General features: G+C 42.3%; 1 protein-coding gene across 1 annotated transcript; it reads left to right on the forward strand.

Annotated features, from left to right (window-relative positions):
* The first annotated feature begins 8,859 nt into the window (after nt 1-8,859).
* Nucleotides 8,860-119,144, forward strand: KCNJ9 (potassium inwardly rectifying channel subfamily J member 9). The gene is made up of 3 exons (XM_069217969.1): nt 8,860-9,469; nt 85,718-86,688; nt 116,337-119,144. Exons 2-3 carry the CDS (start codon nt 85,761-85,763, stop codon nt 116,648-116,650), a joined length of 1,242 nt encoding a protein of 413 aa, XP_069074070.1. The 5' UTR covers nt 8,860-9,469; nt 85,718-85,760; the 3' UTR covers nt 116,651-119,144.
* The last annotated feature ends 25,035 nt before the right edge of the window (nt 119,145-144,179 follow it).

Raw genomic sequence — 144,179 nt, forward strand, 5'->3', positions numbered from 1 at the left:
GTAAAGTCTTTGACCGGGACGTCCAGCAAGGCGTGTCCGACATCCTCCCCATTGCTTTTGGCCCTTATTCTCATCTAGGTCCAGGTCATTTGCGAACAGTGACTTCTGATTGGCACTTTACTTTTTCTTTGCTATTTCTAGCCTAAAACTCCAAAACTCATCTCCCGTGTTCCCCGATGGAATTTTATTCATGTTGGTTTTGTTATTAAATTTTTCTTTAGAAACTGATTGTGTGATTTTTATTATATTGTGCTTGACTTATTTTGGTACTGCTAAATACTTCCACACTTTTTCTGGACTGTCTAGTGTTGTTTAAGATACGACTATTCAATGTGTAATTGATATAGATTTATTGCTTTTGGTTTACTAACAATCCCCTAAATGGACCAGGGGCACTGGAAACAAACAGAAATAACACTTATTTTGTTATTTATTTATTACAGGAACAATCTGTATCTTAGTGTATCTAAAACATCTACAGAGAATATTATAAAACCAGCAAGAAGGCACATTATGAATAAAGAGAATAAAGTGAACATTTCTAGCATTGTTTAAAATGTCATTTAAAAGGTCATCCAGAACCTAACACCTTAACCTCTGCTTCTATGCGCTATACAGTGAGAACATGGAAGGCAGAGCAACTTGCAGTCTAGAGTTTCTTAAGTGAGAGAAGACACACTTCATACCTTGTTGACAGCAAATGCTGTCTTTATCAGCAGAGGCAATGAGATAGTGTTATCCACAACGTTCAAACACACTGAGGTAGCAGTCAATCAGTCTTTCTCCAGGACTCAGCGCCAACGGCTTCAGACGAGGTATGGCATCCACAAAGTGTAAGCTGTGCCAGTAATAGGTGAGACCATCGCTGGAAGGATCTTGAGCAATAATCTGGGCAAAGGCTCTATCTTGACAGGTGGTCAAGTAGTTATCCTTATATACTAAACCTTATTGGGGATTGGAATGTCTGACATTATATGTATCAAAATATGCATCCAAGACATTTCCCTATGACCATATAAAGTAAAACGATTTAAATTCAGACTATACTAAGTTATATGTCGACATGTGTTTTCAATCAACCTTGACATGGTGGAAAATAGACATTTGACCTAGACAAATGTTACCTGTTGGTTGCATCTGTGTCATTGATGGAGGGCTTGTTTTTAGAAAGGTGAGGTCATGTGACCTCTGTATCTATAGCAGTACTGGCAATGTTTCTGCAGACTCGTGCTGGAGGCCCAACCGCCACCACAGTGGAGGTCCAGCTGTCATATTACAAGATTAGTGGTCAGTGCCACCAAAAGCCCACTGTCTCAGTCAGAATCTCTGGTCCCGATGAGATGATGGCAGTAATGGTTGTAATTAGCCACAGTGGCGCTGAAGTCAGCACTGCCGTGCTGATTACAACGATGTTCTCCGCCAGCTTTTCATGCTGGTTTAACTTCGATAAAAAGGCTGGCAGAGAACAAGTGCAGGGTCCCCCTTCCCCAGCATTGTCAGAATGCGCACTGTCTGCTGTGCAGACAGTGCGCATTCCGAGGGAGCTAGGGGGACCCCTGTGCGACCGGCAGAAACCAAGGAACAGGTCTGGCGTTCTGGTTTTACGGCTGCCAAACTCGTAATTGTATCTAAAGGTGATATGGTAATTAACATGGGAAGCGCAACTTTTGTTACCCCTCTTTTTCTCTGCCCTTGCTTGACATATCACCCCAGAACTTTCTGTGCACAAAAAGAATCACCACAACACTTTTAAAAAAAAATCTGTGACACTTCGTCAAGCGGTGCCAAAGATATAGACAGGTCAAAAAATGCTTTTTCAATGGAACATGGTCCCATCTATAACTACCTAGTGGCAACCGCCACTAGGTAAATAAATTATAGGTTATCATATACTTCTATACATTTTTTACATTTCATATTTTATTCTTACATTGTTCTTCTTTGCTTCAAGCACCAAGCTTCTTTGCTTTGGTGCTTGTTATTGTAGTGATTCTGTATTATACCATTTTTTGAGTGGCAGTATTTGGTTTTCTCTTTATTTTTTGTTTTGTATATATAAAGAAACCGTATTGGGTCATATATTGTAATATTGTCATATTATATATACATAGGTCATTTATTGTTTATATGTACTGTTTTTTAAAAAATAATATTTTTATTATCGTTATTTACATTTTCATTTTAATATGTACATTTTTGGTCCATTTCTGTAGATTTGCTTTTGTGTTGATTTTAGGGCTTTTTCATCTTTTCCTAATTTGTCGTCTTCAGTATTTCCATCTAATTACTTTTATTATGGTTATATCGTTTAAAAATTATATTACTTTAGGTAGTTAGCTTTATACAAAAAATGTTTTTCGATGGTCGTTTAAGTTTACTGTTTTTTAAATTATTATTAATTCACTTACTTTTGGGCAAATCGAAAGGTTTCTCTGGTAAAGGTGATCCTGGTGAATTTTTACTTGGGCAGGGTAAAAGTCTCCAGGTAGTTTGGCTTGAAGTGCAGCAGTTTAGATAATTTTCTTGTTCTCTATTAATACTCTTCTAATTTAATGTATATTGTTTTTTTCTTAAAGTTTATTTTTCTTGATTAAGATCTTGTTAGATGTTCAATTCTTTTGATTTTCACCTAATGTAGAAAAATACTAATATTGTTTTTCTGTGTTTAATTATGTGTATATGTGCTCTTGGATGCACTCTCTCCTCATCCACCCTCCCACCTCCCATGGCCCAGCCTGCCCCTCCCTGAACATGCTGCTGGCTGAGCCAGCACCTGAAAGATAAAACAACAATAAAATATTGTTTTTATCTTTCAGCTCCTGGCCATTGCGAAGGAGCCTCCCCTGTGAACTACAAAAGTCACTAAATGGACCTGTGCTTAACGCTCTGGTAGCTTCACACACAAGCAGTCAGGCTTAACTGAAATGCAATGTATGAAGTATTTATGCAATACTCAGATAGTAATAAAGTGAAAACACAATACAAGAACAATCTCAAACCAATCTAGTAAAATAGAATAACATTTTAAAAAATAACATTACACCAAAGCAACAAAAATTCTATAAGGAGACCTGGAGATGTGAGATTTTAATGTTTTAGATAAAAATAGTGCCAAGTGGTGCTAAGCACCGACTACAAGTATCTGGTCGTTTGGGACTGCGACAAAGTCACAAGTTCAGACCGACTGCAATGGAATGCCAGCCGGATACAGGCAAGGTTCATCCGGTTGGATGTTCTACCTTCTGACTTCAGTGAGGGGACCACGATGTGTGGCTTTGAGGAGGTCTGCATCACTCTGCTTTGGATTCGGGGTAGCTTCTAGGTGGGAGCTGTGCGTGGTGGCGATGCAGGGCTTTGTGTCGCTCAATATCGGATCTGGTGAGCCTTCATTTCAGAGCAGCGCAACTCTTCCATAGCTTCACATAGGATCTGGTACATTTTCAGTAGGACCTGCAGGGCTCTATGGCACTCTGTGTCGCTCTGCATCGGAAACCTTCAATTAGGCATACCGATGTGCACTCTGACTCCAGACAGCACTTGAGGGTTCAGGACTCGAACCCCATAGAGGGCAGAAGAGTGAACAAGGTCAGATCCAGTTGGGCCTGGTCAGCAGGTCAGTTGCAGGAAAAGGGCACCTGGAAGCTCGTTGTGTTCCTGTGGCTCAAACAGAAGGTCAGCCAACTGACCCTTAGAGTCCCTTCTGGGGTCCTGGGTTCAAGGCAAGCATCCTAAGTTTTCCTTCAGGTTGCAGACAAAAGGGCAGTCCTTCTTCTGATCTTCACAGGTTCAGGAATTCTGATATCAGGTTCTGGGGATGCCTCCTTTACACCCATTTCTAGCCTGTGGGTGGGGGACACCACTTTGTCAAACCATAAAATGAGTTCTGGCCAGTTTGCCCTTTTTCTCTGTGTTTTACTTCCATTGGCTGGTGAAGCAAACGTAGAGGAAGGCCTGGTGTCAGGGTCTTCTTTGTGGACCAGCACAGGCCCCTTTGTACTTTAATCAGGTCAATGGCAGAGCTCCTCCCCAGCCATCCTGTCAGAAAGACCCTCAACTCCCCGCACCCAGCCCCTTTGTCCACTCTCTAGAAGGAATACACATGAGCCAGCAGGGGTCAGGTAACTCCTGAAACACTAGCAGAAATGTAGCTTTGAGTTTAGGCAGAAAATGCTAATTTTATAAAAGTGGCATTTTTAAACAGCAGTTTCAAAATCTGATTTTACCATTTGGTTGGATTTAAAATTACTGTTAAAGTCCTTGAATATTTTTCTAACTAGTGCCATACTGAAGTTATTCGTTATAGGGGATTATAATGTACTACAGTGCTTTTCAACGGAAGAGCAATCTTGCTGCAGCGAATGACTTTGGAGAATTTTCACTACAAGGAAAATGTAATACTAAAGTACACAAGTCCCACTTTTTAAATACAATGCATGCTGTTTTCTGGGAATGTAGGACCTTAGGGGTAATGAATGAGTATTAAAAAGGAGGGTTTAGATGTGACAAAGGGTTTATTTTCCCAAGTCGAAGTCGCAGTTTAAAACTGCACACAGAAGCTGCACGGGGAAGACCTGTATATATGTTTTACAGTACTACTTTAGTGGCACAGCAGCCCACTGGTAGCATTTAATTTACAGACCCTGAGCACCCCTAGTACCATATACTAGGGACTTAAAAGTACATTAAATGTGCCAACTAGGTGCATGCCAATTTACTATGTTTTAAGGGGAGGACACAAGCTCTTTATCCATATTTAGCAGGAGTAAAGTGTGCAGAGGGCTATGGCCAACAAAAACAGGTTCAGCTAAAGGAAGCAAAAATCTGGGGGAGTACCAAGCAATTTATGGTAATTTCTACTACTGTCACATAAATCCAGCAGCCTAGCCAATTGGTCGGTTTGTTACTTTTCTTTAGCAAATAGGGTATAAGATGGCATCCATTATTTCCCCACTGTGCCGAATTACCAAGACATAATTTCTCTTTGTGGACATATTCACAGAGCTGCGGACCAGCAGGGAGATTGGTGATGTGCCCTTTGAGGATAGTCAGCTCCTCAGCCAGCGGGCACTTGACCACAGGCAGCAGCTACACCTCTTGAAACCTACTACTGTGGAAGAACAGCATGGCAGGCCTTGGCAGCACCTACATGCCTTCAGCATTTGTGGCTTCAAGTCGTTCATTCTTGCAGTGTTATCATGATTTGCAGGAAAACAGAACAAGTCACTCCGGTCATGTTGTAGTGATGCCAGATAGCATTCTGTCACTTGGGGATTGTAGATACTTCATGCAATTCACCACTTGAACCATGCAGGAAAGCTTGATGACCATCCTCACATCTAAAGACAGCACCATTTACATTTCTGGTAACAAGCCCGCTCTCCTGGGTGCTCCATAAACCTGGAACATGGCTGGGCTTCACCTCCTGAACAGTATTTAATCTGGCAATGCTAGGCACACTCCTTACCTCTCCGAGCAGACATGTCCCCTAACATCAGGGAAATTGGCTGTTGGAACAACAAGTGCCTTGCAAACCTGTAACTCTTCGAGTACTGTGATGAGCACTCCCTTCCTTGGTAAAGAAGAACTTGGAAATTGAGCAAAGTAGTATGGTTTGAGTCCCATTTCTTGTGCTCTTTCTGGAATTAGTGCTTTTCAAATTTTATTTTCTGGCTACAGTGCAGACAGATGCTGACCCCAGCAGGAGAACCCAAAACATGAGCAAACAGAGTGTGAAGGGTCCGCACCTGGCTGTTATCAGCTACCCTGAAGTAACACTCATGGAAAGACAAAATGGGAGGCCTTACATAGACACTTACTTACCTCTAACAATAGAACCTATCTGATCATGCCCATTCCCTTACCCTCAACAAATGGCAGCATTCACAAATATTTAATCTGAAATCCCCTACTAAAAGATCCTCATAGCATGTCTGAGTATACCCTGTCATCCTCCTCTCACACTTCAGTGACTGGGCTTCTTCCTTTAACTCCAGAAAAGTAGGCATGAAGTCCACTGCCTGGGGAAACTGTACTCCTCCGTTCATCTTGTGCAAGCCAAACCAGGGACAATTAAAAATGGAACCTGGTGGTCCCAACAACTATGCTTTCACCACAATACAGAGCCTCTCTTCCAAACATATCTCATACATGTCCACTTGGGAGGTCAGCGCAGGGGTCTAGGTATCAAATACAAGAGGAACATTACGTGAGTTGTTCCTATAGACACTGCACTCCACCTGAACCAAGAAAAAGGTCTGCTCAATACTATAATCCACAAAATTATGTATACCACCACCACTGCTTTATATGAACAAATTGAACTTTCCAGCATGTGTTGTGCCATCTGGATCGTTAGCGCGGGTTGAGCACTCTATTGTGCCCGGGAGCAGTGTGTAGAGCCGTAATCAGCGTGTGCTGAGCGCTGTGTCCCAGTGAGGCCATACTCCATCAGGAAGAAGGGGCGTCCTGTGAACCAGCTGTTTTTCTCTGCTGCCGCCTCTCCGGCGAGAGAGAGCAGGCCATCACGGTAGAGAGAGGAATCCCAGGTGGAGGAGCATGAGGAAAGGACAGAGAACCCCACTGGTGTCACAGCCGCATCGGGGAATGCTCTGCAGGCCTGACGAGTCTCTCGCCTTCCTACCAGGTAGAGGCGGCGCTGGATGTTAGTACAGAGGGGAGAACCTAGTGAGGTCTTCCCCTGGATTCCTGTGTGTGTGCCCTTCTCCACAAGGAGTCCGGAGGGTGCCCTCCAACGGGCTCCCAAAGGCTAAAGCTGATGTCCTAATCTTAGGAAGCCTCGGGCAGGCATAGTGTGGTTAAAGTGGCACTGCATGTTTGTGGACAGCCAGCTGACATGAGAAGAGGTCTCCCCACCGACGTTTGAAGTGTGTGGGCCCCCTTACTTGCACATACCTTGCGGCAGCTTTCTTAAATCTGCTGACAGGATGGGAAGGAATCCCTGACAGAGGTCCCGCTCTTGCAGATTTCTGCCTGCTCATCATATTCACTATAGTAGACGTGAAGGTGTACCTGTAGCCTACAATTGGTACTCACATTACTGTCTAATATGTGATAGAGGTGCACGGTATTTATGTGGTATTATTGGTGATATGTGATGAACATAGTGAAGATTTCTGTATGGAGATTCTTTGGTGATTCATGTGTTTTCTCTCCCTAATTTGACTGCTGCATTTCATGATCTGATATTATGGTATATATTGTTTTGCCTTGTTGGGATAACAAGCCTATTTCAGGATCTGCATTGTATGCACAGGGATGGTGTTTTTCATGATGTGTACAATTTTTAAGTTTTATTGTAATTAACTAACTCGATCGTACACATGCCTAGTTGGTGTTTTGGTCTATGGTTTATGAATAACACATTTTGTATTTTTATATTTCATTGTATGGAGTCTCTTTTGTGCGGTATTTATTGTGTCACTTGAGTGTGTGTGTGTTGTGCACACATTGCCTCCGAGATAAGCCTGACTGCTCTGGCCAAGCTGCCAAGTTGGTGAGAAGGGGTTATCTTGGGTGTGTAGCTCCCTTACCATGAATAGAGTGGTGGGTTCTGCCTGGCTTAGGTGCATACCCTAGCCAACCAGAAACCCCATTCTTAACAGGACCACAGCACTTATTATTTTTAAAACTAAGCACTGATTAGAGGAGTTAGCGACCTCAACTGCTAATCGCTTAGGTGTGGCCTATGACCAAATAAAGGCACTGTGCCACATCCTGCAGTTATATGTGCAGAACGTGGCACAATTTGTCCAAACATTTCTATATGCATTCATGAACAGATTGATAATTTACAATAATTTTTAAATGGATTAATAGCACCGATGACAAAATGGCGTTGATGGGATTTGGTCTGAGTCGAAAGCATATTTGGAGGCTAGATAATGAAAATGCTTTAATATGTGTTATTCATTTTCATATTCCTTTTTGCAGAAGTGCGAACTTGTCTGATTTTGTATTATTCCAATCTGAACCATTAAAGGCATGATTAAGTCCCATTTAACTGGATTATAGCGATGATAATGACGAATGGATGTCAGGTTATGGTTCTTGTAATGTCATAACATGGAAAAGCAAAATTGGTCGATGAATACTGAAATGTGTTAAGCTTCTGCAACTAAACAGAGTAATAGTGCTATATGAATTCGTGCATTAGCATGACCGTAACTCACTTCAGCCATGTTTTCTTGCACACGTTAACATTTTCCACAGGTGGTACCTGACTCCGCCGTTTAGCTATTCCTGCTTCTTGGAATTTGAGGCTAGAAATTGAAGGCTAACCTACTCCGCCGAAATGTTTTCATATTCTCACCATTTGAAAGTAATTTAACTTTTCCTTTTCATCACAGACTAGACACCTACATCTTTTGTTTTTAAGAATGAACCACTTGACCCTATTTGAAACTTATGAGCATTAGGTATACACGCGAGTTTGCTCTACTCACCCATGTTAGGGGAAATCTACTTGGCTGACCCTGCAATTCACCAATTTAAATTAATTTTTATTTACCCTTTTCATACTTCGATTGGTGAGAAAGAATAGTTTCTGAAAATGATATTCTGGTACCAAACCTCTATCCTATAAATACATACCACAAACATCTGCCTCTTTTTTGCAGACAGCCCTTGGCTTGATTCTCCAAACCTCCTTTTGTTTCGTGATGTGATTTTAAGTCTGCAAAGCAGCCAAGCAGAGATACAAAGTTTCAAAATCTAAAAATGTATTAAAAAATAAACAATAAAAAAGTTCCACTATTAAGCAAATTCACTGCACAGTCGGGGACCTTAGAGACGCAGACATGTCAGGAAAACCTCTTAATTTCCTTTTCGGACCGTATTGAGAGGCAGCAGCTCAGCGCGAGATGCTAAAGGTAGGGAGCCGATGGGGGCGTTGCGCACACAAAGAGACAAGGGGCGCCAGGCGATGGCAAAAACTGGACGTGAAGGTACCTTTGAGGCCTGCCCCCACCTGCCAGTCAAGGCTGTAAACACAACAGCGGTTCAGGCTTATTAAGCAGGGAGCAGCGCGCTCCCTTTTTCTCCCTCTCTCGCGCACATATGTGCGCTCACCCACACGCAGCCATTCTATTTTTAATAACTGTGACAGGGTGATTTTCAGAAGCAGAAACATCCTCGCCACTGAAGCATCTCTGGTGTACGTGTTCATCCGCGCCTGCAATCCCCTCATTTTTCGGATTTTGTTTCCCCTGAGCCCTTTTCTCTCACTCCCTGTCTGTCATGGGAGGAGGAGGGGCGGGAGAAGGTACCGTTCCAGGAAGCGAGCTGCCCAGGTACCCAGTGGAAAGCTAGGACGGGCAGAGGCGGGCGTGCGTCAAGCGGCTCCCCGTCAAGCCACTGTCCCTCTGGCCCCTCAGGCGCTCAGCTGCCGCCATGGTGAGATGATCCCGGCGCCCACAATGACGGGCCCTGCTCCCCGCCCGTCCCCTCACAGGTAAGCACGGCGGGCGTCTGCGGCTTGGGCAGAAGTTTTCCAAGTATGGTGCGGGTGTCAGTATTGTAGTGCGACTGTATACGTTTAACATCTCCCACCGTGCTATACGAGTATCCTCAAGCGCTGCGAAGCTGCTTCCGTCTGCAATGTTGGCGGTATAGAAAATAAAAAATAAATGGTGAGTATTTCTATACCGCTTTAAAGGCGCCGTGACTTATTAATGGCATTACTCCTTGTAGGTAAACGCTCGCGTGGGTTAAGTGAGTAATGAACAACCCACATGCGAACGTCTGAAAATATTTTTCTGATGGCTCACAGTGTAATGGCAGTCTGATTAAAAAATGATATAGAACTGGATTGAAGCCCCATTTTGTCAAAATTAACGATACACGGCAATAAACCATCTGAATTATGAGCTGTTTTTTATGTGATTGCACTGTTGATTCTGTACCGCTCCCACTCAACGGTTCGAACGCTTCAAAGTGCTATGGAGGAGAACACTTCAAAGCGCTAGGGCCAGTGAAGGAAGACTACAGTGAATTTTTAGACATAGGTAGCGATGGAATGTGTGTCGGGAGTGCAAATACACATATATGTGAATATTGTACATTATTTAAAAAATAGTAGAGAGTACTTTTTGGTATACAGATATTTGTTAAGAATCACAATTAAGGGAACCCTCTGTGGTTATTGAGTTCCTAATTAAAGATACTTAGTATATGCTACAGGGTATATTTGCTCATGCGTGGTGGAACATGCCTCTAGTTTACACCAAGCGGGTACACATACAGATATGCTCTTTGTTAACGCTCTGCACACTTATAATTGCCCTTTTGTTCGGATGCACGCTATTTGCTTGTGCAGGTATATAGAAACATTGGGACGAGCTGGGCACATTGGTGGAAACGGTTGTTATTGCCTTATTAACAAATTCATTCGAAAAAAAGAAATAAACATCTCGTGTTACTGATTCTGGAAGAATTTCTAGTTTCTTCGAAATTGCAAAGGCAGAAACGAGGAAAAAAGGCAGAGTTTACCATCATAAAAAATCTGCTGAAGGCACATCTAAGGTTGTTGTCATGGCAACCGCAGGGAAGCAGGGGTGCCTGGGAAAAAAGGGGAATGACTTACACATACAGGCTGGTTTTTTTTAGCTTCAGTTATATTCAGGGAGGAAAAAGTCTCGTATTGTAGAGATGTTTTTCAAAAGAGGGTTTTTGCGAAGCCAAGAGGGGCTAAGATAGAAGTTTCATCCTTACATTGATGTGACATAGCATCACAGGCGTTTCTCGAGGCAGAGTTCCATACTTGCAGTTCTAAATAGCCTATATGAGAGCTCATAGTGTCAAAAGTGATATAGTGTGATGTTATGTCATGTTACGTTACGTTATTGACGTTAGTTTACGGTATGTCTTGTTATGATAAGTTCCATTATTTTTTAGTTATATTATACTATATTTGGTCAATTGATGACCAGTTTTATGTTTTATGCTATTTTATATCATGATGCTATAATATGGAAAATTGTGCTATATTATGTTGTGTCCTGTTAAGTTATGCTGATTTATTGTTTTATTGTATTGCAGCATTAGTATAGCGTATACTACCCCTTTGTGGGGGCACAGAAGTGCTTACCTACACGGGTAGCCAACTACACCTTGCAGGTGTTCAGTCAGAAGGGTGTTGTCTTTGTTTTGTGATCCTGTGTGGGAAGTGTTTCCACGCTGTGCGTGATGACCACTAAGGTGCGGTTGTCATGTTATAGGACGCAGTCCGTGGCAGTGTGGTGGATGGTGTGGTGTGGAAGACAGGTTTTCAGTATGATGGCAACTTTGAACTGATCTGCAGGTCCCTGCATGGTATTCCTTATGATTATGGTCCGCCTGGCTGGTTAATGCCCTGGGTTGTCCAATCAGATATTTTGTGTATAGTTGTGCTCTTGAGATGGCATGTTAGGAGGGAGAGAGAAGTGGAGAGATTTGCTGGGATGCGCATCTTTCCAGCCATTCCATACCTGAGTGCCACAATGCTTTGTTGTAAAAGGTATGTTCTGTTATTTAGTTATTTTATAGTTTGGTAGTGATCCTTTTATCTTTTGTGTTATATTATAATAAAATATGTCATGTTATATTATGATGATATGTTAAGTGATAGTGCAGCACTAAAACGTTATTAGGGTCACCAAAACTTTTTTTAACACACTACAGTTGCCAGTATTGCAGTCTCACGATTTGATGTTTTTCAAGCATTCTTTTCTGGTACTTTAGTTAACCTGGGTAAATTCAAGACTACAAAACTCAAAATATACAGACTTTCTCAAATACAAGTCCAATTATGGATCAAATGTTCCCTGGTTACAAAGATAACTGTCCACAACTCAGCTTCCTCTCTTATTACTTGCTGACTTTAAGCTTGACTTTGACCATGTACAGCCCTCTGCTGCCTTTTTACGAGGATCGCAATATATAAATAGCATATACATACATATATATACATAGGTACATCTTCAATCTTTTTATGTTGGTGACCCTGGGCTTCCATACCCAGTTACAATTTTAACCAGTGCATGAAAACAAATGTAGTAATTCAACCTTTTTATTTTAATAGGTTGGCATCTACAAATCATTCTGTACTTCAAGGCAGCATCATACTAGTCCTGCCCCAAGTCTTTTTAGGACAAGCTACAACTAGTGCTTTTACTTTGCTCTGTTAGAAGTAGACTGGAGCATGGGTACTCACTAATGGTCCTCGGGAGCTGCGCTTTGCAGGCTTTCCTTGTAAGCAACCAGTGCATTAATTAACTCCAGGTCCACTGTATGCAAATCACTCTAATGAGTTTTGATTTTGGAACTCCCAAATATACAAATGGTATGGCCATCAACTATTGGAAGCAATTTTACAGGCATTAGAGGGCTCCCTTCAGAACCATTCTTCATGGGGGAATATTTTCTCTGGGTCAAAGGCTGCATAATGGTTTGTTAGTGAGCAACGCATCTGCATCCTATTTTCTGGTGTGCTCACCGGCATGTCTTTCCAATGTCTTATCAACAATAAGAGGGACAGGGAGGTTGATGGTCCAGTGTACAGTCACCCAAATGACTAATCACACAATAAAAGGGTACACTGTTCCAAAAAGAAGTAAACCTAGGGGAACTTCATAGTTCAGGAGCAAGAGCCCTCACACATGCTAATGGATGTCATGCTTCATCATCGGGTTGCTCCTCGTCAGACTGGCACTGCAATGTCTGACGGGCTCCCCGTTAGGGGGCTCTCTGACGAAGATCTTTTTAAAGTGACTGCTGTGATGATAAAACTCACTAGAAAATTATTGAGGTCAGGCACTATTACTGGCATGAGAGTAATAAGTTAAAATTGGTTCTATGCCCCACAGGAATCAGCATTATTTAATGTGTCATAAAGGCAGGGCTTAGACCAAGATTAAAAACACAAGGAAAGTAGAAAAAGAGGGTTCATGCTCAACCACATTCTAACGATAAATGGGGTTATGGGAAATGATCATCTATCCCCTAAGAAATGGTCAACATGTTTCACGTACGACGGTCTATACAGATCCTATGACGCTTCTTCAGGACCAACAAGTAAACAGGACTTCTCCTGACTCATAATTAGTTAAGGGGACTTAAATAATTTTTAAGTCAAATACAACACTGCTTTGTGTATGCATAAGTAACAGTCACTTACATTCAAGTAAACTGTCAGTCAAAAATAACGAACCAAAAAAGGTTGCCCTAGAAAATAAATCATAATATCAATATACACGGTTAATGCCCAGATCACCCATGACAAAACAGTGAAAATAAGGGTGGTATCCCATAGTGCACAGAAACAAGCAAAATCTTATGCTTACCATCCCTAGTCATAGGAGGGCCCCTTGAGAAGAAGCATGCCTTAAGCGGTCACTACTAGGTAGAGTAATTAGGAAAAACAAAGTTAATGAAAACAGAATCCAGTTAGGATCATACGAATTCAGTAAAGCATGGGGACAACCATGCCAACAGTGATTCATTGACTAACGGTACACTCCAAATCTGGTCACCAATGATGGCTAATCTATTTATGAGTCCTATCTCATATAGTTTGGGTTAACGTCAGAGAGAAGAAAGAAAACTACAAACAAAATAAGGAATCACCCACTTCATGGCGTTCCCTGCAAAGCAAATGGATGTGCAGCAGTCAAGGAAACCATAATCAGTAATGTGTGTCAAAAAAGGCAACGTTGGTGGGATCTATCCTCTTGATCCCCTCAAAGCGACTGTAACTAATTAGTAGGTTGCCTCGCCATTAAATATTTAACATTTAAATGGACCGTGTCAAACGAAGATCCCCAAGCCGTAAACAGCTAAGGATTCACTATGTGTATCACTCGTAAAGTGCGGCCTCCGCGGGAAGACACTTACTTGTTATGTGCCGGTCGTGGCCTGTCACACCTACCCTGGCGCGCTCTCTCGGAAATGCGTCACGTGGGAGAAGCATCAGTGGAAACTAAAGAAGGACTAAAATAAAAATAAAAGTGGGACACACAACTAGAAATCGATGGAGGCCATATTATGGAGTGTTTCCAATGTGTTAGCCTGGTCTGTACTGCAGAACCTCCATGTACCGCTTCAGAAATTGAGTCACTCCTCAGTGCAGTAATTATCTTGCATGGTAGCCAACTGTCTCCATGTCGGGAGGGTGAGTTTCAGCCAATCCTGTAGGACTTATAGGCCCATGTCTGTAATGGGACATTTGAAACCACAAATGCTCAGTGCTTTGGGCCGAAAACTCTGGACTGGCCAAAAGATAACCTTATAGATCTGGGTACGGATGGCATCTATATTCTTGCAATAACTACAGCAATTTCGGGCTGATGTCGTAGAAGTATATGGACAGGATACCTTAATCAATATGTTTATATATATTTTTAATTTAAATGTAATATTGGACATTGCTCAGACCCCAGGCGTTGTAAGCTGGGGAATCTGAGGCACAGGGTGGTGTATTTTTTTAATGCCCAATCTCAACCGTTGGTCAAAAGAGGAAGCCAGGGTTGAAGCCTTGTCTCTTGGTTCCACAAATCATAACTTGCAACCAAGACAGCACTCCAAAAACTGCACCGTCGACAGGGAATGAGCTGTTCGGCTAGAGTGTGTGCACACTTCGCTGAGTGACGGCTTCAGTGCTTCGTTTGTGCTGATGGTTGCTTGTGGTCAGCACCAGCTCTAATTTTTGAGGACTGGGACTTCTAATTCATCATTAGGCTTTAATCAAAACAAAGAGAGAGACTGGCAGAAAATGAAGGAGGAAGAGAAAAAATAGAAAACACGACAAGGAGAGAAAGCAGGGACAGAAAAGAAGCTAGAGGAGTATGATAGAGGGACAGGAAGTGTAGGCTGACTTGGAAGAAAGAGCCATGAGGAAGAATCGAAGCTATGCAGCCTTTCGTTTTACGTAACCCCCAAATTCTCCAGTGACAGCAGCAGTTAAACAATGCACTTATGCTTATTATTTTTTGTAATATAAATTAAGCACACACCGGTTGCTGATACCAGTGTAGTACTTTACCAGGCGCCTATAAAGAAACCACATGCTTTCGCACGGCCCCTCTCCGTGTTTCTCTGCATTTTCTGCTTCAGAGTCATGATTTGTAAAGACGGCGTGTTTGTCAACAGCTAATTGAAGTCTTCCTCTTATTCAGCCTTCCTTATGTCTCACCCACCTACAGCAATGCCTTAATGCTTGGCTCTCGAAGTTCAAAGGGTGACCTTTACAGAAAATGACTACATTTCTCATTGTATTGCCGAAGTTTCAAAACACAGCTCTGCAAGGCCCCTTCACATGAATAGCTCACGCTACCCACCAGAAACGCTCCGTCGGGCGTGCATTGCGTAGGCTTTTGCCTTTTGTCAGTGTGTTCTCTGCAATGATGTGCAGCCCTGACACCCACAATTCACCGGGAGCCATCACTCCGACAGGGCTGTGGTAACAGCAGACTAAATACCAGTTCCAGTCCAATCTGCCTCTCAAGGTGGATTGTTCGGTAGTTATCCTGGCGGGAAAACGTTGCTCAGTAGACGAACAAGCACCTAGCGGCTATGACGTGTTCGGGTGAAGTTAGCTAAAACATAAGGAGGAACAGACAGGTGCCAGAGCCTTTCAGAAAGAGCTGGTCTTAAAGGAGATAACTTATTTCACAACCAACAAAAGAACACCAGCGTCACCATGAAACCATAATTATTATTTCCAAGTGAAAAGAAAGAAATGGCAAAGGCCTATTTACTAAGGCATTTTGGAGTGCGTAAAGTAGTAGCCCAGTAGTGCTCTTTGGTGCTCAGACATGTGTTGGTGAACTGCCCCAGAACATTTAAAATTAGAATAAAATGGAAAAATCTAGGTAATATTTATATGCGATTGGTACAGATAGAAAGGGAAGTGCCCTCTTCACCCTTTTACTAATAGGGAGTTGACATTTCGGCCAATTCACAAAGGCACTGCCTGTGACAGGACTTAAACAATTCCTCCAGCAGTGCTACTTGCTGTACTCATAAATGCCTTTGAAAATCACCCCAAGGTGTTGCATTTTCTTATTCGAAGAGTTATAGAGGAATACCTTCAGAGAACAGAAAATACACAAATTAACTTTCTCTTCTAGATTGTAAATATGAAATTAACTTTCTGTTCCGAATTATAAGTGTTGCACTGTCCAAACATTTTACCAAAAGACCTCTGAGGGATCTAAGGGAAAAGTGACTGAACAATAGCAGGCTCTTCTGAGGTATGGGTTTGAAGATTGGCTTCTGGTGCACCTACTCTGAAAAGCTGCCTAGCTTCAGAAAACTGAGAAAAGGCTCCTTTTATTTTAAACATGATGGTCAACTGTTAACATTGCAATGACTCGGCCACCACACTGGTTTTGAAAAGCCTAACTCTAGGGGAAAAAATGGCAATTCTTTGCATAAATTATTAACTAAGTAATTTGGTTGTTTGTGGTGTTAGCATGCAAATTGGACAAAAGAATCACAATGTCTGGGTCAGGCCCCATCTCAAGAAGCAACTCATTCGCTTCTTACAGTTGACCATATCAAATGCCGACGTGAGGTCCATAAAGGCTAAATGAAGTGAGCCAGAATGAGCAACAGTGTACATGTTTATAATAAGGTACAGATTTAAACACTGATCCATTGTGGATTTGCCTGGCCTTAAGCCATAACGCACCTCTGTGAAGATGTTATTTTAATCTACCCACAACATAAGACTATTCAACGACCCTACATCTATCAAACATATCAGTTGATAACACATGGGGGTATCCTTGTCCCCCCTTTTCGAAGACTGGGACTATTGCAGCACTCAACATGAGAGCAGCACACCATCCCTCACTGCAGCATTAAGTACCAATGTCAAAACTGACTCCCAGACCTCAGTGTTGCCCAGAAAAAAATCTGAGGGGATACCATCCGGCCCGGGGCTTTATTGGCCGACAGCAGCACCTAAATGCCCTGGGAGACTTCTTCCTGGGTAAAAGTTACATTTGCACCTCCCCTAAATAGTTTATCGTACTCCCCCTCCTAGTCACTACTCCCAAAGTTATAGATCTTTTTTAAGTGATTTATCCTTTGAGACGCTGAAATATGATGGCACAGAGCTGACCCCGTAGCTTCAGTAAAACAAGGCTTGTTCACTACAGGACTCTCAGGACACGTAGGTTTACCGCAGTTGGCTGATCTACCTAGAAACCTGAGTGGGTTTCTCAAGCCTGATGATCTCCCCGATGAGGCCTGCCTTTTAAATTTGGAGGGTTTCTGATTTCCCTAGTATGGGTTCTAACTACTTAAAGGATTAGGTACGTGACAAGGTCCTGACGAATCGCATAAGATCATTTATTGACTAAACAGCGAGAAACATGTTGACCTATCCGATAGAGTAACACAGGGGATCCTGTGTTTACCTTTACTATTCTCCACTGTGGGATTTAGTGATTATATTTTTTTCTTGTCACTTGGGGAGTGTAGACATTATTTTACCATATCCCCTTTTGCCGTTTTTAACCATGTCAGAGGTATTAGTACCATAATAAATAGCAATTTTTACCTCTAGGCATTTTTAAACACCCTAATACCAATCCTCACATTACTTTTGACAGGTTGTGCATTATTCTCAAAAGATCTCCGGCAAAGAGCCCCCCTGTGGGGCCCGTCAGGCATTGCAGTGCCGGCCTGACGAGGAGCATAGCCCTATGATGAAGCATGTCACCGGAAGGTGAGTGAGGGCTCTTGCTTCAAATTTATTAATTTCCATTTTATTCAGAACTATTATCTTGAAAGAAACCCCTTTGTTTTATTGAACTGTGTGTATACTATTTTTTGATTAGTTGTTCACTACCCTTCAGAATTGGGTGCTATCACTTGCTTTGCACGCAAAGGCTAGATCCTCCCATGCAGCCTTTCATAGAATGGATTTACGTTCAGCCAGAGCCTTCCTGTAGCCTCTGCAACAGATGGCAACAAACTCCCTACCTTTTGAGATCTTCTTCAGGGCAGCCTTTAATTTAAAAGGCTGAAGATTTTGAGCAATCATGATCAAACTATTTTGGGTCCTCAGATCTGGCATTAGATATGGGGGCCCATACCATAGCGGAAACCTGAGCGAGACCCACAAATGCAGACGGAATGATACTCTCTGAAGAACCCAAATCCAGACAGGTAAATTTCTCTCTCCAACACTCCGCAAAGAGGGTCACGTAAAATTTTTAGCGCTCAATTAGAGACCATTTGAGTCTCCTACACTGATCACTGAGAGCAAGCACGCTCTGAACACCTGCTCTTGGCCTACCCACCTCTGCAATAACTAGGGGTAGGGTGTTATGGTCACTGATGGGAGTCCAGAGTATATTAAGATCAGAAATACACAGAAACAATGTAGAGGACAAAAAATGTAGTCTACAATAGAAGGGCAGCCCCTCCCCAAAAATGTGGGGAATATACAAGGTTTGGCCAAGTTAACCAGCTTCTCCAAGGTAAAAGCTAAATTGAAGGTACTAAGAAGCGTGTTTATCCCCAGCTTCTCCTTAGTGTGAACCATGTGAAGCTCATCAATCAACAGGCACCCAGGCTTAGATCTATCCTGGTCTAGAGGGCATATGCAGAGATGGTAATTAAAATCACCCACTAATATAAGCTTTTTTCGGCCAGAACCATGCGCACCATGGAGTCAAGTGCAGAATGCAAGCAGGAGAAGTTGGACGCCCCTACGTGCCCACCTTTTGCATTGTGAAAATTAACCAATACTAACAGGATAAAACCAGGAACAGATAACTCTAAAACCTGCAACTGATCTGAGTCCCACCTCAAGTCCTTAACACGACCAGGCCACTCTACTAACACAAATATGGTCAGTCTTCCTTTGGATCTGCCTGACACTGATGGTGCTACTGGGGGGAAATAAGCTAGATAACCTTTCAAATAAAAACAAAAAATGCTCTTCCCAGGTTTATTGCAAAGAGATCACCTAGTATGCCCTGACAAACGTCACCCAATTAATATCATTTAACTTGGAAGACAGTCCTGCTATGTTCCAAGAGAGCACCCTAAGATCATCCAAGCTTTCAGTAGGAGTGACCATAGAGGGACTGGTAGAGGTGACAGACACTATAGGTGGCTTATGATCATGGAGTCAAACCTAGGACTAGAGTGTGCTCAAATGGGAAAATCTATTTGAAATGGGCAAGTTCGGGGATACTGCCATGTCCTCTGAGAGTTTGTTATGTATAATTAACCCTGTCTGACCCTGTGTCCCAAAACACAGACTCACCATCTCCCTACTGTAAAATAAACTAAGGAGAAGTGCCTGAATATTAGTGGGTCTACAAGTCTTGGATGAACCCAAGATAGTAAGAACAAGTGCAGCAATAGTGGCTTTATGGAAATCAACTACAATCACTATCCAACCTTTTTACACCAGGCCCCAACCAACTTACTCTTCTTACCATATTAATGAATCCAAAGATCTCTGTCTCCTAATTTGAGTGTAAATTAAACCAATGCACCACTTTATTTATCAGCACCTCAAAAGACTCCAACGATGGATTACTTAATGGGGAGACATTTCCCAAAACTATCACATATAGGGAGACGTCCTGGGGGCAAGCCCCATCTCTGGTTCAATAGTTGGGGGATGGGCTGCTACAGATGGACGGGTCTCCCCAGCGGATGCCATGGAACCCAGCGTAACAGGGTACACCTCCAACCTGTTCCTAATGGCTTTGGAAGCTGGGGGTCTGGGGACACCATCATTAAAACACAGTAAGAGCTTCAATGGAGGAGCAGAGGCAGTGATGCTGGGTGCCTCACATGATAGAGAACTCTGACCAGGATCCCTAGCTGCAAGGAGCTGTAAGTGGTCCAAAAGCTTGGACACTCGGGTCTCGATAAATGCCAGCCTCAACATTATTGAGTCATGTTTAGAGGCAAAAAGATACCTAAAGTCACACAAATAGTTATAAAAGAGTGGACATAGAGAACCAATTGCTGTGGAGGGTGTGTACTTAAATCTGTCTACATGCCCACATTTACTGAGAAAGGCTTCTGATTTGAAGCAGCCATGCACTTCCTGCATTTAATCCTAGGAGTAAAAACAAGACTTGTGTGGGTCCTGTCCTCATGTGTGTGACTTACGATGTTATTCTGAAGGATAAGTGGAAACCTCTATCTTGCTCTCCTGAACAACTTTCACAGAGCTAGGTCTAGCTACTCCACAGGGTACTGAAGATACACCCTGTAGCACTGGAAGGACACAGCAAAGTAGGAGAGGAGCTTTCAACAGTTATGGACAGCCTTCTTTCAGCTAACTCAGTCTCTTTAGACACAACCCCAACAGCATGAGAAAAGAACCCCTCAATAACAGAGATTCTGGGGGGAGCCTGGAGGGAGAATAACATTGGAGGCCACCGCTTTTCTCTTCCCCATGTCCCACCCAAATAAACAGCACAAAGAACCACCAAATGTGTACACTATAAGCCTACAGGACGAAACCACCTCCTCCCTTAAGAACACTGTTTATACAAATATTCCATGTAGTCCCAAAGAGTCTCGAGTTCCAAACAAGCGGGCACCAAGCACAGTGGCATTTCAAACCCACCACCTAACGCAAAGACTATTAAACAAGGCACAGAAGAGATGTCCCACAGTACTCACGAAGCATCAAGCTGGGGGGCCCTTCACCTGCCTCTTCCTGGTGTTGACTGGCGCAGGACAGGCCCGCCCTTTCCCCGGGCGCGGCCCGCTCTGCACTATGAGCAAATGAGCTTTATAGCGCTAAGCAGGTGAGCAAGGTTACTGGAGCCGCCTCCAGGAGCCCTCCGAATGCTGGATATTGGAGTCCTTGGTCAGGAAAACACCTGCTCCGCGGGACGAGCAAATGCTCTTTATAGTGTGGGACAGGTAACTAGAGTTACTGGGTTCACCTCCAGGCACCCTCAGAATGCTGGATATTGTAGTCCTTGGTCAGAAAAAAACACTCAAATATGCCTCTTTTTCATGCAAATTTGTGTCGAGGGTGTTTCTAGTGCCAAGCCCAAGTCCACCCTATGTTTAACTTGGAATCTGTCCAATTCAAAACATATTCGTCTTTATGCAACTGCATGGTTAATGTGTTGCAGTCACTAGTGCCAAGCACAATGTTACTCTAATGTACTCCCACAGGAGTTTACGGGCTAAGCTGTGGGGTGCCTCAGGGCTCATCACTTAGCCCCACGCTTTTTAATATATACATGGCTCCTCTGGCTGAGTTGGTGGAATCCTTTGGGTTAGCACTAATTTCCTACGCAGATGACACGCAACTGGTGGTTTCATTTGCCTCTAAGTCCACCCTAGACGGGTCCTCTCTGTCCTCTTGCCTACAAGCTGTAGCTGGGTGGATGATGGACAGTAGGATGCTATTAAACGGGGATAAAACAGAGCTGATGATCCTGGACCATAATCCTGGTCCTGGCAAACTTCTCACAATCACTAATACCCTGGGGATTCTCCCTTCCCCTCAGAAATACATCAAGAGCCTGGGGATATGGCTAGATCCTTTTCTCACGATGGAACTGCATGCCAGGCACATATCGGCCACTTGTTTTGGCCTTCTAAGACTAATAAGGAAGGTCTTTACTATTCTCCCCCTGCTGGCTAAAAGGCTAATCATTCAGGCATTAATTCTCTCTAGACTTGACTACGGAAATAGTTTATTTGTTGGTTTGCCCTTATATGTCAAAAAGAAACTACAGAGGGTTCAAAATACGGCAGCCTATCTGTTGTTAGACATCCCTAGAAGGTCCTCTGTTAAAGCAGGGCTAGCGTCCCTACATTGGTTACCTGTGGGACAGTGCATTGAATTCAAGGCTTTGTGTTGTATTCACAGGGCACTCTACAACAGACGTCCCCCTATATTGAAGACCATGGCCTCCTTTTATAAGCCAAACAGAAATCTCAGGTCAGCCTCAGTAGGCTTGGCTACCCTACCCAGAATAACAAAAATCTAGATAGGGGGGGTGCCACGCTGGCCTTTCAGGGGGCCAAACTGTGGAACGCCCTACCCATTAGCCTTCGGCAGACTGGCAATGAATATAACTTTTGGAAGTCCCTAAAAACTTGGTTGTTCTAGTGCTGATGGCACCCCCTCTGTCTATTTCTGGTCCTGGTCATTTAGCGCTGGGAAGTCTTATGGTAGCCATGCGCTCTACAAATTATGTAACATAACATAAGCGGATGACATCGGGCCTCTCTACCAATTCTTCAAGCCACTAAGATCGCAATGTTGGTTTAAAGAGACTTTTAATTATGACTTAAGCAGTCACAAGGTGGCCTTAATATTGGGTGTCTAATACTCACAATAGTTGTCACTTCAACTGTCCACCGACATGTGACAAATTATAGTTTTGTAACTAATTGATTAACCGTGCATGGACCAACCCATATACTTCATGTATGCAAGCATATAAGGATATACAGGATCAGGGCTGATATCATTCCCTCTCAGTGCTGCTCAGGGCCTACTACCCCATAGTGTTCCACTAAGAATAGCCCACTGAAGAACATAAGGCCCGTATTATTGGATTCATGCGATTAGGGGTAAATTCACGAATAGGGTGTTCACTGGGCCTCCCACATAAACTATCTTAACCTTGATATATGTCCTCAGTGTTGCCTCATCAGATACTTTGTTTAATTCAAATATAAGTCACTTTTCATGCAAATGGGTGGCTATGGTGCTTAAATTTCTAGTGCCAAGCACAAGTCGAACCTGTGTCTAACCAGGAAGCTGTTCAATTTGTAACATGTTCCTCTTTTATGTAACTGGTGGTGCATGTGTCTAAGCCACTAGTGCCAAGCACAATGCTGTCTTTGTATGCCATCCGTTTAAGCTATCTCAACATTGACATCAGTCTACATTGTTGTTCCATCAGAGAATCTGTGTAATTCTGTTTAAGTTTGTTTAATTCAATATATGTTTCTTTCGAGGCAATGTGTGGCTAATGTACATAAGTCCCTATTGCCAGGCTCAAGGGTTACCTTGCTATTCAACTAGAGACCTGCAGTTTTGAAAAATGTTCTTCTTTATGCAGTTGCATGATTAATGTACTTTAGTCATTAGTGCCAAGCACAATGTTTTTCTATTTGTTCCCTAGTTAAACTATGGGCTAGGCAGATGGCCTCAAGGGTCATCCCAAATACACGGCGCAACCTAAACACTACCCTTATGTCCAATCCTATGGCCCATCTACTCGTCCTAGATTAATTATAGGCAAGCGAGTATCACGCGCAGTCACTCCACCCTCCACTACATGCACATAAACTCATACCCGCATGATTTTCTCCCCGGCAGGCCCTGCCCACTGGACATAGCAGTTACAGCCTGCACGCCACTATGATTCCCACTCTTCACCTCATCTCTTATAGCCACCCCTTGGTGGGAAGGGCTCCTTGTCTGGTTCTGGGTTCCCCAGAGCCCGCGCTGACTCCCAAAGTTGTTTGTTAGTACCCCTGAAGTTCTCATCTCCCTACACCCTCCTGGTGCCCATCCCCAGTGGGATAGCTAAACCAATGAGATTTGCCTTTTGACCCCTAAGGCCTCTCTTAGGACCCGTCAACGAGGAAGTCCACCCGCTACTCAGAGTAACGACCAATGCCTTCATTAAGCGTTATTTCATTGAACACCATGGGTTGAGCCACCCAGTTAAAAGAACCAAAATCCTAAACCATTGTAAAGTGCTATCAGGTGACATAGTCCTCCTCCAAGAAACAAAGATAGGTTTTAAAGAAGCCTTGTTAATGAGAAAGGGCTGGGTGACAGATGTGACCTGTTCAGAACCTTGCAGGATAAAATGGGGTGCTCATCTTACTTTCTAAAAAAATCTGGATTAACAGTAATCACATCAGAACATGACACTAATGGTAGATGGCTATGTACCAGTTTGAACAATGGAGAACACAACCTTTATGTAATGAACATTTATGCTCCCAACGCAGATGACACAGTATTCTGGCGCACACTCAATAAGAAATTAGCAGATATTCCACAAAACTTGAAAACAATACTGGGAGGGGATTTTGACCTTCCTATGGATCCTGTTTTGGACAATGACTCAGCCTTTAAATTCAAAACACCCAAGTTGCACAAACAGACACTCAACTTATGCTCCTCACATCATCTCCTAGATATCTGGAGACCACACAATCCAAAGGGAAATGACCACACATTATTTTCCCCTCCTCACTCAAGCTTCTCCCTCATTAAATATCTCCTAATAGATCCCTCACTTCTGTGGGCCACATCCGAAATCCATCCCATTATCATCTCAGACTCAGACCATGCTGCAATCTTAATGTCCATTCTTAACCTTCCTGATAAAGATAAAAGCTGAATCTGGAGATTAAACACTGAAATCCTGGACAATGAATCTGAGTTAGAGGATCTAAGGAAAAAACTGTCAATTCTTTTTTTTAAAAAAAAGACACTCTGTCACATCCCCTGTGACTCTTTGGGATGCGTTCAAATGTGCCATAAAAGGACAAATCATTAAATGTATGTCCCAAAACAATAGTGAAGTTAAAGAAACCCCACAAATTCTAGGCATTGAAATCAAAAATAAGGAGAAGGCATTTAGACCTACTCATTGACATCAAACAACTAAAATACAGCTATAATTCCATTGTCAGTAAACAGGCATATCTATATTTACATGCCTAAAAATCCAAACAACTACTATTCCACAACAGATCCTGCAATAATATATAATATAAATCTTAACAACCAATCACATTAAGGATCAGGATGGATCTCGGAAATTGAAAACCAATTAGATACTTGAGGTTTTTAAAGACTTTTATGCAAACCTTTACAGCCCACAAACATTGTGCAATAAAACAAAATGTCTGGTGTTTCTAAATGCCCTCCTTATGGGGTCAGTTTCCGACTAGGAGAGAGCGCGCTTAAACAAACCAATAGAAATAGAAGAAATTGTCAAGACAATTAAATCAATTTGCTCTGGAAAAGCACTGGTGCCCGATGGCTTCCCCATCATCTTCTATAAAAAAATCACAAATCAGACATCTTAAAAAATACACCAGACCAGTTTGCTCCCCAAGGCAAGGTATCCAGCACTGCCACAGAAGCCACGAATGTGGTGATTCCCAAAGAGGGCAAATACCACTCTGACTCCAAAACTTTCCTCCCCATCTCACTCCAAAATATGGAAGCCAAAATATTTGCCAAAATCCTAGCCAAAAGGCTAGATACATACATCCCCAAACATATTCATAATTCCCAAACACTAGAGGGCCTCCAACAGCATCAGGATTTCCAAGACCTATATGATAACAATATTGACCCACACTCCTTTTTCAGAACTAGCCAAAATACATAATCTCCCTTATTTAGACTTTTACAGTTTCCTAAAGCTTAAAGTAAAACTCTCCAAGTTCAATCATACCAAACACTCGACTCTATCTTCTCAGCTAGCGGCATAGCACTACTCAGCCCACATAGCCTTGAGAATTTACAAAACCTTATCTGATTTGTACTCCTCACCAAAATCAATATTACACTCTAAATGGACCAAACATTTAGACACCATCTTTTTTTACAACATTATAGGCGAAAACTGGCCAAAAATGGCAAACCCTCCCTATGCAACAAGATCGCCCATCCCTTCTCCAAACCACATTTTTCACAATTAACCTTTTGCACTGTACCTCCTTCTGGGCTACATAAATTAAATCTACGAGAGAGTGCCAACTGTTGGAACTGTAACTTAGAGCGGGCTTACATCAGCACATGTTCTTTAACTGCCAGCTCCTCAACTAATACTGGTCCCTGATCCAGAGCCAGATTTCAGCTACATTCAATACAACCGAATCCTTGAACTTCCCCATGATAGCATTAGACCAATAGGCCTCCGTGAACTCACTAAACCTGAATGCTAACTGCATGGCGCTGCTGGACCTCCTATTGAAAATTGGACTTAAAGTCCTCCTTTCCCAATGTAAGTCATTTAATCATTTACGTCATCACACCCCGTGGACATGTGTCTCATACCTTAGAGGCACACATAGTTCCCAGACTAACAAGGCCGGTCTGGGCGTACCAGGCATCGGACCTTTTCCCAGCAGGCTAGAAAGGTGGGGCTGCTTTTGTAGCAGTGCAGCTGTGTTAAAGCACTGCAGAGTTCACTGTATATCCAGCAGGGTTCAGGCAACAATAATAATTTAAAGATAATTCTGGTGATTACCTGTTGGAGAGAAATCAGAGTTTTGTCTAATGGCAGTTTTGGCTCATCTAGGATTGCACAGGAGGTTAATAAGCCTGCTGCAAATAACGTGTACAATGCAGATTACAGAACAGTATTTTATGTGCAATGCTCAGTTGGATACTGCTTCTGTCACAGAGATCTCTTTGTTACTGTAGCAAGTCATATGTTCAATCATAATCTAGCACAGTAGGCTATGAACTGCCATCAAAGAGCTGCATGCAAACTGTATGATCCAGGTTAGAAAGTTATATTTTTCATAATCGTTGATTATCCTAATTTTGCTAAAAAGGGTTTGTTTGGTTAGAAGTAAATTATTAGTAAAGTCAACCCTAACCACTGTGTTACGTACTGCGTCCTGAGTTAATGCTTCCTAAGATAGAGCATTCTTTAAAAATGCCTCCCAATATGGATGACATGTGAATACTACACCCTGTAGTCCCCTTTTTCTTATGTAACATTTTCTAAACACTTACACTTGTATGATTTGTTGCCTCTGTATGTGTGTTTAATGTAAAGTGCTCCAACACCCAACATTGGTGAGAGAGGCACTATAAAACAAATGAAACAATTTGGGAGAGAGGCTATGGAGATGTGAGAGGGACTTTATGAGAGTGATGGTAAGGGAATCATTGAAGAGCCCCAATAAAGATCGCCCTATCCTGGTGCACTGCAAGGTCATCATTTACTACACTTTAAACATTAATACAATTGAATATATAATGAAAATCGTGTTGTAGAATGCACAGTTTTTGCCATTGTGGGAGAGCCGCCACCACCACCACAAGGCCCATTGTAGTGGTCAAGCTTGCTCACTATGCACCCTTTGGGGGCTGGTCTTTCAAGGTATGCCAGAGCTACTTTGGGTTCCCAGTTTGGCCCTGCATACTATACAACAGTCCTCCCCTCAGATTTCAAGTGGGGTGTGGCAAACCTTCAGATAAGTACATAGAACACTACACCAAAACTTTTGTGATGTAATCACAGACAGATTTTCGGACCCTGAGCACATGCTCACAGGCATCTTTCATACATCCCACTGGCTTCTCCCCCACGTCCCCTTCCCCAGTTTTTTCACCTGTAAGGCTATATATGCATATGGTATACATCACACAGGAACTATACACCCAATAAACTCTAATGACACTCTGGCCACAGGGCTTCTCCCCAACTGTATGTGATGATTCCTCTATCCCTACACAGGGGTTTGCAGTAATCAGAATTATATCACTCTCAAGTATGTTGCTTGTATATCATATGCTGTGATACCAGTTTGTCTGTCCAACCTGAATATGTATCGCAATGGTTCTTTATTACTTGTATGCTTGCATGTTCTATTATAAAACAAATAAAATATTTGGAACAAAAAAAAGGCAGAGTTTCTGAGAAATTGAAAGATTTTTGAGGCAGCAAAGAAAAACGTATCTGGTGCAAATGGATATAAGTCATGGGCAATAGAGATAAAAGTGTGATTGTAACCCATGTAATTTGAACATGTGGGGTTTAAGATACAGACAAATCAAAAACCATTTGAGAACGTTTTTACTACAAAGGGAATAAATTGTTCTGCACCACTTATTGGTAAGTGGTTTCACAGGTTTTTCAGGAGTACACATTTGTTGTAAGGTATAGTGTCAATGTAAGAATTGCTTTTTGAGAAAGAAAAGGTCGAGACATATTATGAGTTTTGACTAGTTATTGCTAACATTAGGAGATGCCATATTTGAAAAAAGTGGATGGACAATATAGGCCAAGATGAAAAGAAAAAGGTGGTGACAAAGTATGCTCCAGAAGGGAAGGCACAGAAATCTGGAAGTTTAGAAAGTGTTGAATGTTCAGTTAGAGTTATCTTAGGATGACGTTTTAGTAAGAAGAAGAGGTAAGATAGTGGTGCTGGAAAGGTTTCATTCGAGGATAATTGAGGTGCTTTATGAAGCTCGTTACAATGCGCTAGCAGAGTAAATGAGGACTAGACTGTTTTTTGAAGGAATATTGTTGCATCTGTGATTTCTGATAAAGCACAACTGATTGAAAACTCACCTTTGTTGCTCATGTGGTTTCCCCTGATACTGTGGCAAAAAGTGTGGCTGGGTGTTGCCAGACCATAAACCTGCTTAGGATGAGTACTGAAGTATTGATGGATTACTATTGTATGTGCTTTGAATTGAAATTTGTGAACTAAGGAACTGAGGGAAGAAAAATTGAATGTCATGAAGCTTTAGATGGATATGTTCATGAGAGAAAATTGCCTTGAAGAGTGGATCAGAGACAATGGATCTCACTTAATGTCATAAAAAATGCCCACATTTCTTGTTTGGTATGGAATTAAGCATCATCATGTGGCATTTAACTGTTTGGAATCTCTTTTTCCACCAGCAAATATATTCAAAAGTGATCCTTCCCACTGCCATATCACCAACAACTCAAATCTGAAGCAAGGAGCCCATAAACCCTCTTAAATTAAATACAGCCCTACAAAAATCCCTCCTAGAATAATCAAACACAAACAAATGTAGTCCCATTTCAATTATCCAGTTTGTGACCAGGTTATTTGACCCTCATCCAACTAAGGCCCTGTGTGAATCAAACAGCCTACTGAACAACCTCAAATTCTGGTCATTCCATTAGAAAGAAACATCAAATTAAATGGCTTATCAAAGAAGTTCTGTCTAAAGTTTGACATATGGTAGCACTGATTCTGGTTCTCCTGACCCTGCATGCAAACGTTGTTACTTTTTGGCATGGAAGAAACAAATTTAGCTGTCTCTCAAATGTTATACAGTCTATACTGAGAGGGACATTCTGTCTGCATGATTGGTCTCAGACTGTTATTGCCAGGAATTGTCATTTGGTTCCATCTATTTTTCATAATTAGTTTACTAAGCCAATGAAACATTGCACTTGATCAGTTACAAACGGTTTCTAATGGATCCGATTTCTGACATATACTGAATTGTAAGAAAGAACATTCATTTGGTTCCAATTTAATTTATGAATTGTTTTTTGTATCTATTTTTACCTATTGGTTTTATTTGATATTTTATTTAAAAAGTAAAGGCTCATTTGTTTGCCTAACTGACATATAAATTCCAATGTCCAGAAATCTGACCTTTACCCTCCAGGGGAAGCCATTGGAGTCAACTCAAGTAATCCGTCTTTAAGCTAAATATGGATCTCCAGTTTTATTTTTGTATTTCCATCTTTGTTTTAAAAATGAGTGGTGTGTTTTGAATGAAAAGTGCAAAATATATATTATGTCTTTTTTATTTGACATAGGCAGCTTCTGATCTATATTTTACCTTAAAAAACAAATATTGATAGTAGTCTTGTACCCTTGTTGTGTTACATATGACAGTTTTTACAATCACCCAACTTAGGACCCTATTAAAAGTGCCCCAGTTACAAAGGTGAGGCAGTACTGCACCCGGTATTATCATTACTCAGTAGTATTACCGCATCATTACAAGACTGATACTTCACATCCCTTTTCTAGATATATGTTCAATATGCTTTAGCAGAAAAGACAGGGCATATAGACCAAAGGTAAATCTGTTTGAGCCATAAGCTGGATAATTTGGTCAAAGCGGCATTAGAGGCCTAATTTTAATGGTATATGTGGTATCAACCTTGGATGAAATCAAGACAATCAGCTCATAGGGATTTGAAGATTGACATTCAAATTGCAGACAGATCTTCGTTATAGCCCCTAAGAAATCTTACAGGCTAATATTGTGCTAATATCAGCATGTCTCTCAAGTAATAGCACATTATGTGGTTTGCACAGGACATAAGTCTGATTGTCTCAGTCGTTGCAGTTTTTCTGTAGGGTGTACACACACTGCACAGTTTCGTTTTGCATATTTACACAACATTTTGGATAAAACATACAAAATTATGTGCAATGTATATCTGACATTTTGCACTAATGTTTTCAGTGCAAAATGCATCCTCGCTTCCAAAATTGACACTATGGCACACTTCACACTAAAGAAATAGCGAAAAAACACAGGTGATGCGGACAAGAGCCACTCACCGGTCTGGTGTTGTTCCTGCACTCCTCCGATAATTTTTTTTATGTTACCGGAGCGACCCACGGTTATGCCAAGTGGTGTAATAACATCATTTATCGGATTTTAGATTAAAAAACGCAAAATGCCAGAAATCACTCGAATTATGCACAACAAAACTGTGTTTTACTCTGGCCTATTTGTCAGTAAATTATTCAATGTATTCTTTGTTAACATAGTTATATTAATACGAAGTGAATGTCAATGTGTCTGTCTCACCAATAGCTGAGATTTTCAGAAATGCTTTTTAAGTGGTAGCACTGCTGTGTTATTTTGTAGAATTGCATGTATCCATCATGGTGAGGCTGCGCAGCAGTCTACAGTCTCAAGTCAGCATGCTGAAACAGCTAATCCAAGGTGGTCCATCGCCCGTCCCAACAAACCCGCCAACAAAAGACACCTTTGACGAAGGTCACTCAGCCAAGCTTTTCAGGGAGCTGAGCAATAATTGGCCACTCGCGTACATAGACAAGGCAACGTGATCTATATGAAGAACCTGCTAGAACTTGCCCACTGAGTGCATGACTGAATCAGAAGGCTGTTTCCCCAATACGAGCTGCCTGTCATTTAGAAGATGCTTTAAACTCGTGGAACTATGCTCGATTTACACTGCTGACACGCAGTACACATTATTAATCAAGCATGCAGTGTTTAAGGGGCCATCATTTGTAGAGACAAATATTAGCAATGCCTATAGGTCTAGCTTTAAAAGGAATGTTGCATGGTATTTTAAGCATTACAGATAAAAAGCACAGGAACGAATATATATTTGAGTGGAAGCAAAGAGCAGTAGCATAATACTGGTGTAGGTTAAAAGGTCCTGTGGGGCAGTTGCACTGTCAAGATAGACCTAAAAAACATGTAGGTTAATGACTGCCCTCCTCTCCTGCCAGCAAAAGACAAACTTACGTGTGTGCCCCTGAAAGTTCAAGTCAGGCAGATGTATAAACAAAAAGATCATAGCTGTGTGGAGGAATAAGGCATGTTTTTGTGGAAGCATGCAACGTCTGCCCAATCAGAACCTGTTCTCCTGACTCCCACCATTTGGGAAGAGCCAAAGGGCCTCTCTAAGTGATGCTCACATAATTGTCTGGTGACAGCTGTGCTGTCAAGCCAGACCACATAAAAACAAATTTAAGCAGTCCTGCTTCTACAACTCTGGGCACCAGCAGGTATTCCAGAATGTTCCTTTGTTTAATGACTGAGACTTATTAAGGCATTGTTCACCAGATGCCCACTTTAAAGAAAATCATCTGACTGCATACAGTGGAATTGCCAAACCTGTATCCCACTCATTTCTCTCATTTTATGTCAATGTTCGGAACAGTGTAAAGACCTGGAAAGAATTCCTTACAAAGGTTGCTTTATTTTGCCTTTTTATGTACCACACCACTTAACAACACATTGGCCCTTTCTTACATAGATAACTTTCTAGGGTGGTCCATATCTCAGATTTGCCAGGACAATCCTGGTTTCTGAACATCTGACCTGGTGACCCAACAAACACGTCCAAATCAACAGTATATCCCAAATGTGAGAGGACTGAGTAGTTATAGGCACCACAGTTAATATTTTCTTTTCAAAGGGCTTCTCGTTCTCCATTCCTCCCTCTCTCGCTCTCTTGATATCGGTATCTTTCTTGCTCTCATGACCAAAATGAACAGAGAAGAAAGAAATCTTTTAATAACACAGCTGATGGCCTGATTCCAAGGAAGACCCAGGTCTCCGCCCTGTACTCGTACTGCATTGGTTAACAACACTCATGTATAAGGAATTCAAGTTCCACAGAAGATACAGCAAATACGTTTCAAATTTGCATTTAATTTTCCCTGCTGAACTTGAAACCTTGCAAGGCCACTTTCTATTTTGGAGGCTGCATTTAAGTCTTTTACAAAATAGTTACTACCAAATTAACCTACTTCAATGTCTGTGGCATGTCCTAGTTTTTGCTTTGGAAAATGTGACCACTCTAAGCTATGTCTGCTGTAGGGTTTGATAAATGTAGAGATTTTCCAGCACTCTGCATCCTGTTATACCTTTCACAACTGTTTTTGAAATGAAGTTAATAGTATTGTTTCTGCCTCCATAGAACTCCAACTACTCCATCATTGAGGAAGTAAAATTGAGCAGTTTAGCTAGTGTTTAAAACGGGATTTGTGAGATTACTGATCAATTATTTAATAAGGGACACTTTTCTTAATTTTAAAAAGGGCGCTTAAGGATTTCCTGACAAAGTTGTGAGATGTGGATAACATGCAAACTCAAATATGTCCTTCTGAAACTTTCATTAATTTAACTGGATATTTTACCCTTGGTCTCAGTATCAGGAAGACCTTCAAATGGTTATCAAGCGAAACACAGTGCAAGCATTACAGTGGGCTGGGGCATGTCATGTTTGGCAATGTAGATTAGACATCAAGCCACTTTAATGAACCTCTTCTCCCCTATCTGCCCCAATGGGCTACTTGCCCTAACTGGTGTGGTATTCAGACATCCATCCCTCTCCTTTGGCAATGTAAAACAAGGCTTTGAGGTTACTAGCTAACTCTGGAATCATAAGCCACTGGCCTCATTCAGCAACTGATTAACGGATTACTAACACAACTGTAATTTCACTCCCTGGCCTCCAATAGCCAGAGCTAGCTATTCTCAAAATCAACGCCATGGCTACCAAATGTAATCCTTTCACTAAATCCTCAGCAAGTGTGTCAGTTTATGAAACTTACTCACCTTTAATTTCCGCTCCAACCAATAATATTGGTCGGTTGACAAACAAAATGTTCATAAATAGAGAATTTATCTTAACATAACATAAATGTGGTTAAAACTTTTTCCATCCTATTTCTGGACTAAAGCCTTTTCGAACCCGAAATTACTAACATCACTGATACTATTTGTGGGAACACATACAAGTTCATTTTTAATTTTGTATTTATTTGGACAAACAAGGCTCGGTGGATAGAGGCTTGTGCATAATGATATTTTCAAGGTTTATATGTTACATTGTACTGAGGACAGGTCATAAGGTGAAAGTTACACTCGGGCAAGAAAGGCAGTTCGTGTTAGAAATCTACGACCAATAAGCAGGCCAAAGACTGATGAGAGAGAGTGTCCAAATAGTGTCCAGTAGCCTGCCCCTTCACTGGGGAGTGACCGCTACTCGCCATAAAGATGGCGTCAGGGTTGGCCTCTCTCAGTTTCTGCTCACGAGGAAGGGCACAAATTTAATACCAGGCTGAATATAGATGGGATAAATAACAGAGGACAGGGCATAGTGGCTTCTAGGCATCCCACAAGGCCGCTATTCCAACATTGCACACCCATGGATCGATATAGGAGACCTCCACACTCACAATTCTTGGATCCTACAGCCCACACCAGTGTTTATGTGGACAAGATCTGTAATTGGAAACCCAGATTAAAACCTGGAAATCAAGAATAAAAACAATAGCAGTCTATCCTAGGACGCTCCTTCTTCATCCAGGACAGATCCATCACTTTCACTCCACAAACATATCAGGGAGTATCATGGAGGAGACACCCGGGTGATAATTCTTAGCAAGATCCCTAGAGCTCACCCCTAGACCTTACTCCTCCCTCAGTGTAGGAGAATTGACTCTTCTGTAGTTCTAGCAGCAGATGAACTCTCAGATATTTCAAACCTTGATAAGCCTTCAGCCAGGAAGAGTTGTACTTACTACTCCCAAAGTTCACAAATGTGAGACCAAGCTACAACATCATTGATGCTTCACAACATTTACCCTTCAGCTCTTTTGTCAAAGACCTGCCTCACTAAAATACCTTTCATGCGTTTTATGTCAATGTTCACCTCAGTAAAGTGGTTGTAAACTCCTAATTATGCAAGGCTAGATAGTGCCTTTGCACGCATGATGCTGCAATCAATTTAGCCTATGTTGACTGAAACAGCTTAAAACATGTATTTCAAAGAACAGAAACTAAAATATATATTTGCATTGCAGTGCCAATAGAGTTAAGGTTACCTTATGCATTCCACTGAGAATTAGAAAGTGATATTTAACTATGGCATTTTTGGCCACAGTCTACCAAATGTAAATAAAGATCTGGCAGTCACATGCTCTTGGACATGAGAAGCTTGGTAAGCACAGATCAAATATTTCAGGATAAGTGGATAGGACATTTACTGGAGTACTTGCTCTGTTCATATATGGTTCAAAGTGTAAATGCTTTCTTGTCCTCTTGACTAAAGGTTGGATGCTGCACATACCTTAGTGCAGACAAGGTCGCTGAGAATAGAATACAAAACCCCAGAGGGCCTTGTTGATATCCGTAGGCTTGTCCCATAAAACCTTTGTCTTAAATATTGCTTTGTCTTGGGTCATCCTGCGGGGCTCAAACAGCCGTGATGTCATCATTGTGAGCTGGCCAGAATTTGGTGTGGGATCGGGGGCTGGTATCAGGGATTCAGACAGTATCCGTAAACCAAATTTCCACAATTATGAGTTTTCCCAGAATAGAAAATGTAGGTACTTTACTGGGTAGTTCTTTCAGATTCCAGCTAAAAAATTGCTGACATTTTCCACCTGATCCCATGAGGGGGAAAATGTCAGTAGGAGATTGTGGAACTGGTGGTCCAGGAAGAATTCTCTTTGCCTGGGGAGAACATTATCTGTGCTGCTGCAGGGATCTGGTGGGAATCAGGCTCTGGTGCTGCCTGCAGAACCTGTTCCTGCTGCAGTAATGTCAGATCTGGTGTCTCGGACCCAGTATCATCACCTCCGCAGCCTCGAGTTATAGCTCCAGGTGAAATAACCAAACTTATCATAAGGGCCTTGGTAGGATACAGATGTATATCCCTCCCTTCCAGCTATAACACTTGCTGAGTGCCTGATGCACACCCACAAATAACATGGTCAATAACAAACTGAAGAACCTTAGTTAGTAGTTACATTCCATATGGCATTTGGAAACGCCTGCATATTCACTCCTCATTTGTATACCCGTAAGGGAAGTATTGAAACATTACCTCTAGGGCACTGTAGACTCCACCCTTCCAATCTTTCATCTGACTAAAAGCTCATCTCTGCAATAGTCAAAACATGCACATGATCAACCTTCATTGAATTCAACGCATGGTACACAACTACTTATGTATTTACACATATGCACGGCATTTAAAAAGTTAAGTATGAATACACCCACACACACAATCCAGTAGACTCCCCTCTTTTTCGCACGAAGTCAAAAGACATCCCCGCCCCATTTACAAATGTATGCTTCGACACTCTACATCTAATCCAAAACATGGCTACGAAATACACATTGTATCATATCTTTACAAACAAACAAACAAACCTGTCACACACTTACAATGCTGCACATTTCAACAGAGAACAGATACTCAAGTACATATCAGTATGGCATCAAGTGACCACATGCAGACCACACATGTAGAATGCATTAGATGCTCTTGAGCATAAGGGAGTATTCAAATACCCATGTGTACATTTGGACATTTGTGCATGAGCTCCAAGGCAGAATACAGTGCACAAACTGAATGCACACCCACACAGCAATCTGACATTAGACATGTGAAACTGCAGAGGTGACAGTAACATCTCCGTCATTTGAGACATATCATCTATTTCATGAAAAAATATTTTTGTTTTGCCAATGATTTTGGCAATACTTAACAATTCTGCATGTAATAAAAAAAAGAAGCACTACTCACTCGTGTCCAATCTTTAATGTTTTCCAGCCACTGTCCAAGGGGTTCAGTTGTTCAAACTGTGGTTATTTTCAGAAAGGATGCATAGGAAATCTGCAGTCTATTTTTTGGGGACATAGTAAGGCAAAAAGGCTGATTACAAAAAGCGCCTGATTTGAGAAGGCCTCTGTCTTCTGTGATTTTCAAAATTTGATCTTTTTTGGAACTTTATTCGATTTCTTTTATTTATTCAAGTAGCCATACAGGTTTTAAGCGATGGAGCAGAAATTACAAAAAACAAAACAAAAAAGCAACATCCTATTGCTAGGGGTGATTGAACGGGCACTGTACATTAGCATCAATAAATTGATCGGTGTACCTGTCAATAATAATACATTTCCTCCCCACACTGGAGAAGCTTAAAAATAGGAGAACTCCACATGAAAGTTTAGGAATATCTACCGAGTGAGTTATATGACCCCAAACCAGACAACATAAATGCTCTTGGGTGAGGCCTAACAAGTTCTTTCCTTAAAGGTGCATCTGATTTCTTCATTTGGAGGATCCACTAAGACTAATGTATGCATTTCCCATGTTTTCCCCATCGTAAGCGTTTGTAGGGAAAAGTGGCTTTAGAAACTGTGATGGACAGAAAAAGGTTACAGAGGGATGAATTATCTGAAAGTAATAAGACATGTTTTTACATCTGAAGTGGTTAATTTCAGTGGTGGCTCCTCCACTCTGACAGAGCGCTGGCAACCACAGGCTCAAATTAAGCACTGTACTTGTGCCTATTTAATTTCCAATGCACATATACGATTCTATGTAGATTTGCCTCAGTATTATCTGCATACCTGTGTTCAAAATGTCTTCCCTTTACTCTTATTGTCTCTTCTGGCTGTACAGTGTTGCTCTCTGTGTGCTCTAAAGTAACCAGATGGCTACACGCAGTGAGTGCATTACAAATCCTCCAAATAAATAAGCACATTACTCGTTATTAATGCTTAATTTGAGTCGGTGGTTGCCAATGGGGCCCACCAGTACTCGTTTTTTCCTCATCAGACATTTCCGGAAAGTATGTGAGGTAAGGCGATTAGAGGAGAAAGAGAAAAATAGAAAACCGTCACAAAGGGAGAAAGCAGGGTATCTGGTAGTTCACTAAAGAGACATGAGGTAGATTCTCACTATGCAGCCTTGGTATTGGGTGCGCTGAAATGTAATGAAGCCGGCAGCAGGTTAATAGGCATAGCTTTGGGCACCTGCACTCATTCTTTTAAAAATTAGGCACCAGTCGCGGCTCCTCTGCTAAGGCAGAGGAGCGTCGCCCCATTGCTTGTGGGGAGAAGAAAAAATAAAATGATAATATCAGAACGTTATCAGTATTTTATTTTTATCTGGGGCTAGGTTGGGGGCAGGGCTAGAGGAGGTCTGGAGGAGGAGTTGTATGTGCACCATAAGTGTGCATCTCTGTTTGGCGGCCGTGCCTAAGGATGCAGAAGGTTTAGCCACTATCATAGGTAGAAAAAGAAGGTCCTCCACAGTTCCTCACTCATATAAACAGACTATTCAAAATGAAAATAGTCCTACAAGAGCCCTGGATCAACATTATAATCTGCTATCATTTACACTTTAATTAGCAACGGGGTTGTCAACATTATAGAGCTAACAATTATTGACAAAGCCCAGGCCTGCCCTTGGTGGGTGTGAGCTTTATTATTTTTTAAAACACATGTAACGTAAAAAAAAGGCAAAATAGAAAATGTGTCAACTAGGGGAATGGCACAACAGACCGGGCATGCCAATCCTGGCTTGGAGGTGCACTTCAGTTTCTGGCAGCTGTAAATTTGTGAGCTGGCAAAATGCCATCACTCCCAGTCCAAGGTAGCCAGTGGATAAAGTGGGTTGACACAATGCTCCATGCTGCTTGCTGTGGTGAGTGGAAGCAAAATCTGAATAACATTTAAGGAGACCAAGGGATAAGAAGTGCTGACTGAAAGCCCCTCCATTTATGCATATAGTTAGGTATGTTTTATGCCACTTTGTGGGTCGAGCCTGCAACAGCATGCACTAGCATATGCGCTCTTGCTTGCAAGGCTGTTGTATTCAATAATGGGCTTGCAACCCACCCTTAGCTTACCTCTTCTCTGCTGCCTTCTCATTGAGAAGCTCTTGCCATACCTCACTTCCTTTTCATTCCGTGGTGCACAGGCCCAGTGCAAATTAAATAGTTTTCATTAGTGCTCCTCTGCTAGCCATCTGCTGCTCACACTATGATTCAAGTACCATTAGTGCTATGACTCGCTCAACGCTGGCCACATCATAGATCTTTATTTAAAAACATATCTCAATGCCCTCCCCATTTCTTCCCGCCTCCCACCCACCCTCCATCCCCATTTCTTCCCAGCCTCTCTCTGTGTGTCATTCGCCACGAGTGACAAAGCCAATAGCTCTGCCATGGGTGAGACCTATTGGCGTTGCCAATGCTTGTTTTATCAGTGAAGGTTTAACATTAAAAGCTGATACTTTTTTCAGTTGTTGTTTTTTCCCATCAGTTTGTAGTTTGGTCATCACTGCCTAAGGTGTGATTGGTGCATGTAAGTGCTGGATTTTGATTATTTTAAATCCAATAGTTGGTCACACTGCACTAAGACCTTACAGGGATGCTATAAATATCAGATTCATGAATGAGTGAGTGAGTCTGAAATGGAGGGAGGGAGTCTAAAATGAAGCCGAGTCTAGCAAAGAAATTGATGTAGGAATAGAGGCAGAGGTATCCCCACCATTAATAACACAGGAACAGGTAGGCAGTGGCGTAGCGTGGGTTGTCAGCACCCGGGGCAAGGCAAGTAATTTGCGCCCCCTAACCCGTGGATTTTAGCACTCGAGAGCTGCAAGTGCGAGCGCGCCCCCCCCAGATGTTGCGCCCGGTGCGGCCGGCCCCCCCTGCATCTCCCACGCTACGCCACTGCAGGTAGGTCCATAAATGGAGGCAATTGAAAAGGAGCTCTCTAGCCAATCAGATGTAAATCTAGAATTTTTGAAAAAAATAATTCTCAGTATCTAAAATTACTATGTGTCCTTCTGAAATCTTAAGCAGAATGTAACATTTGAAGAAGTCAATTAGGTTGTCAGTGTCCATGTTATAATTAGAAAATTAATGGAGACTTAGCATAAAATATTTTTGAGGTAAAGAATTGCTTATCAATGGCCTTTTATCTTTGGTAAAAAAAATGTTTTGGAATTTGGAAGATTTGCTCCACTTGATCAACAATAATGATGATGATGATTATTATTATCACAGAAAAAATCACCTGTCTTTATAAAGTGCTTCAAAGTGCACATCTGCCATTTCTAATTGCTGTATATTAAGGTATTAATGTAACCCAATTTAATGGTATGGGAAATGCACAAATAATCTGCTAAGCAATGCAATGCAAAAGGACTCTAATTATAATATCTCTAAGAAATTATCTGAACCAGGCTACATAATCAGTTCAGAAGTTCTTAAACTCTTCTGTTGGTACCTTCACTGATCAAAGAAAATGAAAATTGAGTAAGTCCTTTTTAAGCAGTGATTAAAAGATTTGCAATTGTCTGCCTCCTGCCCTCCTGATTTCTCCATCTTTCTTGACTTTAAAAAGGAATTTAGTTATTGTCTTTTCTGAAGTCATTTTCAACTTTCAGGTATCTACTCTAAGATCCTCAGTTTTCCATAAATCATGGATTCTGATCAAGTGTTTCTGTCTGCGTTTTTCATAATTGTACATTTTTGTGTGTCCTGTATGTTAACTCTATGTCTTCCATGTCTTTGATTTTGAACTGACGTTTTCTTTCACTGCTATATATAAGTCCAGTTGTTAAAAGTGTTAGAAAGATATATTTCCCATCTATTCTAATGATAATGAGTTGGCACAGTGTTCCACTTAGTTCTGTGTGAGACTGGTTGATTTGGCCTTTAAGCATCCTCTAGAATTGAATCTTTAATCTGGTCAGGACACAATACTTCTAGTGGATTGAGTACATACATTGAGAAGGGATCTAAGGGTTGTCTGATGTGTGCAGCTAATTATAAGGGGAGGGTAGTTCGTAACCAACCATTGTCCGTCGTGAAAGTGCCCTGGATCTTGTTGACCTTGGACACTGTGGGCCAATTTCTGAGTAGCGGGCATGAGAAGTGATTTTTTTTTAGTCTTATTTGATTATCAATCTTGGTGGGTGGTTATTAGGAAGATGGACTTGGTAACTAAAAGAGTACTGGTGGGGTTAGTGGAAATATATTGGGATGATAGTTATTCTGTCCATTGATAATAGCATGGAACTGCTATTTCAGATGTGGTAAGCGATTTCTTTAAAGGAATTTCAGTGCGGCATCTAAGAACGTCTCTCTATTTGTTCTGCGAGCAAATGGTCCAGTGAAGCACATCAGTTGCTTCATGTTAAAAGAATGCCTGCAGCTGCTAGAGAAAAGTGGAGGAAAAAATGGTTTTAGAAGACCATATGGGCTTACACTTCTACTCACAGAAGTGTCACTAGTGTGTCTTCATATGTGTCCCTTAAAGGCACGACGCTGGCAAAAAATTGATTCCAGTGCGCCTGCTTGTGGGAAGTTTGGTAGGTTAGTCAATGATGAAGAGGGTGAGGTCAATCAAAGGATATGTTAAAAAAAATGTGATTTTTTATCATGGTGTGAGTGGTTATGCATCAAAGAGCGTGGAACAAGCATAAATACATCATCCTGCTTGAAGGGAAATAATTCATCTAGGTTCACAAGTCCTTTCCACATTGTGGATGTTAGAAGGATTGTTATGAGGTTGGCAAGAGAGACATCTTTTGGCTTCTAAGGTGAGCAGAAGTGGTACCTGACAGTAGTGTAAAAGGGACTAATTGATCCAAGAGGCTCAAAGATTATGCCGAATTATTTTTTTCTTGTGTGCTCAGACATTCAAATCCTAGCAACCCAACTGAGCTTACTCGTCTGAAGTACACAAATGAAGTAGTTTTATGCAGAATTCTATCAACACCTTTCATTTACAGGCTTAGTAACACCACAGCTCCGGTCTGTAGGGCAAGGGGTACTTTGTTACTCTGCTTAAAACACACACTACTCATTGAATTTTCCGTAGACAAGGTTGACTTTCTGGAGTTGGATGAGTGTTTCTGACCCAGGATTTGAGCAGCAGTTAGGCTTTCTGGTTTCTTTAAAATAGATGCATGATTTGTATAATCAGATATGTGAGGGTAGCTAAGTGGAATTAATGAGGCTCTAGGCTTTTAATTGTGGCTTACAAATTTGGATTTGACAACAGTGAGAAATAGATTTTTGATTTAGCATTGCTTACGATATGCCAGTAGTGTCCAAGATGTAGACAATTCAACACAACACTTGAAATCCAATAAATTCTCCAAGTGTAAAGGTTAAATGACTATTTTACCATTACAATGGTAATGTAGCAGGTAAATAGTAATTTAGCTGTTACTATTCTAATTAAATACCTAGAGACAATATTTTTTTCTGCAATGTGGGCTGCCCCTTTTGTTATATGGACAGCAAGGGCTTACTTAATTCATTTAAATAACCTTAGCACTCATTTCTTACTTTTAGTGCGGTGAGGAATTGATCCCATTACGTTGCACCTCTTTCCTTGAGACAGTGTCCTTCCTTCATGCTTTTGAGTCTGTCTCCTTCTAGCAGCCTTTGCCACAGCTAGACAGGCATTTTTATTCCACCGGGTAATTCCCCAGCTAGCTGGGGTCCTAGGTGGCTTGTTTTGAAATTCCAGGGCTGATCTTGGTACCTTTGTCGCTTTTCCCTGAGGATAATTGCAGCAGGCAGGGCACGGAGAGGATTAAAAGGAAGAGAGGGAGAGGGGAAATGAAGAGAGAAAGTTATCAGAGACGAAAAGAGAGTGAGGAGAGACCGGGAGAGAGAGAATGGAGGGATTGAAAGAGAGCAACTGTGCAAGGAGACTAAGGGAGATGGGCTGGTTTGAGCATCTTTGCCTGGGCTGCTTTTGGTTCCCCAGTCCAGCCATGGTTATTGTGACTGTACCGTAGTTGTTATTTAGGTATACAACATTTCACAATTTATGACAGCTTGCTGCATTAGTTCTGGCTTCTGTGCCTTTTTTTTTTTTCATTTTTATTACGATTGCACCATTTCAAAGCCACCCCAGAGCACCTACTAGTATGAAGAGGTGTAATAAAGAAAGAGTTAGTAGTTTTGGTTAAACGTCAGCCATCAGTTTAGAGATTAGATTTTAGTCTATATTGAAATTATTAAAAAGTTAATTTGAGTCCTATGTGTAAGAGCCATGATTACTGAGGGCCATGTCTTCAATATGGAATGCAGCACGACCAGCCCAAGCCTGTAGAATGTAACCCAATAACCAAGCAGCCGGTTGTGTCATGTGGTTAGGTAAGAAACCCTTGCTGAGGTAGCTGGGTCCGTAGTAGTGCAGAGAGAATAATGCAGAGTGGTTTAACTGCAGCCTTCTGTGAAATCAGTAATTCGTCCAGTTTTAAAAACTTTTAAGATCAGAATCCCTTTCACTAATGTTGTGTGGCTGATGATATATAGAGTTAGCATTAAAAAGGGTCCCTTTTCTGTCATCCAGTCCTACTGTGGAAGTGGACAGAGTGTACATACAATTTGTGTCAGAAAGAGGACACATTTCTTGGAAGTGTTCTCCTTAGAAAACAAGACTCTCTGGTGATGACAATGTGGAATATTTGCATAGCGGGTGTTGCTTTTTTCCCTGAAGAACTCTAAAACAAAGGCCCTATGAAGGAGAATGGTAGGCTGAGGGGAACTCCAGCTCCCTGTTCCTTTGAGACACTGCTAGAACCCAAGATGATAACTGGAAACATGCCCTTATAAAGTGTGCAGTAATTAGCGAGTTCTGACTTCATTCAACATCTCTCTAACATTCCCCCATGGCTTTTCAAAAGGTAGATTACATGAATGGTTAGCTATTACCTTGGCCAACTTGAGGTTTGTGCCTATGGGGTCATGAGTAATGGCCACTGCGATTTTAGTGGTTAGGAAGACATTGATTATGCCACCAGAATGTGGCAGATAGGAGTCAAGGAATACCCAGAGAAGGGTAGCAATGGAATGATAAATAGAGTTCTCATCAGAGGAAGAAACAGAGCAGCCCCGCACACAAACATGCAGATATCACACATTTCCTGACATGTCCATTAAGTCAAAGCTAATGAGGGTGTGGTCCATTCAGAAAATAGATTGATAATTCAAAATGGAGAGAATTAAGATTAGGAAGAAACTCAGATCTAGACATAGACGATCTGTAACATGTTAGGTGACACCAGATTCCCATCCCAAAGTGATGTCTTCAGCAAAGGTCTTGACAGCATTGTCTAGCCACATGTTGAGATTTCCAAAGACAAGAACTTGATTTGATACATTCAGGCGATATTGAAGAAGGTCCATGATGATGACTGAGTAATGATGTTGCTTGTTCTTGAGATGGTGAAAGACAAGTGCAGAGATTAGGGAAATGTATGGGCTGGTCATGCATTTAATCACCAATGACACAGCAAGAAAAGGAATCCTAGACTATATCGACAGTTTCTATGCTGTGGCTACTAGTCATGACAGTCGCTGTGATCGCTGATGGAGAAAATGTAATCGATTGAGCAGCGGCCTCTTTGAACAAGGTCTTTATCACAGGCAGGAAGTACAAAGAGTTGTTAGTGGTCTGGTTGTAAAAACTGGAAGCTGTTTCGGTGCTGATCGCATGCTCGGTGAGGCACATGTAGAGCTAGACTTTGCTCTAGAGGAATCTCGAAGGAGTTTTCTAGGACATCTCAGGAGTTGAGATGGTGGCTGCCATCTTGGGTAGGGAGAACATGTTGAGGCTCATGAATTTCCCCCGGGGAGTGCAGAATCCTTCGCCAAGGAGCCATTGCTGCCACTGAAGTGTGCTATGTGGGGTATCCCTATATTGGTAACAGTCTGTCTAGTGCAGAAAGACAACAGTTGGCCAAGCCTCTGAGACTGATTTGCCTTGACCTGCCTAGAATCATTATAAAAGACACAAATTATATGTATGCAGTGCCACTCAGACATCTTTGTATTCAAGTACTTGCTATTTTGTTTATTTCAAAACAGTCCCGATTTTAATTACAGCCCGTCAGAATGTGATTTGTTTTTCTTTATCGAGTCAAGCTTAGGAATTTTGATTGATGCCATAAATAGATGTAATTATTTGTATACACATCATGTCTTGGGGGATTATTCTGCTTAAGAAATCCCGAAAACAGAACAAAGAAGAGGCGGGCTGAGAAAGAAAGCGAGAAATCAGTACGCTGGTTCAGAGTAGAAGACAGAATGGTTGCAGGAGCAGAAGAAGCACTAATTGTGGGTGGACCACTTGGAACGAGGGAGTGAAGGCGAGGTGGTGGGAGTGATGAGGCCGAGACAGAAGAGGTGAGGAAGAGAAAGAAAGGTAAAGGATTTGGATAAAGCGTAGAATTGGAGTACAGGAGAGAGATGGAGAAAAAGAGAGAGAGGCAGAGATCGAGAAAAGAGAGTGAGAAAGAGAAGCAGCCTGGAAGGAGGAAGAAAATGGTAGAGGGGGAGAAGCAACACAAGATAGTATAGAAGCCAAGAAAAAAATAACAAGCAATTGTAATACAGTAGGTCTCGCTTTTGTGAGAGTTAGAGCTATTGGTGTTGTAAATGACAATTTCTTTTTACCTGTGTGTTTAGATCTGGAGTGTAGTGGATGTATGCCAGGAGTCACAGCAACCCTCCCAGGCCTGTCGCTGCAGAAGAGAGACACAACAAGGCCTCCATCTTGGGAATGTTTTTCCTCATTCCTACAGACTAGTTGCAATACCCTAGAGATGCAACCCTCTCTCTTGTGTTAACTTAAACCTTTATAGCACCAAACAAGCTACAAAGAGTTGTGCTTTTAACCCAAAGAATGAGGAAGTCAAAAGAGATAGGAGAAAAGAAAAGGGGTCAGCCATATATTTCTGTGTGTTAAACTTTTATAGGAATTATTCCTCTACAGTGGCATTACCAGCCTAACTTTTAAAAACATTGACTGTATGCAAAGAGAATAACAAAAAAGGCAGCTTAGCTGCACATCAATTATAGAGATTTTGTTAAGAATGGCACGTGCTTTACAGCACTATTAAATGGCAGAACCTGTATTACCAAGCAATATATAAAAAAAAGAGTTATTCCCAGACTGCCCCAACATGCACCAGACAAAGAACCCTAGGGGAGAGGATGCGGCATTAAGGCCAGAGCTGCCAACTTCGGAGCTGGCAAACATGTTTTAAGTCTCGGCGCTGGCTTAATATCACGTGGTTCTTGGCAAATCACTTCATCTCCTTTTGCTACCAAAAATGAATGTGTTCTTGTGTATCCGGGGCTCATGCAAAGCTCTGTAATACTTTGGTATTGAGTTCACTCTAACTGAACTCTATTTAAAGAAGTCCAGTTTACATGCAAAGGCTAGATGTTTTTTGCTATAAAGCTTGAGGCAGTGAAGTGCTTGGATCTGGAGTCACGACTCATTTTCCACCATTTGGGAGACAACACCTTTCGCCATGTTCTTCGTTAGAACTAACCTATGTGCTTGGTTGGTGACAATCTGGAGGTTATCAAGAGCATGTGCTATTGCCTAGTGTTAAGCTCTACTCAAATCAGTTGGTTATGGTACCCACTGCAAAGGTCTTGACAGAACAGAAATGTCACAGATTACAATCCTGACATAGCTTTTTAACCTCTTCATCTCTGCAAGGTCGATGCAAATTAATTATAGCGATTTTGTTAAGAATGGCACCTGCTTTGCAGCGCGATGAAGTGGAAGAACCTGTATTACCATGCACAAAATAAAAAATAAAGAAAACAGCTATTCCCAGACTGCCCAACACACACAAGACATAATACCCTAGGAGAGAGAATGTGGTGTAAGGGCAGAAGCTGCTGACTTTGGAGCTGGGGAACATGGTTCAAATCCTGGCACCAGCTAAACATCCTGTGATTCTGGGCAAATCACATAATCTGCCCTTGGTACCAAAAATGAATGTGGTCTTGTGTAATATAACCAGTGCTCATGTACAGTGCTGTAATACCTTTTTAGTGAGTTCTGGCTATATAAAACTGCAAAAAAAAAAAGGGCTCAAATACATTTGTGTTGACTTCGTGCTACATAAAACTGCAAAATAAAAATATAAAAGACCCCACAGACATCGCACATGGCACCTGCTTTGCAGTGCTATCAAACAGCAGAACCTGTATTATGAAGCGCTACATACAAAAAAACAAGTTATTGTCTCACTGCCCCAACACGCACCAGACAAAAAAACCCAGGGGAGAGGATGTGGCGTAAGGGCCAGAGCTGCTGATTTTGGCACTGGGAAACACGGTTTGAGTCTCGGCGCTGGCTCAACATCCTGTGATTCTGGGGAAAATACTTAATCTCCACTTGCTACCAAAAATGAAATGTTCTTGTGTAATGTAACTGGTGTTCATGTATGTAAAGCGCTGTAATACCATTGTATCTCATTCACGCTATATAAAACTGCAAATATAAAATAAAAAACAAAGCGCTCCAATACCTTCATGTTGAGTTTGCGTTACTTAACACTACAAAAAAAAAAGACCCTGCAGACATCGCAAAGAAACAGCAAGATGCCTGAAACTAAGGACGAAGAAGAAACAACATATCACCATGAGCTTCAAACAGCGAGGCAAAAAAAAAAAAAATAGTGCACCACACTATGGTATTGCGTCGATCGTCCAATAATCCATGTAACAGCGACAGTCTCCTAGGTAGTACAAACCTGTCTCAAGGCACTACAAACAAAAGCATTTATCAACAATATCAAGGGATTTTTGAAAGGCAGGCCCAGGAACGAATGAAAGTGATGGCATGACATGGGTGTGGTAAGAGCCCACTGAATAGATTACAGCATGTCGAGAAGAGGAGCACTTCCTAGACCTAAAAAAAAGGGAAATAATGGCAAATGTGAACAAGTGAGAGATGTTAACAAGTAGTATGGTATTTTTAAAAGCAGAATGTCATACAATAAAAACAGACTGCCACCGAGAAATAATACATGAAATATCTACACAAACATCAAGGATTTCTGAAAGGCAGCCAAGGAATGAATAAAAGTGATGGGCATGAGATGGGCGTGGGTAAAGCCCACAGAATAGATTACAACATGTTGAGAAGAGCAGCACTTGCTCGTCCTAAAAAAAAGGGAAATAATGGCAAATGTGAACAAGTGAGAGATGTTAACGAGTAGTATGATACTTTTAAAAGCAGAATGTCATACAATAAAAACAGACTGCCACAGAGAAATAATACATGAAATATCTACGCAGTAGTCTGCCATCGATGCACGAGACAGAGTCGAGTCCTGGTGTTTACTGTGAATTGGTTGACTGCTGCACGAGGATCTCATCTGATGCCGGTGCGTTGGAATTTTCCACTGCACCACCCGGACAACTGTTGCCACTCATTCAAAGGTGCACATAAATGTGGTTGCAAAAGAAAACTGAATTCATTAACTCTCTCTGTAGACTTGCTGAAGTGCTCCCAAAATTGATTATACATTCCAATACATAATCTGAAGATTAAACTAAATACACGCTGATAATAAATATTTTAAAAGTAGCAAAATATGCACACAAGTGTTCATTATATTTTAAAAAAATGCTCGAATTTCCAAATACATTTGTTCCTAATTTTTTAAGAGGTAGCCTTGATGTGTACAGGTTGGCTTTTCTTAGTTAGACCATGCAGGGTCTTCCAGAAGATCGGAATCAGTCTTTTGATCTGCAACAAAATGTGCTGTGTCCCACTTGGGATAACCTTCACCTATCAGTGAATATCCTTCCATGTCTTGACCATTTGCCGTGCCTGTTTTGATCCAGAAGGTAGACCTTCTGCATTCATATTCCCAACTGATGTGGTTTGATTCATAGGATCCTATTTACAATGCATTTCACCCCCCAATTGCATTTGTGTGACCATAAACATCTAATTAATGGTTGCTAGAAATTCAGAAAAGGATTCTTGGGGGTAGTAAATGGATTTACTATTCCTGATTTCCTTTGCCATTAATACAGAGAAAAATATGGAGTTGCAGAGGGGTGGAAAGTAGGCGTTATAAGTTGTTGTTTGCTTTGCAAATTTGTGAATGCCTATAAACGTGTGTTTGTGGGCATTAACGAGTACTGATCCGACATCTTTCCATCCTGCAAATGATCAGAAGGTGGCTGGAGTAATACCTTACAGGATGGTAGGGAGAATGGATCACCCTCATATGTGGTGGGGTGGGAGGAAAGGGAAACATGTTTTCCCTACGAATAAGAAAAAACGTGCATTTGCGAAGCAGGCTCCATTCCATGTGTGCTGAAATCCAATCTATGCCTATTTCGAAACAGGAAAATCAGGAGTTTGCAGGAACTGTTGCATGACATTCACAGCTGTAAACCCGGAACCTTGTGCTTGGAACAACTTTGTAGGCGTGCTTCTCGAAATGTTTGTGAACTGATAAAAATGTAAAAGTAGGTTCAGGCTGAGATGTAAATTTTAGTCTGTAGTTTTATACTGTTTCTCAGGGGACTTTTATTACATGACAAAATGCGTATAATTATAAATTATATTTGTGAATCTTCTTCTGAATGATATTCTAAAGTGTGTCCTCTAAGTAAGGCTTTGTAGACATCCTACGGTTTGATTTACCCTTAATTATTTGTGTGCCATTCCAGTGTCAATAAGAGCCTTATCGGGTCCACCTTGAAGTTTCATAGTTTCGTAACATGGTGTGGTCTCACCCATGACCACTACTGTTTGAGCCCATGTTTAACACAAGGCACCCACTGCTGCCATTCTGAAAAAAACTGGGATTCAGCAGGATCGGCTGGATCTGGGATTTAGTTGGGGTCATTATCCAGCCACAGTGTCCCAGCGAGTGATTGTCAGAACGTTTCTGCAACAGATGCAAAACCTTTTTAAATTCTAATTCAGTTCATCTGAACTTTTGCTTTGTACATACTCTTCAGTGCAAACACGTCGTCTTTTGTCAGGTGGAATGACACGTTTTAGTGATATCTAAAAATCAAAGAAAGGGCATTACACCACTAGTCCTGGAAGAAACAAATCTAGTCTAGCTGCAGTCCCCCGTATTTAGAGATCAGCTGAAAATAGTCAACTTTTGCACATTTCTCCCGGCTTGACATTAAGGTGACTTTCAATTGTAAATTTCCTTTCCAATTTTTTAACGCCAACAAAAAACATATGTTTTTCTTAGTTAAATGTACTTTTGCTAAGGCAGATTATATACACTAACAATTTCGAATCAACAGAATATATTTATTTATATTTAATTTGATACTGTACAGAAAATAAAAATGGATGTAGCCGACTCTTAAAGGTTATTATTTAAAGGAAGAGTCATATATATTCATTATTTTTCAGTGATTTAACATGATTTTCAAACCAGTAAAAACATTTGACATCCAGCATGAATTGATAGTCTGTGTGTATATATAGTTTGGTTATTGGGGGTTTGTGAGAGAGCCCTGCGATTAAAGCCCTCCGCTCTGATATGTGTGTCTATTCTATAATTCAGAGGTCAAAACTCAGCAGGGCTTACTCAGCCTTTCATCCTTTGAGGTCGCTAAACAGAGTGCAACTGTGTTTCATAACAGTAACAAATAATAAACAATCCCAGGAAACAGCAGGTAAGTCTATCACCAAAGTACAAAAAGACAGATTGTATCTATTATTACTATCGCTGCTAATTTTATTAGTAGAAGTAGTAATAGGCATTGTAGTAGTAATACATTATTATTATTATTATTATTGTTCTTATTATTATTATTATTAGTGGTATTGGCGTTATTAGCATGATTATGATTATTATTAATTGTAATGATTATAAGATTAATAATAATAGCAACGAAATCCCTTTACTCTTTGTAGTGAAGCAGGGATATTCTTCATTTGCTGTGCATGGCAATATGTCTCACTGGGAAAAATGAATAAAAAATGCATTTTGAACCAATTTTTGTGAGTGGTCTTTAATGGTATTACAGCAGGTGCCATTTTCAAGCTCATCAGTCATCCTGATGGACATTTGACATTGACTTCCATTTCTCAACATACAGATGGAAGGGTAAATGCCTGGGGAATATGCTGCCTACCAGGACCACTTCCGCTGTGATTACTTACGTCATTCATTATGAGGTGTGTGATGTCATCAGTAGGGGCACTGTGAGAGCGCTGCAAGGTGGTGTGACGATTACTTGCAAACAAGGATTATGTGACATGATCTGATGTCGGGAGGGATGCAATTGCTGCTATGGAGATTTTCCATGGGCACTTTTTAAAAGAAATACCACAAACACACACACACAATTTTCCTTTTTCTATTGGTTCCAATAATTATTTTCCAAAAACGTATTTGTCTTTCTGCATATTAACCAGCAGCGTCAGGAATGTTTACTGTTCAAATAACATAGCTAGTGATAAATAAGCACAACTCAACCTGTGTTATAAGCACTGACTCTCAGACCATTCATTGTCTGTCACCTTCCTCATCAAGCTGCAGCAGTGTACACCAGGAATATTAAATCCAGAATATGGAGGTATGCACATATTGAGGACAAAATATCAAATCCAAAATATCGAAAGGTAAGTACTTACAGATGTTCTATAACTAACTCCATTTTCATGTACCTTGGTGATATCAATGCTTAATTTGAGCCGGTGGTTGCCGATGGGGGCCACATCACTCATTTGTGGGGACTGGCACTTATCTTTCCGCCTCAGATGATTACCAAGAACAAGAATGGGAAAACACACAAATCAGAAAGATGGAGGAAAGAAAGACAGAAAACCCATCACTAAGGTAGAAAGCATGAGCCTGCACGAGTGAGATAAAGGGACAGAGTGTCTGGTAATGGATTAAAGAGGTATGAATTGGTTTAAGACTGCAGCCTTGGTATTTGGCGTGCCAGCATTTAATTTTGCAGCTGGCTTCCGAGCAGAGCTTCAGGCACTGGCACTCTCTCGTTCACAAATGATACATGGGGTGTTATATTCAAGGTACGTAGATGTGGAGTTAGAATAGTAAATTTACACTTCCCTACTGCACTTACCTTTTGATATTTTATCCATCGATATTCTGTCTGCGATACTCTTGTATGTTATTATTCAGTGGTACAACCAGACACAGCTATCTGCAAGTCACTCTATATACAGGCTCTACTTCTCTATTATTCTATTTGCCTTCTTTTTAGTGTGGCTGTGCCAAGCCTCTATACACAGGTTAGGCACAGTCCAAAGCTGAAGTGCAGACTTTCTGTAGGAAACATAGGTGTATAATTTTTACACAGATGTTGGACATTTTCAGAGTTCTCATGTATATATTGAACTTGTTTATTTTGGAACGTTCTTGTAGAGTTTCATCTGTGCCTTAATTCACATGTGAATAAAGGGCACCTGGCAGACCGTCTGAAAGATATGTACAAGGGTGGACAAGTGTGGAACCAAAGACCTTCATTCTGATTCTCAAAAGGTGCCTGAAGGGAGATGTCCACAACAAGGACAGAGATCCTTTCTCTTTCAGCATATGAAGTATCCCGGTACAGCACCCATTGAATTGAACTGCTTAAACACAATCCCTGTCAGCAGTACATGTGGATTGTTGTTGTGTGATTGAGTTACTAGGTAAAGACTAAGGCGGTCATTCCAACCCTGGCGGTCGGTGTTAAAGCGGCGGCAAAACCGCCAACAGGCTGGCGGTAAAAAAAATGGAATTCCGACCGAGGCGGTAACCGCCAACAGAGACCGCCACTTTAACACACCGACCGCCACAGCGGTACAAACAAACAGCGCGGCGGTCACCGCCAACAGACAGGCGGGAGTCAATGTACCGCCCACAGTATCACAACCTACCAATCTGCCACCTTTTCCGAGGCGGTAGCCCCGCCGATAAAAACACGGCGGAAACAGCCATTTCGAAGGGAAAACGCTCACCTCCATACACCCCACGAGGAATCAGGACAGCATGGAACCCGAACTCCACATACTCCCAGCGATAGTCTTCCTGCTCCTCTACCAGGAGCACGAACGCCGGCGCAGAAGACAAAGGTGAGTACTGCACCTACGACACAGGGGAGGGGGGAGGCAAAAAATTACGGGGACACACATACGCGACACACCCACCCCCACCCTCACCCACTACAACACACACATCAATGCATAGCAATACATCACAGTTACACCCCCCAAACCACCGGAAGAATGCAAAGACAAAAGGAAATGATTTTAAACATTGAAATATATTGCAATACTGCCAAAAAATATATATACACATCAAAAACTCTTATATACAGAAATGTACAAGTCCGAGCATTGTAGCAGGCATTGTCCGTGGACCACTGGGCCCAAATCACATGGGCAAAGCCCACACAGGATACCTGACTCTAACGGAGAGAACACTGCAGGGGCATCAGATAGCAAAACTACAGGCACCTCAGGGGGAAGGGAAGGGGGGGCACCTCAGCCAGATGAGTGCATGACGCCAGATCCACGAGGGGCCTCCATGCCCACTGTTCAATCCTGGGGAGTGCAAAGCCACAGTCTCACAAGTTTATACAGTGGGTGGGCTGCCCACTGCTCAATCCTGGGGAGTGCAAAGCTATAGTCTCACAAGTGGATAACAGTCTCCACTGGTTCTGGAGGGGGCCTGGTGCCCAGAGTGCCTCGTGCAGCCCTGCCCGACACAGATGCGGCCCAGCCCCTGCCGCTCATGGGCCAGCGGTGCCTGCGATGGAGTGGCCAGTTCAGCGGTGCTTGAGATGCAGGGCCCAGTGCAGCGGTGCTTGAGATGGAGTGCCCAGTTCAGCGGTGCTTGAGATGAAGGGCCCAGTGCAGCGGTGCTTGAGACGGCGGTGCCCAGTTCAGCGGTGCTTGAGATGAAGGGCCCAGTGCAGCGGTGCTTGAGACGGCGGTGCCCAGTTCAGCGGTGCTTGAGATGAAGGTGCCCAGTTCAGCGGTGCTTGAGATGAAGGTGCCCAGTTCAGCGGTGCTTGAGATGAAGGGCCCAGTGCAGCGGTGCTTGAGATGGAGGTGCCCAGTTCAGCGGTGCTTGAGATGAAGGGCCCAGTGCAGCGGTGCTTGAGACGGCGGTGCCCAGTTCAGCGGTGCTTGAGATGAAGGGCCCAGTGCAGCGGTGCTTGAGACGGCGGTGCCCAGTTCAGCGGTGCTTGAGATGAAGGGCCCAGTGCAGCGGTGCTTGAGACGGCGGTGCCCAGTTCAGCGGTGCTTGAGATGAAGGGACCAGTGCAGCGGTGCTTGAGACGGCGGTGCCCAGTGCAGCGGTGCTTGAGACGGCGGTGCCCAGTGCAGCGGTGCTTGAGACGGCGGTGCCCAGTTCAGCGTTGCTTGAGATGAAGGGCCCAGTGCAGCGGTGCTTGAGACGGCGGTGCCCAGTTCAGCGGTGCTTGAGATGAAGGGCCCAGTGCAGCAGTGCTTGAGATGGCGGTGCCCAGTTCAGCGGTGCTTGAGACGGCGGTGCCCAGTTCAGCGATGCTTGAGATGAAGGGCCCAGTGCAGCTGTGCTTGAGACGGCGGTGCCCAGTTCAGTGGTGCTTGAGATGAAGGGCCCAGTGCAGCGGTGCTTGAGACGGCGGTGCCCAGTTCAGCGGTGCTTGAGATGAAGGTGCCCAGTTCAGCGGTGCTTGAGATGAAGGGCCCAGTTCAGCGGTCCAGGCCATGGCGGGGTGCTCATTTGCCACCTGTACTGTGGCTGGCGGGGCCCTCCTGCCCATCTGTCCTGTGGCTGGCGGGGCCCTCCTGGGCAGCTGTGCCGGGGCTGTTGGTGGCCTCCTGCCCACCTGGGATGGGGCTGGCGGGGCCCTCCTGGCCAGCTGGGCTGATGGCGGTGTTGTCGGGTGTGCTGCCCTTCCCAGCCTTCCCTGATCGCCTGTGGCCCTTCCCCACCTTGGGCGGTGTGCCAGCTGTCTCCACACTCCCTGCCGGAGCCCTGGTAGGGGTTTTAGTCCATGGTGTTTTCACCCTCTCCTGCCGGCCACTGCCTATCTTGGGATGTTTCTCCGGGGGTGGGCTGCCCGTGCCTTGGCTTCGCACCAAACTGTCTGCCCTGGTGGGTGGGGCACTCCACTGTCCATGGCAGACTGTGATGACAGGGGCCGATTTTGTTGTGGCTGAGGTGCTGACTGTAGTCCTATGACATGGACGGGGTGGGGGCGTTGGTGGAAAGAGGTTGAGTTTTGACAGGAAAAACTTTTTGGGAGCAGTGGGACGGGTAGGTGTAGTGGGTATGGGAGTGGAGGAAGAGGTTGTGGTTGTAGGAGTTGTAAGTCTGGTGGCTTTGGGTGCAGGTGCTTGGGCTGGAGGCTGTCGTGAGGTGGATGGCTGTTGGGTGGGTGACTGCCTGCGTTTGTGTATCTTGGAAGGGGGGGCACAGACACACTGGGAGAGGACACAGGGGACGTGTAAATGGCAGTGGGGGTGGTGACTGCACGTGTGCGGGGTGTTCTGGTGTGTGTGCTGCTGAGGGACGTAGTGGCTGAAGATGTTGTGCATGCATGTGTGAACGGAGAGGTGACAGGGAGGGAGGAGGGAGACGTGGAGGAGGGGGACACAGTGGTGGCAGTGGGTGTTGGTATGTCTGTATGTGGATGTTGCTTGTGTGACTGCCTGTGGGATGTGTGGTGCTTATGTATGGCTGAGCTTCCCTTGGGTGTTGAGGTGTGTGCAGGCTGGTCTGATGGTGTGTCTGGGATAGGCAGAGGTACAGGTGATAGGGTATGGGTGGAGGAAGTTGGAGGGGGGAGGCTAGAGACAGGGACAATGGCTGCCATCAGTGCCGAGGCCAGAGTCTGGAACGATCGCTGAAGGGCCGCCTGACCAGAATGAATGCCCTCCAGGTATGCATTACTCTGGTGCACCTCCCTTTCTACACCCTGGATGGCATTCAAAATGGTAGACTGCCCAACAGTGAGCGTCCTCAGGAGGTCAATGACCTCCTCACTGAGGGCAGCAGGGGTGACTGGGGCAGGGCCTGAGGTGCCTGGGGCGAAGGAGATGCCCACCTTCCTGTGTGAGCGGGCACAGGCCAAATGCTGAGGGGCTGCTGGGAGGGCGGTGCTGGTGCGGTGGGTGGCGGCTGTACCTGTTGTTGCGGGGGGCACAGATGTTGCCGCCACCACAAGGGAGCTCCCTTCAGAGGACGAGTCGGTGTCACTGATGTCTGCCCGAGTCCCCGCTGTGGAGCTCCCCTCGCCCTCCGTCCCACTGGTGAATTCGGAGTCTGTTGCGTGGCCCTCCATGGCCATGTGGGATGCAGCTCCCTCGTGCTCCGATGCCACTTCTCCTCCGCCTGATGATGCTAATGCACACATGAACAGGAAGACCACAAAAAGGGGGGGGGGGGTAACAGAATATAGACATGTTGAGTGCATGCATTGGCGACACCGTTGGCAGACAGGACAGACACAGAATCCCCCTGCACTACGCTGCGCACTTGGGGTTGACTACTCAATCCCTGGGACATGGCCTACAAGCCTATGGACGACATCTGCACACATAGATGACACGGGGCCATGAATAGCTGTACTTGGCACCCTACAGAGGTGGGGGGCAGGGCACAGGGCCATGCCTTACGGAGGGGCCTAGCCTACAGAAATCGCCCTGGCCTAGGGATACCCACAGCCCTCCTCCCCCACCCAGACACCTCCACTGCGCGCAAAGTCAGCAGAATGAGAGTGTACTCACCCCCTTGTGTCTGCTGTGATGCCCTCACGCGCCCATCCAAATCGGGGTAGGCCACCGCCAGGATCCGGGACATCAGGGGGGTCAAAGTCCTACTGGCACCCCTCCCACGTTGGGAGGCTATCCCCAGCTGAGCCTCCGCCGTCTTCCTGCTCCAGCGGCAGATGTCCTCCCATCTCTTCCGGCAGTGAGTGCCCCGTCTGTGGTGGACCCCCAGGGTCCGGACGTCCTTGGCGATGGCACGCCAAATATCGATCTTCTGGTGGGCGCTGACCTATATGAAATGTACAGGGGGAGAAGAATAGTCATTACCTTCTGCACCCTCAATGTGAGTGGCCCCCCATCCCTACCCTTGCCATGTGGCACATGCTCTCACCGTCGTTTGATGCACGCCTCATTCTCACCCCCCCCTATCTTTCATCCACTCCACACAGGCATTGCCCATACAGCATGCTCCCTGTGTACTTACCTGTTGGTCGGGAGGACCGTAGAGTAGCGCGTACTGGGGGAGGACCCCATCCACAAGTTTATCCAATCCTCCGCAGTGAAGGCAGGGGCCCTTTCCCCAGTCGCATGAGCCATTGTCTCTTCCAGACCGAGGTCACAGCAGCACTTGCAGTGTAGGTCCTCTCCTGTCGAAGATCAGGTATTGAGTGATTAAGCAGATAGAAAATGGCGGTCACGTCCGCGGCGGTGCGTACCGCGACCGCCGGCGCACATCGTCATTGGCTCCTGAGACCCATAGGGTTCAATATTAACCAATGCTGCATTGCACCGCGGTCTTCGACCGCCTACCGCCACGGTGTGCAACGCCAGCGCAGTTACCTCACATCCCATAGTCGTACTTTACAGGTCAGGCAGCCACCATTTCATGGGCCCACATGGCTTACTTTTTACTGCGTCACACATACCTAGGCCTTGCATCAACACTCATACAAGCCATTCTATGGATTAAGAGTCGTGTTCTGTGCAAGCTGTGGTTACGTACCTGTGGGTTGATTGACTCTGTGCTCGCTGTTATCCTTCATAGGAACCGTCCGCTGGGACATGGGAGGAAATGGAGGCATCCTCCGGTGTACAGACCGCTGGTGGACCTGTCGACAATGGAGGAGAGACATGTCATACTGACATACAGGCTTGACCGTGCCACTATTCTGGAACGGTGTGCCCAGCTGGAGCCAGACCTGATGTCAGCTATCCGCCAACCCACAGGAATCCCTCTTCAAGTGCAGGTGCTGTCAGTGCTCCATTTCCTAGCAAGTGGGTCATTTCAAACAACAGTGGCCATATCATCAGGGATGTCCCAGCCTATGTTTTCCAAGGTGTTGCCTAGAGTGTTGTCTGCCCTGCTGAAACACATGCGGAGCTACATCGTTTTCCCTGAGGTGGGGGATTTGCCTACAGTGAAGGGTGATTTCTATGCCCTTGGACATATCCCCAACATCATAGGTGCCATTGATGGAACCCAAGTGGCTTTGGTCCCCCCCACAGGAGTGAACAGGTGTACAGAAACCAGAAGAGTTATCATTCAATGAATGTCCAGATGGTATGTTTGGCAGACCAGTACATCTCCCATGTTAATGCCAAGTTCCCTGGCTCAGTGCATGACGCGTACATCATGCGGAATAGCAGCATCCCTTACGTGATGGGGCAACTCCAGAGGCACCGTGTGTGGCTAATTGGTGACTCTGGTTACCCCAACCTGTCATGGCTACTGACCCTAGTGAGGAATCCCAGGACAAGGGCAGAGGAACTCTACAATGAGGCCCATGGGTGATCTAGGAGGGTGATTGAGCGGACCTTCAGCCTCCTGAAGGCAAGGTTCCGCTGCCTCCATATGACAGGTGGATCCCTATTCTACTCACCAAAGAAGGTGTGCCAGATCATCGTGGCCTGCTGTATGCTTCACAACCTGGCTTTGCGACGACAGGTGCCTTTTCTGCAGGAGGATGGTCCAGATGGTGGTGTTGTAGCAGCTGTGGAGCCTGTGGAGAGTGAAGACGAGGAAGCCGAAGAAGACGACATAGACAACAGGAACACAGTAATACAGCAATATTTCCAATGACACACAGGTAAGAATACACAGCGGCATACTACATGTACTTAAACACTACTACCTCTCTACTGTGTGTCGTTTTCACCCAGTGTATGGTAACTGAGTTGTGACTTTCCCTTCCGATTTCAGAGATGTGGGCCCCACTGTGTGACATCTGCTTTGTTTCCCCATGGACTACAGCTGTGTGACATTGGTATGTTGGCATCACAATGTAAATAAGCATTTTGGCACGGTAATGTCTAATACATTTGTTCAAAATCACAGCCAGACTCCTGATTGTTTTGTGCAATAACTGTGTTTATTAAAGTGCTCTATATTGGTGGGTGGTTGCAAATTGGTGAGGGTTGATGGTGGAGGAATGTCCATGGCAGAGTCCAGACTATTAGTATCACAGGTGCATTGTCCAAATGCCTGTGGAAAGTGGAGCTGGGGCAGTTTAAGGATGGACAGGGTGACAATGTGGGACAGTGGGATGACAATCAGGGTGGTATCCTTTCCTGGCGGGGGTCTTGGCATCTTACTCTGTCTTCTTCCTAGATCTCAGGGGCTGCTTGCAGGGTGGTTCTCCTTCTGCAGGGGGTGGGGTGCTGGTGGCGTGTTGGTCCTGTGTCGGGGCCTCCTGTCCACTAGCGCCGGCGGAGGTGGTAGGCAGTTCTTGGTCCATGCTAGTGTCAGGGGCCCTTTGTGGTGCCACAGTGTCCCGCAATGTGGTGACTACCAGATTCAGAACCCCTTACGATGGTGCCCAGGGCGGAACTGATGGTTCGTAGTTCCTCCCTGAACCCCAAATACTGGTCCTCCTGCAGGCGCTGGGTCTCCTGAAACCTGGCCAGTACCATCGCCATCGTCTCCTGGGAATGATGGTACGCTCCCATGATGTTGGAGAGGGCCTCATGGAGAGTGGGTTCACTGGGCCTGTCCCCCCCCCTGTCGCACAGCAGCCCTCCCAGTTCCCCTGTTTCCCTGGGCCTCTGTCCCCTGGACCGTGTGCCCACTGCCACTGCCCCCAGGTCCCTGTTGTTGTTGGGGTGGTGGGTTAACCTGGGTGCCCTGTAGTGGTGGACACACCGCTGATTGACGTGTCCTGGGGACAGAGGTATGGGCCCGCTGGGTGGGTGCTGTGCTAGTGTTCCCAGAGGGGGGAAGGTCTGCTGTGGCCTGTGGCTGTCTGAGGGGAACCGACTGTCCCGAGGTCCCCGATGGGCCGGGCTGGTCATCTAGATCCAGGTCGACAGAGCTGCTGTCATCACTGTGGGCCTCTTCTGGGGGTGGAGTGGACATTTGTGGACCCTCCTGCGCGGTGACGTTGCGTTGGGGTCCTGCAGGGGTATAAAACCATGATTATTGCATCTGTGTGTGCCATGGTGTGCAATGGGTGGGTGTCCGTGTACCCCAGTGCTTGCATTCCTGGGTGGGGACTTTTGTGACAGTGGTTTGGGGGGGGGATGGGTATGTGCAGTGGGCATGCTTTGGTGATGGGTGTCCATGCTTTGTGGTCGCATGCAGGGCTTGGTGTTGGGATGGGTGGGTTGTGATGGTGAGACATTTGCAAGGAGTAGGAGTGATGGGGGTGAGGGTGAGGGTGGGGGTATGAGTTGGCATGCTGGTGGGGTGGGGGGATGAAGTAGTGAAGATGAGACTTACCAGAGTCCATTCCTCCTGATACTCTGCCGAGGCCCTCAGGATGCAGGATTGCCAAGACCTGCTCCTCCCATGTTGTAAATTCTGGGTGAGGAGGTGGGGGTCCGCCGCCAATCCTCTGCACTGCAAAGCGGTGTCTGGATACCACGGAACGCACCTTCCCCCGTAGGTCGTTCCACCGCTTCCTGATGTCATCCCGATTTCTTGGGTGCTGTCCCACAGCGTTGACCCTGTCGACTATTCTGCTCCATAGCTCCATCTTCCTGGCAATGGACGTCTGCTGCACCTGTGTTCCGAATAGCTGTGGCTCTACCCGGATGATTTCCTCCACCATGACCCTGAGTTCCTCCTCAGAAAACCTGGGGTGTCTTTGCGGTGCCATGGGGTGGTGTAGGTGATGTGTGGGGTGGATTGTGTGGTGCTAAGTGTGGTGATGTGTATTGGTGTGTTGTGTGAAGTGCGTGGTAATAGTGCTGGGTGATGGTAATATGCGCGTCTGGGTGCTCGGTTCTCTATTTCTCTGTGCGTGGTCCCGATTTTTTAGGAGTGGGGGTTTGTTGGTGGTGTGAGTGTGTGTTTTATATTTAATTGGGTGTGTGGGAGTGGTGTGCGTATGTGTATCAGGTGTGTGTATTTGGAATTGTCCAATGTGGCTGTGTTTTGTAAGTGTGTGTGTATTTTGAGCGCGGCGGTGTGTACCGCCAATGGAATACCGCGTTTGAAAGACCGCCGCGTGGAATCGTGGGTTGTGATAGTGTGGGCGTATTTCTGTTGGCGTGACGGTGTCGGTTTGGTTATCGCCAGTTTCTCGCTGGCCTTTGGTGTGGCGGACTTTTGTGGGTGTCTGTATTTTGGCGGTTTCCGTGTTGTGGGTCAGAATGACCGTGGCGGTTTACCGTGGCCGCGGCGGTATGTTGGTGGTCTTCTGACAGCGGTATGCACCTTTTACCGCCAATGTTGGAATGACCACCTAAATATCACTGGGTAAGCCCAGTTCTGGTCCATTTAACAGCCTACTGGATTCTGGAGTTGTAGCATTGGTTTACCTTCGGCAAAGTTCTAGATTACAGGCTAAGAAAAACCGGAACTGGAATACGGCGGACCTTGGGATGTGGCTTTATCTGGTACTTTATTGCATAAGATGTGTTACATGTACATTCAATGTATTTCTGTCAGAGTCTGACAGAGAGAGGAATGAATTATTAAAACTTCAAGAGTTTTAGTAGAACACCTGTTACTGAATTCTGAGGATATCTTTTGGCTACATTGTTTCTTCTGCACTCTTAGGGAACAAGCCCAGGATTGATCACCTTTTGAGAATATTGGTTCATTTATTCATGGGACTAAGAGAGGACCATACCTGCTAACACGTCCCACTACCCGTGATGGTGTGCCTATATTGCTTCTTGTAGACATAGGGCCTGATCACGATCTTGGCGGAAATTGTCCTGCCGTCGAAACGGCGTTGGATTCCCCACCCACCCAACTGTATTAGAACCCCCGTTGGTCTGCCCCCTGTATTATGATGTTGGCGGGTTGCTGAAAGAGAGACCTCTAGAGTCCTTCCAACTCTGCCAGCCATTTGCTGACTGCATTGATGGCGGCATTGGGGAAAAGCAGCTGTCAGAGGGCGGTACAGGCAAGGTTCCCACCATCCAGTTTACAAAGTGCCTTTCCATCGAGCCGACTGTGGGAGGGAGACTGCCTGCTGTGAGACAATGAAATCGATGGAAATGAGGTGCAAGGTCACCCATTCCCTTCTTTTCCCTTTGGTCTCCAACATGGACCATTTCATCCAGGGCCTCCTCCATAGCAGCAACTTGACTCCGAAGAAAACTACCCCCTTGGGGTCAAAATCCAGGTAGGCATGTTTCACACTTTTCTCCTGTTGACTGGACTGGGCACATATGGTATGGACTCCAGGAATGAAAAAGTACTTGTACGAGGTATTTTTCATGTGTCACGCATATGAGTACGTTTTACACTTATTTATTCAAAATGTACACACTTGCATCGACACATATGAAAAATTATTTCTTACGTTGGTGATCACATCCTGCATCGGTCCCCCGTAGTCAGAAACACTGCTGCTGGGATAGCTGTGACATCTAAATACGGTGGGCGAGGGACTGCAGAGTACTTGGTACCGCCACTGTGGCAGGGTGGCTGTAAGACCTCCGAGATCGTAATCAAGCCCTTAGTGGGATAAATTAAAATGTGAACATTCACATGCAAATAGTTGGCATATAACATCAGGTTATGCCAGGATTTTACTTGAAGTGGAACATGTATTTTTTTAGTACCTCCTTGTGTAAAAACACATATAATTCAAATGTACAAATATTCTAGTGTGAGCTATCATGCCAGAGATAACTATCAAAAATCTAAAGCTCTCAAGTTTCCAAGAAAGAGCATGGACTGAATGACCAGCTCACTCATGGACCTGGGAAACGTGAGGCGTCTGTATCAACATTGGTTAAAAAAAAAAGTGAGCCTTTTTTAACATGACTAAATAGAGTGGCTGTCCCCCTCCATGTCATAATGAACTCTGAGTTCTGGTCTTATGATTTGTACTCACAAATTATTGGTGTCAACTTTTTTAGTTTGATGAGTTCAAAGAAAAGGTTAAGCTAGGGCCCTTGTTCAATTAAGGTGGTGTTAGCTAGTGTCTTTAATGTGTGAGGATCAGGTAATTTCCTATGTGAGGTATATTTATGTTGATATCTCACTGATTGGAGTCCAAAACATGTTCCTAAGTATGTATGTATGTTTATATTTGGTGGGTTTTATATAATGTGAAATAATTGAGTGCTGGTTGCATTTTAAAATCTGGCTTCAGAACACAATGGTCTATATACTTATTGTTAATACTTTAACATATACATACAGTGGGTATTTGGCAGTGACTGAAGTAGTTCTCTCACTTAATGCTATTTCTTATTTAATTTATCATTTCGCCTCCTGTGGAGTGCTTGCATTACAATGAGTAAAAAACAATTTCACATCTCAAAAGTACACTGAACCATGACACATTAAACTGTTTATCTCATAGAAGCATAGAGAAAGCAATTGTATTTTTTGTGTTTTTAAGACACCAGGCGTTTTAATATTTTAGGTAGGACTTAATATGCATGTGGACAAATTGGCTTGGCCGATGCTTGTTTCTGTTTCAACATTTGGAAACAAAACACTTACATGTGTACCGTAAAGGCAAATTGAGATGCAGAGTTCGTCAAATACTGAGCTAGGAAATGGAGGCAATTTTTAAAAATATTTCTTTGTTATTATAAACTAAAAAATGAAGAAGGGGATTTGGATATTTTTAATTTGACTTTTAACGAGATGCCATTGTGGAAAATGCATTTGTTTAGGATCTATTGAGGTAATGCCAGAAATGCAGCTAAAGAAACAGACAGAAATCCTCATCTGGCAAACCCATGTTGCTTTTTTTTGTAGGCTTTGTGGCATGATTTTGTCTTCTAACTGTATTCATTAATTTTCCTAGCAGCCAGGTGCCCTTGGCATTATGCAACATGGCAGTAGGGAGTCAAGATTTGTTCTATATGATTGATAGGGGTGTTTAGATTTTAAAGTTGCTCAGATTTCCTGAAAGAATGTTTACTACGTCATATGCCCCTTTACTTTTCGGAGACGAGTGCTATGGGAAATCTTTAATAAGTGAATGTTGTTGAAATTGAAGAAATGTATGTGAATAGCCATTTATTACTGCATTGTGCCCTGTAAAGCTGCACTAAACATCATAGAAAATGCTACAGACTATAATCGCCCTTTCATCATTTGCAGGATAGTTTAAGACAATATAATTTTTAAATTTGTAGTGGAGGGTAAACACTACCATGCCCCATAGATATGTTGGTCCTAGAATTCGCCTTTGTTTTGAAGATTTATTCTTTTGTTTACAGATATTTCAAGTCCTGTTCTTCTTAACTTTAAGTGCTTATTAGTTGATTTTCATGAGGTTCACATACATAGTTATTACACATTATTAGCATTAACTCCTTATGTAAGATTGCAAAAAAGCTCTGTTTTTCATTTTTCGTCAGTGTATATTCTTTCACATAATAAAATATATTAATATAATGCACATCTCAAACAGATCTGTTCCTAAAGTCATGATCCTTGGTTTAAAAGAATACTCTATCTGGTGATGATGTTCCACTCGGTCCGTGGTCCAGCAGTGTACAACACGGAAAGTCTATGGCTGTGTCTACCAGCCCCAGGTATGTGCGAGATGCCAGCCCCTGCTCACTATATTTAATACCATTATTCAAGGATTCAATGCTGATTCAGAATTACAATTGGCAAAATATATTTCATCAAATAGGTCATTTTCCAAAAGGTTTTTTTTCAAAGAGTTTTTACCAACATCGTTTTACAATGTTCTTTTTGTGGCAATATAAGCCCTTCCCTTCTGATTTCCTAATCATTAGATAAAATCTGTGGGAACCTCAAATTACAATATAGTTTGAGGAAGCCCAGAAATAAATTGGGTTACTTAATGCAATCTACCACTGAGCTAGTGAAGTACTCTTCTCAATTATAACTTATCAACATGCTGTAGTCTTACTGTTCTTGTTGGTTCATTTTAGGCACACCCATGTATCAGGACCAACAGTGAGCTTCAAGAAATGGAATGACTAATTTATTTATACATTACTCTCAGAAATAACTAGAAATGTAACTCACTGTTACTGTGGACCCATCTAGATTTTAAGTTGTGATTGCAATCCCATTTTGTATATTGTGAAATCCTTACTGGGTACAAATAATGGAATTTTGTTCATCAACTTTTCCAGCATTCTGGCCTCATTGGCATCCCGCCATTTTGCTTATCGATTTGTGGAAGTCCACTTTCTCTTCTCTCATCCGCCTACAGCACTGCTCTCTAGACAAATATTGAACGTTTTAGTGCAAGGAGAAGTAGTCGAAAACTACAAAATGAAAATTTCTTAGCTCTCTTTAATGAATGCAGTAGATTCCCGAAAAAAGGGTAGATGTCCGTTTTCCGAGTCCAGCCTAGTCAAAGAAGTCAGAATTATTTTTTCTAAGAAAGGATAGTTCTTGGCAAGCTGAATTTATGGTTCTAATAAAGAGTAGATGCCCATTTTCGAGTTTAAGGGGGCAAGGGGTTGTCAGAATTAACTGATGTTGTTCAAGGATTCTCTTCGCTTTAAAACCTGGGGTTGTCTAATTGTTAGGTAGAGTATTGATGTTCAGATAGCTTTTCTATCTTCCTTCCTGTGTAGGACCCTCCAGTGAAAGGCATAGGGTTGCATAAACAGATTGCAAGCAGCCCTCAAGTGAAATGGTTTATCAAGACCTAGGTGGGCCCTCTCTTGTTTTTTTTTTGTTATGACATACATATATACTTTATTATCTCTGCACAACCGTTGAAATAAACTGTTCTTTAAGATACCTGCTACCCTAAGAATACCTTCCCCCAAAACCTGTAAATAAAATGAATTAACAACATATTACAAAAAATGTCATCTAGCTAATTTCAGTGGTAATTGCGTTCATGCCAATGGCTCGGTTTCCATTGTACTATCAGCCAATAGTCGGCCTCCAGCCACCTCAGGAGCTGTAAGAGTGAAAGTAAAGTAAAGCCTTTGATGCGACCAGTCAGTCAGGATTCTACTTACTTCCTGACAATCACTTCTAGGGTGTTCGGTTCCCCTTCAAGAGGTGTGCCCATCTTGTTTTATGTTTTCAATGAATGTATTAATACAGTGCTAACAAGGCGCTTGCTGCTTGTCTCCTAAGCGAAGCAACAGAGGATCCTAAGGGGGTGGAAAGAGGGCTGTACAGGAATGCAGGGCGGTTCACCACCAGTTAATTAAGGAATCCTTGAAAGTGATAGGGTTTGGAGTCTTTCAAAACTATGCCCACAATTTGATGCTTCCAAAATAACCTAAAACAGTGGTTCCCAACCTGTGGTCCGGGGACCCTTAGGGGTCCGCGAAGCCTTCTCAGGGGGTCCGCGAGAGCCTAGAAAATTAAAAAAATATTAACAAATATTGACAAATTAGGTCCCCAGCTTCCAATAATGACTCAGGCGGGGTCCCCGGATTCCCATGATGATTCAGTGGGGGTCCCTGGGTTCCATTAATGTTAAAGTGGGGGTCCACGGAAATGAAAAGGTTGGGAACCACTGACCTAAAAAGCTACACATATTAAATAAACGCTACCCAATATGAACAAATCGTATGTAATTGCATAATAGTAACATAAATATTTTAAAAAGCAAGATGGGGGGTCAAATACAATGAGTGAATGTGTTCATTATGTAGTGCTAAACATACAACAATTCAGTTGTAGTTAGTGAATTAATAAGGGAGCTGTTTGTTATAGTCTGCCATGTTACATTACATACGTTATCTTACCATTTTTTAGCACAGTGTTTAAACTACTTGCCCTCTTGGCGCTTAGTACAGCTGAATTGACTTTCTTGTGACACGGAAAATGCGTTATTTATAGCGAGAGAATGTTTTTACTTTCCAAGCATCCCTCTGGAAGACTGCGTATTGCCTGTAACAATGCCTTCTTTTCTGCATGCCGGGGAGCCTTAGATTTATTCGGCACTTTGGCAATTCTTCCCGAGAAAAAAAACAGCTCGCGGGAGATTGTGCAAAGCTTTGTGAGCCAAAAGCACGAGCTGCGATGCCAAGATATACCCCTCTGGGTATTTGGCAGTGCCATCTCACAAAGACCGCATCTACCAGCATAGCTCAGTGAAGGGCGCGCGGAGGCTGCATTCTTCGTAACATGAAGCGGCGAGCTTGCCAGGACAACAAAACAATATTCTGTTTATCAGCGAAAATGACTTACTTAAACATTGAGTCACCGCACAGATAAATTGGCGTCTGAGGAGCAGGATGTGTATTTTACAGCCACTGACATTATTAGATGTAGCTTGGCTGTTGATTTTTATTGAGGAGGTGACACTGGAGTTCATTATTGCTGTTCATTTGTCTTTCACCAGCATACTGCAGAACACAGGGTGACAGAAATTAGCAATATGTACATGTGTAAATCTGGTACGAAAATGGCGCCGTGCCGGCTGCCGGGTCCAGCACAGTTATTAAGGCATAGTCTAGGGCAGTGGTTCTTAACATTTTGACGACTCCACTGAATACTGCAACCCTGGTCACCCACTGAATCATTATTTTAATACGAGGACCCACACTCCTTACTAGAAGCTAGGGCCCCAGCCTGAGCATTTTCGATGATGTGAACTGCAAAACAATACACAAAACCACAGAAACAAGCATTCATTAAACAAATACACAAGTGATGAAACAGGTTATTTAATTCACGAGTATATATTAAAAAGATCTACATTGTAGTTCCAATGGGAACGGTGGCCCATTTCTAAATTCAATTGAGGTCACTCATTATCCATACTATATTCTGTTTGATGCCCTTGCATTGCTTCCAGGAATCAATCTGGGGATGCTAATTTAACTTTCAGCCTCCTATTTCATATTCCTTCACATGTACAGATCATTTACAAATGTTAAATTTTACATTTTGTTTCTTTATTTTATACGTGTTATTAATCTGCTAATGGTATTTATTTTTCTAAGCACTCGCGGACCCCCTGAGTAGACTTTATGGACCCCCAGAGGTCCCCGGAACACAGGCTGAGAACCATTGGTCCAGGGCAGTATTAGGTCGCATCCACTTCATAGTACAGTCCTTTCAATATCATTGTCCTACCCAAAACCAGGCATAAAATTAGTGAGACAAAGTATAGTCCAGAGATTAAAACATAACTTGATACAAAGTATTGTATTGAGAATTCACACACATTCCTAACTACATCCCAGCTCCGGGGCAGGCACAAGAGCCAACAAAATGCATAGCAAATGAATATAAAATCTGAATACAACTTCATGATACAGATTCATCTCATATCTACAAACCAGCCACCAGGGAATCACGTAACACGCCAGCCTGGCCCGTGGCACCAGTGACTGAAAATGGTCACACGTAATGAAAACATATATTATAAGCAACCTACAGGTAGGGCTAGACATCCTGGACTATCCTGGACCACCGGTAAGTCAGCCCTCCCTCTAACCTGTTGCATGCCCACCTGAAACATCATAAAACCGTGGGCAATCCAGGCTAGGGGTAGAAGGCCAGGACCACCAACAGGTCAGCCCTTTTTCTGACCAACTCCACACCCACCTGAAATATAAAACTGTGGGCAGTCCTGAGGTGGGGCTACAAAGCCAGGACCATCAGCAGATCAGCCCTCACCCCTGTAACCAGCCCTGTACCTACTGGAGATTCTCATGAAGACAGTTGAGATACTTCTCTCTAGGTTATAAAGTTATTATTTATTGGCATTCTTTCTCCCGTAGGGTGAGGAGGTCTCTGACGAATACACCATCCATCCCTTTAAGAATTCAACTTTCATTGGAACAAGCTCCAGAATTATCTGGTTGTGGTAGTCATAATCTCCATTTGAGAGATGCCTTCTGACCCGTGCAAAGGATTGAAAATTAATCCACTGCAGTCTTAGGCCAAGTTAGAAAGGATTAGATGCTGGGACCAACTCATATATAGCCATGTGAAATGAATCATAGGCCTTTTCACATTACTGAACACCTCTGGACTAAAAAAAAGAGGTGAGACGTCCCTTAGCTCCACTCAGCCAGAAAACAGAAACACACATAATCAGTATGCTTCCAGTGCCCACTACCTGATGTGGTAATAGCAGAAGTGGCAATAGAAAAGTCCGTTATTGAGCTGCAGACTCCACCTGGATATCAAGCATGCATCAGAATGGAATGTTTCAAGTAGCCAGTGCCTTCCTGAGACGTACCTGTAACTGTTCCCGATTAATCCCTCACTGCACCCACCGGTGCAGTAATTTCGGTGGCAGTTAAGGATGAAGGTATCCAGTACGAGACATCCACTGTTGAGCTCGGGAGGCCTGCTAATATATGGTTTGACTTAGTAAGCAGCAGAAGTGATGGACTAGATAACCTGATGGGTAAGCGCTTTCTTCTTCTCCTTCTCACTATACCTGGCTGTTAGCAGGCCCACATGCAGAGACAACAAGAAGCTTTGAGGGCACCATGTTGGTGTTTCAATGCTGCGTGATACTATTACCAAACACTTCTTGGTAGATAGGGTTAAGAGCCTAGGAGCTGAAACATTTGTTGTCACTTAGACACCATGAGCTGCTAAACCCCTGCTAGAGTTAACATTAGATTGGCCTTGAACCAAATAGAAAAGACACCCCAGTGCATGCTACAGTGTCAGTGTCAGTGTCTTTGAGGGCTGGAGCTTGTATTTAGTTATCCTGTGCTTGTGGAAGAGCCTGGCTGGTCTCTGTGGGGTGGCAATATGAAGTAATGAATCAATAAATATTAATAAATGCTGCCATTGATATAGACAGGCATCACAGAGTTCTACTAAAGTGTGTACAATGTGACCAACTAGATTCCACCCTCTTTCTAAAATTAATTGAAAGAAACTCCATTTTGGTGATTTTGCCCTTGCCCTCTAAATGCGGCACCTTGTACCCTGTAGGATCGCTTACATATATAATTGAATGTCATTGCTACCCATTGAGTGGTATCCTGCCATATTCTTTAGAAACCCTAATATCGCGTGGTGAACAGCAATGGAGCTCATAATATCTGTAACTTGACTGATGCCCTAGCTTAGCCGTACACCAAGAAATTACTGTTTTGCCCTGCTAGCTCCTTCCACTCGCACTTTTACCTTTTAACTGGTACATGTACCATGTACCTTGACATACCAGTTTGTTGTCTGACTAAGAAGCAGCCTAGCCTGCTGTAAGTCTAAATAAATCAAGCAGATGCACTGTAGTATTAGCAATTCTTAAACAAGCAATATCAACAGTGCCTCAGACTGTTCCTATGCACTTGGTGGGTCATGCTGTAATTCTCATTGGTGACTAGGCTGAAGCCTTCACAATTGAAGCCTAAAACCTTAACCCACTGCATGTCACTGCAATACTGACGATGAGCCTATGAGACTGATAAGCTACAACCTTGTCACAATAGTGTTGGAACCTCAAATTGCTAATTGGTAATGGCTCAGAATAGGAAAGACATAGCCGCATCATCTCTCGGTTTTAGGGCATGTTACACAAACATATACTTGCAGACAAACAGACGTACAAGCTGTCTGAGCCTAAACTGCATAAAGGTTGCAAACATTGCCCATACTAAATGGACATTTTATGATGTATTGTTAGAAAAACTGGTTTCACCTGAATAGTGTGCAAAATCCATTCAAAAGGTAGTAACTTTCCTAATTTCAAAAACATGTTCCTCCAGCTTTCAAAACTGCTGACACTCATTCGACTGCACAACACGTCTCACATCCCATAAGGACCAAAATGGCAACAGCACTTTGTTGGGGTAAGACCTCAGGACCTCAGTGATGCACACTTGCTCCACAAGTAGTAGGCCCTGATCCAACTGCAACCGTCTAATAGCCTGTCAGCCCTTCACTGCTTCCGCCAATAAAAGATGTGCCCAAAAGCATATGCTGGGCAAGGTCTCAATTATTTGATCATACCTGAGGAATCTACTTTGGTAAAAACACTCATCACTTATTCATGCCTGGTAAAACCTGCTGCCACCCATCTGCTTTGCTTGGTCTCCTTAAAGAGGGTGCATCCAAATAGAAGTTTATGTTGCCAGTTGTTGGAAATGGACCTTTCTGCAGGGTTGTCCCCAAACGTTTTGCCTTTCTCCTCCTATTTCTTTGACCCTCTTTTGTTGGCTTTAGCACTCTGGGCACTTTACTACTGCTAAACAGTTCTGACGTGCATGTGCTCTCTCCTCTGAAGCTGGGTATGATTGGCTTACACCTGTTTGGCATATTTAATTTAACTGTAAGTCCCTTGTAAAGTGGTATACTATTTATCCACGGCCTGTAAATTAAATGCTACTAGTGGGCCTGCAGCGCTGATTGTGCCACCCACAGAAGTAGCCTTTCAAACTTGTCTCAGGCCTGCCACTGCAGTGCTTGCATGCAGTTTACTCCACATTGACTTGGCATTTCAAACCACTTGCCAAGGCCTAGATTCCCTTTTTACCACACCTAAGTCACCCCTAAGGTAGGCACTAGATTGCCCTATGAACAAGATGCTATGTATGTAAAAGATAGAAAATGTACTTATATGTTTTACATGTCCTGGTAGTGATAAACAGCATGTTTCATTTTTCACTACTGTGAGGGCTGCTTCTATCATAGGATAGCTTCGTCAACTCCCATATATATGGTTAAGTGGTAATTTCTGATCTGAGAGAGAGAAGTAGTGTGGGCATGTTTGGTATGTTGGGAATGGTAGCTCTACTTGGTGCATACCTTCCAGACTACAACACAGGAGGGGCTACGAGTGACAGAAGAGGCATCTGCATACTGATAATCATCTGGGCTGGAAGAGGAAGGGTTGTGCACACATTACATGTCAAAAGGCTGTGTCCTGCCCTCACACAATGGGCTGATTAGCCACTACTAATGTCTATAGACATGGCTAGGTTGGAAGGGGCCAATGTGGAGTTTGTAGGTGGGCATGGCATGGGAAAAAAGATTTTGGAGGTTGTGGAGGTCGGAATTTTTTAATTCAAGTGAATATAAACTGTGGTACAACTTTTGTGGTTTATGTAATACCATGTAAGTGTATTTACGTAGGAAGTAGAATTCGCCCTCTCAGAGCTATAATTAATGAACATGCGAGGGCAGTTAAGCAGGTGGATGAAAGATATCCGATTGCACAACATATGACAATATGCAATACACAGATAACACATAAGGAATTAAAACATTTTGGGATAGAGAATGTACCAAAGAACACTCGGGGAGGTAATAGAGAACTCTATCTGAGGAGAGGAGAGTCATTATGGATTATGCGGCTGTGGGCGGTGGAAGATGGATTAAATCCACACCAAGAATTGGAATATTTTTTGGGGTCTTAAAATGCTCTTCTCTTAGTCAAAAAACATGATGAAGTATAGAATGAGAAATATAAACTTAAATTGCAAGAATAAGGCTGACAATAGAAGAATAACGAAATGCAACATGAAGTATGGAGTAATTTAGGCAATTAATGGATTAGCATGCACACACAAGTGAAACGATATCTAATGGACAGACAAAAACGAAAGCACAGAAGATTAGGATATAAATGAACATATATATCAGGAGATTAACAGGTCTCATTTGGGACCGAAGGTATAACTTTTTAGTATGATAGCAGGCTAAGTATGTGGAAATTTATTGTTAATGAGTTATATAATTCATATAAAGATGTTATTTTGAGAACTGGTAGATTGAATAAAATAGTATAGTGACACAATGCCAGAATTATGGGCACAAATAGCTGGTTAAATATGTGGAAACGTACTGATTATCAGCTATATACATTTAAAATAAAGATGTTATTCTGGCAACTGGTGGGCTGTATAAAGTTGGATAGTGATGCTATGCCACAATAACGGGCGAAAATTTGGATGTAAGGAAATAGTCCTGTTTCTATTTTCATGAATCGGTTTAGTCCTCTTTCGTTGGCAATGTAGTGGAAGTCATAAGAAGGTGATAGAAAACAGACTAGAATTACTACATGAAGTGTGTACTCGCTGCATCATTAGAGGAGAAACTCATAGGTGAGTAGACGGAGAAAGGGCTGGTTGATGTGAGCAATGTAGTATGTCGTAGGTCAGATAAATACGAGGTCTTTCTTCACAAGGCATCAACGTATGTAATAAGTTGTATTTGAAGATTTATGGGGTGGCTGTGATTATGGTACAAAGTTTTACGTAGTTTGCTTATGTAATCCAGTAGAGGAGGACAAGCACTCTAATTGTAATGGGCAGATACAGTTACGACGTAAGTTGAAACACCGGCTACCTGAGAGTGCACGAGGAATTGTGTGAAGCCTGTTGAAATAATATGTATACTAGAGAGATTCAAAATTAATGACACGAAGGAGGAAAACAGTAAGTTACAGGAGGGAAAAGTTGAAACGCCGTAGATAAAGCATTTCAGATAAGGTATCTGTATGAGGATATATGAAGTGAATTATGATAACAGTAAGTAGAAGGGACTATGGTTCTAAAGGATAGTGTTACGTCAGTTAAATATGATGGAAATAGGAGGGAGTTGGATTTTGGACATGATGAAATACGCTAATGGATGAAGTGGCTGTATATTTATTTTTATGGGGCCCGAATAGGCAAGGGGAAATATAAGGAAGTGATTTAAGGTACATATTGAGAAAGCTCTAAAAGGTAAGCGTGTTAGAAGTTGGAGTGAACTTCGGTTTGATTATTGTGGAGCAATGAAATGGAGAGGTATGAAATAGAAAATATCTTCGATTGTTTTCTTATTATTATTTTGGCAGCAATACAGAACTATAGGTGGACTCGAATTAAGTTAGGAGCATGAATGAGCCAAAATATTTAACAAATACTGGAGTTATAGTGCGCAGGTTCTTTATGGGATAGACGGTACTGCAATTTGTAAGGAGTTAACACACAGAGGTGCCCCAGTAAAGAAAGGTTCCACATGTGTGTGCATGAACACATTATAATACTCCAAATATTATTTTATATATAGGATTCACTGTTGGAGGGGGCTAGGAGTAAGGTATTTATTATATATTTTGTATAGTAATAATACACTGTGACGTGAATAAGATCTAGCACAAATTAATCAGTGGTTCCCACTTGCCTCACATTGAAGAGGGATTTTACAAATAATAAAATTGTTAATATGAAGTGGAGATATGTACAACACAATGTATATATATATTATTAATTACAGCCCGATGAAGTCATTGGGTTACTTTCCTGACAAAATACGTGTTGGCTGGAGTCTGATCTGAGGCTGGAATCTTTGTTCTGAAGATGAATATGGAAATAAAACTGTGAAGATCATAACACTGGACATTTTGGGTGTGTGCATTCCTATGTACAACTGGTTATCAACAATCAGTGATTGCTGATGTTCAGGGTTTTGGGTGTGTTCTCTGTAAGTGCACCATCTGGTAACGTGAGATATAAAGTGATACAATTTAAAAACTTGTATGACAGAAAGCACCATTTCCCTCTGAAACCACCTATTGTGAAAATATTATGGAAGGGGTTTGTGTTTTACTTGAAAGTGTTACTTTGAAGTCACCCCTTTCTTCAAAGACATTTTCGAGTGTAAGTACAGGGGCTGTGACTTCATGATTTTTAGAGCACTTTTGGGAAGTGGGACTGAACCTCTGGCACAAAGACTGCTGAGCTGCAAAAGTGCTCATCTGGACTGCTCTTCTGTTGTTGCCCTGCTACCTGCTATTTGCTGGATAGCATAAAGGACTCGCTGGATGGCTTTCTGCTTGTTGCCCTGCTGCCAGCTGCTCCCTGGCGTGCACCTCACCAGGCACTGCGATATTGCAAGAAGGAACCACCATTTGAATCACTGCTTTATTTTATGCTGGACTCCTGCATCTCTGCACCCCAAGTGTTCTCCCAGGAGGACTGCACATTGGGAAGTGCTGTGTGCTACCCCTGGCTTCCTCTCTTCAGCGCGATAAGAGTGCCAGAATCTCCCTGCTTTTGGACCAAGCTAGTGCATGGCTAGTGCTCATCCAGGCTCCTGAGATCCAGCGCATGTTGAGTGCTGCCTTTATTTTCCCCTGGGCAATTCTAATGCATGACGAGCGCTTCATTGGTGTCTACTTAGTGCATTGTGAGCACTTCTTCCCAGTTCTCTTATTTTCTTTTTCCTTTCTTTCCAAGACTAGTGCCTAGTGAGCTCTTACCTTTCCTATATGCACTTCAATCTCATCGGGAGCTGTGGGAGAAGTCAAGCGTGGTGTGGGCACAAGGAAAGTGAGCTTTGTTAACTCCCTGTACGGCCCCCAGCAGGAAGATTATGATGGACAACATGTTGTGAAGCAGAGCCGCTCGAGGGCTCTGTCACTGATGGGATCAACCTCGCCTGTCTGTCAGAAAACCCTCAGTGGGGCCCACTCAGCAAAGGAGACGCGACCACCAGAGGCAAGGTCTCACCCACCGAAGGAGATGGTTGCAGGTCAGCCTTCCCCTCGTGGCCGACCCATGAGAACCCACTCTAAGCCCACCACCCACTCCTCAGGCAACGACATGGCTACAGAGCCGACGTGGACGAAGCCAATGCTGAGCTGACATCGCTGACCTAAGGAGTTGGAGTACGATACTTGACTGCTCGAGGTATTTTTGCCAGCACTGGCGGGCCCTGAGTTGGGAGTGCCTGACCCCCGTTCTGTGGCTAGGGTCAACCGTACCTTGGAGTATGTGCTGGCCCCTGATCCCCAGGAATTGGTGGTACACCATGGGCCAAGGGAGCCCTTTTTCCTTTTGTTGTAAGGCGCCGGGGATCTCCACTCCCTACCAAGAGCCTAATATTACCATTGCCCACCTACTGAGACCTCTGACGGGCTGGGGCCAATGTTTTCTGGACATGTGTGGGTGTCCCTCAGTCAGTGATCACTCCCAACTAAGTAGTTATTAGGTACTCGGGGTATGGAGTGATCCATATGTACTCTCTGGCCCATGTATGTAAAGTTATGCTTCTATAATGGTTACTACTGCATCTATGGTGAAATTAACTCCTGCATTACATGCAAAACTCTTTCCTTATGTAGCCTGGTTTTCTTGCATTACCAGAGTGATGAGTATTATTTAGCCATTGCCTAACGTGCACAGTTATAATATTTTACTTGGGTATTCTCTAACAGAGGGCATGTCCTGCTCTGGAAATACACTGATAATGTGTTGTATGTCACTGGGGATTATAATAGCTCTCACAATTACAAACATCATCTTTTAGTGTTGTCGTAGTTGCACACTACTTATAATCTCTGCTGTTCTGGTCTATGTGTGTTTACCATATAAGGAGCATATATTTATATATAATGCTGTTTGGCATCTCTTTTGTGGTGTATTTAATGTGTCACCGGTGTGAGCATGTTGTCCACATGACCTCTGGCGATAAGCCTTACTGCTCTGCACAAGCTTCCAGAGGGTGAGCACAGGTTATCTTTGGTGTGTAACGTACTTGCCCTGACTAGAGTGGTCGGTTCTGCCTGGCTTAAATGCATACCCTAGCCAACCAGTAACTCAATTTCTAACACCAGTGGTACGAACAGTTAGGTCCATTGTGCCTGGTTGGGTGAAACCCCAATTTGTGCTGGTTTGCAGTGTTAAAGTCACCCATTAATAAATGATAGCTCAGACTACATGAGAAGCTGCCAAACCATGCCTTTGTATGACATTCTGAACTGCAACATGCACTCCAGCAGGAGAGGACCAAAACCTATCATTAAGTAGCCTGGAAATACCTAGTATTGGATAAAAGAACAGAATGTAGTTATCTTGAAAACCATTGCCCAAATGCAGTGGCTGTCTGCACACTGCTTGACTACATAAAAATATGCAGACTGTAATTAGGCTACATGCAGACATTTTGGGTTAGGAAACTACTTCCCCCACCATATCTACCTACTTATGCAGCATAAAGAGATAGCTTGATTCCTCACTGCCTCCTGCCACCAGCAACTTTGTGTGCCCGACGAAGAGAGATTCTAACAATAGGGCCTGGCCTCCCAGAAAAACACTTGCTGCAGAAACTCATTTGGCTTCCTGATATAAAATAAACTTGCCTTACGTGATCCAGACAAGTTGACTGCACCCCTCAGCAGAGGCAAAATATATAGCCTCAGTTCCATGTGTGTGGAATAGCCTAGAGTTAGGTTTTCATATATGGTTGCCATCAGTACCAAGTGTTAAAGTTATTAATTGAAAAGGTATGAGTGAACCAGTGGTATTCGAATAATGGATTGAGTAAAGGAATGAGGTATCTTTCTGGCAGCATGACCTGCTCTTCTAAGCTACATTGGCAGCAAACGTACGGAGAGCAGACCCCTCAACCTACCTGCACTGAGCAGCCTTATTTTCTAACTGCCCTTCTCTGCTAATAGTTGTAGGACGCAGACACTAATTGGGAAAAAGTAGGCACCTCACCTCTAGTTGAGCAGGTCCCACTAGTGTTAGCTTAACCCCTGGTGACAACACTTGTTGCCCTCCAAACACTAAAAATGTGCTTCAGGGCGGACTCTATGTAGAGTGGCGCAAATGCGGTTTGGATTTGTGGCTAAACTTCCACTGATCAATTCACTGAAGAATTCTTGCTTGAGTGCTCCAAGATATTGGAGCCTTTGCATACCTTCCCCTCGCTGCCATGATTAAAGGTCTAACTTAAAAGACAAGATATCAAACCCTTGTAGTTTCCACCGGGTATATGGCCAAGGAAGGGGACCTTCCCATATAAATCATTGCGTTGAAGGGCATATCTGATGAGCACATAGTTTAAAACTCCACTCAAAAATGCTACTAAAGGTTCAGTGGAACTTAGTGACTTGCCTGAGCTAAATGTAGGTTTTTACGAAAAAAAACTCCAAAAATAAAATATATCCCAAATCCAACACTTGACCTCTGCGTGAATAAACCTTCATCTTGGCACTTCCCCAGTGATTTATCTGAAAGAGCTAAAGGCAGTTACACCGACGTGTGTACCGGAGAAAAAAACGTTGGAAAATAGAAACCATGCCTGCATCATTCAAATATGTTTTTTACCTTCTGATTTGTATAGTACTATGGCAATTTTAAGTAAATGCAACAAATTAACACTGCCTTTAACTGCACACCATTCACCGACATTGAAAAGATGAAAAATGCAGTGTACCCTTCAGTAGCAGCTAGTGGGGATTCCTGGGGTGGGGTGGGGCGGGGCGGGGTGCACGGGGCTGGGGGGGTTGATTGGCAGGGCACGGGAGGAATTAATAATATATATATATTTTTTTTTCTTAAAGAGTACCTCTCCTCGCCTTCCGCATGCTACAGGCTCCCAACCGGCCCTGCGGCCAATCCTGACGCTGCTCAAAGCAGCATCAGAATTGGCTGGGAGCGCCCAGCCAGGACGCTCCCAGGTAGACTGGGAGCCTGTTCAGGCTCTCTCAAGCCTGGCAACTGTGTTGTCGGGCTTGAGAGAGCCTACTGCGCATGTATGTTTGGCCGGCCCGAGACGGTCGGCCAAACATACATGCATAGTGAGGGGGAGTGCTGTGCACTCCTCCTCAGTGCACGTCACCCCTGTGGCCCCACCCCTTTCAAAAAAAGGATAATAAACTTAGTTTATTATCCTTTTCTTTGAAAGGTTTTTTTTTGGGGGGTGGAGGGGGGTGGGGGGTGAGACTACTCCACCCTTATGGAGGAGCCACCCCTGGTACCCTCACCGGATTTTAATTTGTGATCTGCAGATTTTGTGGTCACCTGTGCAACCGACTTATCCATCCATCAAATGGGTTTATCCAGCCACAGAACTCAAATGACTCTACTATATATCCCCACTAGGTGCAGGTACTAGAATTACCCAAAACAGCTTTTGTGAATGCATGTCTGATATATTGCATGTCCCTGGTCAACTCTTCGTGCTCTTGTCGCACCAGGCGCTTTGGCAGCATCATTGTATTTGGTGCAGAATTATGTTCAGATCCACTAAGATGTCCCTAGTTCATCTTTCTCAGCCTCCATCTTGGGGACCTGTTCCTCCAGATAATGGATGTCACAAACAAAAGAAGAGAGACTTGTCATGTATACTTCTGCATTTTGAGTTTGTGCCATAACATTATTTTAAAACCGTTTTACTATAATTGCAATTTTGAATAGAAATTAATGTGTAGCAATGACCTTCGGACTACTAAACAGGCCCTACTCTAGTTTCAATGTCATGACACAAGTGCCAAATTATGACAATGTCAGCAAATAAAATGAAAATTCTGTCAAACCATTCACCCATCACGTGCCTTTGTCTCCTTAAGGGGACATCCTTGCTGCCACCCATCCCGTGCTCTTTGCTATTATTAGAGAATCTTTTGTCCTTAGACTGAGAATTAGTCCTAACCAATATGCCACCTGAGAGTCTACTCAGATATTGAGGCAAATGTATCTTATAATAATACCTGGCACGCAGGTGAAAATCGTTAGACCAAATTTTCATTTCGGGAATGGGTGTAATGTATCACATCTACTGTGGTGTCTAGGTTTCTGCAAGGGCGTTGGAACAGAGCCTGTTCTATGATGGAAACATACCAGGCCGTGCAGAAATATCGTGCTAGGGCACACCACATGCACAGCAGACTATCAACTACCCTGGAGTAATCAGAGTAATTTTGGTAATTCTGCATTACTCTTTAATGCGGAGTTGCCGATAATTACTCGATTACTCCTCCTCGCATAATTTGAAGGGTGAAAAATCATACAGCAAGAACACATTTGGCAAGCGGGATCATCCTCTTGCATTCGCTATTTGTATTATGCTTCATACAGCACTATTTTTTAGCACAAAATGCATCCACACATCCATTTTAAACGCAAGAGTACATTTTCTGATAGGAAAATAGGGATGAATGTCAGGAGTCAGTTGGAGGAAATTTCTACCCCAGGAGCACATGTTGCAACCGTGAATGGCTGCTCTCACTCACTATATGTGTTCTGTTGCATTTAGCAGTAGTTCTTAGCGCAAAATGCATCCTCGTCCATTTTGGGTGCAAAATGGAATTTTTGTGCTCAGAAATAGTGGTAAATTCTGAATTACTGTTCTTGCATAATACTGTGTCATCTCACAGAAATCCTCGGCAATTCCGTGTGATTATGCTACACAGACTTACATTAGTTATGCTCACCACGACTTCAAATATATATGGTCACTGCAGCAAGGAGCTTAGCTATCAATGGTGTTGCAGGTTCCGTGTAACTGGGGCCCATGGCTGAAACTGTTATATTTTGGAAGTTTGCGCTACGTTTGCGTCCAAAATTGCGCAAATGCGGCACTAAAAAAGTATAAATATGGGCCAAAATCTTCAGAGGCCTTGGTATTTATAATAAGCCCGCAGTATTACAAGTTATTGATTTAATAATCGCAAGGGACAACGTGAGTTGATAAAAACCAAAAATCCTTAAAAATAATCGGGGACGATAAACGCTACAACTGTGTCCATCCTTAGCTGATGCCCAATTCTTTCCTTCATCCTCGGCAGAATAAACTGTGTGCTTCCCTGGAGAAAAAAAGATTCAGAAAAAGACAAAATTATTCTATTTTTAGCAACCGCAGACCGAAAAATCTCATCCGGCTCCCGGGAGAACTGGGCTTTGAATGAACAACTGAATCTGAAATAACCGGCAGTGCAGAGATTGGCCTGGTGCTGGCTCGGGCCTCATGCATTATGGGTACTGCGTCATGATGAACAGAGTTGGGCCCCCAGAATTATCGCTTTATGGGGGTCGGTCTGATGTAAAGGGGAAGTGAACCGGGGGTGAATAGAAGGGAAGGGACAGGATCCAGGTGAAAGTTGGTACATTTTAATTCCACGGATGCAACAAATTCCTGCCATTAATCAAAAGTTCGAGACTAGCCGCTGATATTGTGTCAGATGAATCAACAATGGCATGGCAATTTTGTTAAAATTAAAGATAATTCATTACAGACCACTTGTAATGTACAGATGCATTGCTCTGCTTTGTGGGAAAATACCACAATATCGATTCAAATGGACCTCAGCAAAAGTTCTGCTACTCTTGCGTAACTGCCGGAATTTCATGTTAAATTTGTTACACGAAATGCCTGAAATTACGCCATTATGCCACGTGGCATAATTATACAAAATGTTGTTTTGGGAGCATTGGAGCAATGGGAATGACGAGAAACCCGCAACCAACTCTCGCTCATGGCACTTGTGTTTTTAGAGCTTTTTTTTTTAATCACAAAATGCATCAATGCGTCCAAAATAGATGCGACGATGCATTCACACTAAAATATAATACTGAATGCCTTTTTTGCATTTTGCTTCGTTTCAAGGAGTTTTTGTTTTAATTTCACGTATTTGTTCCAAAATAAATTATGCAAATTCGGCACATCCTTTTAAAATATCGACCTCTACACATATATTGACTCTAAAATATTGCTGTGCATAATGTTGTCAAGGTAAATACATCTTCTTTACATATGATAAAGGGTCGGTTCCAATTGCTCTGCCATTGCTCTACCAAGCACCATTATTTCTTTATTTCCAAAGTTTGTTGTCTTAGAGTCATTGTGTGCATTGTTGTCTGAAATATTTAAGTCAACAACATGAAGAGTGAGGCGGGCAGTCTGTCCCACTTTCAACAATATATTCATTTTCCTCCATCGTTGTTACTTTTCTTTTTTTCTAAAGGGTCCCTTTAAGATGTTGTTTGATGATTCTTAAAAAAAATAGAGTAAGGTTACAAGAGTCACATCCTTTTTTAACCTGTTAACCACTTACTCGAACTACCACAAAACTTTACTCTCTGTTTAAGATGTGGACTGCTGTCTGGGCGTGTGTGCCTGTGACATACTGATGTGTGCATGACTTACTGGTAATCTTCACTACCTCTAGTTTCCTCTAACAGTCCCTATAAATGTCAGGTACTTTTATTCCATTATTAGGTAGATGTATTGGGGTCTTGGATGGCCTTCTGGTGCTGGTGTCCTGAAGGATTGTTCACTTATCAGGTTCTCCTTATTTGATTTGGTGTTCTTTTGTTACCTTGTCTTTTGTGGTAATATGTTTGAGTGCCAAGAGTCACGTTGCCAGCTTAGTACATCATCACATGCATAAGAATCTTGATAAGGAAGATGGATTAGGTGGTTATGACCCAGTTACTTACTGATAATTTTCATTACTCCCACTATTCCTCATCATAGTCCAGTTTATCAGCCCACGCTCCCTTCCAAGAGCCAGTTTTACTGGACTCAGGCCGGTGGCTGTGTGTGGTACACTGCTTGGTGTGGACAGGATGTGCCAAAGGTGAGAGGTTTTATGGATGAATGTGGAGGTGCCATAACGTAAAAAGGAAAAACTCATATCCACAAATGAAGGAAAAATAGGCTTTTCGCCATTCTGAGTTCTCGTACTCTAGGGCTGGGATCAGCACACATTTGGTGATGAGGAATATAGACATGGTGATAATGCGTTTATAGCATCATTACTACCTTTTAGGCATCCTATATTGCAGGCCACTAACCTAGAGATGATGAAAATGTTAATTCTGCTAGAAAAACCATGACTTCAATACACTTCAATGGGGAGAATTGATAGATTTCACTAAAGGCCTGGCATAGTAGAAACGTGGGTCAGTGAGTATTGTTGGTTTAAATGATCTCATTTCATAGCTTTTGTACAAAATTATTTTTCAGATGTGTCCGTCTGAAGGCTGGACTTGCCACCCGACTCTTTATTGGAGGCAACCCTTATCTTATGTAACAAATGTATCTCACCTATAGGTTTGGCTGGGATGCCACATGGCATCCACCTCACCAAGGAGCCAAACAGGATGCAAAAAAAATTCCTTACATGTCCTTCCCCCTGGCCTGGGTTGCTCATTGGATGCACTTGGGCAAACTGACAACCGCTAGCTCAGTCACACTGTAAAACAAGTGCTGAAAGGCCACAAGTGTACTACAAAAACGTGTAAGATACCCAAATTCTTAGAATTGGGGGAAAGATGTTAGATGGAAACAGTCTAGACACTTATCGGTTACAGGAATAGGATGAGGATATTAAATTATTTTTTTCACAATAAAGTCAACATTTATACATTGTGCATGGTAGGTACTTTCTCAGAATGTGCTCAGGGAAGAGGGGAAAAAAGAGCAGAAGAGAAAGTGACAGTCCAGCAAAACAGCTAGGTCTCCATTCAAGTTTGTTGGAATTTATTCTTGATATTCCTTAACGCCCGAAGTAATTGATATCAGGGACCATGGCAACTCTATGGAGGCAAAAATACCCGTTCTTGTGGGATTTACGGGAATCTAAAATTCCATCATTGATCCCACATTTTAGCCTGTATTTCATCTAGAGATTTCAGCTGCTTTTAGCATCAGTGATCAGCGAGATCTATGAAACATAACACTTCATTATGCTGATGTTTGTAGTAGCACCCATTACTAGGCCCATTGCAATTGTTCGGTGCACTCAGAAGGTGGACCTCAATGAAGGGAACATCGACTACATCAGGTAGAGGAGCTGATTGCAAAGCAAGCTGAGAACACATTATGAAAAGGAGATGGTGTAGCATGGTATAGCTGACGGTTAATTAAGGAACTCAGAGCAAGAAGTCCAAACTATTTGGATTTGCACTCATATCAGGTAAATAAAACGATACTTTTTGCTCATTTTGCATGTGCATTACATGTATCGAAGTGTAGCAAGATGACTGATGCTCTGAGGTAGGAAAACATTGTTCAGTGTTACAGTAACAGAAACAATCAAACTAAAGGGCACCTTCTTAAATGGGCACAATAGGTTTTTGCACCAACATTTTTTTATTAGAGCAAATTGTGCCTACTTCCGGTGTTCTGCATGTGCTATTTATTTCCTACGAATTCTGCCTGGATGAAATTTTGCAGGCACAACGATGTAGGGATAATACCGAGCACAAAATCACAAACGTTTTGTTGGTGCATTATTTTTCATTAAAAATAGCAAAAGTTGTGTAAAAACTCCAGAGGAACACATCTTAGAGTAATTCAGCTAAAAAATGTAGCTCCTAAAATATTACGGTTACTCTTGAAAAACATCCAACCGTTAATCACTATATGTATTAATGTTTAATATATTCACAAACAAATGTAAACATTCATATCAGAAGCAGAAACAAAGTGTGTGCAAGAAACACATTGTTCGCAGTGCACCTGACAATAATACCTTTTTCAATTTATGTATGTAGGTATTTGCGTCGTGCAAACCTAGCAAAAAAAGAAGCAAGCATAGGGTGCATGAATGATGGGAGAGGTAACTAGTTCCTGAAATATTACTGCAATCTGATGTAATGTCCTTTAAAGAGTTGCGTCTTCAACTCTTTCCTAAATTGGAGTAGCACTGGTTGGCGCTTATGAATGGGTGCATTGATGGAAAAGACCTGATCCCTAACATAGTGCAGACCAGAAAGGGAGCCAGTAGCGTTCCCATCCCAGTAGTGTTTGTGTGTTCATATTTTTGGCCTCAACGTGTCTGTATGAGACAGGTTGAGACATGTCGGATGCTGCTAATGGGGTGTGAGCTCGGAGTCTTGCAGGCTGTGGAGCAGTGCGTTACCACCACAGAAATACAAAAGCAGGAGGGCTTGAACAGCTGTTCGGAGGAAGCTTTTTGTGAGAAATGGTTTCTCTTTCTTTAGAAGAGAGAGCTGGCACCATGTCTTCTTTGCTAATACTGCACTTTCAAAACACTATTAATTATAAGTTTTGTTATTTGCCAACTTACTAGTACTCAGTGTACCCACATTTGAAGGATGGAAGGGTGAGTCGACTTTGTGATTTAAACTTGTGGCCCACAGAAGACCGGAAATGTCACCAGTGACCGACCCACCTTCCATGCACGACATATGCATCAACAGAGTGAAATGCCAGAAACTATTGCATAATGGCCTGTCAGTGAATTGGCTGAGAACACAATTTTAGAAAGCTGTAGCGAACTGCACATATGATTCGAGGTCTTATCTTGCATGGGTGGGTTTTGAAGGTATGTTGTTATTTACATAATGTAACCATGAGGTATTGCCCGCCTCTAGGGAATGCTTTCCTATGCTGACGTTGAGCCCATTTAGCATTCTTCCTTGTGTTTAATTTGCCTTTTCCTTGTAGCACATTTCTGAAATCAGGTCTTTATAGATGACATCTCTTCAGTATCTCTCATAGTACTTGAGACAGTATGAAGTGATATACAAAAGCAGTGACATTAAATCTAAGTGTCGACAGAAAATGTGCACTCATCAGAGAAAGCAAAATGTTTAATAATAGGAAAAAGCAGTAATAAAAAGGATATTTCTCACTACAAGTTAACTAAGTATATCCTCGGCTAATACACATTGTCACACCTTATTGTCGTACGCCTACATCAGCACTGGATACATTAAATTTATTTTATCAACGCATACCATTCCATCAAAAATGTATTTACTTTATTCGTCAGCACCAACATTCATGGTAAATTGGCCGCTATCATTTAATTCTAAAATCAAACCTTCCCCTTCACTTAAGCCATGACCTAACCATATTACAACATATGTATTTGGAAAGTCACCCCTTTGTGGCATCTTGATAGTGGTTAGGAAATGTTTATTGTTACCAGCTCAAGGGAGCTCATTTTATTATCGTGAAAGCCTCAGTTGACCTGCTGGAATTCGAACCTGTGACCATGAGGTGAAACACCAATTCCTGGAGTGGAAGGCAATGGAGTCAACAAACCCAGTATCTTCAGCCCATTACTGTACCCCTAAATCTATTTTTAAGTCTTCTTCTTCCTCTTCCTCAGGATTGCATCCTCATTCTAAACCTAACTCCTCACCTTAACTGTAAAAGTTTCTCTGACCCCCCCAACCCCAACATGACCCTTAATCCTAGCTCTGGCAGTGCCAGTTTAGCAAAGGTGATGTATATGTGACGATATAAAGAGAGCAGTAATTCAGCTGACTGAATAAAAGGGCATGCTACAGAGATGTATGTGCCACCCTGCGGTTAGAGGTGTACGTCCTCCGCAAGGATGACACGCCTTTCATCCTCCTGAGGTGAATAAACCAACTACCACTGAGCTGAGTGACAGTTATGTCTGACTTGGAAACTGTTACCATAATAAATAATGCATTATTTTTTTTATTTGACATTACAAGTGAGAGCTTAGATTCAATAAGGTTAATAAGGCTAAAACACAATAACAAAATATTTCTATGAAAAAGACGCATGATTTTATATTTATTTCCAAAGCAAGTATGTTCGGTGGTATGAACGATGGGTACAGACAGATTGTAAATTTGACAACATATACACTGCTCTAAATGAGTCTGTATAACCTTCTGAAGCCGCCCTGATTAAGAACAGCTAAAGCGTTTGCACATCTATGAGGGCTGATGATATTTCAGTCACTCAGGTTTAGGGGTTGATTGCGTAGCAGCCGGTGTTGCCAATGAAATGACTGAATGTCTTACAGCTTGTTAAAATCCTGTGCTAAAGTAAGAAAAAAACATTCTATCAATAAATGCCAACCAAAGAGGCCTTAATTAGCTCTGATGCCTGTTTATTTCTCCCTATAGATGTTAAAAAGATCCGCAGGGAACCTGTTTCCAGAAAGCTAAAATGGCAAAAGATAATTCAGCATTCTCTACCATCCCTGGCAGCACCTCAGAAAGTAAGCGTCCACTGTTCTCCCGCGAGTCCAAGCTCACTCTTCGAGCAGAGAGGAATTTGGAGAAGGCAGACAGGAAGTCGAGACGGCGGCAGCGATACGTAGAGAAGGATGGCAGGTGCAACGTCCAGCATGGGAATGTGAGGGAGACTTACCGTTATCTTACCGACATCTTCACCACGCTGGTGGACCTCAAGTGGCGAGTCAGCCTTTTGGTCTTCATCATGGCCTATGCCATCACTTGGTTGTTTTTTGGTGTAATATGGTGGTTCATTGCCTATTGCAGGGGAGACCTGGACCATTTAGAGGATCAAACTTGGACCCCATGTGTGAACAATCTTAATGGATTTGTCTCCGCCTTCCTGTTCTCCATTGAGACGGAGACAACAATTGGTTATGGACACCGGGTCATTACAGACAAATGCCCAGAGGGGATTATTCTGCTCCTTCTACAAGCCATCCTTGGCTCTATGGTCAATGCTTTCATGGTGGGCTGCATGTTTGTCAAAATCTCTCAACCCAACAGGAGAGCAGAGACATTGGTCTTCTCCTCCCATGCAGTTGTCTCACTCCGGGATGATCGCATGTGCCTCATGTTTCGGGTAGGGGACTTGCGACAGTCGCACATTGTGGAGGCCTCTATTCGGGCAAAACTAATCAAATCAAAGCAGACCCAGGAGGGGGAGTTTATCCCACTCAACCAAACAGATATTAATGTGGGATTTGAGACCGGGGATGATCGCCTGTTCTTGGTTTCGCCTCTCATCATCAGCCATGAGATCAATGAACACAGTCCCTTCTGGGACATCTCCAAGCAGCAGCTCAAGAAGGACGACTTCGAAATAGTTGTGATCCTAGAAGGCATGGTGGAGGCTACAGGTATTATTTAATTTATCTATTTATACATATACGTTTTTTTTCCAGGCTTTACTACAGAAATGCTGTACACAGCTTACATCAGATACTTCATCAGAGCAGGTGTGAATGATAACACATTTATTAATGTTTGGAACAGAGAATGGCTAGATACTGTATGTTAACTACAGCAGCTGCACAATATGCTCTATGTTAGAGATGGCCCCCATAACGATTAGTGGAGTTGGATTGTCTTTTCGAGATGAAGGAGATGGTGGTTGAGAGTTCCTGTGCAGGAGCTTAGCAGTAGGGAATATTAAGAAGAAATAGAAGACATGTCAGGGTTGACTCACCCAAATGAGAGATCCTCTGATTATTGAGGAGGCGCAAGATGATTTCAGTGCTGTGAGATGATGTTGAGTTTGAGATACAATTGACCATCCAGTTGTACAGACAGAGATTGTCTGTTAAAGTGAAGCATGATGAACTTGTAGAGTAACGTGTTGAATAGTCTGAGGCAATCTGCTTGATGTCTTTCAGGAGGAGATGTAGACAGAGACGTTTTAAGGCCTGGGCAAAGTGAGCTCTGGACCAGGGCCCCAGCCTTTCAAAGGGCCCCTGATAATGCCAACTCTGCTCCGCAAGGAGTTTTGTCCTGATGACCCTGAATAATTCTTAAACAGATTGATTTAAATATTCCTTTACTCTAATTTATTTTTAATATGGGTATTGTGCGAAAGTCTATTACAGACGTTTTGCAGAGAAATGTTTCATGTAAAATCCATTAAAAAATAGTCTCTTTTAGATCAAAACAGGACCTCCCATATGATAAATGGGAGGGTGTCACAGAGATTATTTGCAGTAATATTAGTGAGCTGCTGTTGTGTTACAATATTGAAAGCACACGTCACTATACCTGAATATTAGATGTAACAACTGGCCAAATTTGTCATTAAAGAGATGAAACTGGATCATAAATTCAAAGCTGTTCCATATAGGGTCCCCCAAAATATGTTCAGCTCCAGGATCCTAAAATCCTTAAAATGTTCCTGGATGTAGACAGCTCTAGGAAGGTTGAAGAGGGTGTAGGAGGTGAAGTTTACAATGGTCGAGAGGCCAGGCAAAAGGCTATTGCATTAGTCATCCTGCGGAGAACTAGTGCATGGATCTGGACGTTGAAAGGGCAGACTGTTTGGTAGCAGATAATTTTGTCAATGTTCTACAGGTTGTATTGACAGAGGAAGGCATTGTAGAGGGAAAGCATTGGCATTCTGTGAAATAAACCCTGATCAGAAAGGGAGGATGATACATTGGCTTCAAGGAAAGTAGATGACATTGGTCCTTCAGTTGTTAAACATCATATTAAAATAGCAATACATTCCGAGCACAGTGAGTGATTCTAAAAATCGCTACCTGATAATGTTTCCCGATACTGCATACATAGTAAGAAGTATAACTCTCACCAGTAGTCTTACCACAAAAAAAAAAAAAAAAAATATTGAGGCTGAACAAAATCAGGAGCCAATAAACTTCTTGATTTAGAAGAGTGGTAAACATAGAGCCAAATAAAGAGGGATTGTCACAGCAGATTACATTAATGTCCATTGTAATTTGGTAGGCGTGGTTGCAGAGAACAGGCGTAATAGCAAATACTGTTCTGGAAGCAACCTTATAGTACTTAGGTACACAAAAGAAACACATGCCCTGTCCTTTGGGAAACCCAGTTTAGATCTATTACACATAACATCTAAATCCCTACACTATGGCATTTTATATGAGACTTGCTTTTGCTTTTTGAATCAGCATTTTGTGTACTGCCCATCTGGACATAAACCTACAGTCAAATAGGCTTATTAGGTCAAATAAGATTATCCTTCCCATCGCTACTCAGTGCTTCTTTATGCTAAGCTGTATTAAGGTTTATTTCCTAAACAGACATACTTCCTCCTGGCAAGTAGGCCATTGTCTTTTCCTCCTACAACGAGCCATCAACTGAGTGCTTACTTTTTATTGTTTCTAGAGACAGGTCTCAACAATGTGTTATGGGCAACCTCTCACACCCCACCTTTGATTTTTGCACTGGCATATGTATGGGGAGTGACGTGGTCTGGCAACGCCCATACTTCATGCATGGATCCTGAAAATGAAGTAGGGAATATCATTATACCTTAATATCATAGCCATAATAATAGGTAAATATGTATACATTTTCTATACCTAGCTCCACATATATGTACATTGCCTATCTCTCTCTCTCTCTCTATATATATATATATCTATATATATATATATATATATGTATTTTTTTTTCTCCAGAATTACAAATTATAAATATGTGCTTTCCTATACACACTTGTATTTTGATATTGTTGTATTCAAATGTTGACTTTGATATTGAATCACAACGATACTACTAATATTCCAGATTATAACCCTATCTCAGTCCACTAGCATCATAAAATTTAACATAATTTAGGTGATAGGCTACATTTCCTATGGAGTACCTTCCTCTTATTTTCCTATTGATAGCCTAACTTGTAAGCAGAATTTTGTCACCACTTACTAATTATGTGCATTGTTTGTGAGAATCTGAATGGCTGAGTATGTGTGACCAATTGTCACACCTTTTCCCAGATCCGTAATGCTGTAGGGACCACCTAGCTGTACCATGGGTGAGATTGCACTTATTTCCTGCTGGCACCGGCTACTGGTTTTGACTACACAGCAAGAAACCAGGGACATAAAGCAGCTCTGAAGACAAGTTTTTTCACTGTACAATTCAAGATTTTCAGGACTTTCAGCACCCTGGATAGCTTGAGAGCTGTCCATAGTGCTGAAATAATTTAACATGGGAGCCTGTGGAGGTGACTGGTAGTATCTGATGGAGAATAAGGAATGAATTACTTTTTGCACTGCCACTTAGTGCTGTCTGATGTTCTCCTGCCGAAACCTATTACTACTAATGGTAACCCTAGATAAAAAAGCCAAATCGAAAAACAGTAGAACAACAGAGATGTTTAACGTGGATTAGGCACAATAAAAGCACTTTCTGTGGTGCAGATTTAGAGAAGAATTTATGAATAGTGGATGGAGTACTCTTTTACTTACTCTCATAAGCGTTTGTGAATCTGCAGCAAAATGTCCAACTGCCTTTTAGTAAATGTGTAAAGAGTTCAGCTCTTTCAATTTGAACTAATTGTATATGAAAAAACCCTGAATAATCCTGTTTTATTCCAATTTGATATGTTTTGGGGCTTATTTACAAAGGCATGTAACCATACATAAAAAAAGTAGTACCGTAGTACAACTTAATGTAATGTTAGTGTATGAGATTTTATGGTGCCCGTGCAATGTCTGAATTTCAAGAGATGATTTTTCTGGATCTCCAGGAAGAAATCCAACTCTGAAGGGCCAAAGGGCCCTGGGTTAGCACACAATTGACTTTGTGGTGTACGTCAAGAAGCTCCAGACCAGGCCAATGCTCAGGTAACTGGGTACCATACCTCAGCAAAGTCAGGTAGGCTCAAGAAGACCCCTGGTGTGGCTAAAAGGCATTTTTCCCAGTACACATCCCAAATAGAATGTTACAGATCCTTGTTTATGTCACATCAGATGAAGGCTTTTTGGGTGCCGGTGAATGAGCCAAGATGAGGGTTCCATAAATAGAACAAAACAACAAAAAGGCCAACTATACATTGATGGTTATTGTGAGGCAATATACTGCGACAGGAGTATCTAACATAAGTCAAGGAGGGAGAAATCCATGTTACGGTTTCAGGTTATCAGGATAAGATGCATTTACAATTATCACTTCCAAATGGAATAATCGACAGAGTGGTTATCCTGAACGTCATCCACAGATCTGGCATCCGGACTCTACATTGGATATTGATGCATTACTGCTTCTGATAAGGTGTAGGAAGGGCTTTCTGGCAGTATGTGTCAGCGCATGTTGGATTCTGTGCTCAGCTCCTTGCTCTACACAGATACGCTGAGCAGGATGTACAGCACAGTGATGGGTAGAGTTTTAGCTTTAGTTTTAGCCCTAAGGAGATGAGCAGCTCCATTGGCCAGGCAGACACTAGGGCATCGCACAGCCCGGGAGGTGTTCATCCCAGTGCTGGAGCTGAGCTCTGGCTTATAGTCCTACTTCACGACAGCTTAGAGTCCACCGGCTGACAATCACAGATAATCCGTTTTAAATGCTTGAAACTGCAGCCAGTCAAGTTGGGATTAGTTTTGTTTCAGATTTGGTGGAGGGAGGTGCTGCTCAGCAAAGCATGTCAGCTCTTACCACTGAACAGTTCAGATGAGATACAAAACAATAATATATGCAGCTCTGAGGAGTCCCATTCATTTATTTGGTGAAACATCATTGAAAGTCTTTCTGCTGTACCGGTTCCATCCCTTTCTTGTATGGTTAAGCCCCGCCACTGCATGGAAATTACCTTCTAGAGCACCCTGGTACTTCTCCCTCTCAGATCAGTTTCTAGTGTATTTGATCCCTTTGGGCTGTGAAGGTCGTCTCAAACAAGAAGAACTGTCAACTCTTCAATTTGCAACCGATTGCAAATCATTTTCTTTCGATTGTGGCTCAGTTGTGCTCCAAAAGTAGCAATTAGTAGCTAATGAAAGCCATTAGGGTTCTCATTTCTTTTGCATCCACAGTAACATGGTCAGAGGAATCAGTCTGCAAAATGAAGATCTGACAGAAGTCGGGTTGCTTCAAGAACTGTGCCTCAAAGAGTGGTTGAATCAGTGGACTGACGGCCTGCTGACGCTGTCTAGTCCAATTCAATTTTTAGGCTTCTTTGGAAGGTCAGTGTCACTAAGGCTGCTGATGTTGAACTGTGGTATTCTACAAAGTTCTGATAATAACCTGTAATACCAAAACGTAACTGCAACCATCTTAATGTTTTAGGAAATGTATACTTGAAATGGGTCACTTTTCCTTTACCTAAATTGGCGTCTGCCCAATATAGTACAAATTTTGTCTTGATTGTGAGCTGTGCCATTTTCCAGGCCTGCCACACCTTTTTGAGGTGAACCAGGTGATGTTCCTAAGTGTCCAGTAACAGTTAGTAGGAAGAAGTAATACGTTTTTTAGGAATTAGAGAAACAAACCATTGGTCTACTTATATGTAATGTTCACCCTGGCTCTGCTGTGTCTTTAATTGTAATTTGCCCTTCGAAACCAGTGGCCTTGGGGAATTAGGTGGGGATGCATTAGCATGAGGTCCTTCCTCCTCATTCCGGTTCAATTATGAGCCCTTTGGGTGACAAAACTGATGTCTGTGTCCTGCCTGCAGAGGAAACCAACCAGCATGTGGAAATCATGGTTTCCAGCTGCTGAGAGCCCATTTTGTATGTAATATGGGTTGTAGTATTTGATAGGACCATAGCATTCTTCCATAGGGAAAGGAAACATTTCACCTGAAAGCTACCACTGCTGTACCAATTTTGATGGGTCAATGACTTGACGAATCAAGATGTAGAATTTCTAAATCAGAAAATTTACATTAGCTTCCATCCTCATTTGCCATTCATCCTATCCATTAAAAGAGTTTGATTCAGAGTGGACCAGGCTTAGAACAAAGCAAAAAGATGGTACAGTACAGTAGTTTTCCAGATCACACTGGTCCCTTCTTGAGAACATGTTTTAACCGAACGTGTTGTATACAGACATTGACTGCTAATGTTTGTCTACCTTCCTAATTATTTAACAGCATAGACTTGAATCTTTGTGAACCCCACAGCCGTAGACTCAAGTGACCAGAAACAATATGCCAGTCCATGTGAGAATTATCTGTCCTGCATGAAAAAGCCTCCCATGCAAAGGACAAAGCACTCACCCAAAAAAACTGCAGAAAAGCCACTCGACAATCTGTCAAAATGCATTATACTGAAAGTGCTAGTCATTTGAAGCAGTCAACAGAAACAGATTTCCTCTGTTTCCCTGTGGGAGCAAGACCATCTGACATCTGCATCTGGCACAGACATTGGGGGGGCGGGGTTTGGGGAGGGCAGTGCTGTACACCAGGCATAAATTTGAGTTTCATAATTATAATAGCAGCTGGATCATGCTGGATGCTGTCAGAATTTGAGATTCGCTGATAGGTTGACAGTTTAGCCAAGAAAAACAATTGAGACTGCACTTATTTCCATGCACTTTTGTGACTTGTATTCATACGTTCACATACAATATATTGGTTAATGGCAAGCTATGGTTTCTTCTACTCATGCGATTAGGTTTTTAAAAACCTTATGAATTCCCTCAAAGCACAAGTGAAGTGAAGTTGTGATTAATAAAGACAATCTAAAACTTTCTGAACTTCGCCAGTTACTTTTAGCTGAAACAACGCCCACACAATGAAAACCATAACATGCGGTCAAATGCCTGAATAAAAACAAAACATCCTTCTGTTGTTTTTTCAGATATCCGTAGATTGGCTTGTCCTACGCACGCAGTGACAGCACAAGTTCTACCTTCCTCAGGATACTTTTTCCTGAAGAAGGCCAATGGACTCCACCGGATGTGGGAACTGAAGGCCGTTCAGCCAAATTAGAGTGGGCTAAACAGAAGCAGCCCTGAGCCAAAAGTGGTTGGGCCACTATTATGTCCCCCATATTTCCATGATCAGTATCTCAAATATGTAGAGCAGGGCTTCGACAAGCAATGCAGCAGGCTTCACAAGACTACCTTCACTGGCTTGGATGGCAATTTCAACGTATCATTAAGGCTCGAGGGATAGTTAATCTCCTCAGCTACCAGCCACTGCTTAATGTTTCAGGCACCTGTTCTTCCAGCGGATAGATTTACCATAGTAGCATTACTGTTTGATTCTTGACATATGCTGCCCCCTCACGACCCATAGTAGACTTACTTTTTTGGTGCTTCCTTTTTGCAGCCAGTGGGCATCAGCAGTTGTTGTATTGGTTACTCAAATATAATTTGTGTGTGGATAGTTAGCAAATGTGCTTTGTGTACACATAACCCTTCGTGGCAGCTGAACCCAAGGACCTGATATGTGAGTGTCAAGAGATGGGCAAAGTCCACTTACTGATTTGGGGCGAGTAAATCTATCTTGAAGACGAAGTTACAACACACACGTTTGCTGCCTTTTTAGAGAGTAATATGCATTTTAGAATATTGCATTGTTTGATGACATCAGCTGGGGTTTTGAGATGCATTGTAAGATTATGACTGGAAGGCCACATTAATGCTGTTAAGGCTTCGGTACATGTACGGTTCTGATAGTCACATTAAGGGGTCTTCCCTTTTTAAAGGGCTGCCCTACTTAAGGCTGAGTGAGGAGCGTAGTGTATGATTGGCTGGAGGTAGGAACCAGCACAAAATATTTGAGGGTAAATTGTGAACAAGAACATTTTTTGAGGAGGTAGAGACAAAGTCAAGCTTGGAAGCACGGGGATAAAATGTGAGAACTGAGAATCTCTCAGTTTCCTGTCACCTCTTTACACCCCCACGCCATTAAAAGGAGTGGCTTGCCCTCAAAGCGCTCGCTGCTTCTTTGTCTTTTTAAACTGGGAGGTGAACCTACTCATCTGATTCTCATAAACGAAATCATAACCAAACTTTTTTGCCATTCTTTGCAGAGCACAAATGTGGTACAAGGGCATTAGAGTGCGTTACAACAGATCAATACTAGATTCTCACTTATTTTTGTTAATGTGTATTTATTTACTTATTGTTGCCGCTTTCATAGTGGGACAGTTTATTGCTGTGTGTGCTTTGAAACTGATACCTGTTATAATCTATATTATCCGAATATCATGATATCTTTTATTCTCAGACAATTATAGATTATCCATCCTTACTGCATTTGTGTCCCTACCTTACCCTTTTTTCCTCACTCAGCTTCCCCCTGCCAACCTGGACATTGCCACTATTCATTAGAGTTTTGACACTTGGTGCCTGGAGTAAACCTTGAGAGTTCTGAAGTGGCTAGGAGTTGTGTTCTGCTGACTTTCCGGAATGAAGGCGTTTTCGTCACCACTGCTGTGAACCCAGGTTCTTCATAACAATGCTTTTATCAAAAGTGATGTTTTACTTTAATGGGGGATAAATATCTCTTGCACACAAGTAATGCTTCACTTTGGAAACCTATGGATTTTAAGCCAACATACTTAAAGAACTGCACTGAAAATTGAATCATTTGGCCATATTTGTTAAAATAAATTCCAGAGGGACTTCCTGAATCTGCCCTGAAGAGGGTCAGAATCAATGTACTTAGTGGCTAGTTGTTAAAACATTTTTCAGTGCTGCTTTTCAGGTCTCAGTGCAACCCAATGAGGCAGATATATCGAGCATGTAGATAGTGTCAAAGGCAATGGCAGACTGTCATCCCAGGTGATAGTGTGCTCTACAAATCTGCATAATATAACTGGACAAGATATATTTTAAAGCAATGTTTGAATGGTTCAGCTGACATATAAAGATTTTGCTTTACAAAATGAAACCCTCCATCACAATAGAAGGCCTTTACTAGAAACCTACTCTGAGCAGTTTTCTAGGACAGACCTAGGAATAACGGTCTTGAATCCTCATTAAGCATTTCCGGGTATTTGCGTTTTCCCAAACACCATGATTACACGAACACCATGTACCATCATGTAGTATGTGTACGACAGTTTTTTGGCCCGCGAGAAATATTTTTTTCTCTTCCAGATTTAACATATGAATTGATACTAATACAGTTGATTGTCTGTGCAAGCCGAACTTGATCTACATAACATGCCTTGAGAAAGCCCTGGTGTATGCGCCGGAAGGGCGAAACGCGTGTTGGCTGAGCTTCTGCGTCTTTGTGGAATCCCCTTTGTTGCTGAACCCTAACTGGGAGCTACTTGTTTTCTGCAATAAAACCCGAAGTGGAGCAACCAAAGTTCTAAGTGTAATTTCATGCTTGCAAAATCAGCGAACTATTGGCACTCTGATATTCCAAACTTTTGCCTATTCAAGTGGGACCTTACTTCTTCCTCACTGTTGAATCCTCATTGTACCTACTATTGCAGCTGTCCAGGTGGAAGACAAGTTTTTCCATAGTCTTTGGGTACCAGTTAGCGGTACTGAAAAGCAAGTGTGTGAGGTACTATGGAAGGATTTGTCAAACAGCTCCCAGATACGTTAAGCCTAAGAAAACCTGCTATAAAGTCATAGTCATATCAATTTGGTTACATGTATGTGTGCAGTGTTTGTATAGCAGGGCCGTAGCTAAATAGCAGTGGAGCGCTGTATAAGGTCAACTGCTGTCAAACATTGATAGGGGAGTTAGTTGGGTTCTGGGAGCAGAAGTAGACTGTTACTGCATTATGATGTAGTATTCTTTAAAGTGGCGAGGCGTCAGCTCTTTCCGTAAGTGGAGCAGCTTTGGGCAGTCCCGAAGGATACAGGGATGCTGTTCCAGATCCCGGATGCTGTTATTTTTCTCTCTCACCATTCAGCCTTTGATTTGAAGAGCTTTGAGCAATAAGGGAGAACAGGAGATACATCACCGATATGATAGCTGTGTCCTAAAGGCTCAGTTTACGGGAAAGAGGTGCCCAGAACTACAACTTGTATTTGGTTACCTAATCCCATTATAGAGGGCCAGCAAAATTCAGGCTTCAGGATAGTCTTATAAAGGTTGTTAATATTCAACTCAGAAAGCCACTGGGTCTCTGATTGAGAGTGGGAGAAATGGTAAGTGCTTTCAAGTCAACAACAGAAATTACTCCATAAAAACAACAGCATGAATATAGGATATTGGAAGTGGACACATGCCAAATACATGATCATCTATTTTTTGTTTCTACATGGCAGGCACATATAGACCTTATAAGTAGGTGCACTAACATTGTTAGACTTGTTTCATGTAACAAGCCTATAGGGATCACACCACTTTTTACAGAAGAGACCGGAAGGCCCATCATGCCATCGAATGCACTCTAAACTTCATGAAATAAGAGGGGTGCCCTTTCCTCTGTGGCCTTTGTATCCTGGAAGTTATTGGACGACGGGGAAAGTATGTGTTGACATTTGATTGGCTGGGGGTTTAACACTAACTATGATTGTATTGTGACTTAACAAGACACCAATAGTTTAAAAAGGTGTCAGGGTCACAAGTTTTTGTATAAATTCTAGAGTATTGCTGATAAGATATTTTAGACCTCGTGATTTTACCAGATCGGGGCACAAATCTACCTTTTGTTCCGCTTTGAATCAAAACAAACTATATAGCTGTAAGTTTCTTCAACTGACGTCATTTGGAGGATACAGTGAGCAGAGCGTTAAGCTCCTTTCACAGTGCACTGGGTAATATGGACTCACCCAACTGTTCGCGTGCTTTTTAAACATTGTTTTTTCTCCATTATAATTGACTCAAAGACGATATTGCTGAACTTCGTTTTATTAAACTGCCATTCTTAGAGTTTCCAGATATAGAATTATAACTACCCACTCGAAATTAATATTCATTTTAATCGGTCTCTGAAAGATGAAAAGCTGAGCCTGCCTTTGCTGTCGCACATGGATCTCAGCAGTTAGTGTTCAATGTACTGCGCTATCGTATTGACTCGCAAGATTTACAAACAGGAGAGATGTACAGTGCAGTACAATATTCAGTTTGTGATAGAAACAGTATTTTTACTTTTTAATGCTACCTTACCAGCTCCAAGGAAGGCATTCGTTGTGTACGTTCTTTTAAATAAAAAACGACATATGTAGAAGTATTGCTTCCTCTCGTGCAGTCACAGCAACTCACTCCATCATTTTAACAGCCTGCTAAATAATTGAAATCCACCGAGTGGATTCAGGCTGCATGCGAGGCGCAGGCGATTTTATGATATAGGAATATCGGGAGTGATTATTGAGAGTCGCGAGTTAGATGATGCATGGTGACGTCACCGAAGAGATAAACGGGCAGGCGGAAGAGCATCCTTGGAAGCAGGGTTATGGGTCTGCAATGAAGAAAGAACTCAGCTACATGATAAATCATACTTAAGTGCTAAACCACGGAGGCACAGCAAGGAATTGCTTCACTTTGTGGCAGAGACAATGCTATGCTTGAATAGAGTGAAATGGAGACTGATTGCTGAGGAGTGCCTGACCCCTGCTGGTACCCAGATAGAAAGGCAGGGGTTGAGGATGAGTTGAGATGTGGGTAAAACAGATTTCCATAATGAATAAATAGGGAGTTGTGTTGTTCCGACTAGAAGGTAACCAGGCGAGATTCATCTAGGACAGTGGTTCCAAACCTTTTTACTTCTGTGGACCTCCACTTTATCCTTACTGGAAACCGGGGACCCCCACTGAATCCTTATTGAAATCTGGGGACCCCGCCAATGAGTCACTATTGAAAGCTGGGGACCTAATATGTTAATATTATATAATTTTCCAAGCAGTTGTGGACCCCCTGAGGAGCCTTCGCAGACCCCCAGGGGTCCCCGGACCACAGGTGGGGAACCACTGATCGAGGACGCTCACTATGTAAAGCCTGTGCACATTTGGCTGATAGAGAGAAAAAAAGGAGAGAAAATAGGACTTGCTCAGACAAGATAGCCCTTTTGTAGCTTGATGCATGTAAGATAAGTGTGTCTTGTGGTTTAGGCTCAATCTTCACTAGACACAAATATGTGCTTCTAGTTGCGTTGTTGAAAGGAAATTGTTAAAATGACATATAATAAGACTTTGATTTTTAAATAAAAAATGTATCCTGTATAACACATGAGAATCTGTAATCCCTATGATGCACCCAGTCAACAATTATAAAGAAAAGACGTCAGAACTCGATTATTATCAGTTATAACAGTCGATTTATGATGTCACAATGCCAGATGTCAGACCCAGCAGCTGAGGTGTAAGGCAGGTCAGGTTAAGGAACAGAACTGAAGCAGCGTTTAAAGCAAAGAAAACCGTTGATTTCTTACTTCTGCTCTATTTTAATAGCTTACAATAAGAAGCTGAGAGAATATGTTTATTTTTGCACTCCTTAGATAAACAAAAGCTAAAATCTTTCAGCATGTTTCTGCCGCTGATTTTTCAACACTGACTTGGATTGACTTGTTCCCAATATCTGTTTGCAACAAATATCTAGCAGGTTTTTATCATTTTTAATTTTCATGTTTGCAATTCAGCTCACAGTTTCAGATCCTTATAAAGGAACTTGACCTTCAGCCTCATTCCTCTATGTGGTTATGAAACTCCTCAGTGATTTGCAATATTCTTATAATGTACAGCAGGGGTTACTTTATTCCTTATATATAGACTAGCTCTTTTGAAAAAATGTAAGCCCACATATAGAAGGAGACATCCAATCAAAGATAAAAAGGTTACGGACTTAGGTTCTGGGTGACTCTATTTATCTGGTTTGTTTATTCATCGCAGCTCTTTACAATCAAACTTTTAGTATTTCCCACCCTCTACTCATGTCAGTTTAATGCTGGCAGAAAGCAACTAGTTAGATTTGCTGATTGTGCCAGTGTCGTAGTTGCCACCCTCACTGATTTAGGCAGTTGGTTGCAGCCTTTTCAGAAGGCCTACTGCCCCCCCCCCCCCCCCCCCCCAATTTTAGCGACCACAGAAATGCTTTTTATGGCAGTAGGGCAGGCCTTAACACTTTCTGCTGAAGTACAGTGAAAAATATGAACACGTTCCAGAGTAACCAGTTGTTAAATGCCAGAGAATTGTGCAACCTAGCCATAGAATGCACAAAGCTTTCCTCGGTTAATGTGCCAGCTGATATCTACTTTTTTGCCCATTTCTGAACAGAAACACATTCTGAAATATGTATTGTGTGCAGGCAATGTAAGAGTAGCACTGTGCTGACTGTCATGGGGGCAGTGGAGACCACCAGAGAATGTTTCTTCATCTTGGAGTAGTTTTAGTACATCCACCCTCTCTTCAGGGATACTGTCTGAGGGGAAGGGCACCTGTCCATTTAAGGTATGTGTTCTGGCTGTGGGCTACCATATTCAGAGTTATTAGGCAATGCTTAATTTGTAAATTAATGGGTGTCAGTGGCCAAAGCTGTACTCGGAAGGCAGTGGCCCAGTACCCGAGTTGTGTAGTCTTCAGTTCACATCACTCCTCTTTAATCTACTACCAAACACTACCTCCCTCCTTATCTCATTCTTGCAGGTTCCTGCTTTCTCCCTTTGTAAAGGGGCTTCCGTCTTTCTCTTCTTTTGTTTCTCCACTTTCTGCATTGTTCCCCTCTATCTTGCGATCAGTAAAGGTCTGATGTCCAAAAATAAGTGCCCGTCCCCAAAAACAAGTGCCGACGGCCCCTACGGGCAACCACCAGCTACACTGGTAGGAGGTAACGCTGGCACTGCCACTCAACTTTACTGACAGGAGCTTTAGGTGGTGTCAACTGCAGTGGACATCTCTGAAATACTTTGGGGCCTGGCACACATATATATATATATATATGTATATATATATAAAATAGTTAGGACCTAGTTTCCATAGAAAAAGTGTTTTTGACTTGCCTATATTTTTGGGTCCGTAAGACAAATCTTCATGAAAATTTCCAAATCAAGTGCCCTCCAGGGTTTTGGTGTGCATAGAAATTTTCAGAATGATCCATCAAGTGGGACGAGAAAAAGGGAGGATAAAAAAAAGTATGTTTCCTATGTTAACTCCCATAGACTCTCTAGACACGCTGGTAGTCTGAACCGCTGGATGGCATTACACCAAATTTGACAAAAAGGTAGCTTTGGTCTGTTGATCATGCTTTTGTTTATTTGCTATAATTCCGTTCAGTACTTTTTCAGATATTAAAAGGAAAATATGTTTGCATATCTAGGGCTGCTGATCCAGGGAGATCTCCTGGTGGGATCTGATTGTCTGGCATCATTTCAAACAAGAAGTGTTGGCAGCCATTTTGGGACTGGGCTTCAGCCAAGTCCCAAAAAACCAGTAAAAAACAGAAAAGGGGCAGTGTATGCATACCGTAACCCTAACCCCCTATTCTTGGTCTAGGGGACCCTCTGGGATCCCGCCAGGGCTTAAGTGTATTTTTTTTTAAATCACAGAGAAAACCGCATCTGGATCTGTGAATTTTGCAATGGTATTAAAAAAAGGGCTCAGGCCCTTGAGTTTCATAGTGCTTTTGTCCCAGGGTGGGCCAGGAGCATTCCCAAAATAAAGGAGGGGGATGCATGGGCCCCTCTCCTAGGGCTTATTAAAGCCCTCAGGACCGCCACCTCCACAGGGCTGAATATTATAGTATCGGGTGACCGGATCTCTCTGGGCCTCGGGGACCACCACCTCCCCAGGGCAAGAAAGAAAAATTGAATAGGGGTGTCTCGTGGATGCCCCCAGGCTCTGGGGACCACCACCTCCCTGGGGCTACAATATTGTAATTGGCAGGGGCAGCATGGACCCCGTCTGGGCCCCAGGGATGACCACCTCCCCAGGGCTACAAAATCAAATAACCAAGGGGGTCTGTGTGGGCTCTCAGCCCCGATGACCACCACCCCCAAAATAAAAAAAGGAGCGGGCCGCGCTGACATTTTCCTTGAGCCATATATGGCCCTGGGGACTGCCAGCCCCCCCCAGGGCCAGCTTCTGCTACCTGCCGAGGTGCCCACCCTCCGGAGGTAGCTGTTTTCTTTCACTTGGCAGGAGCTGACAACCCGCTTTTAGCAAGCAGGGTCTTTAAAAATGCTCCGGCTTGCTGAAAGCAGAGTTTTCATCTCCTTCCCTGCCTGCTGTCATGCAGGAAGGAAAAGAGATGAAAACATTGCTCATGCACGTAGGGAGCTCCATTTTGAGCAGCTTCCTGCATGCTGGAGCAATGCCGGCTTCCACAGGAGGCTGGGAGCTAGCTGGGACCATGGAGGCCCTGAAGCTCCCCCCGCGGTTCCCATGACACACTACTGGGTGCCCTGGGTGGGTGGGGCCAGGGCACCCAGGACAACATGCCCAGGCCCAAGGGGGATGGGGTGCCCAGGGTCAAAATAGGCCTCGGGCAGGGGTCCGTGTGGCCCACCTCACATTTTAAATTATTAAAATGGGCCCAAGGAGGTGATGGTTCCTGGGGGCTGGTGGGGGTCAGCACGCCCCCCCCCCCCCTACTGTTTTACAGGTGCTGTTCCCAGGAAGGTGCTTGTCTCTAGGGCCCGCACAGCCCCTGCTCAGTATTGTTACATTACTGCCCCAGGGACATGGTGGTCCCCAAGACTGGGGTCTGTGTAGCCCCCCAACAATTTATTTAAAGTAGCCCTGGGGAGGTCATGGTCCCTGGGGCCACAGGGGGAGTCCACAAGGCCCCCCAAATATATATTAAATGTAGCAGTGGGGAGGTGGTGGTCTCTGGGGCCTGCGGGGGGTCTGTGTGCTCCCCCAACAATTTTTCTAAAGTAGTCCTGGGGAGGTGGTGGCCCCCTGGGGCCCATGGGTCTATGTGGCCCCCTATTTTTTTTAATTTTCTAGCCCTGAAGAGGTGGTGGGCCACCGGGCCCAGTGGGGGTGAAGGAGAGGGTCCTTGCGGCACTCCATGCATTTTTTGTAATGTTGTCCCATTGAGGTGATGGTCCCCGGAACCTGCGGGGGGCTGCATAGCCCCCTCCTAATTGTTTTTATTATGTAGCCCCAGGGAGGTAGTGATCCCCAGGGCCCAGGGGGGTCCACATGGGGGCCCGGGGTGGTGTGTGTGGCCCCCCTATTTTTAATTTGGTACCCTAGGGAAGGCCGTGCACGGCATGGGGTTGGGTTATTAAAGGGGCGTTGGCCACAGGGCCTGATCGCAGGGCCTGGCTGCAGGCCTGGCCCTGCGGCCACACCCGCCGCTTACAGCCAAAGGCCGAGCATTGCGCAGTGTTGGCTGGTTGTAGGGGATTGACTGCAGAGCCTGCGGCCAGGACAGGCCATGCAGCCAAGCTCTGCCACGCAAGGCCAAAGGCCATGTGCGCCGGTAGTTGGATTAATGTATAGTAATTAAAATTACTTTACGTAAAAAAACCATAGGAATTTACTTTAAAAAACCGAAGGTTACAGAGACGTTATAGATAGGCCCACATTTTACACATACAAACCATGTGCGGCCACTGCACTGTTTCCACTGGGCTGACTGGTAGAAACATCATAATATGACCGTAATACAACTGTGGTGAGACTGCCGCCTTTGTGGCCATCTCACCACCGACGTATTGGCGGTCTCGGTAGCAGTGCCACTGACTTTGTAATCAGGCCCTTAGTTTCTATCCACCACTGTGCATACAGCACTCTGATTAATGATATCTGCACATCCTCTTAAAAAGAAGTACACTTCAGAGCCAGGGCAGGTGGATGACTACTTTCCTTTGCCAATGGAGTTTTTCTTTCCATTATTTAAATTCTTTTTATTTTTTGTAGGCATTCTTGTGTGTAGAAAATATGGGCTTGTTTTAGATCTTGACAGATGGAATACTCTGTCACAAACGTGATGGATATCCCGTCTGCAGTATTACATTCTCCATAGGCTATAATAGGATCGTAATACAGAAGACGGGATATCTGTCTCGTTCATGATGGAGAATTCCCCTCCGCCAATATCTAAATCAGGCGCTATGTCAGGTTACAGCAATTGAATAATATTTCCGCATTACAGGCAAATATGACTCACTTTATGCCAAAGAGAATCATATTTGTCTGTAATGTGTATTAAATCTAAAGTGATTTATAGCTGTTTTACATACGCTCATACTGTAAATATTATACATATATATTTTTTCATATAAACATTTTATTGGAAGCATATCACAATCACATTCAGACTGTTATCTTTTTTCTGCTTGTTCCACATGCTTGCAATATAAAATTAAGAAAACTAGCTATTGTACCAGCTTGCTAAGGTCAGACCTATAGGTTTTGTCAGTGTTTGCTCTACTACCCACCCAACATTTCTTAAATACAGTCATCCAGCGATAAATGAGTGCATGTTTGAATCATAAATATGTGTAGGGTTCAAACATGTGACAACTTGAGAAAAAACATCAGAGGGTGTTTCATTTCATCTTCATATTGCATTCTGAGAAATCAATTTGTATGCACACTATTACTGCAAAATGGAATTGGTTTCTAAAATTATCTTTGCATAAATAGAAGGAGTTACCTGGCAACAATGTAACATATGGTGAGGGAGAGAATATGTGTGTGTGTCTGTATAAGTGTGTGTGTGTCTGTTTGTGTGTGAGTGTGTGTGTCTGTTCAGGTTTTCATAGGATATTGATTTTTTTGTTTTAATAACTTTATATAGCTATAAGTAAAAAAGCCTCATCCACCTCAGTTCCTTCCTGGAAAGTGTTAGTATGATCCGTCAAGTGGCGGAATAGGAAAAAGGTTTGGTCCCGAAACACTTTTTCCCCCACACAATTATCAATAGGATTTGATTAAGAAAAAAAACAGCAGAGCGTAATTACATCAGATTTGGCTCAAAGCTGGATCTTTACCTAGTATGTATGCTTTTTGTGAATTGGTGTAAATCCGCTCACTAGTTTTAGAGAAATCAAGGTTCCAACTTTATGTGTATTCCACACCCCAGTACCCCTATGGATCCACCATGGGAATCAGCAGTGGAGCCAGCTCAAACTGATCTGATCGGCTCACCGCAACCTGAAAACAAAGTTGCACCCACCTGTTAGGACTCGAGAACTCAGTCCCCATGCCCTAAAAAACTATTTTAAAACAAGCATAGGCACAAACATAAGGGGAGAGGGTAGGGATATCTTGAGACCGTGGGTGTAGTAGGCAGAGTCTGATAGGGACCCTCTCCCTGAGGACCAAATTAAAAAATTATGTTTTATTTGTTGGCCTCGAAGATCAGCTGGTCTGCAGCAGAGATCCGCACTGCCCTGTATGATTTTACAGTGGAACTGTGGATCCACAGCGAAGTGGAAAAAAACAGGGGGCCTTCAGGGTAATGGGCATAGGGCCTAGATGCAGGCCAGGCACTTTGCTCAACCCTTTGCCATACACAACTGAAAAATATACCCAATGCATAGTTGGCCAACCACAGTGGGTTGGATGCAGGGCCTGGCCATGGTGTAGGGTTGGGATCGTAAGGTATGGGGAAAAAAAATCACTGTACATTAAATAAACCCTAGAAATTCACTGAAAAAGGTTAAAATTGCCCTTAAAGTTAGTTATGGTAAGATTATTTGACTTTATAAAAAAAAAACCTTTGGAATTCACTGAACAAAGGTTTAACAAGGATTAAAGTGACTTTATAATCGTGTCAGATACAACATAATGGCTGTGTTGTTAATGAACATTTCAGTGAAATACATTGAACATACAATTACAATTTTTAAATTGTGGTTACTTATTTGCAAATTTAAATTACAAATGTTCCACAGTGGAACCATGTCTGTAAAACAGTTTGTTCGGATGGTGGGTGTGTAGTTTTTGTGCATATGTGTCAGTTTAGTTAACTATTTGTAAAAAAAACTAAAATTGTTCCAACTTCTTTGTTAGAAATGTAAACTGCATGGGTCCGATTCACAATGGTAAAGATATACGTGCACATGGATATTGACCCTTGTTTATATTAACTTTGACACTGAGGTATAATGTTTTTTTTGTTGGTACAAGTGGAGATTTACACCTAGACTTTAAAGACCATCCCCTTCAAATGAGAGAGTGGAGCTTCCTACAATGGCACTTATGAGTTTAAAGTTACTACTAGTAAATGTACACCTGTTGAAGGACATTTTTGCCACCATGGTGGGAATCCTACCTATGGGAAAGTATGTGGGAAATTAATAACATTCATTATTTGTTAAAAAGATAATACAATATTTAAGGTGTAATATAAATATATGTTAATTTAAAGTGTTTGTTATTAACCTGGAAAAAACAAAATGTTAAGGCACATCCACTCATCACATTAAATGTGTATAAAATAATCAAATAATTTATATACGTTCATTTAGTTTATAAATATTTATAAACAGTACTTAAAAACACTCACATTCTTTTATTTTATAATATGTATTGAATTTGGTTCAAAGTTATATATATATATATACATACACTTTAAAAATGTATTCAATTTTTTAAAAAAAGTTTAAATGTTTCATTTAGTTTTTTAAATTAAGTTTATCTTTAGATTTAAAAAAAACAATAAATATATTTATCACCTATAAAAATATGTTTTTAAATGGTGAACTTATTTGATGTATTTAGTTTAGCTCCAATGAGATATTAATGTAATTCCCAGTCTCTATGATTTCTATGGAAGTGTGTTTCAGTACCAGTAGTTGGCCATGTATAATGCTTGACTTTCTCCAAGCCTGGACTGGAGTACCCCTGATCCTGACATGATTACAGCTGTAGTAACCTTTGAAGAGTATTTTGTGAAGTGCAATCGTCTTTCTCTTTGGTGGGTATGTATTTTGTTTCTCCCAAACCCATCCTTTATTTCCCTAAACCACTCCTGTTTAGTAGTAGTTATTCATTATGTGCACACCATGCACATGGTCCTGTCCACATTTAAACTAGTTTGTATACCTATATGCATGGGAATCTCCAACACTGGTGGAGACCTCCAAAAAGAAAATAAAGGAGAGGCGGAGGTCTCTGGCCGTATGTTTGTGAGTTGCGTTTTGTAGGATGTGAATAGTAATAATGTATTATTATTTTACGTAGTAGAAAATACAGTTTGTGAATTGGGCCCCCCATATTTTCTACTGTGCTGTTGTGTAAATATTGAAAATCTGCCAAGGCATAGCTCAGTGGTAGAGCACAGGTGCCAGGAGGACAGCCAGGTATAGGGATTAAACCATAAGCTAGGAATCATGGAACCACCAATGTAAGGAAGGCCGAATGTGACTTGGAAAGTGGAAGACCAGGAAAACCAGAAATCACACAAAGGGAAAGAAAAAAGCCAGGATCGGAGGGTTAATTGAAGATAAGACAAAAAAAATTCCAGAATGCAGGAATAAAAGGGTTGGAAAAGCCACAGGATTCAAGAATAATGATAGTGGCTGGAGATCCGCCTCCAGGACGTGATTAAGGCAGAGTTTGTCAAGAGAAACAAGGACCATGATGCATCTGGATGGTGATGTAGAAACCTAGCCTGGAATATGAAGTGGAGCAAGGAATTCAAGAAGTAATGTCTGGACTCCACAGGGCCCTCATGACAGCCTTCTAGTGGCCAGATGACAGAATTGACTTTCTAGGTACTTTTGTAACATATATTGACATATAAATGGCTCTCATATATGCAGTAAAGGTAGGGGTCATGGCTTACAAGAGTTTAAGTCACTTTTTTTCACAGCCGTTGCATAAACCTATTTGTGGTATGGCAGTGAAAATGAATGTGGCCTAATAACACATGGTATTTAGAGCAACTGTTCTAACAGACCCACATTCACACATTCATTACAATAGTGCAAGGATCAAACCTCAGTTTATTACCGCAGTAGAGTGAAACTGACATGAGGAAACTAATAGTTTACGTCCTCACAGCTTACACGTTAGATTATATATAGATATTCACTGAGAAAAGCAAAGGTGAAACTACCATTATAGTTAGGTGAAATTATCAGTTACAACACACCATTTTAAACTTAAAAAAACAGCATTAAATTAAATTCACCAGTGTTGTCCTAAATTGTCATTTCAGATGTCATCAGTGATGTTATCAATGTTGTCACTGAGCATTTAATGAGGGATGTAATATGTGACGGTGTAAGCAGTGCATGATGAGGGCGCAAGTTATAGCTACTTCATAGGCTGAATTACACTTACTTCAGTTAAGTAAAACTGGTGAATTTCAGTGTTTTATTTGCTTAAAAGGTTATGTTGTACCTGACATTTGTCAGATAATACCTGAAAAGTGTATTTCATTTGAGGGGATGAAGTTTGCTCTATCAGTTTTAAACAATTTAAATTAAGTCTTAAACATCAAACACAAAAGTGCAATAATTTAGAATATTATACCAATAGTAAAAGATAACAATTTCCCTAATACCAAAGCTTTTCGTTTGCAAATATTATTGCAAAAACAACAAAGTGACGGATCGAATGCTTGAATGGAAGGCTGCTCCACAAATTTGGTCACATATAAGATAAAGCTCTGCCTCTCACCCTCGCTTTCAAAGTACTGATTAGTTAAACAACTAATATGTCACCAAAAAAGAAATCAAATTACTGACCATGTAGCAAGTAAAGCTTTTCCCATTTGAAAATTGCAATTATATGTTCAATGTTTTGACTGAAATGTTTGGAAGCAATAACGTAGCCATTTGTCACACATTATGTGAGAAGTGTGTTTAATTAAAGTGAATGAAGTCTGTAGTAAAACTTAAAGAAAACTCAAATTGTCTTAAAAACGAAATATGAAAGTATAATAATTTAGAATATTATACCATGAGTAAAAGTCAACACCACAAATTCAATAATGCAAAAGTATTTTATTTACAAATGTTTTCATAGATTATTGCCAACAAAAAAATTAACTGAAAATATATATTTTTTAAAACGGCGCAGTACTTATTTTAAGATAATTCTATATCAGGACCGGAGGCGAGGATTATGCAGTCCTTTCTTCACTTTTATTATAATCAGCAAGTCCAAAGTTCAACAATAACAAAAAACGTTAAAACTTCAAGTCCCATGATGCTAAACACATAACCATGGCAACCAGTAACCCAATCCACTATCCATAATAGAGTGTATATAAATAGCCGACGGGCACAGTCCTTCCTCTTTCTTCGCTGCAGCCCGTCAGTTAAGTCCTCGCTCCTTCTCGTTTTAGCATGGGGGGTTCTGTGATTGCCTTGTGACGCGTGTTGCCTTGTACTCATTGCCTTGTTTTGACAGATTGCTGTCGGTATTACGCTGGTGGCATTCTTCACATTGTTCACATTCCTGGTGATACGTGCGGTAGGCTGCGGCCCGAGCGTGTGGTGCGGTGACGATTTTCACCGCTAGGGGTGCACTTGTGCTCCATTACTGCGATCAGTCAGATCGTTTTTCAGCGCTTCACATGCTGCGTTCTGGCTAAAGCGTGAGGGCTTTTCAGAACCCGGCCCTCGGGGTTTCTGATTGTTATTGGCCCCCCAACTCTCGCAGACGCCGCGCTGCGGTAAGTGCAGGCGGAGCATGCTTGTTATTTTCTCTTTTGGGAGAACCTTAAAGGTTATTTTGGTTATTTTACTTGCCAGAGCACAGAGAAGGGGCTGTCCTTTATACTTTAGGTTGGGCGTATTTTTTTTTGTGCTCGCACCTCTGTGATTACTGACGTCCTCTGAGGGGTACGTTGTGACCTATTTATATTTGGGCTGGCCCTGGGTTCCTCTCCACCCTAGATTTATACTATAGTGGGTTTTATTCAAGTATATATATTTTTCTGGTGGTATTTATGTCTTTGACTACACCCTCCATGGAATCGTTTGAGGATCATGCCTATGCTCCCTCTTTAGGGACGGAGGAGGTCTGTCCTCCGCAACGTCAACTGCCTGAGGGCATGGATAAACTTCTTTCGCAGGCGGTGGCAAAGGGTTTAGCACCCCTGCAAGATAGGTTGTATAGGTTAATGGCCCAAGTGTCCAATTATCCTAGTGTTTTGGGGACCCTATTCCACGGGCTCGTACCTCCAGTTCATCCTCTTCCTCTAGGAAGCGTGACTTGCGGCACTTGGAAGGTTTCGCCAGGTTGAGGGAAACCTTCCGTAAGAGTGCGCGGATGCTTGCACCTGTACCCTGCCGGGAGGATGTTATACCCGGAGAGCACGACAGCGCTGCTGTCCTAGCGCTGGATCCCTTTGTGGGATCACCCCATTCTGGGGGGGGGGTGACTCCGATGATGAGGGCTTATCGGACGAGGGGCGCGTTATGGGTAGACCTTGGCGCCCTTCCGCGACTACCTCGAGCGTAGAGGAAGAAGGAATGGATGAGTTGGATATGTTTGATCCGGAGGACATTTATCATCCTTGATCCTCTGAGTGGATCCCTACTCCCAAAGTGGCGACCTATGTTGCTAGGGCGATTCGCCATACATTGGAGAAGGAGGTTAGAGCCCGTCTTTGGGCGGAGTGTCCCAGGCCGTCGCTTGAGGACAAGGTGGCGGTTACCCCTTCTTTGGATCTGAAGCTCTGCACTTTTTTCTCAAAATATATGCATGATCCCAAGAAAGGGATCGATCGCTCCTGGGGAGCTTGCCAGGATAAACTTTTGGATGTCCTGGGGCCCTTGACCAAGATTATTGAACTCGCTGAGTCGGCCAGGATATTAGGAGAACCTTTGTCAAGTGATCTGGTTGCCGGATGGGCGCAACGAGCAGTCTGTCTCCTGGGAAATGCGAATTGCGCCATCTCTACGGAGAGGCGCCGGTCCCTCTTGAACAAGATTGACCCCAAATTGGGGGAATTGGATACCTCGGAGGCAGGCGCGGTTGCTCAAGGCAATCTTTTTGGGGACCCGTTTGTGAAAGAGTTGCAGAGGTTTGTTGCGACTTTTTCTGCTCTGGACAAGGCGCAGTCAACTATGTGCAAAATCTTTCTGGGGAAGGTTTTCTCTGGGGCCGGAAGAGGAGGGGGTCGCTCCTCCAGCTGTCCCCTGCAACCAGGCCCCACCAGATCTTTGGGACGCTGCAACAACGGTTGGAATCATGGGAGACAAGGGGAGTTCTTCCCCAACAGAGGTTCCGGTAGAGGTCGTTCCTCATGCTTCAACAGAGAAGGTTCCAATGCTCCAAGAGGAAACGGCGATGAGCATTCCCCTTTTTTCCCCTCAAAATCTGCGAGGCAGAATAGGTCCATTCTTAAAGAATTGAGTTTGGATCACTGCAGCCCCTTGGGTCTTGGAGACAGTGACTGTTTTCCACATAGAATTCTATGGGACCCCAGTACAGCCAGTAAGACATCCTCGCATACGGTTCAATTTTCAGGAATCTCATTTAATAGACGCGGAGGTACAACTTCTTCTTCTCAAAGGGGCCATTGTTCCAGCGAGCCTTCATCCGAGGGGGTTCTTAAGCAACATTTTCTTGGTCGAAAAGAAGGACAAGGGGTTTCATCCGGTGATAAACCTCAAGGCATTCAACGAATGGCTGGTTTATTGCCATTTCAAAATGGAAGGTATTCACCTCCTTTAGAGATCTTCTGTGCTAAGGGGACTAGCTGGTCCGTTTGGATCTCAAGGACGCTTACCTTACAGTCCTGATTTTTCCTCCTCACCGGCGATTCCTGCCATTTCAGTGGCGCAATCTGATTTACGAATTCAGGAGTCTTTTTTTCAGCCTTTCATCAGCACCATGGTGCATCACGAAGTTGCTGAAACCGGTGGTGGAGTTTCTGAGGATCCAGGGTGTCAGGCTAATTATTTACCTTGAAGACATCCTTTTGATGGATCAATCCCGGTCGCAACTGTTGGTTTACGTGAACATGACTATTGCTTTGTTTCAGGATCTGGGTTTTGTGATCAACGCGGAGTCTGTGCTTCTCCCATCACAGTCCACGACCTTCCTGGGTTTTGTAGTGGACACCATGTCGGCAACTCTGAAACTCCCAAAGCACAAGATCTCCAAGATCAAGAAGGAGATATCCAAGGTGCTCTGGAGAGACAGGACCTCTCTCTGCCAGATAGCCAGGATTGTGGGCCTTCTGTCTTCCTCTTTTCAGGCTATCTTTCCGGGTCCTTTGCATTACATGGCCCTGCAACAACTGAAGTAGCCCCATCTCAGGAAGGGACACATGTATTTGGCACTTGTGGAACTTTCTTCTGAAGCTCAATCGGAGACGCAGTGGTGGTTGAACCACATGGAGGCGTGGAACGGGAAGGTGATCTTTGGCTCCCTCCCCAATCTAGTGATATAGTCGGATGCCAGCAGGTTGGGTTGGGGAGCCCGGTGCGGTCAGATTTCCATGGGGGGTTTGTGGACCTCAGAGGAGTTGAATCTTCATATCAATTGCCTCGAACTCTTAGTGGGTTCTTTTGCGATTCGGTCCTTGACTCACAACAAAGTATCCTGTTGTGTCTTCCTTCGTCTGGACAACATTTTGGCTGTCCAGTACATAAACAGGTTGGGGGGCACTCGATCCAGAGCGGAATATCGTCCAGGAATCCAGAACAAGGTGGCGGACTGGAACTCCTGCTATCTCAGGGATACCAGCGACTGGCAACTGGACCCTGCTATCTTTCGGTCGCTGATGGATCATTGGAGTCCATGTGGGATGGGTCTATTTGCCTCTCGGTTGAATGCTCAGCTCCCAATCTACTTCAGTTGGAGACCAGACCCGGGAGCTACAGCGGTGGAAGCTTTTCTGCAGGATTGGTCAGGGAACCAGAGTTATGCTTTCCCTCCATTTCTGTTGTTTCTCAGAGTGGTGGCACAGGTCTGACGTCAAAGGGCATCTTTGATTCTGATCACTCCAATCTGGAGAGCTCAAGCATGGTTCCCCACTCTTCTGGAGTTGTCGTGGATGGCTCCTCTCAAACTTCTGCATTCCTTGGGAATCCTTCGGGATCCTTTGGGTCGCCCCCATCCGTTGGTGGTTCAGGAACACCTCAAGCTCATGGCTTGGAGGATTTCAGGGAACGTTGGGAAGACGTCTACCTTTCAGGAGACACTGCGGCCCTTATCAGACAGTCGTGGGCTCCCGGTACGATCAAGCGATACAGGTCAGCCTGGAACAGATGGGCTTGTTGGTGTCTGGAGAGGGAGGTGGATCCCGTGGGGGCCCCAACTGCGTTTTAAGTCAACTTCCTGGTAGAGTTATATACTTCTGGTTTGGCGTATTGTACCATCAATTCCTTCCTTTCTGCTATTTCCGCAGGACACGGTCCGATTCATAATTTACCGGTTGGGGAACACCCTTGGGTAAGTAAACTGCCTAAAAGTGTACGTTTATCTAGACCTCCTGAACCTAGATATTCTGGTTTATGGGATGTTAATAAGGTTCTCAACTTTATTTCTTCCTGGCCGGATAATCAGTTTTTGTCCAGGAAACAGATCTCTGCTAAGTTGGCGATGCTCTTATGTCTCATTTCCTGTAAGAGAGTTTCAGACGTGCGCGCTTTGGATGTTTCAGCTCGGGTTTTCACTCCCGAAGGGGTTACATTTACCATTTCGAGAAGGACTAAAACGAGTACCAGGTTGGTTTCTTCTCCCAGTTTTGAATCTCATCCCAATCTGTGTGTGGTCAGATGTCTTAAGATGTATGAGGCAGTCACGGAGGAGGATAGACTTCCTGGTGAGACAACTTATGCTTACTATCAAGAAACCGTTTAGGGCTGTGGCCTCTCCTACTATAGCCAGGTGGGTACGGTGGCTCAAGTCTGAAGCTGGAATAGATGTTAGACTGTTTGGGGATCATTCTACCAGGGGAGCGATGACTTCCAAGACCATTCTGGTAGGTGGTAGATTAGAGGACATTATGAATGCAGCGGATTGGTCCTCTGAATCGGTTTTCAAGAGGTTTTATTTAAAACTTATTCATGAAGCAGCATCGTTGGTGGTGAATAAGCTTTGAACTTGCATAATCCTCGCCTCCGGTCCTGATACAGAATTAAAAATGTCCTAGCTTACGTGAAGGAAAGTTTCAATTTTATTAAGGACATGGAGGTGAGGATTATCCCTCCCTCATACTGTCACAGTATTACCCCCCCAACAACGGTTTATTTTAGTTCGTGTTCTTTGGGTGGATTCTTCCTCTTACAGGTCATTTGTATTTTTTTCCACTCTATTTGAGCTTTTGCCTATAATTTAATGTTGTTTGTGGCTGATTTTTCTGATCTTGATATAGATTAGGTTATCACATTGACTCTCTTTTTTGCTTACAACTGATTATGTATTCTTGTGGGATTGGTTTTTCTTGCATGACTTTGTTTCTGTGTTTCTGATCACTTCTTTATTTCGTAGGAGGTGATTCCAAAGATAATTGAGATCGAGAGTTCCTTAACTTCCTTCAGTGAAGAGGAGGAAGGAATGTGCCCGTCAACTATTTATATACACTCTATTATGGACAGTGGATTGGGTTACTGGTTGCTATGGCTATGTGTTTAGCATCATGGGACTTAAAGTTTTAATGTTTTTTGTTAATGTTGAACTTTGAACTTGCTGATTATAATAAAAGTGAAGAAAGGACTGCCTAATCCTCACCTCCGTGTCCTTAATAGGATTGACACTTTCCTTCACGTAAGCTAGGAAAATTTTCATTTAAAAAAAAAATAAAGAGAAAACTACCATCCATGTTTAGAAGAAGAGGAATTTGTAAAGTGTGCTGTTCAACCAAAGGGCAGTTTGACACTAATCAGTTGATAAACCAAGCTCAGATGAAAAGCATGAACAGGCTCAAGCATTAGGCAGAGAGCTAAGCAGACGGTGAACATTGCGAGGGTGTATGTAAAACACATATTTCAATTTAAAATAATGAAAAAAAGAAATTCAGAAACAAATTTAAGTTGAGAGTCACTTACTGCTAATATGTGTTGTAGCTGCATTACGACTGCCTAATCCTCGCCTCCGTGTCCTTAATAGGATTGAAACTTTCCTTCACGTAAGCTAGGAAATTTTTCATTTTCAATAAAAGATAAAGAGAATACTACCATCCATGTTTAGAAGAAGAGGAATTTGTAAAGTGTGCTGTTCAACCAAAGGGCAGTTTGACACTAATCAGTTGATAAACCAAGCTCAGATGAAAAGCATGAACAGGCTCAAGCATTAGGCAGAGAGCTAAGCAGACAGTGAACATTGCGAGGGTGAATGTAAAACACATATTTCAATTTAAAATAATGAAAAAAAGAAATTCAGAAACAAATTTAAGTTGAGAGTCACTTACTGCTAATATGTGTTGTAGCTGCATTACCATGACAAGTTAGGACAATTGAAAGGTAGGCTGACTGCTTCAGCTCTTGAACCAGCCACACAGCACTAGGTCAGCCTTCATTCCCACCCCCTATGATACATTCTTCTATAGATCACAGACCTGACAGCAAGCCTTCTCATCAGTCTTAATGTATATCAGTTTATCAGCATGTAAGGCAATGGACGTTGCTGAACTCATCTTAAATCTACGGTTTATTCAGCAAAAAAATGTCTTTCTGTGCTTACTGGGGCCCAGTACAGATAGCCAGGTTGTGATTATCTAATTCTAAAATGTGTTGGGCTTAATGAAGTTCACTGAAGCTTTGGACATGTGATATAATAATGTATCAAAATAGAAGCTTTTAGAGTGACGTGTTGAATAGAAATGATTTAGTTAATGGGTGTTTCTTACCTAGATTGCCTGTGATGATATTGTTCTGTTAATGACTTCTGCTTTGGATCAGGTCAATACAGTGACAGTGGCTCTATCATAGTTATACGGCAGCCATGAAGTCAACCCTTAAACAGTGAATATCAAAAACAGGTCCCACAATGGCAGAATGGGTTGAGGTTATTATGTGCTCTAGATATTACTTTCTCTAATCCTCATGTGAAAAATGCATATAAAACACACGGGGAAATATGTAATTTATATGATTATACTATTTGTTCATGTTTTAAATTCCTTCTCTTTCTTTTTTATTTTCACCTTCTCTTCAGTGTCTGTTGTACTGTTAGATGAATTATTCTTTTTAAATGTCCATTGCTGCAATATTGACAATTACATTTGCTTGAATAATTCTGCACTGAATTAGTATTTGAAGTTAATTTAATGATTACTGAGGCTGTGTAATTTTGTTTGTGCTGACAGTTTGATTGCAAAAATGTAATCATCATATTTAAAACAAGGTGGGTCTCTCTCATACTACAAACAAGCTCTAACAAATGTTGTGCAAGTCACAAGGAGCATCACACATGACAACTACACAGCAGTGCATCAGTCAAACACCATAATCGCCTCTTGCCCAGTTTTACAAGTGGCATCCTTGTAACATGAACATAGCAACTACACAGCAAGGCATATCGAATATGATATCAGGTTATAAGAGCTCTCTTCCGTGTTGTTTTTCTCTTCTTGGTAAAACTTTAGCTTACTAGAAAAAACATTCACACTTTAAGATTTTCAGTTTAACAGATCATTAGTGGGATATTTCTAGATTAATTTTGAGCATAGCCACAAAGTGAAGATCCTTGATCACATAAAAAAGTCAAACGTACTGATATGAACTACTCACAAACATTTTGTCGCATAGAAGGTGATCCATATTCAGAATCATAAACTGGAGATCTTGATCAAGTGCAAATTTTACAGACAAAGAGCCATATGTACGAACACATTTTCCCATAGACACAGAATGGGTAAAACCCTTTGCTACATCTGGCCCTTAAACCCCAATTCATTAGCGGTGGTCATTAATGACAAGTTGAAATTCTCAATATATTGACATTTGTCTCAATCTCATGACAGGTTTGTAACAAAAATCTATGTGGACAAAAATATGATGTACACACACTGAATAATGAAAGGTCTGCTGTCAGAGTAGTCACGTTTTATTATGTTTCTTAGTTTAATTTTTAAAGTAGTTTATTGTTTAGCAAATTTATACAAGACATTTGATAAAAATGAAAATGAATAGGAATTAAATAAATTAAAATTATTAAAATTAAGTTCACGGCAATATGTAGAACAATTTAAAGTTATATAAGGAGTTAAATATAATATCTATAATATATAATAATACAAATGCAGTAAAAATTGGAGAAGATAACTATGTCGTCCAAAAACTAAAAGTAACTATATTTTTGTGCTTTCTTTCCCTAGGAATGACCTGTCAGGCCCGGAGTTCTTACCTTGCTGATGAGGTGCTTTGGGGACATCGCTTTATGTCCGTTCTCAGTCTTGAGGATGGCTTTTATGAGGTTGACTACAACACCTTTCACCAGACATTTGAGGTGCCTACACCCACTTGTAGTGCTAGAGATATAGCAGAGGCGGCTGCCCGCATGGATGCTCATCTGTACTGGTCCATTCCTAGTCACTTGGATGAGACAGTCTCAGAAGCAACAGTAAAAGAAGAAGTAGACAAAGAACGAAATGGCAGTTTAACAAATCCAGAAAATGAGTCTAAGTTATAACTCATTGGTCAGCACATGAACTATAGGAATAATAGTCCATATGTGAAAGCAAGATATACATACAGGACTCGACAAGACATTGTCTATCAGAAAGGACTTCTTTAATGAACACCTATCCTCATAGAAACTGAGTTACATTGGATGAGTGAAAGAGTAGCAAATGGAGTGCTTAACAGAGGAACGAATGCATGGAGACAAGCTTTAGAATTTATTATTCTGTGTCACAGTAGATGCATTAAAATACACATGCTCATTGTGCCTGGAAGCACTTGTTACAACAGATTTACTTTCTTGAGTTGGTCTTCAATTGTGTCGAACTGCTTTAGTAGGACAGGAGGTAACACTCCTGGCTCTGTCAGATATTACCAGGAGGAATTTGTTCCATGCTATTTAATAATGTATTAGGCCTTCAGCACACGAGTGTGCTAGCAAGCCGCAGTCATCTCCCCCTAAGCACGTCCACTCTGGGCAAAGGGATAAGGAACTGTGGTTTGCATGGATCTTTTATTAGCTGCTTTGTTAATAATATGATGTCATGGATTCTGCATAAGGTTGCACCAAGTAGCATACATAGATGAATGTTGTGAGAATGGTCACAATTGAGATTTCATAGTCACAGTGACTTTGAAGACTTAGGTTGTGTTGGATTTCACAAGTAGCATTCTGAATGGAGACAACAGACAGCTCACCGTACATGGTTCAAATAGAAGCATCTTATCTTTTGCATCATATTATCTCTATATTTTTAATACTTTTGTTAATTTATCAGTATGTAGTCACAAGACATACAAAACTGTATCGTAATGTACACATTCAGATAAAACCAAATTAAAAAACATAAGAAATACAAACAAAAACATGTAGAAGTTAAACATGAAAAAGTTTGCTCTTCCTTTCTATCTGCAGGATATTAAATATGAAGGCTCTTTCAAACGTAGTCTTAAAACTTGGTTGTTCAATCTGGCTTTCTAATAACCTCTTCTTGACTAGTGGCCAATAAATCCTAGCACTGGGACACTCATATGAGGAGCCGCACGCTTTACAAACAACCTTGATTGATTGATTGAAAAGTTCAATTTTGTAAAGACCACAACTATCTGACAACTTAAAGCACTGACATTGCATTATTTCTGCCCCTCTTTGGCACTGCATTCACCACATTCACCTCTCATTGTCTGTGGCAAAAAGAGTTCTATAAATTAACACACTCCCATATCAATCATTGTGATAATATTTTGCATATTAAAGAATGCAAAGGTACACCAGATCATAGTTTTATATCTTTCGAATGGTCAGATGACATGGTGGCCACAATCAGTATGTACACTGGGTTAGTCACTGATGTTATGGGTGTTGTACATGATGTTGTGTTTGCAGGCATGGGTGTCCCTCCCAAGAATTAAAGTGAGAATGGATATTGAATAGTCTACTTGAGGAAGTAGATTCACCAATATCCTCAGGCACTCTAGAAGTGTGTAAGAAGCTACAAAGGAAATAAACAGTCGAAACACAGTGATGGAATTACTGTTTTAATGGTATCAAGTTTTTTTTAATGTCAAACATCGCCCATTCCAAAAATATTTTTCACAAAGATTTCAGCTCATATGATAGATCATCCATTGTACAGAGAAGTATACCCATTATTAGAAAACAAAAAAACGATATTGAACATAGCCATTAAAAAATAATGTTTTTGCTCATCTTTTTATAAATTAAAGATGGGGTTTGTCTTGCACTAAAGCTGTCACCCATACATCAGTGAAGTAATCAGAGGACCACAATTTTCTTTTAAAAAGCTAACTTATATGCACTTTTAAACAGATACTATAAACACCTAGGTTCTGGTCACATAATTTCCACCCATGTTGTGCCATTTTGCACTGGTGCCTGGTATTTTTGCACTATTGCATGAAAAACGTATTGCGTCCACTCCATCAGTTTAGCCACTATATCATACAGTAAGTTAGGTAAGTAGGAAGTAAACATAGTAATTACCTACATGATGCAGGGGTAGGCCATGTAGTAGATGTGATATTATTTTAGGTTGATATTATCGATCTCAATGTACATTAAAGGGTGCAGAGTGAGCTACACTGGTACAATACTCTTAATTTATTCCTTGTCTGTACATTTTTCAAAAACATGTTTGGAGAAGTATTGTACATTGAATGATGCCTGGATAAAAGTGGGTCTACAGATCCAAGGAATGGATGATTGAATGGTTTGTGGGTGAATGTGGGGTTATATGGATGGGCTCACAGATGAAGGTATTAATGGGCTCACAGATGAAGGTAAACAGGAAATCAAGCTTCCGTAATATATTCCTATATCCCAGTCTTTATCAGATACACTGGCACATAGTTAAACCAGAGAGATTTCTTCTTGTGATCCTTTGAAAAGAGATAACTCACACATTTTATGTAAAGCAAAATGGTATTGGTTTAACATTTTTCAGGATCAATTTTCTTATATTGAATAAAACAGAACTAAACTGAATTTTTGTCTGTGAATTAATATGGATAAATCACAATGGGGTATGAAGTGTACTTTACTGATATTTGAAGGTGAGGTTGGAAAAGACCAACCACCAGAAGGCGTGGACAACGATGTTTGTTTCCAAATTGCAAATACGATTAAACATCATGCAGAGTTGATTCATTTTACCAATCTAAGCAATACAACAGTCAGCACATTTAAGAATCCTATATTTTTAATTTCATAAGTGAATATCAGACTTCCAAATCAAAGATCTTTTGATTAATAATCAGAATCAAATAGGGACGTACTTTAGTAGCATTGGCATATGACAACTTTTAGGAAGCTCAACATCATTCCTAAAAGTAGGCAGCCAGCATTTCCTTTGCGCTCTTTCCTCGGCGATGAGGGCTAGCGAGAGATGTGGTTGTTTAAACCAATGGAATGGTCCAAAGGAGAGGAGTGTAACAAAGGTAATTTGTATGCATTTGCTATATCACTATATGCCCTTGGAAAGGTGCTTCCCAAGGCAGTACAAGCTAAGGAATAATGTGTTAGTCCATTAGACAGTAGAGACTGTAAGCCTACTAAAGAAGCCATCGGCAGACCCCAGTGAACTGAACAACTACAGACCGATCTCACTGCTCCTGTTCCCAGCCAAAGTCTTTAAAAAAGCTATCAACCAATAATTCTCCTCACATCTGGAATGGAACCTCTACTCAACTCCTCCCAATCCAGTTTCCACATCAACCACAGCACAGAGAGAGCCGTCGACATGACAGAGGGTTACCGACGACATGCAAGCCTTTCTTGCCAGAGGAGAGACTGCGGCTCTGATCCTCTTAGACCTCTCGGCAGTCTTCGATATGGTCTCCCACCACACACTCAACACAAGGCTGCATAACATAGGCATACAAGAGGCTGCTCTCAGGTGGATCGCCTCATTCCTCACCAGAAGAATGCAAAAAAGTCCACCTTCACCTCCAGACTTAAGGAAGTCATCTGTGGAGTATCCTAAGGATTCTCGCTCAGCCCCTCCCTCTTCATTACTTGTATGACTCCTCTGGCCCTCATCGTCAAAACCCATGGACTCAACATCATATCCTACACAGATCCTCCTCTGAAGAGACCACCAGCATCAAGACCAACTTCCACAACTGCATGACCTACGTCGCCAACTGGATGAAGGACAAGTGCCTGAAGCTCAACACAGACAAGAGGTATTGATCTCTGGAAACAAATGCTCTTCTTCGGATACATCCTAGTGGCCATCAGAACTCAGACCTACTCCTACCTCCAATGACAAAACTAGGAACAAGGATGACTCCAGTTAACAGTCTCCTTCTTAAGCTTCTTCATCCTCTGCATGCTTTGTGAGATATTCCAATGGCTACTCAAAGCTCAAGATGCACCATCACCTAGGCACTCACCTCCAGCCGACTGGACTATGGCAACACTCTCTACGCAGGGATCGCATCTCACTTCCTCTAACTACTTCAGACCAACCATAGAGAATGCCACAACAAACTCATCCTGGATCTCCCTAGAGGATCCCACAACACCTCCTACCACATAGAACTCCACTGGCTCACTGAACAGAAAAGATGACAGTTTAAGCTCCATACAAGGCCCTACACAACTGTGGACCCACCTACTTGAACCACAGCCTGGACTAATATCAGCCCACCAGACACTTCTGCTCTGATTCCCCTATGTTAACCCTCACCCACTGCATGTGACGCAGAAGATTCGGAGGTTGTTCCTTCTCCTACCTAGCAGCGAAGATGTGGGATGAGATACCCTTTTATCTTTGGATCGCCCTATCTCTTACAGAGTTCTGAAAGTCCCTGAAAACCTTGCTATTCTGCTAATCAACTGGACCATGCCAGAACCTGGATATCCTTACAGGTAACAAGAAGCACTCTACATATCTACTGATTGATTAAGCCAAGCGAATATAGTTCTATTTTCACAGTTTGTTGGAACTTCTTGAAGTTAATTTCAGAAAGGAACTACTGTGGGAGATGGTCTAGAATAATGAGCATTATACAGGTAAGGTATGCATTGATCCACATTGTAGCATTTTTTCTCTATTCACGGAGAAGCAGCACGTTTACCTAGGCTATATTAGGCATCTATTCCATCAGCAGCGATGGAATAGCTTTGTAAGTCAGTACAAGGCTACTTGTTTGAGGCCTTGTAAGCTCGGGAGAGTCCTTAAGTTTGAATGGCACTCAATAGGCAGCTATTTTCATTATTTGGGCAAATATATTGTTTGCATTTATGCACTGGAATTTACGTTGGCACTCGTGTAAGCGGAGCACAGACAGATCACAATTCAGGACCCAGGACCTAACTTGCAAAGCACAACATGGTCACATTTTTTTCTGGTACCGCTTTAAAGGTATTTTAATTGTACCAACTGTACAGACACCAAACCTAATTCATACAGATGGTTATGCATAGCATAAAGAATGGTCTTTCCACATTCCTGTCTCATCACTCTGGTACTCCCTCTCCATACATCAAAGATAAAAAGAGGACTTCCTGTAGTTTCACAAAGGTTTGAACGCTCACATCTTGCACAGAGTATTAAACTAGATTTCCAATTTTCCAGAGTCAGCCATGAACATGCCCCGCATATCTAACTGGGAACCATCTTTAACACCTAAGAGCAAAAACATTTTTTCCAGCATTTTCTTGAAGAAAACATGGCTTCTGTGAGAACTGGTAGGGAAGTCTCAGGGCAGACAGGGATTACTGGGCTCCAATCATGTCACCTAGAGTTGTTTACTACTGGTTTCCTACAACAACTTTACTCATGATCCCAAAATGGGCACCAAATATCACACTAGCTCTTGAGTCTCCAAAAGCGAGGCAGTTAGTCTACTCAAAAGCAAGGTTTACTCAAAAAGGTAATGTGACTAGAGACAGCATTCAATGAGAAAATAAGCCTGCCAAAATAAGGCTACCCCTCTAGCTAGTGCATAGTCCTTTAGAAAAAGATAAGTACTTTACACAAGAAAGAAAATACTACAAAGATAGACCTGACTTGAAGTAGCTGTCTCAGCACTCTAAAGGTTACTCTTTCACCAGTCCTTCCCTGTTCTTCTAATTTCCAAGTGCTGCCACTAACTGTAGCTTCAAGCCGGTCTGAATACATGACTCAGTAAAGTGCCAGTTAAAAAATCGCTTATGCAAGAATCTAGTTCACCTGTTTAAGAGATCACAACTGCATTCTTGAAGGCGGTTGAAACAGGTGCACACAGTAGTTGTAATCAGGTTAGAGAAACGTCTTTAAAATGTTGCACTGTAGGTATCACTCCTGTTGCATCCCTCAATTATGCACATAACTCTGCCTATACTTAATGTTTCCACTACTTCCCATGCAATCTCCCTTTCTTCCACAGACCCAAACAATTCACACACACTGAAGATCACATCCTAAGGCAAGATTGGGGTATCTTTGGAAAATTGAAGGAGTAAAGCAGAGTCCTGAAGGAGTACGACAGGTGGAGTTAGTGTCCAGGCACTGGAATCCTTGGGCCTATTTGTGGAAGAGTGCCGTGAGCTGTTTGTACAACAGAAGCCATCAAATGCAGGTCAGTGAGTGTAGAGGTTGTCACTCACACAAGACTGTATGTCAGCAATGGGTCAACTTGGTATAGCGTGCTTGCTACAAGGAGTGTCACAGAGGGCTGATCTTAGTGCCACCGGGCTGTGGTTGCGTTCTCCCAGTCATACCACTCACTTTGTAGTAGGGAGATGAGACAGTTGATACAGACATGCACGAAGAGGCTACATAAAACAGTTATCCTTGCACCTCTGCAACCAGTGGTCAGTTTCGCAGAAGGTTGGCAGGGCTCTTGAATACATACCATGATATTTACCCCAGCAAACACTCCCAGAATAGGCTGGAGGTTGAGCAAGCTAAAGGAGCAGATGGGGCAACAGAGGCATTCAATGCATAGGTCATCAATGGACGGGGCTCTCCACAGTTCCTGGGAGATCCATCCTCCACCTGAGTCCGAGAGTGAGGTTGCAGTTTCAGTCTTCAATCCATCTGTGAAGCACCTCGCAGGACCCCTGTCAGACAGCTTCTCCTTAGGGCTACATTCCAACCTCTCCATTTTATCAGAGATTTGCCTCCTCCTTCAAAGCAATCTGAAACTGTACCTGTAGCAGGTGAGGGCCCAAATATATGTTCCCACCTTAGAAATAAGCTGGCAGACAATTATCCCTAATAATTTTATAAAAACAGCCCCAGTAGCACACATGGAAAGCTATTTCCTAATGTGTCAGTTCCTGGAAGGCATAAGTGTAACCATTTTCGTCTGGGACCCATGTTTACAGCCATACATGGATTTGTAAATTCGGACATACCACTTGAATACATTTGATTAAACATTTACCATGTTGTTCTTATGATTATCTCGACGCTACGCAAATTCAACACAAAGATGTGTGTCCATGTCCATTTACAGTCCACAAAACAGCTGCAGTAGTGCACCAAGAAAGCTGTACCCTAAATTGCAATTGATTGTTCTACATGGAAAACATCTTTCCCCCCAGACAAATCCATGCCCTACACCCCTACAAGTCTGATGTGATTGGCACCCCTTCCCACCCTCGAAGGTGAATTATTCCAGCACTCTGCTGGATTAAATCTCTGATCATTTCTAGGGTGGGAAATGATCAGATCAGGGTGTATGAATGCCAACCAGTTCTCAAATCTGTGGGCATTCACAAACTTTCAAGACAAACAATGCCCTGATCCGCCACTTCCCAGTCCTTGCATGGAATTTACTACTGTGAATCTCTACCTACACCTTGCAGAGAAATCTGCAGTAGTAAACCTATTTAGGCCTTCTAGGAATCCTTCAGTCACATCTGGCATGCATAAATGTAGCTATTTTCAAATGTAAACCTATGTTTACAGCCATGAAATGATTTGTAAAAATGAACAAGCTGCATTAATAAAGTTAATGAAATGTCTACCGTGTGGTTCTTTTGATTATCTTGAGACTGCGGAGATGCATAAAAACAATCCCTCCAAACACAAGAATTGTGCCTTGTTAATGCAAACTAATTCTTTCAAATATTACTTTCTCCCAAGCCTCCACACTAAACCTGGCTATTGACATATAATTACAGACAGCACTAGATAGACACAACCGTCTTTTCAAATGGAATCATTTCCACTTTATCCCAAAAGACATAACTTGAAAGCTCTCCAGACTAACTGCAATATTAGATATGCTAGCTGTCAAGTATATCACATTCCGAATTTGAATGGCTATATCCATTTATGAAATAACACATGATTTTCCAATACAGTAATAATATTTCCAAATCACGTGCTGTACATACTGTCAGACCCCTCTCATGTCGAATTTGCATTACTTATTTTCCAGGCACATGCACTGTATCCCCCAAACTGTACTTGAGGTTGCACAAAGAGAGGGCAAGTAGGATCTTCCATTAACCTAATCAGTTACCTTAAATCTATTCAGATTAGTCATGATTCTCTGTCTCTCCGTACAGCCCGGTGTTCATTATTATGTTTTAACACTTAATGGATCAGATGACCTTCATGACCTTAGCTATGGACTTAGTGGTACGGAGTGTCACCAGAGGCTTTACATAAATCTTAATCATTAATGCCACACTTCCATAAATCAGCCAATCTCAAAATTAAATCCTACCAAACATTGATCTATTTATTACACAACAATCGCTGACCATTTTTATATTTTACTGGAGGGGAGTAGGGCAATTGGTGATTGCTGTGTATTGGTTGGAGTAAAGATATCATGCTGTTCATAGTGCCCTGACATTATCATCATCATCTCCACTTAATTCACACAAAGTGACAATGGGCTCTCCTCCAAGGCCTTTACTTAAAGTTAATAATCCTGATGGTTAATCTTACTTTGTCTCCTTTAATAAATTTCATAATCCTGATGGTTAATCTTATTTTGTCTTCTTTAATACGTTTTTGTCATATTTGAGATTTTCCAGCAAAAATAGGCAAAGACTTCATCCACCCAACACTCCATTCCCCTTATTTACAGCTGGGTGAAAGACTTTGTTTCTGAAGGAGGAGCCTTAGTCAGTTCTACTGTCGGAAAGACTGTCATCAACTTCTGGCTTACTACTGCCGGCTCACATTGTGTCAGAAGACGTCTGACACCTTGTCCACCATTTTTTTGTCTTTCCAGAAAAGCTATGCGCAGCACTGAAGTCACAGTCAGGAAATACAGATTTCCCCCACTCAGTAAGAGAAAAACCCGCAGTGCATTAGGGCATTGTTTTTCAGAAACAATGAAATGTCTGCCAGTCTGTCCTACTACCAGACCATGGCAGGATGACCAGTGGCAATGATTTCACAAAAACTGCAGATCATCTCAACAAAACCACTGCAAACCAGCCAACTGCCAGGCCTCACTTTAAGGTCTAATTGAGGCTCCTAGTTTATATCTTAAATTGTGAGCCGTATTAATTTCAGTGATTTGTCTAATATTTGTTTTTCTTATGACCATGAATAGAATCAAAAAAATGAAAATACACTTTTATGTCAGCAAATCTTTCTAGCTAAAAGCAGAATAAATCCGGCTTACCTGATGAACTGACAGTTGCGAAACTTTAGCCAGTCAGCATTGTCATCTGGTGTCACATTCGGGCAGAGATCAGAAAAACGTTTCCTGTGGAAGGATTTGCTGCTACACGTCTGTTATTTTTAATTGGCATGTAACAGTTTATTGTTTCTTTCAATGTAAATTCCTCCCTTGCAGATCTCCCTGAGGACAGTACTGGCTTCAACTTGACAATAAAATATTCTAAACACTGAGTCAAAAAGTTTTATTAAGCTCGGTGTTGTCTCATGAGAGTCACTTGAATGCCGAAAATTACTCTAGAAGCCAGAAGGATTATAGCATGTTATAGATTCCCCATCCTGAGATCTAGCATGTGATACATGAAGCTGAAAGGAACCTCTAAATAATCCATTAACATTTTGCCCTTGTGGCTCCACAAGTAGCAATTGAGTCGGTGATTAATTTGAGCTGGTGTTTGCTGGTGGGGCACACTGGCACTTAATTTTGGCATCCAGACAGAAAACACACAAACGTGAAAGATGAAGTGTGGCTGTCGGCCTTTCGCCGACACTGGAGAGGGTTAGAAAGGGTCCCAGGGTGCTTTGCACCAGACAGTTTCCCCTTATTCCCCCAAGGCTCAGGCTGCTTGGGAAGAGCTTCCTAGGCAGCCTGAGCTCTTTTCTTCTATCAACGATGACGATCAGCGCGCATAGTGCACTGGCATCATTTCATATAAAAATGAAAGTAAACTGAGCTGAAAGGCCTAATTCACTTTCACTGGCTTGCCAGGATATCTCAGCTCCAAGCATTGATTCTTATGGGAGATTTATCATTGGAAAGGGGAGCATTTCCCCTTTCCAATGATACCTCTGTCTAGTGGATCCTTGCTTGGGGATTGCCACAGGAGGGAGATACCCCAGCATGGATCCACCCATTAGGCAACAGGGAAAGGGGAAGTGACACCTTTGGCAAGGGCCTGTGCTCCCCCTTTATTATTTTTTATATTTTTTTCTGCTCTCCCCTTAGTGGAAGATGTGGGCAATTGCCCCCAGTTTGCCACACCAAAGGGGCAGAAAGCCAACTAAGCACCAGGGATTACATTTTAAAATAAGAACAGAGGTGTTGTGGCTGCCCAGAAGCTGTATGGCCATGCTCCCGCCCCTATTAAAAGGGTGAACAGTCTTTCTGCCTCTCCCAGGAGGCAGATGGGGACAGTTGCCCTCAATCTGTCCCCCCAGGGGGCAGAACACCTACTAGGCACCAAGGATTTATTTTTAAGTTACAAAATAGAGGGGCAGGGCTGCCAAGAATGGGCATATCCATGTATCTGCCACTAATAAAAGGGTGGACAGTCTTTCTGCTCCTGCAAATGGAGAATGGAGGTGATTGACACCAATCTGCCCACTCTGAGGGGCAGAAAGGCCACAAGGCACCAATGATGTATTTTTAAATTAAACATAGGGGGTGGGGTAGCCCAGAATTTGAATGGCCATGCCCACATCCCTAATAAAAGTAAGGGTGAACAGTCTTTATATACCCGGGGAGGGGGTCAATGGGGGCAGATGCTCTATATCTGCCTGCCGGGGGTGCAGAAAGTCCACTTGGCACCAGGGATTGATTTTTAAATTGAATTTAGAGGTGTGGAGGCTGCTCAGGGTGGGCATGGCCATGCTCCCAACCCTACACATGGCATAAACAGTCTTTCTGCCGCCTAGGGGGCTGATGGAGCAATCCCATCCCAATGGCAAGCAAGAGGACATTTGACTCTTTTGGGCCAGAAGAGTTTGGCTAACTCCCAGTATTATCCCACTTGTGTGAGTGGGCTTAGTGCCAGGGACAGGAAAGGATCAAACCGAGGTCAATGGGAGTCCCCCATGCAAGGGCCCCAATTGATCTTGGTTTGATCCGTTCCAGTCACAGGCTCTAGACTTAGCCACAGAAGTGGGGCAGTGTTTTTATCAGCAAAAGTGCAGTAATGTTGAGTGGTAGGAATTTTGTGGATTCCTGTGGGTAAGTTTCCATCACAGAAACGTAAACAAAATGTGGGAATTCAGGTCAAGTTTGAGATTGCAGGGCATTGCAGGTAAAAAAAAAAAAGAAAAACAAGGATCCATACAAGTCACTCCATTCTGGATTCCCCTTGGTGTCTAGTTTTTAAAAATGTGCAACTTTGGTACGGTTTCCCTAGAGCCCAAAATCCACAGCTACCCACTCTGTAAAAAAACAAGTCAGTTTTGAGCGAAAAATGTGATGTATCCATGTTGTGTTTGGGCTGTTTAATGTCATGGGCATCAGATGATACACACAAGTGAGTTACCATTTTTATGGAAAGACATAGGGGAATGATGGGTAGAGGAAGTTTGCGACACCCTGCAGATTCCAGAACTTCAAAGAAATGTGAGGAAAATGTGTTTTTTAAGTTAAAATGTGAGGTTTGCAAGGGATGCTGGGTAAAACTACCTGATGAGAGTCACACAAATCACCCTATCCTGGATTACCAGAGGTTTCTAGTCTTAAAAAATATAACATTTGCTAGGCTTCCCCAGGTGCTGGCTGAGCTAGGGCCCAAAATCCACAGCTACACACTTTGGAAAAAATGGGTCAGTTTTGAGTGGAAAAATGGGAGTTGGTGTGGGGGTCAAGGCCCAGCAGTTAAGGGATAAAGGAAACAGGCACTTTGAGAGGCATCAATTTGCCAAGATCACACGTTTCTATGAGTGGGAAAAGTGAAAGAATAATCTGGCATACAAGTTCCAAAGCTGAGAAATGAACCACTAGACCGTAAGCCCCCCAGAGGCACAATTTTCATGTTCCATTTCCTTTCTGCTAACCCGCTTCAACAGAATTCACTGAGCCGAACACAGATATTAACTGCGGCAGACTCGTATTTGTGTACATTTTACCACTGCCCTACTTTCCAAAGCCTCGTACTGATTGTGTCAGAGATTCAAAGGTGTTTCTGGTCACCTTTTTGAAGAACAAATTAGATTCCTACCCGATCTTGCTGAGTGGTCCCTGCCTGCACCTCCTCCTTCTGAAAGTCTCTTCTGGGCCAATGTTGCCATTTCTAGCTGTGGCTGAAGCAACAGTGACCTATTTTTTAAGCTTTTCTCCAGCTCAGGCAGCAGATGACGGTGAGGCTTGTCCCATTTCAGCTGCAGCGGTCTTCTAGCCAAGGCTCATTTAATGTGTGTTGGACATTTCCTCCATTGGCCTGCTGCAGGACAAAAGGATGCTCGTGCCTTGAGATTACATTGCTATATATAGTATTATGCAGCAGACGTGAGGTGTGGATGAATGGCGCGTGCCTTCTTGAGGTGTGCTGACCCAGATCCATGGGTCCGCTGCCTTGGTACAGAGGCCATTTTAATTTGCAGTTGGAGTTTCAGGCAATACTGATGTGACTGCTGCCTTGAATGTACTTCCACATCTGTTGGCCGGCTTTCACTGTAAGATGTGCTGGTGAAAATGAAAATAATAGTTGTCCAAGCCTTATGGGCATTAGCAGTTCATCAGTTGTACAAAAACATGAGGATAAACATAAAGTAGGTGACTGTGTGAGTTCCATGCACATTCATGCTGTACGTTACAGACATGCTAGTAAATTGCTCAAACTGTTTTCTTTTTGTTTCTTCAGGAACAAGTTGCTTATATAATCATATGTATTTTCAATTACGAGAAAGCACCTTTGTCTGCGGTGTTTTCTGCCCTGTGCTGAAGGCTTGGGTCAAGCGTGTTTGCATAAACTCCAGAGCTTAATTTGTGGCAGTGGTTGCAAGTGGTGGGCAGCGGTACTCAGTTTAGTGGACCAGGACTTGTTTTTCTTCATTAGAACTTCAACACAGAAGAAGGACAAAGTCTGAAAAAGGAAAAAAAGTAAGAAGTAAAAGGTAGGAAAAGAGGGAGAAAATGTGAAGCCAGTGATGAAAAACAGCTTAAAAGATTGAGATAAAGAGACAGGAAGTGAAGGGTACTCGTTACCCCTGGCAACCGACAACGCTGGCTGCAGATTCTGAATAACAACAGTCAGCTCTTGCACTTAAGCAGCAGGTGGTTTTAATCGAATAGCACCATTGCCTGGTGGATTTCTCTATTTCTAGGCATATCTGGAAGCGCAAAAAGTTGGTAATGTGTCCTTCTCTATTTGGCACACACTCCTTTTCTAAAATAAAAAAAGGAAAGTTAAGGAGTTCGATGAGAAAGACCCTTCAAGATGGTAGAGTGAGTGGAGGACGTGTTGCCATATTAAAATGTACCAGTATTAAGGCAGAATGAAACATTTTTCAATTATTTCCGTTCTTCATGTCCCATGGCATAGGATAATACATTTAACTACCACTGATGCGCTTCGTCCATCTTAGATTTATGTTATTTTTGTCAGACTTCGGAGCTCATTGAGGTCTAACCAGAGTGGCCCTGCCACTTGTTGAAAGTACCAACTGAACCTTCTGCTAGTTGCAGGAGTTCACGGTATCATGCTTACCTTGATAGATCCTATGGTCACTTGACCTAACTAACATATCCCTCAAGGACATACCTTTGATGCGCACGCTCAAGTGCTGAAAGAAGCAATACAAGTGCCTGCTGCAGTACTAAACAATTAAATGAGGGATTGCTTTGTGTATAGAATGCATGAGTGAAAAAATATATATACGTGATGACAGAGTGTACTATTAAATTCAAAATAGTCCCTTAAAAATTCCAATGGCGGTGGAAGGAGACACCCAAACAGCCAAAAGGTAAATGTGAGACTACAGTACTCCCTTTGGCTGGTCCAAGGTGTGATTGGAAACATCTTAAGCCGATGCCTCAAGGTCTGTGAGTCAAAGAAGCCAATGGCCGAAGAAGGTTGACCCAAAGCCCTATTCCTTAACCAGAGAGTATGTATTGGTTGCAAAATGATTGCCATGATTAACTAAGCGCCATTATAAGTCAAGCCTAAAATCATAATCGCTTGATCTTTTCTAATCTGTTCACAATATCAAAAACATACATGTTCTTTTCGTTAAAGAATTGTCTAGTAGTTCATCCCTCTGTTATTGTGCTCATCACAAGCACTGTCCAGCACGGCTGCTTGCTCCACTGGTTCAGTGATGGCTCGTGCGTGTGCCAGGCTTCGATACTTGAAGTAAGATTGTTCAAGCCCCAATGAACTATGATAGCCCAAACTAAAGGGAAAACACACATCCCCACCCTCAAACGTTGACAAGACTAGACAGAGACCGCATTTATTTTTAACAACTTGCCACAGATACAAGTTGGGGAATGCCCTGCATAAACAGTAGTATTAAATATTTATCATAAAGGAAAGCGAAATAGACAGAGAAAGTAAGCAATTGCTCTGCTGGTTTGTCTTAAATAAGCAAAGAAAAAGTCCCTGGGTTCAGCTCGTTATGTTGTTTCAGTTCGCTTGAAGGAACGTTTTTAATCTTGCATGAAAAATTAAAACAGACACGTGGAGAAAGTAAGCTGAATGAAACATGCAGTTGAATCCCTGTACCTAAAAACGAAGCCATAAAAAGTCTGAAAAGGCAGGAAATGGGTTGAACTGAGGTCTTGTACAAAAAAACTAGACAAATTGCCATAAAAGCAAATTATGGGACCGAAAATACAGGGAGTGCAGAATTATTAGGCAAATGAGTATTTTGACCACATCATCCTCTTCATGCATGTTGTCTTACTCCAAGCTGTATAGGCTCGAAAGCCTACTACCAATTAAGCATATTAGGTGATGTGCATCTCTGTAATGAGAAGGGGTGTGGTCTAATGACATCAACACCCTATATCAGGTGTGCATAATTATTAGGCAACTTCCTTTCCTTTGGCAAAATGGGTCAAAAGAAGGACTTGACAGGCTCAGAAAAGTCAAAAATAGAGAGATATCTTGCAGAGGGATGCAGCACTCTTAAAATTGCAAAGCTTCTGAAGCGTGATCATCGAACAATCAAGCGTTTCATTCAAAATAGTCAACAGGGTCGCAAGAAGCGTGTGGAAAAACCAAGGCGCAAAATAACTGCCCATGAACTGAGAAAAGTCAAGCGTGCAGCTGCCACGATGCCACTTGCCACCAGTTTAGCCATATTTCAGAGCTGCAACATCACTGGAGTGCCCAAAAGCACAAGGTGTGCAATACTCAGAGACATGGCCAAGGTAAGAAAGGCTGAAAGACGACCACCACTGAACAAGACACACAAGCTGAAACGTCAAGACTGGGCCAAGAAATATCTCAAGACTGATTTTTCTAAGGTTTTATGGACTGATGAAATGAGAGTGAGTCTTGATGGGCCAGATGGATGGGCCCGTGGCTGGATTGGTAAAGGGCAGAGAGCTCCAGTCCGACTCAGACGCCAGCAAGGTGGAGGTGAAGTACTGGTTTGGGCTGGTATCATCAAAGATGAGCTTGTGGGGCCTTTTCGGGTTGAGGATGGAGTCAAGCTCAACTCCCAGTCCTACTGCCAGTTCCTGGAAGACACCTTCTTCAAGCAGTGGTACAGGAAGAAGTCTGCATCCTTCAAGAAAAACATGATTTTCATGCAGGACAATGCTCCATCACACGCGTCCAAGTACTCCACAGCGTGGCTGGCAAGAAAGGGTATACAAGAAGGAAATCTAATGACATGGCCTCCTTGTTCACCTGATCTGAACCCCATTGAGAACCTGTGGTCCATCATCAAATGTGAGATTTACAAGGAGGGAAAACAGTACACCTCTCTGAACAGTGTCTGGGAGGCTGTGGTTGCTGCTGCACGCAATGTTGATGGTGAACAGATCAAAACACTGACAGAATCCATGGATGGCAGGCTTTTGAGTGTCCTTGCAAAGAAAGGTGGCTATATTGGTCACTGATTTGTTTTTGTTTTGTTTTTGAATGTCAGAAATGTATATTTGTGAATGTTGAGATGTTATATTGGTTTCACTGGTAATAATAAATAATTGAAATGGGTATATATTTGTTTTATGTTAAGTTGCCTAATAATTATGCACAGTAATAGTCACCTGCACACACAGATATCCCCCTAACATAGCTAAAACTAAAAACAAACTAAAAACTACTTCCAAAAATATTCAGCTTTGATATTTATGAGTTTTTTGGGTTCCTTGAGAACATGGTTGTTGTTCAATAATAAAATTAATCCTCAAAAATACAACTTGCCTAATAATTCTGCACTCCCTGTATACCCAATATGCCTAGTTCAGACACAAAAAACTGCACGGGCTGCCAGAATGAATAAAACACAAGAGGACACACATTTTGGGGGGACACAGCGAGTACACCGTCAAAGGTATGTAAGCGATAGGCTAGGTTGTCAGCATTTTCTTTTTTTTAACCTGGCTCTGTTCCGTGTTACAGCTTTGTAAGGTGTATTCAGAGTTGAGGAATGCTAGCTCCCTGGAAGTTGCAAGTGGTAGGGTAGCCAGACCAATAGGGTACAGAAAGTTCTGGTCCCATTCAAGGAGGTAGCGATACTCGTTTTCATACCCTTGGAGTCGCAGCCCGCCTAACCATTGGGGAGTCTCCCTACTAATGCATAAATACACAATGTAGCAGTCAGTGGCAGCGGAATGGTCTGCCATATGACCACCTGGCTCTGGTCACAGTCTTACAAAGGTGCATAGATTGGCCCTGTTGCAGGTCTCATTCTATCAATCAAACTGCATGAATTAACACTTTGGCAAGAAAGAATTACAGAATGAGCAAGAGTAGTGTTGTTTGAATGCGAGGCTGCAAGTGGTGGTCATTATCAGTAATCCCACATGGAGAAGTCAGAATTGGAATCTTATTGGACATGGTCATATCGTAACAATCATAATTTTCATGAGAAGCTTAGGATGATATTCATTGATCAGAAGTACCTTCAATCATAGAAAAGTTGAAGTCCCCTGTTCTAAGGCTTCCCTATTTACACAAGGAGTAATTGTTAGAATTGTATTTATAAGCTTCTTAAATGTGACATTAGCCAAGACCTTTTGATTTTTACTAAAATAGAGGTATAATATACCAAATCAAAATCAGACATGCATGTCAACTTCACACATCAACCTGACTCCACTTATCTTGCAGCCAGTCTGCCAGTCTCTGACAATGAACGCATCATGACCACATGGAACACCATTACCACAGACAAAACCGACGGGCATAAAGCTCATCCACTATGGGGTCCCATCAAACCTTTGCGCCCCACCACAAATTCAACATAGGACTCACTCCCATCAGCAAAGCCCTCACTCACATCCTCAACACCTCCATCGACACAGCCACATTTCCAGAAACCTGGAAGCAAACAGCTGCCCTTCTCTACTGAAGAAGCCCTAAGCAGACCTGACAAAGCTTCAAAACTACTGTTCAATCTCTCTCTTTGCCTACCCAATCAAAGTCCTGGATGAAGCCATCAATAGATGCGTCACCGAACACCTCATCAACCACCAGGTCCTAGAATACATGCAATCAGGATTCAGACACAACCACATCACAGAGACAGCTCTCGCCTCAGTAGCAAATGACATTTGGATGATCCTACACGGAGGTGAAACTGTTGTCCTTGTCCTACTTGATACCTCAGCAGTGTTTTACATGGTCTCCCATCCCATCATGATTCAATGGCTGCAATGGGCTGGCATTCAGGGACCTGCTCCCCAATGGATTTGCAAATTCTTAAAACAGAACTAAAATAGTCAATCTGCTGCCTTACTACTCCGAAGCCTGAGAACTAATTTGCGAGGTACTGCAAAGCTCTTTACTAAGCCCCACCCTCTTCAACATCTACATGACCCCACTGGCCGACTCTATCCACGTCCACAACATCAATATTCTTTCCTACGCAGACAGCATGAAACTTACACTGGCCCACTCAGACAGATCCCCAAACACCAGGAACAAACTCGCTATTTGCATGTCTGAAGTGGACACCTGGATGAAGTCCAACTAGCTCAAGCGGAACACCAACAAAACAGAAGTGTTGATCTTCGGAAAGGATGACCAACCTAGGATCCTCCCCCAACCTAAGCTCACACACAAGACACCTCGTGATCATCATTGACCACAAGCAGGAAATGTCTGCCCACGTCAACGCCGCTGCTGTGTTATTCTTCCATACTCTGAGGATACTGAGAAAGATCTAGTAGGGGCTACTGAACAACACCAGAAAGATCATCACACAAGCCCGCATCTTCAGCAGGCTGGGCCATGGGAACTGTCTCTACGAAGGGATCACCATTCATCACATGAGGGGACTGCAGACCATCCAGAATGTGGCAGCCAGCTTCGTTCTCAACATCCCACACCATTATCGCATTACACCACACCACAGAAAGCTCAACTGGCTCCAGATGTGCAAGCACACACAAATCCAACTTCTTACCACAAATACAAATATCTATACAACAGGTCCAGCCTACCAAAGCATCTGCATTCACTTCCACATACCTTTGAGGCACCTTCTTTCAGCCGGACTCTTGCTAGCACCCGTCCCACAAAAAATACAAAAGCAAAGGTGAGGTCCAGTCTTCTCTTACATTGCTCCTAAAGCTTGAAATTACCTGCGACTACACATTAAAACCTCCACCTCTCCTCTTGAAATTTGAAATACGTTCAAGACATGGTTCTTCAAGTAAGTCCCCTCCTGGCTCCCAGGGCCAGCCTTCTACACAAATACACATACCATAACGACATAACTTACACTGACTTTCAGCCAGCCCTCTTCATCCATTGTTTATTGTGTTAATCACACTGTTCGTCCACCCTGACTACAGCATACACCATTGGGCAATGCATCAGCCAATAATTAGCCATTGGCTAATTTCACAGTGAGCGACGGCATTCTGCCTGTTCATAAGGAGCACATCCACATAAAATGTAGATCCCTCCAGTACCAGGACCAATATGGCAATGTATGCTTTTTGACACTAAATATATTTTACTTTTAGCCATCTTTTTCCGTAGGTTGAGAAGGGCCCAACAGTTTCCCCAAAAATAAAGTTCTGCAAAAACCTTAAAAAAACAAATCAGCTTTGAAAGAGCCAAAAGGCTGACAACCAATACTTACTTATTTAAGGCATATTTACATAATTAGATTAAGAAACTTATAAAACTGATGGAAAGTGTTAAGTCTCCTCTTAGGATCAAAATATATCTTTCAACAGATGTCAAGAACGGTCATGACTTGTGGCACACAGGTGCTTATAACTTATATCAGGTAGGCTGAAACATAGGAGTGGAAAAGTGTGATGGCCTTGGATTGGCCGAGGATAGCGCTCACTTCCTGGCTATTATGAGCACTGAAAGATTTGTGATTAAAGCAAAGACATGGCTCTCTGAGTAAGTGACGATATTAGTGTCAGCCTATCACAGATGGGCAACTAAAACACAAACTGTACTCCTTTCAAACTGATCTTTAAGTTCTGACCGGATGTTGGCAAGTAGTCTACTTTGCCAACACCAGAATAGCTTTGATGGGGGTGGTGTGTTTTATGTTGTCTTCAATTTTTTCTTTCTTTGCAGTTTTATATAGCACGCATCTGGCTCAAGGGCATTTGATAATGTTGCATGAGCAAACTACATTATACTTTTATTTAGTTGTCGGTATGAGGACATTTGCTCAGAATCACAGGATGTTGAGCAGAAGCTGGAGCTTAAACCTGTTTTCCAGTGCCAAGGTCGGCAGTTCTGGCCATTAGGCCACATATACTCACCAATCTGTTGAAAATCCCATGATAAAGCAATGCTGCGTTAGGGTGGTGATAGATCATGGGACAGGTGGGTCCTATCTTCTCTACGTTTCAGTGTCATTTTTGGACTCTTTTGGCAAAACGCAAGAACAGGCAACATTTTCCTCTGTAATTTACCACCTGCATACATATTCTGAAAGCAGCTTTGGAATCTGGAAGTACTGGGGCTACTCAGCACGGGAGGTCTGAGTCAGACTCCGTAGCCCTTAACATAAACTCACAAGTCTCCCATAGTGCATAGAATCCCCCAGACACTCCAGGTTATTCGAAACGGCTCCTCCCTATGGATGTAATTTGTAAATCAATTAAGATATTTTGTTTAGATTTTAGACAGGCGATAGCTAGTCCTTTTAATGAAACAAAACTTAATCGCTGGCAAGATGCCACAAACCACGTGTTCTTCATTTAATCCTATCTTTTTAGGTAACAGCCCTTGCTGCTATTGTAAAGAGTGTATTTCAGGGTAAAGGGAAACTGCATGTCCCGGAATGCAAACTGTGACGCTTAAAAGGTGAATGCTGCCTTAAAATGTTGCACTTGATAATGGACACCTTTGCAGCAATGAAGTGACGAGTGAGGTTTTGACAGGGTTTTACAAACTCTACATTTATAAATGTATATGCAATGCAAAATTAGTTATATATGCCGTACAATCACCCCACTCATCACAACTCATCCAACTACAGATTATTCACAACTCTATTCAGCCAGTTCCACTATCGAAGACTGGCATCATTTGCAAATGAGGTCTGCAAAAATGGCACAGTGAAATTTAAAATAAGACTGATGTTGTTATCTTATGTAAGAAAACTCTAAATCTTGTTGTGGTATCACAAGAATGAAATGACAAAAGTAGATTTTTATGTTCGAACACAACCTGATTATCTTTTCTGGCCTACTGTCACTCAAAAATGTGCACAATATAGCAATATTTACTGTATTCTAGGTGGTGACTGTAATCACATTACAGACCTAATTCAAGATAGAAAATCCTCAATCCAATTTTCCCCTCATAAAATAGACAAACAATTCCACTCTATTACATCCAGTAGCTCCTTTACAGACTCTTGGAGACGTTCCAATCCCACCTCTCGTGATTACACTTTCTTCTTTGATGCACATGGTACCCTTTTAAGAATAGATCACATTTTTGTTTCCAAACCCTTGACACAACATATAATTCAATCCTTCATTAGTCCCATAATAGTTCCATAATACTTTTAGATCCTGTCATGTTGGTTATGGATTTGGATTTTGTTTCCCCTCAGTCTAAATCCTACAGATGGAAATTCAATAATTCACTGTTAAGAGATACACTGTTTTCTACGTCTTTCGCCTCACTTGTTTCTGAATTTTTCTCAAGTAATGACTCTTCCACAACCTCACCTCTTTTCATTTGGGATACGTTTATAGCAGCTGCACATGGTTTCATTATAGATTATGTTGCCAAGAAAAAGAAAATTTGAATTAAAGAAGACAAATCTCTGTTATCCTCCATTAAAACCCTAGAATGCAAATATTTCTCTTCTAAATCCAATATTGATCTAACAAATTTACTAAATGAAAAATTACAATTTAATCCTCTCTCCACTAATGAAGCCTCCTCCATTTGATAAAAGAGTAATGCATGTTATTATGGTGGAAGAAAATAAAGTCCGTAAACTACTACCCGACTATCTTAAAGCGAAGAAACATTGTTTTCAGATAGATTTGTTAGTTAACTCAGAGGGTACTTCTTTGACTAATGATAAAGATATTTTGAATGAATTTGTTACTGTCTATAAAACGTTATATACTTCTGAAACCCCTGAACAATCTTTTCTCATTACGGCTTATTTACAAAATACTCACATATCTATCCCTCCCACCTGATTGCTTCTTTGGAGACTAACATCACTTCTAATGCGATTTCCCAAACTCTAACTTCATTGAAAAAAGGCAAAACGCTGGGTCCGGATGGCTTCACTGTAGAATTTGTTCTCATTTCTCAAATATTCTCCTCCCTCGCCTGCTATTTTTATTTAATCATTTCATTGACTCAGGATCTGCCACAGGTAATTTTTTAAAAGCCACAATATGTTTAATAGATATAGAGGGCAACGACCCCACTTTCTGTAAAAATTACAGACCGATCACCTTAGTAAATGTAGATTATAAGAGTCACGCACACACCTGGTTCCGACCTGGTTCTGACCATGGAGACTATGCTAGGCCTCTAATCCAACCTGGGGCAGCAAACCAAATAAGTAACCCTAACCTTAATTCACTCACTTACAACGGGAAATAGATAGACTTGCATTCACTGGGTCTGCTCTGCTGGCTTGCTACACTGCACAGTAATCCCTGTACTCCCCTGCACCTTTTAATGTAGATGTGGGTTTGGTGTACTAGAAACAGCAAAAACAGAGTTTTACTAACAGTTCTCTGCATATGGTCTTTAAACAGTTATTTACACCAATTTCAATTACAGGCTTCCTCACAAATAAGGCTTAAGAGCCCATACAAAGGGAATATCAGAGTTTTCTGGCACTCCACAGAATGTTAAACAATGTTCAATTCAACTTTTGAAGGTGAGATTTCTGCGCTCAAAGTCTTTCCGATTCATAATGCACAAACTTGTCAAGGAATATAAACATGAAGACCTTCAGTTCATCATCGAATAAGTTCAAAGCGCCGACAAAGTAAAAAGTCCAGAGCACTAAGACATTATAAATGGAGAAACTCAATAATGTTGAATTTCCAAGAATGGGTTTGTTCTCCTTGTAAGAACTCCGTCTTCAGACAATTCTCAAAATTTAAGTAAGGATTGGGGCGCACTAAGCTGGGAGTCAAGTACTTAGCCTAGAATATGATTCTTCTACTGGAATCCAAAGGAAGGCTGAAGAACGAGCAGCAAGAAGTCAAAGAGGCAGTAGAATCAGAGCTTAAGACGCGAGGGTACAGGAGACATCAACAGAGATTGGATTACGGGATCAACAGGAAGGCTGGAAAGAAAGAGCCGGAGGTTCTGGGTAACTCAGCAGGTGAGTGCAGGAAAGATGCTTGCGCAGGACTGGAATGAGGCCAAGCGTCGACTCTGAATTAGACGGGGTTTATATACCTGATGGGAAGACTCTTCCAGAAGGGTATGTGGCTCACATGGAAGGCCGGAAAGTTCTAAGGATACCTGGGAGAAGGCACATGTTAACCTAACAGATGTGACCTTTGCTGAAGACAGGTGCAAGTAACAGCTGGAATCAGTTAACCAGAAAGCAATAGACATTAGAGTCATTAGCTCACACCAGTTGGCACCAATAACCAAGGTAAGTGAAACAATTTGCCTAAAACGGTTACATGAAAAAGGAAACGTGATGTTCTTACAAAGGTACAACCCGGGGGAAGCAACATTCCTTGTGATTCAAGGGGGTGAAGAGCTCTGGGATGGATACAATAGTTTGTAGGAGGCTGAGAGGTGCCACAGGGGGAAAAAGAACATAAGTGCAGGAGGCTGAGAGGTGCCACAGGGGAAAAAGAACATGAACTCTGTGCACAAAACCTACATAACAGAGGGCACCAGATTGGGTTATTATAATACAAAATCCTTGGCACTCCATTTGGAAACGTTTCTCTTATTGGAAATGAACTCAGGATTTATTAAAGGTAGATTAGCATCAGACATACTAGATTATTTCTTAATGTACTCAGTTCAGCTTCTCACCTTAACACTCTCCGAGCAGCTATAACAATAGATGCAGAGAACACATTTGATAGGATCAACTGGGATTTTATGTTAAAATATTTAGCCTGGCATGGTTTTGGACCTAAGATGATTGCTCTTATCTCCTTATTATATCAAACCCCACAGGCATCTGCTCCGGGTAATAGTACAGTATCTCCATATTTTACCCTACAGCGTGGTGTCCGGCAAGGTTGTCCTCTTTGTGCATTATTATTTATCCTTACTCTGGAACCCTTCCTGTCTCATATTTGTCTAAATCCATCCATTCTCTGTTTCCCTTATGGTGATCATCAGATAAAATTAGCAGCCTGCACAGACGACGTTCTTCCTTTTCTCTCTTCTCCGGAAAACTACTTCTATGCATTACTGAATAAAATAGCTCTTTTCTCTGTGCTTTCAGTTTATAAAATCAATAAGGATAAGACAGACGTTCTTCTGTTAAATAAACATACTTCTAACTAATCTTTCATGGAAGCTGGTTTCAGTGGGCTTTATTCTCGAAGATTAAATACTTATGTATCTGGTTTACAATTTCTGCATAGCATTTGATTACTGTTAATTTCAAAGAACTCTTTGCTAAAATCAAGAAATTACTTTCCTCATAGAACAACTAATATCTATCTTGGAGGGGCCAGCTAGATTCCATAAAAATGATGATCTCTCCTCTTTTGCTCTACACTATTTCTGTGCTACCAGTGCATATTCCCAAAGCCACCTTAGGTAAGCTAAATGCTATGCTTTCTAAATTCCTGTGGAAAAACAAGAAAACAAGGGTTTCCCTGTCACTCCTACAAAAATCAAAACTTAAAAGTGGTGTTAATTTTCTAAATTTTAGCAAATATGACACAGTGTTTGGTTTACGCCAAGCTTCCCTGTGGATCCCCAATTCTATCTCACCTTTCACTCCTTCATGGCTTCAGGTTACAAGAGCTCATCCCTTTTCTCCACAAGAAACTCTTTCTTTCTGTTCTATCATTTTTTACCCAATTCTTAAACATGCTCATTTCTTGATAAGACATTTTTTTTCTCCCATTATAGTGACTCCTTCTGTGTTTCTTATTATGTCTATATGGTATGATATACTGATTAAGGCCTACAACAGAACATTTTTTTGAAGATCTTGGAGGAACAGAGGCATGATATGGATAGCACAATTATTTGACAATAATGTTCCTCTCTCATTTCCTCAATTTCAACAAATATGTAAATACCATCAACTGTTTCATACATACTTTTCTTTACTTATAAACACTTTATTGGATACTCTGTTTTCCCTACAGGACAATACTCCCTCTGTGCCACATAAAGTGGACCTAACCCACCTTTTGCTCCTTCCCCTAAAGCGTTTAACATCTACTGGGTTCTTTTATCCTCAGCCTCACTTGTACCAACTCCAAAACCGAACTTCTACATCTAGTAGATTTTCAGAAAACGTGCACCACCATGAATATTTGATCTCTGTAGTTTCTTACCTATACAGATTCCTGTTGCTAACTGTTATTGTTATTTCAACTTATAATTTATTTAACTACTTTGTATTGGATTTATAATTGTGAGTACAATTTTTACAGTTCATATAGTATTGTTTCTTTATTAATAGCACCTCCTTCCCCCTTAACCCACTGAAAATCATCAAAGACCTTAATTATTTTACTGAATCCCATTTCCATTGAAACACGTTTATGTGTAACTAACTTTGAGAACTTATTTCTGTTCAACTTATTTTGTATAAAGTATTTTTAAACATTAAAATAACCATCTTCTCACTAACATGATGGTTAAAATACACTATTCAAACAAAAACCTCAGTTTATGCAGTAATCATGGAACATAAACCTGTCTGCCAGATATGGAAGCTTAGAGCTACTGCAAAGAGACACATAGTTTTAAATAAATGGCATTGACATAATATAAACTATTCAACAAACAAGAACTTCAGACTTTCTTTAGAGTTTGGCAGATAAGGGGCATCCCTGCCCACTGTATTAAAAGTGCATTGATGTCTTTTATGTTAAATATCAATGTAAATTCCTTTTATATATGTATATTTATTTTAAAGGTAGAACAAAACAAAAAATAGCTACAGCTACAGCACTACTAATCCAAATTTGAATTAGAATTATTTTGATTGTATTTAAAGAAACATATTTTTCTGCAGGTTAATAAAAAAAAAAAATCCCACCTAAATAAAACATTTTTTGATTATCTATCAATAATTATTAAAAGTGATATGTGGAATTAAAAGTGATTAATTATATTTTAGTACAAATTAATATTACATTAATGTTTACATTCAAAACGTTATTAAAGCATGCTAAAAACCCAATAGGTTTTTGTTTTAGAAATTATTCAACATTAAATTACATGTATTTATATTTTTAAGACCCTACTGTCATAGTAACTTTAGAATTGTAGTTTGTGAATAGGAATTGGCTTACGTCTTTGTGGGTGGGTACATGTTCTTCCCTAAACCCCTCACTCCTTCCTTGACCCTCTCACCTTTATAGGTTGTCCCCATTCTCCTGACACTCTCTCCAGTTTCTCCCACATTTACTCCTGAAATTGTTACTTACGAGTGCAGAGGCTCTGTGGTCGAAGTATAGATCCCAGCACAGAAGAAATTAGGAGAGGTGGAGGTGGAACCTTCACACATAGATCAGTGAATACTTTTTTGCAGTTCATTAGTAGTACTATTGTAGCACTACGAAACTTGCTATAAAATGCAGTTTGTGATAGGCCCCATTGTGTCTAAATTGGGAGATGCACTGCGTGTTGTATCCACCTACTCTACTCTTTTTTGATAGGTCATTACTTTGTGAGCCCCAACCACAAATCATCCTGTGATCTGCTGATGCTTTTCACTCTATGCTTCTTGATATACTGCATTATTTATGACACTCAGTCTATGCACATTGATGCCTGTATTTTTGTGGGCCTGTGAGTGTTTGTGCCTTTTGATAATTTGGACTAGTTTAAAAGTGTGTGTAGTTTGGTTTATTGGTCTATGTTTCTAATTGGTGACCCTGAATATGAGTGGGTTAATGTTTTCTGACCTCTGCATAAACCCCTATGACACAGTGGTATAAATTCTGAGTTATGTGGTATTTAACACACCTGCTAGTTACCAGGTGCATTAAATGCCTCGCCCTTTGTTAGATTTCAGCAGGTCAAACCTGCTGGAACTTAAGAGGGGGAAAGTGTATAAAAGTGTATGGTATTTGCATTACCATGTAGATTTTGGTGACCTAAGCACCAAAAACACAGAATAGGTGCTATTTAACGAACCCAATAAATAACTTACCTGGGGTATCATTATTTATGAGGTGCAATAAGTAGCACCTATACTCGGAATCAGGGGCTGTGTGTGCGAGTATATTGGCACTTCACTGTGGAATAAACTATTGCCAAACTTATTGGCTTTTGCGAAGCTTATTTAGCTTCTTGAGATCTTCAGCAACAGACATCGGAAAGAACAACTATCTGAAACAAACACATATTTCATTTAATGCATAAGCAATCTAGCACATAACATGAACAAAAACAATGTCACCTGGGACACTGGTATCAGTTCTACAGTATTGGGAAACATAGACTTATATGTTTTTTAAAAGCATGATCATCGATGAGCAAAGGGACCCTGGGGCCCTTCAGATTAAAGTTCTGTGCCTAGAATGACCTCTCTCCAGGGCATTATGGACACTGCTTCCTGTCCTTGACTGTGCCCATTAGCACAGAGCATCCTATGTGTTGCAGACTTCTTTTGCTTCCATTGCACTATTTAGAGTAGCATACCTAAAAACAATGATTTGTAGATGAAAAATGTAGGATTGGAGACACTGATGCGCAACACAGGCCTCTGCAGCCCTGGCAGCGCAAGTGGGCCCTTGAATCATTCAAGGACTGATGTGCAACACAGGCCTCTGCGTCCCCTGCTACACATGGGGCCCTCAACCCTTCAGTAGCTCTGCAGCCCTTCAGGGGTCCCCATTCTTTCTGAGGCCAATACATTTTTTGT

The sequence above is a fragment of the Pleurodeles waltl genome, chromosome 12 (genome assembly GCF_031143425.1).
Source record: "Pleurodeles waltl isolate 20211129_DDA chromosome 12, aPleWal1.hap1.20221129, whole genome shotgun sequence".
NCBI lineage: Eukaryota > Metazoa > Chordata > Amphibia > Caudata > Salamandridae > Pleurodeles > Pleurodeles waltl.

Bases quoted from the DNA above. Each gene is read 5' to 3' on its own strand.
- KCNJ9 (XM_069217969.1), top strand. From the start codon at position 85,761: ATGGCAAAAGATAATTCAGCATTCTCTACCATCCCTGGCAGCACCTCA. The intron at 86,689-116,336 runs GTATTATTTAAT...TTCTTTCCCTAG, and splicing joins AGGCATGGTGGAGGCTACAG to GAATGACCTGTCAGGCCCGG.